The sequence below is a fragment of the Meles meles genome, chromosome 6 (assembly GCF_922984935.1).
Source record: "Meles meles chromosome 6, mMelMel3.1 paternal haplotype, whole genome shotgun sequence".
NCBI lineage: Eukaryota > Metazoa > Chordata > Mammalia > Carnivora > Mustelidae > Meles > Meles meles.
This window is the reverse complement of record NC_060071.1, coordinates 29,273,662-29,417,840: the sequence shown is the minus strand read 5'-3', so window position 1 is coordinate 29,417,840 and position 144,179 is coordinate 29,273,662. Positions and strand designations below refer to the sequence as shown.

General features: G+C 39.2%; 1 protein-coding gene and 1 pseudogene across 3 annotated transcripts; one reads left to right on the top strand and one right to left on the bottom strand.

Moving 5' to 3' along the window:
* Positions 1-31,898: 31,898 nt before the first annotated feature.
* On the bottom strand, positions 31,899-32,489 carry LOC123943511 (annotated as a pseudogene).
* Positions 32,490-38,908: 6,419 nt separating this feature from the next.
* TUBGCP5 (tubulin gamma complex associated protein 5) lies at positions 38,909-142,595 on the top strand. 3 transcript variants are annotated; one of them, XM_046009117.1, is made up of 23 exons: positions 38,909-39,082; positions 41,414-41,467; positions 41,585-41,693; positions 47,638-47,734; positions 48,189-48,268; positions 48,673-48,808; positions 93,233-93,347; positions 94,123-94,212; positions 103,669-103,762; positions 104,245-104,491; positions 110,543-110,745; positions 112,764-112,879; positions 114,422-114,690; positions 115,638-115,836; positions 116,674-116,862; positions 117,655-117,837; positions 125,973-126,057; positions 126,165-126,285; positions 126,796-126,974; positions 128,113-128,238; positions 128,897-128,985; positions 140,449-140,549; positions 141,946-142,595. In XM_046009117.1, the coding sequence occupies exons 1-23, from the start codon at positions 38,937-38,939 to the stop codon at positions 141,990-141,992; spliced, it is 3,075 nt and encodes a 1,024-aa protein (XP_045865073.1). In that variant the 5' UTR covers positions 38,909-38,936; the 3' UTR covers positions 141,993-142,595. The 3 variants fall into 3 exon arrangements, with proteins under 3 accessions (XP_045865073.1, XP_045865074.1, XP_045865072.1); XM_046009118.1 differs by having other exon boundaries at positions 93,230-93,347; positions 114,482-114,690; XM_046009116.1 differs by having other exon boundaries at positions 93,230-93,347.
* The last annotated feature ends 1,584 nt before the right edge of the window (positions 142,596-144,179 follow it).

Genomic DNA, 144,179 nt, shown 5'->3' with positions numbered 1-144,179 from the left:
GTAGTCAGAGATACAGAAGGACTCTACATCTTTCGTAAAGGGACTATCCACCAAGAAGAAGTAACAGTGTAAATATTTACGTCTCAATATGGGAGCAGCCAATTACATAAGAAAACTGTTAATCAAGATAAAGAGTCATATTGATATGAATACATGAATAGTAGGAGATCTTAACACACCAATCTCCATAATAGACAGATCATCCAAGCTGAAAATCAATAAAGAAACAAGAGTATTGAATGATACATTGGGCCAGATGGCCCTCATAGATATATACAAAACATTCCACCCTAAATTAACAGAACAATCCTTCTTCTCGAGTGCACATGGAACCTTCTCCAGAAGAGACCACATACTGGGTCACAAATGAGGGCTCAACTGATACCAAAAGCTTGAGATTATTCCCTGTGTATTCTCAGATCACAGTGCTTTGAAACTGGAGCTCAACCACAAGGAAAAGTTTGGATGGAATTCAAACACCTGGATGCTAAGGACCACCTTGCTTAAGAATGCTTGGATCAACCAGGAAACCAAAGAAGAACTTAAACAATAATGGAAACCAATGAGAATGAAGACACTTTGGTCCAAAACCTATGGGATACAGCAAAGGCAGTCCTAAGGGAGAAATACATAGCCATCCAAGCCATAAACCACTGCCCAAACTAATTCAAAGGAAAAGAGAGAAAGCTCAAATTAATAAAATTATGAATGAAAAGGGAGAGATCACAACTAACACCAAGGAAATAGAAACAATCATCAGAAATTATTATCAACAGTTATATGTCAGTAAGTTAAGCAACCTAGATGAAATAAATGGATGCATTCCTGGATAACTATAAACTTCCAAAACTGAATCAGGAAGAAATGGACAACCTGAATTGACTGATATCTAGTAACAAGATTGAAGCAGTGATCAGAAACCTCCCAAAAAACAAGAGCCCAGGACATGACAGATTCCCCGGGAAATTCTACCAAACTTTCAAAGAAGAAATAACACCAATTCTCCTGAAGCTGTTCCAAAAAATGGAAGCAGAAGGAAAACTTCCAGACTCTTTTTATGAAGCCAGCATTACCCTGATCCCCAGATCAGCCAAAGACGCCACCAAAAGGAGAATTTCAGACCAATATCACTGATGAATATGGATGCTAAGATTCTCAACAAGATCCTAGCTAATAGGATCCAACAGCACATTAAAAATTACCACCATGACCAGGTGGGATTCATCCCTGGGTTGCAAGGGTGGTTCAACATTCTCAAACCTCAATGTAATAGAACATACCAATAAGAGAAGAGAGAAGAACCACATGGTCTTCTCAGTTGATGCAGAATAAGCATTTGACAAAATCCAGCAACCATTCCTGATTACAACACTTCAAAGTATAGGGATAGAGGGAACATTCCTCACCTTCATCAAATCTATCTATGAAAAACCCACAACAAATATCATCCTCAGTGGGAAAAAGCTCATAGCCTTCCCATTGAGATCAGGAACACGACAAGGATGCCCACTCTCACCACTCTTGTTCAACATAGTATTAGAAGTCTTAACAACAGCAAAGAGAAATAAAAGGCATTCAAATTGACAATGAAGAAGTCAAACTCTCTCTCTTCACAGAGGACATGATACTTTATATGGAAAACCCAAAAGACTCCACCCCCAAACTACTAGAACTCATTCAGCAATGAGTCAGGATACAAAGTCAATGTACAGAAATCACTTGCTTTTTTATACACTAACGATGAAAATACAGAAAGGGAAATTAGATCATTGATTCCATTTACAATCAAGAACCATAAGATACTTGGGAATAAACCTAACCAAAGAGATAAAGGATCTGTACTCAAGGAACTACAGAACACTCATGAAAGAAATCGAAGGAGACACAAAAAGATGGAAGACCATTCCATGCTCATGGATTGGAAGAATAAACATTGTTAAAATGTCTATATGCCTAAAGCAATCTCTACTTTCAATGGCATTCCAATCAAAATTCTACCAGCATTTTCTAGAGAGCTGGTGCAAACAATCCTAAAATTTATATGGAATCCGAAGGGACCTGAAGTTTCTAAAGAAATGTTGAAAAAGAAACACAAAACTGAGGGCCACACGTTGCCTGATTTAAAGCTTTACTACAAAGCTATGATCACCAAGACTGCATGGAACTGGCATAAAAACAGACACATAGACCAGTGGAACAGAGTAGAGAGCCCAGATATGGACCCTCAACTCTATGGTCAAATAATATTCGACAAAACAGGAAAAATATATACAGTGGAAAAAAGACAGTCTCTTCAATAAATGGTGCTGAGGAAAATTGGACAGCTATATGTAGAAGAATGAAACTCAACCATTCTTTTTCACCATACACAAAGATAAACTCAAAATGGATAAAAGACCTCAACGTGAGGCAGGAATCCATCAGAATCCTAGAGGAGAACATAGGCAGTAACCTCTTTGACATTGGCCAGAACAACTTCTTTCAAAGTTGTCTACAAAGGCAAAGGAAATAAAAGCAAAAATGAACTTTGGGGACCTCATCAATATCGAAAGCTTCTGCACAGCAAAGAAAACAGTCAATAAAGCAAAGAGGCAACCCACAGAATGGGAGAAGATTTTGGCAAATGACAGTATAGACAAAAGGCTTATATCCAGGATCTACAAAGAACTCCTCAAAGTCAATGTACACAAAACAGATGATCATGTGAAAAATGGGCAGAACACATGAATAGATACTTCTCCAATGAAGACCTACAAATGGCTAACAGACACATGATAAAATGTTCATCATCACTAGCCATCAGGGAGATACAAACCAAAACCACACTGAGATACCAAGTTACACTAGTTAGAATGGCCAAAATTAGCAAGACAGGGAACAACGTGTGTTGGAGAGGATGTGGAGAAAAGGGAACCCTCTTAACACTGGTGGTGGGAGTTCAAGTTGGTGCAGCCACTTTGGAGAACTGTGTGGAGATTCCTTAAGAAGTTAAAAATAGAGCTTCCCTAGGACCCTGCAATTGCACCACTGGGTATTTACCTTAAAGACACAGATGTGGTGAAAAGAAGGGCCAACTGTACCCCAATGTTTATAGCAGCAATGGCCACAGTGGCCAAACTGTGGAAAGAACCAAGATGCCCTTCAACGGATGGATGGATAAGGAAGATATGGTCCATATACACTATGGAGTATTATGCCTCCATAAGAAAGGATGAATACCCAACTTTTGTAGCAACATGGATGGGACTGGAAGAGATTATGCTGAGTGAAATAAGTCAAGCAGAGAGAGTCAATTATCATATGGTTTCACTTATTTGTGGAGCATAACAAATAACACGGAGGACATGGGGAGATGGAGAGGAGATGGAGTTGAGGGAAACTGGAAGGGGAGATGAACCATGAGAGACTATGGACTCTGAAAAACAACCAGAGGGTTTTGAAGGGGCGGGGGGAGGGAGGTTGGGTGAGCCTGGTGGTGGGTATTATGGAGGGCACATATTGCATGGAACACTGGGTGTGGTACAAAAACAATGAATTCTGGTACACTGAAAAGAAATTTTAAAAATAAATAATTTAATGTTTAAAAATGTGGTTCATACATGCAATGGAATATTACTCAGTCATCAGAGAGGATGAATACTTACCATTTACATTGATGTGGGTGGAACTGAAAGTATTATGCCTAGCAAAATAAGTCAAGTACAGAAACAGAATTATCATGTATGTTCACTCATATGTGAAATATAAGAAATAGCACAGAGAATCATAGAGACAGCAAGAGAAAACTGAATGGGAGGAATCTGAGAGGGAGACAAACCATGAGAGACTCCTGACTCCAAGAAACAAACTGAGAGTTGAGAAAAGGGAGATGGGTGGAGGGATGGGTAACTGGGTGATTTACATGAAGAAGGGCACATGTTATCATGCGCTTTGGGTGTTACATGCAACTAATGAATCATTGAACATTATGTCAAAAACTAATGATGAAGTATATGTTGACTAATTGAATTTGAATTGCATTTATTTTATTTTATTTTATTTATTTTTATTATGCTATGTTAGTCACCAAAAAGGAAAGGGAAAAAAATAATAAATTACCTAGGAATAAATCCAACCATAGCAGTAAAGTTTCTATACTTAAAAAACTACAGAACACTTATGAAAGAAATGGAGGAAGACACAAAGAAATGGGAAAGTATTCCATGCTCATGGACTGGAAAAGAAATATTATTAAAATGTCTATGCTACCTAAAGCAATCTACACATTCAAGGCAATCCTTATCAAAATATAATCAATACTTTTCAAAGAGCTGTAACAAACAACCCTAAAATTTGTTTGGGACCAGAAAAGACCCCAAATAGCCAAAGGAATGTTGAAAAAAAAAAACCAAAACTGGTGGCATCACAATTTTGGACATCATCCTGTATTACAAAGCTGTAATCATCAAGACATTACGGTACTGGCATCAGACCAGGCACATAGATCAATGTAACAGAATAGAAAACCCAGAAACTGACCCTCAATTCTTTTTTTTTCCATTTTATTTATTTTTTCAGCGTAACAGTATTCATTCTTTTTGCACAACACCCAGTGCTCCATGCAAAACGTGCCCTCCCCATTACCCACCACCTGTTCCCCCAACCTCCCACCCCTGACCCTTCAAAACCCTCAGGTTGTTTTTCAGAGTCCATAGTCTCTTATGGTTCGCCTCCCCTTCCAAATTTTTTATGACCCTCAATTCTATGGTCGGCTGATCTTTTCAAAGCAGGAAAAAATATTCAGTGGAGAAAAGACAGTCTCTTCATCAAATGGTGCTGAAAAAATTGGGAAGCCACATGCTGAAGGATGAAACTGGACCATTTTCTTACACCATACTCAAAAAATAAACTCAAAACAGATGAAAGACCTCAATGTAAGACAGGAATCCATCAAAATCCTAGAGGAGAATATAAGCAGTAACCTCTTTGACATCAGCCACAGCAACTTCTTTCAAGATATATGTCCAAAGGCAAGAGAAACAAAAGTGAAAATGAACGTTTGGGACTTCATCAGGATAAAAAGCTTCTGCACAGCAAAGGAAACAGTCAACAAAAGAGATGATATATAGAATGGGAGAAGATCTTTGCAAATAACATTACAGATAAAGGGCTGGTATCCAAGATCTATAAAGAACTTCTCAACCTCAACACCCAAAAAACAAATACTCCAGTCAAGAAATGGGCAGAGGACATGAATAGACATTTCTCTAAAGAAAACATACAAATGGCTAACAGACACATTAAAAAAATGTTCAATATCATTAGCCATCAGGGAAATTCAAATCAAAACCACACTGAGATTACACACTAGTTAGAATGGTAAAAATTAACGAAACAGGAAACAACAAATGTTGGCAAGGATGTGGAGAAAGGGGAACCCTCTTACACTCTTGGTGAGATTGCATGCTGGAGAACATTATGAAGGTTCCTCAAAAAGTTAAAAATAGAGCTACCCTATGACCAGTAATCAAACTACTGGATATGTACCCCAAAGATACAGATGTGAAAAGAAGGGGCACATGCACCCCAATGTTCATAGCAGCATGTCCACCATAGCCAAACTGTGGAAGGAACTAAGAATCCCTCAACAGATAAATGGATACATATGTACAATGGACTATTACTCAGCCATCAAAAACAATGAATACCCATCACTTGCATTGACATGGATGGAACTGGAGGGGATTATGCTAAGTGAAATAAGTCAAGCAGAGAAAAACAATTATCATATGGTTTCATTCATATGCAGAATATAAAGAATAACACGGAGGACATTAGGAGATTGAAGGGAAAAATAAAAGGGGGAAATCAGAGGGGGATAAGAACCATGAAAGACTATGGACTCTGGGAAACAAACTGAGGATTTGGGGAGGGAGGGGGATGGGTTGGCCCAGTGATGGGTATTAAGGAGGGCACATAATACAATGAGCACTTGGGTGTTATATGCAAGTAATGAATCAAAAGCTAATGAAGTACTGTATGGTGACTAACATAAAAAAAAAAGGATTAAAGAATAAATATGAGAAAGGAATCCATCAAAATCCCAGCGGAGAACACAGGCAGCAACCTCTTTGATCTCAGCTGTCACAAATTCTTGCTAGAAACCTCTTCAAAAGCAAGGGAAACAAAATTAAAATGAAGTATTGGGACTTCATCCAAATAAAAAGCTTTTGCACAGCAAAGGAAACAGTCAACAAAACTAAAAAACAACCTACAGAATGGGAGGAGATATTTGCAAACATCTTAATAGATAAAGGACTAGTATCCAAAATGTATAAAGTAGGAGGGTCTAAACAGCTTTGGGCCAGGTGGTGCAAGAGAGCCTGGTGATATGTAGAAGTGCTCTGCTCTTTCATATCAGCCTCCCAGAGTATCTGTCTCCAAGGCTCAATGCAGCAATAAATGTGAGAATCCTTTTTCTGTTTTTCTAAATTTAGATTGGCAGAAGAGAATATTTGTGAAACTATTTCATTGGGCTTAGTGACTTTTAGTAAATTTGGTACAATTTTTACTGATCCATTTTCTTCCAGACCTGATTTTTTGTTTTTCCTTGCCTGAAACCACAGGAGTATCCCTTGGACTGGTCCCAGGGTTTGGACTCTTCAGGGCTCATTGGGACCACAGGTGGGGACCATCTTTCAGGAACTGCAGGGGACCACCAGGAGGAGGAAGCAACAGACTTTGGCCCCTGTGAGTGTTTAGACTGCCCTCAGGAGCTGCATTACCAGCTCCACCAATGCCCCAATGTTGTTCAGACCTTCCCACTGGAACCCCAGCCATCTACCACCACCATTGCAGCTGCTTCAGCTTGAATTACTCAGTTTAAATGGTTGAAATGTATGATATGTTAATTCTATATCCATAAGATGTTCAAAAAATGACAGACCAGGGGCACCTGGGTGGCTCAGTGGATTAAGCCGCTGCCTTCGGCTCAGGTCATGATCTCAGGGTCCTGGGATCGAGCCCTGCATGGGGCTCTCTGCTCTGCAGGGAGCCTGCTTCCTCCTCTCTCTCTGCCTGCCTCTCTGCCTACTTGTGATCTCTCTCTCTGTCAAATAAATAAATAAAATCTTAAAAAAAAATGACAGACCAGCATATGAACACATAAATAGATTAAAAATAGACAGATGGACATAAAGATGGTTTGAAAGACAGACATACAAATAGCAAAAAAAGAAACAGAAAGACAAAGATGGAAACACCTAGGAAAATACATAAAGAGAAATAGATGACAGGTAGATAAATGATGGATGGATATATAGATACATACATAGGGAGATAGGGAGATGGATAAATCAATGACCAGGAAGAGTGATAGGTAAATATACATATAGGCATTCATATGTCTACACATTCATTTGTCTAGAAAACAAATAGACAAAAAAATACCAGATAGAAAGATAGAAAAACAGATATGATAGATATAGAAACATAAATATAGACAGAAAAAGAGGTAAAAAGCCAAAGAGACAGTCATACAGATACACAGATGAACAGTTAATTACTATGATTGATAGAGAGGTAGCTATACAAGTAGTGCAAAGACAGAAAGATGGACTAATGAGCACCAAGAACAAAAAGAGAAATGATTTATGATAGCTATATAGATATATAGATAGATGATAGAAAGATAGATAGAGGCAGCCATATAAACATACTTAAACACATACCTATGTAGATGAAGGGATGCATAGGAAAATGGATAGAAAATAGAAAGATAGAAAAATATAGTGACAGACTGTCATAAAGACAGACAGATGCATGGACAATTAGCTAATTAAAAAATTATACTAATAGTAGTAACACAGAAAGGGACAGATACACAGAGACAGACAGAAAATCAGGAAAAAGACTCAGAAAGATATTATTAAGATGGAATAATAGATGATGAGATGGATAAATTGACATATTGATGGACAAACTGATAGTTTGATACTGTCTGATACAGTCAGTTAGAGAGCAAAGAGGTAAACCATAGAAAAATAGAGAAACAGAAAAACAGGCAGAAAATCAGACAGAAAACCAATAGGCTGACAAATAGTCATTAAAGTGAACAGAAATTAAGACATCTAGACAAACAGAAAACAAGACATACTGAAGACTATATAGACAAATAGAAGTATATATGAATAGTTAGATAGGAAACACACCATAGACAGAGAGAAATGGAAAAAAATGGATACATATTCAGACAGACAGGTAGAAAGATAGATAAGGCCTAAAAAATAGAAATGGAAGAAAAATTTCCAAACTCATTCTATGAGGCTAGCATTACCTTGATTCCAAAAACGGACAAAGACCCCACTAAAAGGGAGAATTACAGACCAATATCCCTGAGGATCATGGAGGCAAAAACTCTCACTAAGATTCTAACTAATAGGACCCAGCAGTACATTAAAAGGATTATTCACCATGCACAACTGGGATTTATTCCTGGGCTGCAGGGCTCCTTCAATATTCACAAGCCAATCAATGTGATACACCACACTTAAAGGACAAGAACCATATGATCCTCTCAGTAAATGCAGAAAAGAATATTTGACAAAATATAACATCTTTTCTTTCTTTTTTTTTAAATTTTATTTTTTATTTGTCAGAGAGAGAGAGAGGGAGAGAGGGATCACAGGCAGACAGAGTGGCAGGCAGAGTCAGAGGGAGAAGCAGGCTCCCCACTGAGCAAGGTGCCCGATGTGGGACTCAATCCCAAGATGCTGGGATCATGACCTGAGCCGAAGGCAGCTGCTTAACCAACTGAGCCACCCAGGCGTCCCAAAATGTAACATCTTTTCTTGATTAAAAACGCTCAACAAAGTGGGGATAGCTGGAACACACCTCAACATCATAAAGGCCATATATAAAAGACCCACAGTGAATATTACCCTCAATGGGGAAAAACTGAGAGCTTTCCCCCTAAGGTCAGGAACAAGACAAGGATGTCCACTCTCACCATTACTCTTTAACACAGTACTGGAAGTCTTAGCCTCAGCAATCACACAACAAAAAGAAATAAAATGTATACAAGTCAGCAAGGAAGAAGCCAAACTTTCACTATTTGCAGGTGGCATGATACTTTATATAGAAAACCTGAATGACTCTACCAAAAAATTACTAGAATACATGAATTCAGCAAAGTTGTAGGATATAATATCAATGTTCATAAATCTGTTGCATACACCAATAATGAAGCAGAGGAAAAGAAATCAAGGAATTCATCCCATTTGCAACTGCACCAGAAACAATAAGATATCTAGGTATAAACCTAACTAAAGAGGTAAAGGATACACGTTCTGAAAACTGTAGAACAATTACAAAAGGAATGGAAGAGGACACAAAGAAATGGAAAAGCAGTCCATCCATGATCATAGATTGGAAGAATAAATACTGTTAAATGTCTATATTACCCAAAGTAATCTACACATTTAACACAATCCCTCTCAAAATACCACTGGCATTTTTCACAGAGCTAGAACAAATAATCCTAAAATTTTTATGGAATCAGAAAAGAGCCAAAGCATTTCTGGAAAATAAAAACAAAACTGGAGGCATCATGGTTCTGGATTTCAAGCTATCTTATAAAGCTGCAGTCAAGACAGTATGGTACTGGCATAAAAACAGACACATGCCTCAACTCTATGGTCAACTAATCTTCGACAAAGCAGGAAAGAATGTCCAATGGAAAAAAGACAGCCTCTTCAATAAATGGTGCTGGGAAAATTGGACAGCCACATGCAGAAAAATGAAATTGGACCACTTCCTTACACCACACACGAAAATAGAATCCAAATGGATGAAGGACCTCAATGTGAGAAAGGAATCCATCAAAATCCTTGAGGAGAATGCAGGCAGCAACCTCTTCAACCTCAGCCATAGCAACATCTTCCTAGGAACAACGGCAAAGGCAAGGGAAGCAAGGGCAAAAATGAACTATTGGGATTTCATCAAGATCAAAAGCTTTTGCACAGCAAAGGAAAGAGTTAACAAAACCAAAAGACAACTGACAGAATGGGAGAAGATATTTGCAAATGACATATCAGATAAAGGGCTAGTATCCAAAATCTATAAGGAACTTAGCAAACTCAACACCCAAAGAACAAACAATCCAATCAAGAAATGGGCAGAGGACATGAACAGGAATTTCTGCAAAGAAGACATCCAGATGGCCAACAGACACACGAAAAAGTGCTCCACATCACTTGGCATCAGGGAAATACAAATCAAAACCACAATGAGATATCACCTCACACCAGTCAGAATGGCTAAAATTAACAAGTCAGGAAATGACAGATGCTGGCGAGGATGTGGAGAAAGGGGAACCCTCCTCCACTGTTGGTGGGAATGCAAGCTGGTGCAACCACTCTGGAAAACAGCATGGAGGTTCCTCAAAATGTTGAAAATAGAACTACCCTATGACCCAGCAATTGCACTACTGGGTATTTACCCTAAAGATACAAACATAGTGATCCAAAGGGACACGTGTACCCGAATGTTTATAGCAGCAATGTCTACAATAGCCAAACTATGGAAAGAACCTAGATGTCCATCAACAGATGAATGGATAAAGAAGATGTGGTATATATACACAATGGAATACTATGCAGCCATCAAAAGAAATGAAATCTTGCCATTTGCGACGACGTGGATGGAACTAGAGGGTATCATGCTTAGTGAAATAAGTCAATCGGAGAAAGACAACTATTATATGATCTCCCTGATATGAGGACATGGAGAAGCAACATGGGGGGGCAGGGGGATAGGAGAAGAATAAATGAAACAAGATGGGATTGGGAGGGAGACAAACCATAAATGACTCTTAATCTCACAAAACAAACTGGGGGTTGCTGGGGGGAGGTGGGATTGGGAGAGGGGGAGGGGGCTATGGACATTGGGGAGGGGAGGTGAACCATAAGAGACTATGGACTCTTAAAAACAACCTGAGGGTTTTCAAGGGTCAGGGGTGGGAGGTTGGGGCAACCTGAGGGTTTTGAAGGGTCAGGGGTGGGAGGTTGGGGGAACAGGTGTTGGGTAATGGGGAGGGCACGTTTTGCATGGAGCACTGGGTGTTGTGCAAAAAGAATGAATACTGTTACACTGAAAAAAATAAATAAAATGGAAAAAAAAAACAGACACATGGGGTGCCTAGGTGGCTCAGTGGGTTAAAGCCTCTGCCTTTGGCTCAGGTCATGATCCCAGGGTCCTGGGATTGAGCCCCACATTGGGCTCTCTGCTCAGTGGGGAGCTTGCTTCCCACCCCCACCCCCCCGCCGGTCTCTCTGCCTACTTGTGATCTCTGTCTGTCAAATAAATAAATAAAATCTTTTAAAAAAACAGACACATAGATTAATGGAACAGAATAGAGAACCCAAAAATGGATCCACAACTAATATGGTCAAATAATCACTGACAAAGCAGGAAAGGATATCTGATGGAAAAAAGACAGTCTGTGAATAAATAGTGCTGGGAAAACTGGACAGCTACATGCAGAAGAATAAAACTGAACCATTCTCTTAACCATATACACAGATAAACTCTAAATGGATGAAAGGCCTTTATGTGAGACAGAAATTCATCAAAATGCTAGAGGAGAACATAGGCAGTAATCTCTCTGACACTGGCCACAGCAATGTTTTTTAAGACACATCTCTAAACACAAGGGAAACAAAAGCAAAAATGAACTTTGGGGACCTCAACAAGATACATAGCTTCTGCACAGCAATGGAAACAATGAACAAACCTAAAACACAACCTATGGAATCAGAGAAGATATTTGTAAATGACATATCTGATAATGGACTAGTATCCAAAATCTATAAAGAACTTATCATACTCAACAACCCCCCCCCCACCAAAATAACCCTTAAGAAATGGGCAGAAGACCTGAATAGACACATTTCCAAATAAGACATCCAGATGGCTAAGGGACACATGAAAAGATGCTCAACATCACTCATCATCAGAGAAATACAAATCAAAACCACAATGAGATACCACCTCACACCTGTCAGAAAGGGGTAAAATTAACAACACAAGAAACAACAGGTGTTGGCAAGGATGAAGAGAAAGGGGAAACCTCTTGCACTATTGTTGGGACACTGGAGAACAGTTTGGAGGTTTCCTCAAAAAGTTAAAAATAGAACTACCCTACAACCTAGCAATTGCACTACTAGGCGTTTACACAAAGGATACAAAAATACAGATTCACAGGGGTATGTACACGCCGATGTTTATGGCATTATCAACAATATCCAAACTATGGAGAGAGCCCAAGTGTCCATTAACTGATAAATGGGTAAAGAAGATGTGGTATATACACACAATGGAATATTATTCAGCCATCAAAAAGAATTAAATCTTGCCATTAGCAATAAGGTGGAGCTAAGTGAAATAAGTCAGTCAGAGAAAGATAAATATCATATGATCTCACTCATATGTGGAATTTAAGAAGGAAAACCAATGAATATATGGGAAGGGGGAAATGAAAAAAAGGAAAGAGGGAAACAAGCCTTGAGAGATTTTTGATGACAGAGAACAAACTGAGGGTTGATGGAGGGAAGTGGGTGGGGGATGGGTATTACAGAGGACATTTGTTATGATTAGCACTGGGTGTTGCATGTAAATGATGAGTCACTGATTCTACTCCAGAAATTGATATTGCACTGTATGTTAGCTAAGTAATTTTTTTTTAAAAAGACAAGAAAGAGTTCTATTTATGTAATGCTACCAAAAGAAGCTCCATGAGCCAGCAAAAGAAGCAAAGCTGTGAAAACTATTTAAGAAAAATACATTTAAAATACCTGAAAATTGTCCTAAGGGCCCAAAGAAAATGAAGAAACATTTATTTTTTTAAAATATACTCACTGGGTGTTGCATGTAAATGATGAATCACTAAATTTAAAAAAAAATAATAATAACAAAAAAATAAAAAAAGTCTTCTTAAAAAGGAGTGCATTCCTGGCTCAATCAGAAGAACATGTGACTTGACCTTGAGATTGTGAGTGCAAGCCCAAACTGGGTGTAGAGATTACTAAAAAAATAGAAACATATATATTATACATTTTATATAATATACACGTATATGTACACACACACAAAAAAAAAAACACACAAAAAACTGAGAGTCTGTAGCATTTGAGCCACAGTCTGCTCCCTTCCTGCAACCCCCCCCCAACCTTCTCAATTTGTTGGAAGCTCTACTCCAGGTAGTTATCGGCTTCCACTCTCTTCAATTTCCCATTGATCTGTCAGGCACCCAGAATTTCCCATCCCTTGCAACTTCAAGTTGAAAAGGATAAATTTCTGGTTTATGCAGCTGAGCAATTAAGGGGTCTCTTTCTCTACCCAGCCTATATAGGGCTGAGAATACTGGAGTCCTGATCACCAACCACCACCACACCCCACCCCTCCACCCCAATAACACCTGCCTTCAACCCTGCTAGCTTTAATAACTAAAGTCTGCTCAGAGCAGTAGCAAAGTGCCCTTGAAAACTATAGATAAACCTCTTAAGAACAAAAGTTCACTGAAGCCTGCTCACCACCCAGAGGAGGGTGGAGGTAGCTAAAAGAGCCCTCCTGGGGACAAGGCAACGTGACTCATAAATGCATAAAACCATTAAACAATCTCTCTCTCTCTCTCTTTCATTTTCTTTCTCTTCATCTCTCTCTCTCTCACTCTCTGACACACACACACACACACACACACACACACACAAATAAAATCAGTGCCTTCACACAGACACAAAGCCCTAACTAACCTAACACAGTGTCTGACACACACAATGATAAACAAAATTACACACACACACACAGCTCTCCAAATAGTATTTCAGACACTCAAACCATTAAGCAAATTGTCTTACACCCAAGACACATTGTTCCACAAATAAGCAAAACACCATGAAACAGATTATCACACACATACTGATGAAGTTTTAGTATATAGGTGAGGTTCAGTGGGGTGGAGTCTGGGGCTGATGACCAAGAAAGAATTCTTGAGATACCTTCAGTGCAAAATAGTGGTGTATTAAAGCATGGGGACAGGGCCCTGTGGGCAGAGAGTGCTGCTACCCCAGGGTTGTGAGGGATGGCAGGTTATGTGGCAGGTTATGGGGTTGGGGGAGGATGGGGTTAGGGGAGATAAGGAAAAAGGGAGGTTTCTATAGAACTTTCACATTCTAAAGAGGACCTATAAGATACCAGATGCCTTGAGGCCTTGTCATTGTCAAGGATTTTCCCTCTAGAAAGGTATTAACATTAAGATAGTTGGGAGACTCCTAAAGAATATCACAATATATCCCACCCAGGAGTGGGGTTAGGGGAAGGTTTCAGGGTGTCAGCTTTTGCTTTGTCCTCAGCTAGCCTTCTGTTACCTCATCATTCCCCCCTGAACAATTTTGACCCTTAAATCTTTAAGGTTGTTGAAGGTGGAAGGTCTCAGCTTCTGTAAGTTCTTCCTGATGAAGAGGGGCATAGAAATGTCCCTACCTATGGGTCAATATTGGCTACTTGGGAAATGTATAGGGGAGTTGTGAAAGGCAACAGCAGCTGAGTCCAGGGGAGACTGCTCAAGTAATCTTCCCAAGTGGAAAGGATCATCTGTGGAAGTTATGACAATGAAGGAGTCAACACCAGGTGGGGAGACCTGGGAGAAAACAGCAAAACATGATTAGTGTAACAAAAAGAAAATGAAGCTCATATAAGTTTTCTGCTAGTTGACAAGGGTTCTTTTCCAGTCCAGGAGTTTAATCAATCATTAAAGGACAGAGGAACTGTTTAAAGTGCCAACTTGAGGATGTCAGAACCCCAGAAATATTTTGTGATAATCTGGAACATATACATAGTGTTTTGTTTTTGTGATAGTGCAACTTCCACCTGTGTAGCAGTTAAAACATCCAATGTCATTCTATTTTGCAAAACTGCTTCACATTTGTATTACCATAGCATTTTAATAGAGAAATGCTACTTTGAGGGTCATTTAGAGTGGGCCATTTACTTATTAAGAGCTTTCATGTGTCAAACATCCTCCAGTCTCAAAGAGGAACAAGATGGATGCTAGGTGGTCATACCAATGTAACAAAATCTGTATCCACCATTGTTTAAATTCAGGAAATGAGCCGGAGTAGTTATGGTTGTAGAAATGCTTCCATAAATCCAGGCAAAACCTAAGGAACAGCTACCTATCCATTGAGGCAGAGGAAGCCAGCACTACAGCAGGTTAGTTCCACATATCAGTGGGTTCTATTTGGAGCTAGCCATCTGATGCCTGGTCACCTAACCCAATCTGTAGCAAACTAGTCAGTAGCCCAGAGCACTGTTATTTGGGAACATGTTTGAACCAACTGTTATTTGTATGTTTAATACAAATACATTTGTATTTAATACAAATACATCAGGTCAACTAGAGAGTAAGCAAGATCAATAACCTCTGAACAGTTTTGCTCTATAGAGAAAGAAGTACAATGGTTAGGTTCAGGCATACAGGTAACTAGGTTTAAACTTTGACAAGTTTTAAGTATTATTTCTGGCATATATGTAAGTGTAGCCCAGTATTTAGTAAGTCGACCTCCATCATCCATTGGTGGCCTTTGGTTTTGAAGACATTTTGGACCTGATGTGAAGTCTTTACAGTCATGGACTGTCCCATAATGAGATTTGAGGCTCTTTTACCAAGAGCACTGTTATATGCTTAGCTAAAGCTTTTGTTTGCAATTGTATTTCAGTAGAGGTGGCTTCTAGGATAAATATGATTAAAGGATAAAACCATTAAGAAGCCCTATTTGAGGGGCGCCTGGGTGGCTTAATGGGTTAAGCCTCTGCCTTCAGCTCAGGTCATGATCTCAGGGTCCTGGGATCAAGCCCCGCATCAGGCTCTCTGCTCAATGGGAGCCTGCTTTCCTCTCTCTCTCTCTCTCTCTCTCTCTCTCTGCCTGCCTCTCTGCCTACTTGTGATCTCTGTCTGTCTAATAAATAAATAAAATCATTTTTTTACAAAGTCCTTTTTGAGTGGTCTGGTTTTAACAATATCATAATTACAAAGGATAACTGGCAAGTGGGAGAAATCTTGTCTCAGGAGATAAGGGCATCCCCAAGTGCATCATCCAATCCAATCATAAAGAGGTGGAACCCTCCATTATCTCCCCAAGTTTGTAGTTAACCCTGTGGAGTGGGGTATGCTCTGGCTTTTAGGAATGAGGTCATCATCTCAACCACACGGAATTGGCAAGGTGTTACTTGAGTTATATAATTGTTGGGGAATTAATCCCATTTTCCAGCTGTTTAAGTAATTATGTGCCCCTGGGGTTCTGTTATTATCCCCACCGAATAGTAAAAAGATTGTCTACATATGAGTTATTGTGGTAATTTCTCTTAAGTTTACCTCAAGTTGTCTAGCTTAGGTAAACAACAAACGTTTAAAGACAATCATATCTAGAACTTAACATCCACAAACTGTGTTATTGAAACATAATTTTTCTCTCTAAAATAACCCTCACTTCCAGAGATAGCCAAATTAGGACTAATTTATTTGAAAAACAAATCCAGTTTAAACAGATTTGGCCTAATTATTTACATAAGCTCAGCAAGAACAGTGAGTGATCATATAGATCTTTAAGAATCTGCTTTGCTGGAACTTCTTCATAAGGAATCTCAGAAACTAAGCCAACTATTTGCCATCAGACATGCCTGCAATACATGTAGATTGGACAAATTCCTCTTCCTGAGGTTCCCAGAGTATCCTGAGGTTCCTGCACCTGCCAGTAAGTGACATTTTTTAGTCACCTGGTGAGGCTGCTGGAAACTCTGTAACCAAGGTACCAGGCCAACAGTCCCAAGGGGTTTATGGCTCCAGGTTTCATAAAGTCCACCTTAGTTCCTTAAAGATGTCTGGTCATATCTGTGCCTATGCATGTCTTTCTCAAATATGACATTCCAGTTAAAGCCTTCGTAAAATAACCCATGTTTCCAATGTTGTCCGGTTACAAGGAGAACAGGTTCTTATTGAACTTATAGAAATGACTAGGATTGCCATGGAAGAATACTTGCTGAGACCTTTTGAGTTTGAGGGTTCAGGCTGAGAGAAAAGTTGAATGTTTTGATTTGTTTAAAAATGAGTATTTTTACATTTCTGTAAGTCACGGGTATCTTAAGAAAAATTTTCCTCAGACTGGAAGAGCAAACATTAGAGAACCAACAAAGTTTCAAACAAGAGTCACAACACTATAATCTTTTAGTTTATTTAGTCCCATGTTACTAAAATTCCGGTTTAGTCTGAATTCCATTTTAGTTAGTCTGGAAATTTTTACTCATTTCAGTTCTGATCTTAAAGATATTGAATACCTGTGTTGTCCTAAAAGTCCTTTATATGAATCTCCTTTAAGATGAAACTCATCTTACAAAAGAATTATAACAATTATAAATGACTAAAACTCAGAATAGATATGGTTAAAGAGCTGATGAGATGAGAGTTTACAATAGAGCTGTCAAGGAAATCAGGTTATTTCTGTCACACATAACACTTCAATAGTTAAAATATCAAGCAGTTTACTACAAATCTGTGATCACCAAGACAGCATGGTACTGACAGACCAGTGGAACAGAGTAGAGAGCCCAGATAGGGACTCTCAACACTATGGTGAAATAATCTTTGACAAAACAGGAAAAAATATACAGTGGAAAAAAGTCTCTTCAATAAATGGTGCTGGGAAAACTGGACAGCTATATGTAGAAGAATGAAACTCGACCTTTCTCTTACACCGTACACAAAGATAAACTCAAAATGGATAAAAGACCTCAATGTGAGACAGGAATCCATCAGAATTCTAGAGGAGAACATAGGCAGTAACCTCTTTGATATCAGCCACAGCAACTTCTTTCAAGATATGTCTCCAAAGGCAAAGGAAACAAAAGCAAAAATGAACTTTTGGGACTTCATCAAGATCAAAATCTTCTGCACAGCAAAGGAAACCATCAACAAAACAAAGAGGCAACCCATGGAATGGGAGAAGATATTTGCAAATGACAGTACAGGCAAAAGAATGATATCCAGGAGATTCAAATTAAAACCGCATTGAGATACCACCTTACACTAGTTAGAATGACCAAAATTAGCAAGACAGGAAACAACGTGTGTTGGAGAGGATGTGAAGAAAGGGGAACCCTTTTACACTGTTGGTGGGAATATAAGTTGGTGCAGCCACTTTGGAGAACAGTGTGGGATTCCTTAAGAAATTAAAAATAGAGCTTCCCTATGACCCTGCAATTGCACTACTAGGCATTTACCCCAAAGATATAGATGTAGTGAAAAGAAGGGCCACCTGTACCCCAATGTTTATAGCAGCAATGGCCACGGTCGCCAAACTGTGGAAAGAACCAAGATGCCTCTCAACGGATGAATGGATAAGGAAGATATGGTCCATATACATGATGGAGTATTATGCCTCCATCAGAAAGGATGAATACCCAACTTTTGTAGCAACATGGATGGGACTGGAAGAGATTATGCTGAGTGAAATAAGTCAAGCAGAGAGAGTCAATTTATCATATGGTTTCACTTATTTGTGGAGCATAACAAATAACACAGAGGACATGGGGAGATGGAGAGGAGAAGGGAGTTGAGGGGAATTGGAAGGAGAGGTGAACCATGAGAGACTATGGACTCTGAAAAACAACCAGAGGGTTTTGAAAGGGCGGGGGTGGGTGGGAGGTTGGGGGAGCCATGTGGTGGGTATTAGGGAAGGCACATATTGCATGGAGCACTGGGTGTGGTGCATAAACAATGAATTCTGTTACACTGAAAAGAAATACATTTTAAAAAATAAAATAAAATATCAAGTGATGACCTTATCAAAACATTAAAACTTTAGGAAATGCTTAGAACCTCTAGAATAGTTATAGCATTTAACAAATGTAACCCAGGGTTTATCATTTGTTTAGCAGTATTTCCTGAGTAACTTAGCATACCAAGGAAAAGCATAATAAGTTAAAGAGATTTCATTTACAATTTAAATCTTGTCAACACTTGTTAAAATCTTAGCAAATTTTAAAGCACTTGCTTAAATATTATAGGGATGTTAAAGACCTGACATAGGCAAAAATGTGGAAAATGGCTTTTCTGGACAGGCAAAGAGTAAACAACTGTTTATGTTTTCTTCTTAACAGCAGATAAATTAATTTTAGAAAACTTTGTCTTTTTGAACAGAGAGAATGTCAACCTTATGCCAGCGCATTTTAAAACCCATTTGTTTTCATCTTAGTCTGTCCTGACCACACCTAAAATTCCTTTCCCAAGTTTTTCCATCATAAACCTTCTACAACTCCTTTGCATTCAGATTTTGTCCGAAGCCACTTCTTCCCAAACAGCCATCTCATGTAGAACAAAATTACCTTCTTTTATCTTCAACAAAAATGCATTCCCATCAGTCATTTCTAGAATTTTGTATTCTTTACAAACCTTGATTTCCAGTGAAGACTAAGTATTAACCAATTGTGAACTGTTACACCATACTTCTTTAGATGGCAAATTTGTGAATCAGTTAAGTACAAAACATGTTTGCCAACAGATTTAAATACCCTTGGTTTCTTTGCAGTAAGTCAAAGCACAAATCTATGTCCAGTAATTAATGACTTAGCATTTTATCCTATTTGAAAGATCTAGATGTCCAATGAATTTAATTCCATTTACCACCCAAGCAGAACATTAAAGTTTCAGGTTACCAAGGAATTTGAAAGTTATCTTAACAATTACACATGAAAACTTTGAGACAATTAACCATCAGTTTAGTCATCTTTCTGCTAACATATTGTAACAGAGATAACATGAACTTATTTGACCTTCAGTAAACCTTGATAGAATAAAAGTTTCACATTTACTGCTGTAACTTCAAAGACATGTCTATCCTAATTAAAACAACAAACTAACTTAGTTTAAATACTGATTTGTGTTCCACCTGGGCCCACAGGACTTTCAATTTTTACCTGAGACACAGGGAAATCTGGAGTGGAAGGTGTTAGGTCCAGGAGGTGCTCTTCTTGCCCCTTGACAGTGAAGAGAGAAGGAGCCATGGTGCAGGAAGCACCAAGGATGGTATGCAGGCCATTTATGCAGGCCACACATGAGGTGGCAGAAACAGAAGGCAGAGACAGAAGAGATAAAATTTCTGCCAGAAGGCAGAGAAAGGGTTCCTGGTTTTAGAGCTCATCAACTCCAACAGAGGAGCAGACACCATGTTTTCCCACCGAGGGCATATTAGGCAGTCCATGTCCAACCAGAGAACACAGGGAATTTCCCCAAAACAAAGGGAGTTTCAGCAGCTGCTTGGGAATATTCCTTCAAGTCTCCACCTCCAGTTAGTGGCTATACCTGGAGCCAACTGTGGTTAGTCTAACTCAAGACAGAGACCTCTATTAGGAGGAACAGAGAGAGAGTCCCCTTTGCTAGGGATGGCCTGTGTATCTTCTGGCAACCTGGATTTACCAGGAGGAGGTTTATTTAGATAATTATCATCCAATACCTCAGGAGGGGGTTTGCTAACCAGACATATTCAGGCAAATGTATTCTTAAGAGGCCCTTAGGTTGGGGTCTTGGTGTAGAGCAGTGAAGGTACCGTAGGTCCATTTGCCCTATTTTCTGTGAAGATCTAACTGATACATCCCACTGGGGCCATAGAATATTCCAGGAGCTCAGTCCTTTCCTAAGTTTTGCAATGCAATTTGCTTCCAGTGGGTTGAAGGGCATTCCAAGGTAGAATCCTTGGGAACTGAAGAAGCCTACTGAGGCCACGTTCCCAGAAAAGCAAAGAAAGTCCATTACCAAATCCCCTGACTCCTGGGTGGCTTCCCACGCAGGATATGTCAGAGGTTCCCGTGTGTCAAAAGCAACCAGTGTCAAACAAGACATTGCTATTAAGCACAATTCTGCCCTCTCGTGAAGGCTTTCCTGCCATAAAAGTCCCCGGAGGGGTGCTGGCATCCTTCCCCTTCCCCATTGCATCCTAGACTATAGATAGGTGCCTGGTGAGTGGACTGAAATACCGTGCTGTGCCATGCCATGCCATCTTATGTCCTGAAGGTTGTGTGCTGCCCTGCCATTTTAACCCATGGAAAATACTAGAAAAGTTTTTACAAGAGGAAATTACCCAGTTTTATAGCTTTTAGTAGTTAGTAGAGGACACTGACAAGAATCAGTACAAGATTGAAATCCATCATGGTCTAAGCGACATTCCAACACATGTGGTCTTTACAGCCAACTTCCCTAGTTGGGTTTTAATTCAATCAGGTACTGGTTTGGGCTGGCTTCCAGTGGAGATCCTGAGACCAGAAGTGGCTAGACCAGGAATATGAAGGGGATCACATTAGATCAATCAGGAGGAAACCTCACACAGGAGTCTTAAGATTGGCAGCCGTCCTGGTGACTTAGGTGGCTGTCCCGTGCTCAAGACAGACAACTTTGTATAAGAACAGGAACAGAGAGAGGGCATCAAGTTTCTGGGTCTTATTACCATCATTGACCATACTGACCATAATCATTGGTCATCATTAATGACCAGGGCACTAACTTCCAGCCAAAAGTCAGACTTCCACCTCCCTGTAGAGTAGCCATGGGCTAGAGGATTGCGGCCTGAGCAATTGACATGAACTTGTTCTGATAAGACTGTACTCCTTGATGAGCCCCTAAAATAAGAGTAAAGGAAGAGGAGAGAAAGTACTCACCAATTTTGCGCCGAAGCTCAGAGTCCAGATGTAAAGACTCAAAGCCTCACATTCGGGGGCCAAATGATGAAGTTTTAGAATATAGGTGAGGTTCAGTGGGGTAGAGTCCGGGGCCAAAGACCAAGAAAGAATTCTTGAGACATCTTTGATGCAAAATAGTGGTTTATTAAAGCATGGGACAAGACCCATGGGCAGAGTTGCTGCCCCGGGTTATGAGGGGTGTATGATGGGGTTGGGGGAGGTAAGGAAAAAGGCAGCTTTCAATAGAACTTTCATATGCTAAAAGGAACAATGAGGAAGAGGCCTTTCACTGTCAAGGCTTTTCCCTTTAGCAAGGGATTAACGTTAAGATAGTTGGGAGATTCCTAAAGAATGTCACAATATGTCCCACACAGGAGTGGGGGTGGGGGAAGGTTGCAGGATGTCAGCTTTTGCTTTGCCCTCAGCCAGCCTTCTGTTCCCTCATAAAAACCACTAAACAGTGTCACATACATACAGCAGGTCTCATTCACACACCACAATACAAAACACTGTCTTATATACATAATAAACAAATAGACACACTCACACAACAGAACAGTGTCTCACACACATATCCCATTATACACAGCACCTCACAGTGTTGTGCAGTGGCTATAATTACAGACCCATTTTCTGGATGTACATTTGGACAACAGGTATAGTACAGTTGATCCTTGAACAATATGAGCTTGAATCATGTGGGTCCACTTATATGCAGATTTTTAAAATAAATACATTACAGAACTGTAAATGTATCTTCTCTTGTGATTTTTTTTTTGGCTGGACCTCAAGGATTTTAGAGGTTTATATTTTGTTCACAATGGATGGAAATCCATGGACTGAAGGGTCAAATTTATGAAAGTCCTAGTGAAAAGATGTTGACAAGCACAAAAACTACTGCAGTTCTTTGGAGAGTTCTTAGAATTCTAGAAATAAGATCATAAACATTACTTAGGTCTTTTACATATCAATATTCAGTAAAGAGGTTCTCTGCTAAACATTCCTCTAGTAGTATGAGACCTAGTCAAGGAAAACAATGATTCCCATCTTTTAATAGTTCAAACCAACATGGTAGGGCTGAATTGACCTTCCTGGCCACCCAAGAACAAAGCTTTACAGAAGAAAAGTATGTGCTTCAATACCAAAGGACAAGTCTCATGTGCTCAGCCACTATTTTTAGGTTATTACCTTGGCTGTCTTTCTCCTTTAAAAAGGCTCTTCCAGGAGTCAAGATGGCGGGGAAGTAGGAGGAGGCACCATTTCAACCTGTACCCTAAAGTGAGCTGATTACCTACCAAAGAACTCCGACCACCCATGAAATCAGCCTGAGATCAGAATTATACACGTCTGGATCTCTACAGGAGCAGAAGACGCCAGTGGCAGGTAAAGCAGACTGGGAGCGTCGGACTGATATTGGAAGATAAACAAAAGGGGGAGGGAGCCACCAGAGGTGACCAATTGGAAAGTAATACCCCAACACGAGAGTGCTCTGCGTCTGGGGACCAGCATTAACTTGGGGTCTGGTTGAAAGCACTCAAAAAACAAAGAGCAAAGGATCGCGGGGGGTAATAGTGGGAACCTGGGCGGTTAGGGTCAGGGACCTAAGTCCCCGGACCCAGGACAGCCTCCCCTGGCGCTGAGCCAGAGAGAGTACGGCGGAGAAATCAGGTCTCTGTCCCTGAGCCGCCAGTCCACCTGAACGCCAGCGCACCCGAGAACGAGTGGGATCTGGCTCCCATGAGGGGCTGGGAGCCCGGCCAGACAGCAATCCTGAAACGCGCGCGTCCCACACCCTCCCTTGAGATAGGTGCTTATAGGCACTAGCCTAGAGCTCTGGCATCCAGAAAAACCAGACATTCCCAGCCCGGGACAGCGGGAAAATCTCAGTGTGCGATCTCTGCTCCGAACCTCTCTGGCGGTCTGGAGCTGCCTAGACAGCCGCCACTGCCCTGGTTTTGGGTACAACGAGGAGCTCCTGCATCCCCAGGGACCGTGACTCGGAACTGACTCTGCCAGCAGCTTTTCCAAAACATTCTGGGGCTTCTCTCTGAGAGGGAGGTCGGGGTGCAGTTTGCTCTCCTCTAAACCTCCAAAAACCATCAAAAGCTGTCAAGGCGAGAGAAAGCAGATGAAAGAACATAAAAACCCCCAGAGAACAAAAGGCTGGAAAAAACAGTTTCCTCAGAGCCCACCCCCTTGAGGGGAGCGGGAGGACCTAAGGGAACATCATTATCTGAAAACCCACGTGGCAGGCCCCTCCCCCAGAAAACCAACAAGGAAGGAAGGAAAAAAAAAAAAGACTACAAGAGAACAACCACCACTACTTCATAAATACAACTTTTATTTTTAACTCTTTACCAATATTCCGGTTCTTTTTTTTTATACATACATATAATTTTTTAACCTATTTACCACCACACTGAGATGTCCAGTACATCAAATTCTTTAATAACCTTCTAACCCGAACTTTTTGATACATACACCCGTGTTTTTCTTTTGCTTTTCTAATTTTTTAATTCTTTTTTAATTTTAACTTAGTTTAGTCTAGTTTATTCTTTTTTAATTTTTATTTTCTACTATACATATAGAGTTAAACTTCAAGGTAATCCCCTTTCCCCAATCAATGCTACCCCTATAGGCAAACCAGTTTCTAATCCCCCTGTAACTTGGGAAAGTTGAGTCCCTTAACAAAAACATCAAGATACCTTCAGGAAGAATCAAAATAACCTTCCTCACCCACACTGAGAATTTATAACCACTCCCCCAATTTTTCCTTCTGTCAGTGTTTCTGTGAATTTGTGTTTGTCCTGATAATATATAAATCTTATACTTGGGGTTCTTTCTGATGAGGTTCTTCCCTTTTTTTTTTTTGCTTATATATATATTTTTTTCTCTTGTCATATACTTTTATCAGTCTTTTTGTTTGTCTGTTTTTGTTTGTATACTTCATAAATCTTACCTTGTGGCCCATTTGGGCTGAGCCTTCTCTTTTATGTTTCCTTTTTTTCCTCTCTCTCTCTCTCTCTTTTTTCCTTTTTACTTTCCCCTTTTTTTTTCTTTCTTCTTCTCTATTTCTTTTTCTTTTCTTTTTTCTCTCATTTGGGTGGGGAATCCTGATTGCACAGAAGCATTCCAGGGTGCACATTGACAGCACCACAATCGATAAGTCCCACTGCATCTGTTCAGTCATCTCTTTCCAAAATGACTAGGAGGAGGAATACCCAACAGAAGAAAAATACAGAGGATGGACCTTCTGCAACAGAGCTAATGGCTATCGACATAGACAATATGTCAGAAAAGGAATTCAGGCTAACAATTATCCAGGCAATAGCTAGGTTGGAGAAAGCCATGGATGACCAAACGGAATTGATTAGGGCAGAATTGAAAGCCACCAGGGATGATGTTCACAATGTTAGGGCAGAACTGAAAGCCACCAGGGATGATGTTCAAAATGCTCTCAATGAGTTCCAATCTAATCTAAATTCTCTAAAAGCTAGGTAACTGAGACAGAAGATAGAATTAGTGATCTGGAGGACAAACAGATAGAGAGAAAGGATCACGAGGAAGCCTGGAACAAACAGCTCAGAAGCCACAAAAACAGAATCAGGGAAATAAATGATGCCATGAAACGTTCCAACGTCAGAATTATTGGAATCCCTGAAGGGGAGGAAAAAGAAAGAAGTCTAGAAGATATAGTGGAAGAAGTTGTCTATGAAAATTTTCCCAATCTCACGAATGGAAACAACGTTCATGTACTAGAGGCAGAGAGATTTCCTCCCAAGATTTTAAATTCTTGAAAGTCCTCACGGCACCTTATAGTTAGAATGAGGAATTATGTTTCAAAAGAGACCCTCTTAAAAGCAGCTATGACAAAAAAGCTCCTTACGTACAGAGGAAAGCCCATTAGAATAACGTCAGACCTGTCCACAGAGACCTGGCAAGCCAGGAAGGGCTGGCAAAATATATTCAGAGTACTAAATGAGAAGAACATGCAACCAAGAATACTCTATCCAGCAAGACTGATATTTAAAATGGATGGAGAGATAAAGAGTTTCCAAGACCGGCAAGGCTTAAAAGACTATGCAACCACCAAGCCGACACTGCAGGAAATATTAAGGGGGGTCCTATAAAAGAGAAAAAATCCTAAGAATATCATTGAATAGAAATATAGAAACAATCTACAGACAGAAAGACTTCAAAGGCAACACGATGTCAATAAAAACCTATCTCAATAATCACTCTCAATGTGAATGGCCTAAATGCGCCCATAAAACGACACAGGGTTGCAGATTGGATAAAACGACAGGACCCATCCATATGTTGTCTACAAGAGACCCATTTTGAACCTAAGGATACACCCAGACTGAAAGTGAAGGGATGGAGAAGCATCTTTCATGCCAATGGGCCTCAAAAGAAGGCCAGAGTAGCGATTCTCATATCAGATAAATTAGATTTTAAACTAAAGACTGTAGTCAGAGATAGAGAAGGACACTACATAATTCTTAAAGGGACTATCCGACAAGATGATCTAACAATTCTGAATATCTATGCCCCCAATATGGGAGCAGCCAATTACATAAGAAAACTATTAATCAAGATAAAGAGTCATATTGATATGAATACAATAATAGTAGGAGATCTTAATACGCCTCTCTCAGAAATAGACAGATCATTGAAGCAGAAAATTAATAAAGAAATAAGAGCATTGAATGAAACTTTGGACCAGATGGACCTCACCGACGTATACAGAACATTCCACCCTAAAAAACAGAATACTCATTCTTCTCAAGTGCACATGGAACCTTCTCCAGAATAGACCACATACTGGGTCACAAAGCAGGACTCAACCGATACCAAAAGACTGACATTATTCCCTGCATATTCTCAGATCACAATGCTTTGAAACTGGAACTCAATCACAAGGAAAGTTCAGAAGGAACTCAAACACCTGGAAGCTAAAGACCACCTTGCTTAAGAATGCTTGGATCAACCAGGAGATCAAAGATGAACTTAAACAATTCATGGAAACCAATGAGAATGAAGACACCTCGGTCCAAAACGTATGGGATACAGCAAAGGCGGTTATAAGGGGGAAATACATAGCCATCCAAGCCTCCCTCAAAAAAATGGAAAAATCCAGAATACACCAGCTGTCTCTACACCTTAAAGAACTGGAGAATCAACAACAAATCAAACCAACTCCACACGCAAGAAGGGAAATAATCAAGATTAGAGCAGAGATCAATGAGGTAGAAACCAGAGATACAGTAGAACGTATCAATGAAACTAGAAGCTGGTTTTTTGAAAGAATCAATAAGATCGATAAACCATTGGCCACACTAATCCAAAAGAAAGGAGAGAAAGCCCAAATTAATAAAATTATGAATGAAAAGGGAGAGATCAAAACTAACACCAAGGAAATAGAAACAATCATCAGAAATTATTACCAACAGTTATATGCCAATAAGCTAAGCAACCTAGATGAAATGGATGCATTCCTGGAAAACTACAAACTCCCAAAATTGATGCAGGAAGAAATTGACAACCTGAATAGACCGATATCTAGTAACGAGATTGAAGTAGTGATCAAAAACCTCCCAAAAAACAAGAGCCCAGGACCTGATGGATTCCCTGGGGAATTCTACCAAACTTTCAAAGAAGAAATTACACCAATTCTCCTGAAGCTGTTCCAAAAAATTGAAGCAGAAGGAAAACTTCCAGACTCTTTTTATGAAGCCAGCATTACCCTGATCCCCAAACCAGGCAAAGACCCTACCAAAAAGGAGAATTTCAGACCAATATCACTGATGAATATGGATGCAAAGATTCTCAACAAGATCCTAGCAAACAGGATCAAGCAGCACATTCAAAAGATATCCACCATGACCAGGTGGGATTCATCGCTGGGTTGCAAGGTTGGTTCAACATTCACAAATCAATCAATGTGATAGAACAAATCAATAAGAGAAGAGAGAAGAACCACATGGTCCTCTCAATTGATGCAGAAAAAGCATTTGACAAAATCCAGCATCCGTTCCTGATGAAAACGCTTCAAAGTATAGGGATAGAGGGAACATTCCTGAACTTCATAAAATCTATCTATGAAAGACCCACAGCAAATATCCTCCTCAATGGGAAAAAGCTTGCAGCCTTCCCGTTGAGATCAGGAACACAGCAAGGATGCCCACTCTCACCACTCTTGTTCAACATAGTATTAGAAGTCCTAGCAACGGCAATCAGACAACAAAGAGAAATAAAAGGTATCCAAATTGGCAAGGAAGAAGTCAAATTCTCTCTTCACAGATGACATGATTCTTTATATGGAAAATCCCAAAGACTCCACCCCCAAACTACTAGAATTCATACAGCAATTCAGTAACGTGGCAGGATACAAAGTCAATGTACGGAAATCAGTGGCTTTCTTATACACTAACAATGAAAATACAGAAAGGGAAATTAGAGAATCGATTCCATTTACTATAGCACCAAGAACCATAAGATACCTGGGAATAAACCTAACCAAAGAGGTAAAGGACCTGTACTCGAGGAACTACAGAACACTCATGAAAGAAATTGAAGAAGACACAAAAAGATGGAAGACTGTTCCATGCTCTTGGATTGGAAGAATAAACATTGTTAAAATGTCTATACTGCCTAGAGCAATCTATACTTTTAATGCCATTCCGATCAAAATTCCACCAGTATTTTTCAAAGAGTTGGAGCAAATAATCCTAAAATTTGTATGGAATCAGAAGAGACCCCGAATTGCTAAGGAAATGTTGAAAAACAAAAACAAAACTGGCAGCATCACGTTACCCGATTTCAAGCTTTACTACAAAGGTGTGATCACCAAGACAGCGTGGTACTGGCATAAAAACAGACACATAGACCAGTGGAATAGAGTAGAGAGAGCAGATATGGACCCTCAACTCTATGGTGAAATAATCTTCGACAAAACAGGAAAAAATATTCAATGGAAAAAAGACAGTCTCTTCAATAAATTGTGCTGGGAAAACTGGACAGCGATATGTAGAAGAATGAAACTTGACCATTCTCTTACACCGTACACAAAGATAAACTCGAAATGGATAAAAGACCTCAACGTGAGACAGGAATCTATCAGAATCCTAGAGGAGAACATAGGCAGTAACCTCTTCGATATCAGCCACAGCAACTTCTTTCAAGCTATGTCTCCAAAGGCCAAGGAAACAAAAGCAAAAATGAACTTTTGGGACTTCATCAAGATCAAAAGTTTCTGCACAGCAAAGGAAACAGTCAACAAAACAAAAAGGCAACCCAGGGAATGGGAGAAGATATTTGCAAATGACAGTACAGACAAAAGGTTGATATCCAGGATCTATAAAGAACTTCTCAAACTCAACACACACAAAACAGATAATCATATCCAAAAATGGGCAGAAGATATGAACAGACACTTCTCCAACGAAGACATACAAATGGCTATCAGACACATGAAAAAATGTTCATCATCACTAGCCATCAGGGAGATTCAAATGAAAACCTCATTGAGATACCACCTGACACCAGTTAGAATGGCCAAAATTAGCAAGACAGGAAACAACGTGTGTTGGGGAGGATGTGGAGAAAGGGGAACCCTGTTACACTGTTGGTGGGAATGCAAGTTAGTGCAGCCACTTTGGAGAACAGTGTGGAGACTCCTGAAGAAATTAAGAATAGAGCTTCCCTATGACCCTGCAATTGCACTGCTGGGTATTTACCCCAAAGATACACATGTAGTGAAAAGAAGGGCCATCTGTACCCCAATGTTTATTGCAGCAATGGCTACGGTCGCCAAACTGTGGAAAGAACCAAGATGCCCTTCAACGGATGAATGGATAAGGAAGATGTGGTCCATATACACAATGGAGTATTATGCCTCCATCAGAAAGGATGAATACCCAACTTTTGTAGCAACATGGACGGGACTGGAAGAGATTATGCTGAGCGAAATAAGTCAAGCAGAGAGAGTCAAGTATCATATGGTCTCACTTATTTGTGGAGCATAACAAAGAACATGGAGGACATGGGGAGATGGAGAGGAGAGGGAGTTGAGGGAAACTGGAAGGGGAGATGAACCATGAGAGACTATGGACTCTGAAAAACAACCAGAGGGTTCCGAAGGGGCGAGTGGGGGGTGGGAGGTTGAGGAACCAGGTGGTGGGTAATAGCGAGGGCACGTACTGCATGGAGCACTGGGTGTGATGCCAAAACAATGAACACTGTTATGCTGTAAATAAACAAATAAATGAATAAAAAAAAAAGGCTCTTCCATAAGTTTCTCTTCCCCAAGTTGGAGACACCTTATTTTTGAGTTATTTCAAATCACAAATTCAAAGACTTGTAAACCTGAGGCTTCACTGAATTTATGGTTCAGAAAAAGTTGTAATATTATGGCTAGAACACCCAGAACTGGTTATTAACCTCTAGCTACTATTACAAGAAATAATAGTTTAGTCCAGCTTACTGTGACCTCTGACATATCAAGGAAGCCAGTTATTTTCTCCTCTTGTGATTATAGCACATTGCCAGACAAACTTTTGCCTTTTAATAAACATCCTGGTACTTTGAGTTCCCTTTCAATTCATTTAATTTCAACAATCTGTCAAAAAAGAGCCAATAAATACTGAGTTATATTGTGTTGGGTTTTTTTAAACTCTCAAACCGCAGACTATAAAAACATCTTGTGACAAACGTAATGATCCAAAGGGACACATGCACACCAATGTTTATGGCAACAATGTCCACAATAGCCAAACTATGGAAAGAGCCGAGATGTCTATCAACAGATGAATGGATAAAGAAGATGTGGTGTTACATTGAGATACCACCTCACACCAGTTAGAATGGCCAAAATTAGCAAGACAGTAAACAACGTGCGCTGGAGAGGATGTGGAGAAAGGGGAACGCTCTTACACTGTTGGTGGGAATGCAAGTTGGTACAGCCACTTTGGAAAACAGTGTAGAGCTTCCTTTAGAAATTAAAAATAGAGCTTCCCTATGACCCTGAAATTGCTCTACTGGGTATTTACCCCAGAGACATAGCTGTAGTGAAAAGAAAGGCCATCTTTACCCCAATGTTCATAGCAGCAATGGCCACAGTCGCCAAACTGTGGAAAGAACCAAGATGCCCTTCAACAGACAAATGGATTAAGAAGATATGGTCCATATATACTATGGAGTATTATGTCTCTATCAGAAAGGATAAGTACCCAATTTTTGTATCAACATAGACAGGACTGGAGGAGATTATGCTAAGTGAAATAAGTCAAGCAGAGAGAGTCAATTGTCATATAGTTTCACTTATTCGTGGAGCATAAGGAATAACATGGACAACATGGGGAGATGGAAAGAAGGGAGTTGGGGGAAATTGGAGGGGGAGACTAACCGTGAGAGACTGTGGACGCTGAGAAAAAAACTGAGGGTTTTGGAGGGGAGGAGGGTGGGAAGTTGGGTGAGCCTGGTGGTGGGTATTATGGAGGACACGTATTGCATGGAGCACTGGGTGTGGTACATAAACAATGAATCTTGGAACACTGAAAAGAAATTTAAATAAATAAAAATTTTTTAAAAAGAAGATGTGATCTTTGTGTGTCTGTGTCTATGTGCATGTATACACACATATACACACAATGGAATATTATTCAGTCATCAAAAAGATGAATATTTACCATTTACATCGAATTGAATGGAACTTGAGGGTATTATGCTGAGCAAAATAAGTCATTCAGACAGACAATTATCATGTTTTCACTCATGTGGAATATAAGAAATAGCACAGAGGATCGGAGAGTAAGGGAGGGAAAACTGAATGAAAGTCATCAGAGAGGGAGACAAACCATGAGAGACCCTTTTAACTATAGGAAACAAACTGAGGATTGCTGGAGGGGAGGTGGGTTTGTGTGGCATTAAGAAGGGCACATGATGTGATGAGCACTGGGTGTTATATATTATTGAACACTACATCTATATAGCACTGGGTGTTATATATTTTTGAACAGTACATTTGCAACTAATGATGTTGGATATGTTGGATAATTGATTTAAATTTAAAAAATAATTAAGAAAATAAAAACATCTTTTGTGTCTCTCCCCTGACCACACTGCTATTTTTCCATATACTATGGGCCACAAATAATTACAAATCCAGGGGGCAAAGCTGACACGCCCCATTTGGAGCCAGTAGGCAGGAGGGCAATGAGGACTGATGAAAGAGTTATGGACAAAATATAGTCCACTGTGGGGTTAAAGTTCATCATTATAAAGAAGAAAGGAACAATGACAAAGGCCAGGAATAGGAGGTTGTTATAGAAGATGGAAAATGTTGTAGCTTCATAACTGGTAATTTTGTTCTTCTTCCACAAGATTCTTTCATATTCTTTCTTTTGAGACATCTTTCCTTTATCATCTTCAGAAAGTTTTTGAGTCACTTCTTTGGAAACAGCATCCTTCCTCTTTTGTGCTACTTTGTGTTTGAGAACAAATTTCACATTTTTGTCTGCAAAGGCTACCAAATAAGTGCTTACTAGGATCATCACACTATAGAGAACAACAGACTGACTAGGATCCATATGCCATATTCACAAATATAACTGGCCAGGGATGGTGGACATGATGAATGTATTCCCAAAACAGTGCACTGAGGACATGGCCAAATCCTGTAGAAGCAGGTCCTCCTTGGATTGCTGCTTGAAACCACCTTTGGAAACCATGGTGCAGTTGAGGCATGAGCCTGGAAGCTCTTATGATTTTAGTAACATTTTCTTTTCTCCAATTTACCTTATTGTATAATACAGCATACAATACATATAACATATGAAATATGCATTAATCAACTATTTGTGTTATTTGGTAAGGCTTCTGATCAATAGTCAGCTATTAGTAGTTGTTGGGGAATCAAAAGTTATATTGGGATTTTCAATTGTGTGGGAGCCAGGAACCCTAGCCTCCAGATTGTTCAAGGGTCAACTGTATGTGCTATTGGCATAATTTTATAGTATAGTTTTTCTAGGGAATACATAGAAGTTGAATAGCATTACAGAAAATGGAATCCACTAGATGTGCAAGGAGTCGAGTTGAATAGTACATGTTGGGCGTGCAAGGAGTGATAGCTAAATGATACAGAATGGTTCTGAATAGAGTGGTTGAATCACAAGCAAGTTTGAGGGGCATGGTATTTAGTTGGAAAATTGTTGATGAACAGTAATTGGAAGTCAATGGTACAGTCTACCTTGGTATAAGTTGAATAGCACAGAGGTGGGCATCAAATGGAAATTGCAGTGAATACAATGGGTGGGCAAGGAAAAGAGAGTTGAATGGCACCAACAAGGGTGTGCATGAAGTGTATGTTGGACAGTGCAGATGAATGAACAAGAAGTGACTATTGAAACACACACAGTAGGAATGCAAGACTGATATCTGAATGAATGGCAGCAGGTGTGCAAGATGCAGACATCGGGGGTTGCCTGGGTGGTTCAGTCCTTAAGTGTCAGCCTTCAGCTCAGGTCATGATCCCAGGGTCCTAAGGTCAAGTCCCACATCGGGCTCTCTGCTTGGCAGAAAGCCTGCTTCTCCCTCTCCCACTCCCCCTGCCTGTGTTCCCTCTCTCACTATGTCTTTCTCTGTCAAATAAATAAATAAAATCTTTTAAAAAATGCAGACATAGGTCATTGCCAATTGGTATTCAGACAGTGGCTTTGAGTCAACATAGCACAGGTACTGAAAGTGAAAGTTGATGTCCGAGAAGCGGAAGTGGATCTTCAAACAGCTAAAAGACAGTGTGCAATGGCTGGAAATGTGATAGCTCATAATGGGCATGAGGCATATAAACTGGATAACACAATTCGTGAGCAAATTATTAGGTGCATGGAACATCTACATGTGCAAGGAGTCAGGTCAGGATGATGTAGAATGGGTGAGCAAGGAGTTATTATTTCTCTGTAAATTATAATTGAAAGGTACAGTGTGTAGGAAAAGTATGGAAATGAAGAAATGGAGAAAACAGCACCAACAGGTGCAAGGTGAATTCTAGAGAAGGGCTCCAGCAGGTGGGTTTTGGGGTGGAGAGTTTGGGGAGTCATCCTAAGGATATAGCCTTATGCTGCAAAAAGACATGCTAGAGTTTGGCCAAGTCTTTTAGTGCAGGGATTTGGAGGGAATTGTTATGTGCTGAGAGTTCTGCAGTCTTCACCCCCCAGGGCCTCTCAGAATACTCTGTTTCTACCAACACAGAGGTGAGTGGACCCCATGCAGGAGTGTGAGTAGGCTTGGAAATTCCATGACAAATTCCATGGTCACCCCTCTCTAGCAAGATCATTCCAGCGCTATAGGAAAAGTTTTTTGAGGTACTGCCAACCCTGGAAGTGGGAAGCCGGTACCCAGACACCTCTTCCAGGCCTCCCTGCCTGGTCCAGAAATGGACCTGAAAACATTTTCTAGATGGGCATGTGATGACAGGAGTCCATGCAGGACTATGACCAGACCACTGACCACTCCACAGATGTCTCTGGCTGGACACTCCAGAGATCTGAAAAATATTTATTTTTTTAAATTTTTATTTATTTTTAAGATTTCTTTTCAGTATTCCAGAATTCATTGTTTATGCACCACACCCAGTGCTCCATGCCCTCCATAATACCCACCACCAGGCTCACCCAACCTCCCACACCCCCAACCCTCCAAAACCTTCAGATTGTTTTTCCATGTCCACAGTCTCTCACGGTTTGTCTCCCCCTCCAATTTCCCCCAACTGCCTTCTCCTCTCCATCTCCCCATGTTCTCCGTGCTATTTCTTTTTTTAATACTTTTTTTTAAAAGAGTTTATTTATTTATTTGACAGAGATCACAAGTAGGCAGAAAAGCAGCCAGAGAGAGAGGAAGGGAAGCAGGCTCCCTGCTGAGCAGAGAGCCTGATGCGGGGCTCGATCCCAGGACCCTGGGATCATGACCTGAGCCAAAGGCAGAGGCCTTAACCCACTGAGCCACCCAGGCGCCCCTCCTCCATGCTATTTCTTATGCACCATAAATAAGGGAAACCATATGATAATTAACTCTCTCTGCTTGACTTACTTCACTCAGCATAATCTCTTCCAGTCCCATCCATGTTGCTACAAAAGTTGGGTATTCATCCTTTCTGATGGAGGCATAATACTCCATAGTGTATATGGACCACATCTTCCTTATCCATTCGTCTATTGAGGGGCATCTTGGTTCTTTCCACAGTTTGGCGACCGTGGCCATTGCTGCTATAAACATTGGGATAGATGGCCATTCTTTTCACTACAGCTGTGTCTCTGGGGTAAATACCCGGTAGTGCAATTGCAGGGTCATAGGGAAGCTCTATTTTTAATTTCTTAAGGAAGCTCCACACTGTTTTCCAAAGCGGCTGTACCAACTTGCATTCCCACCAACAGTGTAAGAAGGTTCCCCTTTCTCCACATCTTCTCCAACACACGTTGTTTCCTGTCTTGTTAATTCTGGCCATTCTAACTGGTGTAAGGTGGTATCTCAATGTGGTTTTGATTTGAATCTCCCTGATGGCTAGCGATGATGAACATTTTGAAAAATATTTAGAAGGCGCATCACACCACATAAACACACCCAGGACTATGACCAAGACCATGCTATCACTGGGCCTCCTCGTCAATCCCAGGCTAATCTTTTCTTCAAAATGGGACTAAAAAAAAAAAATACAAGAGTCCTATCTGGTACCGGGGCCTCTCTGAGGACTGTGTTTGGGTTCTGGCACCATCCCATGGCATCGCTACCCAGCGCCACCTACAGGACTCAGAAATGTTTTCCACAGGCACATCAGGTAATTGAGTACCCACACTTGACCATGGTCAGGACACTTTCACAAGGCTCTCTACCCACCGAAGCAAGGCTGGGTCTCCAAAGAGAGCTTAAGAAATGTGTTGGGTGGTACTTCCGATGACTGGCCCTACACTAGATCTCCATAAGCCTGGAGGGCAATCTCGAGTTTATCTGGCCTATCTGTAGTGCTCCCTTCTCTGGTGAGAGACTGAAAATACGTGTGGGGCTACATGTGGCAAGCAGCCCCACATGGGAAAATGCCAGGCCTGGGATCCCCTTTTTGGTTCTCACTGGGTCCCCATCTTTCGAGTGGCACTTAGGAATGTTTTGGGAGTGCGCTATATGACTGGGTCCCATGCAGGGCCACAGCTGGGCCATAGGCACCCACTTAAATTCTCTCTGGCCAGCTTGGATCAATCTCCATTTGCAAGGGGGTATCTGGCAACCATGGCCAGGACCAAGATGCCCTGCTGTGGCTCCCATGTCAGTAATAGGCTGATGTCCACCTCAAAAGAGGACATAGAAAATATTTCTGGGGGCACAACCTAGACTTCATATGAGGTACCCTCTCTGGGCAGCCCTTACTGACCCAGCCAGTGCCCATATCCTCCCAAGAGGGATATACAGATGCCATCCAATGACCACACAGGACCAGGGCATAATCCTTAGTGCCGTCTCAGACCTTCTTGACAGGTTGTTTCCATCTCAGTCACTGGACGTGGGTTGAGAAACATTTTTGGGAGGCATCTCTTTACTTTATAGGAGTAAGCTCAAGCAGCTTTTTACAGGTTAACAGGGAGGCCCGAGAGGTCAGTCCAGTTCTAGTGTGATCCCATTTGGGAGACTGAAAGCTGAATGCACATTCTGAAAAAGCTTATGCCTCCCTCCAAAGGGTGCAATCACCAGGGTAGCCCTGGGGGGTCTTAGAAGAGTACCATGGGGCTGGCTGTGGCCCTCCCTCGGAAATGCTCTTTGGAGGCACCCTGAAAACATTTCTAAGTTTCTCTCTGGTATGGAAAAGACTGGGCAGGCCACCAAGTTCTTGAGAAGGAGCTTTGATGGGTCCTGGTATTAGGAACTTCACCCAAAAAGTTTCTAACTCCCCCTCCAAAGACCAAGACCAGCTCACTTAGTACAATCAGGCCTGGGGGGTGCACTCTGTCAGCCACAATTCCCATATAAGTCCAGGTCATTGACTCTGTCTCCCCAAAACATTTCCAATTTCCCTTCCAGAGGTAGGCACTGCCTCAGGCTGGTCATGGATGAAGAGAAGGGGATTATATCTCCCCCAAATTTTGTAAGTCCCCTTCAGAAGCCAATACAGATTTGGGTAGGCATGCAGGTCTGTGATAGGTATCCCCAGATTGGCATAGTCTCAAATGCAGCATATTTGACAGAAACACCCCTTGAATATTTCTAAGACCCTTCAAGCAAGCGTGTGGTGGGAGTGTTGGGACAAGATGGACAAGTAGGGCGAAGATGGCTCTTTTGCCCAGGCTGCAGTCATGCATGGAGCTCAGACATTGCGTGCACTTCCAGAAAATTTATCTAAGTGACATTCCAGAGGACAGCATTGATCCAGGTCAGCAAGGAAAAGGTGACAATGTGCTTGACTTGTTTGCTGTCCTATCTTCATCTGTACTTCCCAAAATTTCCATGTCCACTCTAGAAGGGGTGACCAGCAAGAGCCAGCCTTATAGGTCTACAGAAGGTATCTAGAGCCCTGTGCTATTTTAAGTGGGGCTTAGTCATCCAGGGCACCTCTGAAAATTTTTCCAACTCCCTCTTCAGAAACAAGACACTGACTCAGGTCAACCAGAGAAGTTCAGGAGAGGGGCTCAGTTTTTAAGAGGTCCAAATTACTGGGAGTAACCTGTGGAAAGTTTTCTAAGACTCCCTCCAAAAGCCAGGACCAACAGTCTGGACAAGGAAATGGAGACACATGCAAGTGTGTGTACATACTTTGATTTTTAGAGATATATGGTAAGCGATTATAGATTTGAGGAGCTAAGAAAAATGCGAACTTATTACACAGATGTGAGAGTTATAAACATAGAGATGATAGGTGAAACTGGAGTAGAAAAGATTCCACAGGAAAAGAGTAAAAATCCCCTTCCACAGAACCATTTCTAACACTAAGATTCTCTCCTTGTGAGATTTGTGCAATCGCCTGCAGTCCACGTTTTAGCTAGTTGCTATGGTGTCTTGAATGGTACCCCCAAAATGTACATATTGAAATCTTAATGACCAATGTATTAGCAGATTGGGCCTTTGGGAGGTGATCAGGTCATAAGAATAGAGCCCTCATGAATGGAATTAGTGCCCATATAAAAGAGGCCCCAGTTAGCTCTCTTGCCCCTTTTACCACATTGAGGATACATCTAAAAGTCTGCTCCAGGAAGAAGGCCCTCACCAACTCAGTGCTGACACACCCATCACAGCCTCAAAAGCTGTGAGAACTAGGAGCCACCCAGTTCGTGGTATTTCGTTTCAAGAGCCCCAAAGAATTGACAGTGGTGTATCAGCTATCCATTACTACAGTAATGCAATATGATAAACCACATGAAAACCCAGCAGATCACTAAAAGAAAAAATAGAGGTGTATGTAACAGGTTTCTGGAATAGTTACATACAATATTTAACAAAAAGTCAGTTCAAAGGTTTTAATTATGAACAACAAAGACAATACTCCATCTTTGATCAACAGAGATTATAAAATCGCCTTTGGCTGCTCCCAATCACAGTGGAGCAGCGCTCAGCCTGTCTGCCTCTGCCAGGCAAGCCTTTTTGCTGACATCTGCTATACTGTGGACCAGGTCGTGTGACCTAAGTAGACAGAGTGAAACTGAGAGATCATTAGAGATCACCACTAGAAGGAGAAACTAAAGCTGGGATAAGAACGGACAACTAACTGGTCACGGAATCTGAAAGGCAAATGCAAATAGGTGCACTGAATGAAAACTAACTGGCTGCTCTCGAAACATGGCAAATTAAACAACAACCAAAGTTTGCCAGAGATGATCAATTATTTTATTATTGTTGTTATTATTATGATTAATCTAACGGCTAATTCTTTAAGCACGCTATTATTATTATTATCATCAGTATTATTATTACTAATCTAACGTCTAACTGTTTCAACCCGCTCCTAAACATACCGAGATGAAGCTGCAAAACGCTACCCGGAACCGCCAGCAAGGACCAGCGGGCACACTCAACTCAGAAGGAGCGCGAACTCTCGCGACAACGTCCTGAGCCTCTCAGAGTAGCAAAGCACCGGGAGCGCGAACTCTCGCGAGAGCGGGCACAACCCCGCCGAGGTGCTTTGCCGTGGGAGTTCCGGCAATATGTCTCGGCTGACACTACCTTGGGGCCAACTGGACCAGCAGCAGGAGCGCGACGTTCGCGAGCTCGTTCGCCATGTGGCTGGCCTTCAGGACGAGGCGGACCCTAACTTCCAGCTCGCCCTGCACTTTGCTTGGTCCAACTTCAGGTGGGGGGCGCGGCTCCCGGGCCGAGGCTAGGGACAGGAAGGGATCAAGCAGTATCCTGGGCGCGCGGCCGGTTTTCCCCACCCCCAGCAAAGCTCTCGTGGACCCTGCTGCTCCGGCAGCAGCCTGGCGCCCTAATGCCCCCTGGATCCCTGTCGCTGTGATACAAGCATACTGAAAGAGTGGGTTGTGGATTGTTAAGGTCCTTATCCTTAGAAGCGCACTTCTAGAGAACGGGTCTGTGTTTGTCTGTACCTTGCTCCACCCACTGCGCTTAGCAGGATACACTGCAGATCATTTTTTGAATGGATAGGTAAGTGAAATTTTAGAGCAGAATAAGGGTCACACTCTAACACTGTATTCTTACTGGTACCCTATCTCTTCTTGGGCCACTCCAGATTTCTCTTACCTTGGTCTTTTTTTCTTTTTCAAAAACACACAGCATAATACACTGGATAACTTGTATGTTGTTTACTGTTTGTCTCCTTCACCGCTACCTCCAGCTAGAATCTAAGTTCCACAAGGTTAGGGATCTTAGTCTGTTTTGTTCATTTCTTATCCCAACACGTAGAACAGTTCCTGGCACATAGTCCTAAGCCACCCAATAATACAACTTCTAATATAGTTTCTCATGTAATTTTTCAAGATTTATCTGGTTTAGATACTCAGGTGAAGTCAGAGCTCTTATTTTTATTTATGGAAGTTGTCTACTGTCATGATCATTATCTTTAATGGAAGTATTTCTAAAAGAATGTTCAGTGTTAATATTCTGCCTGCTTAATTTCAGTAGAAATCTTTTTTTTTTAAATAAAGATTTTATTTATTTATTTGTCAGAGAGAGAGCACAAGTAGGGGGAGCAGCAGGCAGAGGGAGAAGCAGGCTCCCCCTGAGCATGGAGCACAATGCAGAGGAACTTCATCCCAGAACCCTGAAGGCAGGTGCCCAACTGAGTGAGCCATCTAGGTGTCACTTCAGTAGAAATCTTGAATAATAAACAGTTTTTCAGTATCTGTAATCTTGAATATCAGCTTTAACAATCATACATATAATACCTACTTGGTTTATAATGAGAACAATTAGTCTAAAAGCTCACCAAGTTTCTGAAATAATAAGCTCAATTCTTAAATGTAACCTGTAACTGTCTGAATAGGTCATATAAGATGGAAATTTAAGTGCTATATCCCAAATAATTTCTCTCTTAATTAATTTCTCAATGGCATTAAGTAGATGGACATGATTTCAGACTTGGGAGAGACATTAGAATTTACTATCTCCTGTTACACATTGAGAAACTAAAGATTAAAAAAAATAAACTAAATAATAATAGGTTAAAGTGGTGTTCTACTCAGCCATTTACTGGGAAAGAATTAAGTATATTATTTGGTATGTAAATTCTTTTAAATACAGATTGTTGTCTTTGATACTAAAAAATGGAAAAGAAGAGTTAGTTGAGCTATATTATAATTTTATAATGCTTTAATCCATCAAAAAAATGAACTATTCATGTTTGGTTTTTTTTTTTTAAATTGTGGCCATGTTCTAGGCCCTAGAAATTTAGGTAAGTGAGATCCAGCTTCAGTTTTCCTAAAGGAAAACAGAGACAAAAGTTAATTACATATGATGTAGAATAGGAGTTTTTAACCTGAGAATCTGAAGATAGAATTTGGGTGTTATGAATTTGGACAAGAAAAAAATTAACACTAAAAAGTAGCATTTTCTTAAATTATGAATGAAAGCAACAAGTGATACTTCTTTACCTATGACTGTCAAATGTAGAAATCACATAGTTCACATCACAAAGTTGTGGCAGATATTTCTAAATATTTTTTACTACTACTTTAATGATAGTTATGGATCTACTGCTAGATCTTGTTATTTAATGCTTTAATAAATATGTATCTTACTATATCAGCAAACTTTAAAAAATATTTCACAACTATATTTCAGTATACTTGGTTTTCTTTGTATCTCATTTTATGATTTAAAAACATTATTCTGAGAAGGGATCCCTAAACTTCTGTGGACTTCACTATGGCATAAAAAGATTAGGAACCCCTGCTATAGAATGTGCTGTGCTGGTCTTAAATGCAGAGCATTATGAGAAGATAAGGAAATCAGAGGACAAAGGAGGCTAAAGATGATATGTGCTTGAGCAGTCTCTAAGACCACTGAGTGGCTGTTTGCCTGGATGGTAGAGGTGATAGGAGGAGAGGGGCACTCCTGGAAGTAATATTGCTGAATATAGTATATCTGTAGGGATATTTAGGGCTCTGTGACAATTCCACTTAGGTATATGACAAGATTCATGTAAGAATTGCATTTTATCTTTTAGATTTCATCGTTTCTTGGATGTTAACAGCCACAAAGTAGAAAAGACAATAGAAGGGTAAGTTAGTTTCATATGTATATTCATATGTATATTCAGGAATATATGTATTTTACTTGTAGATCTTTTTATTAATGTAAGTTTTTAACTATTGGTTTATTTTTTAATATATTTTAGAATTTATGAAAAATTCATCATTCATTCTGATCTCAGCAAAGCTGCTAGTTGGAAGAGATTAACTGAAGAATTTCTAAATGCATCACTTCTGAGCATAAAGGAAACAAAGGTATGCATTATATTGTGACATCTCCTATGTATTATACTGTTTCAAATCTATTATCATCACATTTTTTCTGTTAACTATTTAAACACTCATTCTGTTTTATAATTATCTGCTAATTGGAGCTGAACCTTCTGGAAATTGACTTAAGCATTGTCATCAAACCCAGTGTTGAAAAAGCATGTTTTTGTTTAATTCTCTGCTTAGCTGAACCTTCTCTGAAAATTGAGATCAGAGATCAGCACAAATAATAGTACCATCTGGCTGTCTTAAAACTTTTAAATGGCTTTCAGCACTTGGTAATAATAATTACTTATGTAATGCTAACCAAATGCCATGTACTATCCTAAGCTCATTCATTTTCAGTTGTGGGTCTCTAAGATCACCCTTAGACATGATGATTCGGTAGAAGGATTCATAGAACTTTAAAAATGCTGCTATCCTCACTGTTAGGTTTTTTATAGTAAAAGGATATGGATTTAAAAATAATCAAAGGGACAAGATACATAGAATAAAGTTCAGAAGAAACCAGGTATAGGCTTCCAGGTGTGCCTTCCCAGTAGAGTTGCATGACGATGCACTTAATTCTCCCAGTGATAACATATGACAACATGTGCAAAGTGTGCAAACCAACGAAGTTCATCTGAGCCGTGGTGTCTAACATCTTGGTTGGGGGTCATTCACATGGATGTGCAGTGCACATGTGGCTGACCATAGCTTTTCAGTTTCCAGACCCCCAGAGGTCAAACCAAGGACCTCAGGCATAAGAAAATGTGTTCATGTACGTCGCATTGTTAGCATAAGCTAAGTAGTCAAACTGATACTGCATGGCCCAAAGCCTCTGGGCATACAGAAACACTCTTCTCAGGAGGATATTCCAAGAGCTCAGAGGTTATCTTTCAGGAGCTAGTCAAGGGCCAGTCCTAAAGACTTTTGAGATGTTCAGAGTTTGGGCAATTCAGGCATCCTGAGTAAACCCTTTATTGTGCACATGTATTAACTCATCCTCACAGTAAATACTGTGAGGTATTCTGTAATCGTTAGGGTTTCCCTTTGTCTGTATTGTGGGAAGTGGTAAAGAAGAGAGCTTCCTGGGTGGCTCAGTGGATTGGGCCGCTGCCTTCGGCTCGGGTCATGATCTCAGGGTCCTGGGATCGAGCCCCACGTTGGGCTCTCTGCTCCGCGGGGAGCCTGCTTCCTCCTCTCTCTCTGCCTGCCTCTCTGCCTACTTGTGATCTCTCTCTCTGTCAAATAAATAAATAAAATCTTTTAAAAAAAAAAAAGAGAGCTTCCTTCATCATAAGGAAGAGAGCTTTAAATAATTTTTGAAACTGTGTATCCATTTAGGGAAAGCCTATAAAAATACTTCTGGAAAAGAGAGCTGCATAGAGCTCTGAACCCATGTCCTAAAGCTTAGAAATACACTTCTGCGTATTATTCCTACAAGGACCACTTGTAAAGAGAAGGTAAATTTTTTTTAGATCTTTTCTTGATTTATTTTATATAGCTCCTTGGGTAGACTTTAGACTTTAGGATTTACTAATTTAAACCCTATGACACCGTAATACTAATTTTTTAAAAATGGCAGGTCACCTGGGTGGCTCAGTCGATTAGGCATCCAACTTTTTTTTTTTTTAGTGTTCTGTTAACCACTGTGTAGTACATAATTAGTTTTTATGTAGTGTTCATTGATTCATTAGTTAAGTATAACACGCAGTGCTCATCACAGCACATGTCCTCCTTAATACCCATCACCCTGTTACCCCCTCCCCCAATGCTGCTCCCCTCTGAAAACCATAGATTGTTTCTTGGGATCATAGTCTCTCATGGTTCAATCCCTCTCTGATTTCTCCCCTTTTGGATTTTCCTCCCTTCCCCTATGGCCCTCTGTGCTATTGCTTATGTTCCATGTAAGAGTGAAACCATATGGTAATTGTCTTTCTCAGCTTGACTTACTTCACTTAACATAATCCTCTCCAGTTCCATCCATGTCGATGTAAATGGTAGATATTCATTGTTTCTGATGGCTAAGTAGTAGTCTACTGTTATATGTACCACATCTTCTTTATCCATTCATCTGTTGAAGGGCATCTGGGCTCCTTCCACAATTTGGCTATTGTGGACATTGCTGCTATGAACATAGGTGTCCCTTCTTTTCACTGCATCTGTATCTTTGGGGTAAGTACCTACTAGTTCAACTAGTGGATCATAGGGTAACTCTATTCGTAACATTTTGGGGAACCTCCATACTGTTTTCCAGAGTGGCTGTACCAGCTTGCGTTCCCACCAGCAGTGTAAGAGGGTTCCCCTTTCTCCACATCCTCGCCAACAATTTGTTTCCTGTTTTGTTAATTTTTGCCATTCTTACTAGTGTAAGGTGGTATCTCATTGTGGTTTTGATTTGTACTTGCCTGATGACTAGTGATGTTGAACATTTCTTCATGTGTCTGTTAGCCATTCATATGTCTATTTTTGGAGAAGTGTCTGTTCATGTCTTCTACCCTTTTTTGACTGGGTTATTTATTTTTGAGTGTGAGTTTGAAAAGTTCGTTATAGATCTTGGATATGAGCCCTTTACGTGTAATGTGATTTGCAAATATCTTCTCCCATGCCATGGGCTGCCTTTTAGTTTTGTTGACTGTTTCCTTTTCTGGGCAGAAGCTTTTTATCTTGGTGAAGTCCCAACAGTTCATTTTTGCTTTTGTTTCCCTTGCCTTTGGAGACATGTTTTGGAAGAAGTTATTGTGGCCAGTGTCAAAGAGGTAACTGCCAGTGTTCTCTAGGATTTTGATGGATTCCTGTCTCACATTGAAGTCTTTCATCTATTTAGAGTTTATCTTTGTGTATGGTGTGAGGCAATGGTCCAATTTTATTCCTCTATGTGTAGCAGTCCAGTTTTCCCAGTACCATTTATTGAAGAGACTGTCTTTTTTCCATTGGATATTTTATTCTGGTTTATCAAAGAGTAGTTGACCATAGAGCTGAGGGTCCGTATCTGGAGTCTCTGTTCTGTTCCCTTGGTCTGTGTGTCTGTTTTTGTGCTAATACCATGCTGTCTTTGTGATCACAGCTTTGTAATATAGTTTGAAGTCAGGCAACGTGATGCCCCCAGGTGTGGTTTTCTTTTTCATTCTTCCCTTGGTGATTCAGCATCTTTTTTGGTTTCATACAAATATTAGGATTGTTTGTTCCAGCTCTTTGAAAAATGACAATGGTATTTTAATAGGGATGGCATTGGAAGTGTAAATTGCTTTGGGAAGGATATTTTCACAAAGTTTATTCTTCCAATCTATGAGCATGGAATATTTTTCCATCATTTTGTGTCTTTCTCAGTTTCTATCATTAATGTTCTATATTTCTAGAGTACTAGCCCATATACAGAGCCCTTTCTGGCTTGCCTTGTATCTGCGGACAGGTCTGACATTATTCTGATGTTCCTTCCTCTGTACGTAAGGAATCTCTTCCCCCTAACTGCACTTAGGATGGCTTCCTTGGTTCTAAGATTTGTGCGTTTTGGTATTACATGCGGGGGCATTGGTCTGTTCTTCCCAATTTTAGGAGGCATCCTCTCTGCTTCTGGGACACAAATGCTTCTTTCCTTCCACAGATTAGGGAAGTTCTCAGCTATGATTTGCTCCAGTATATCTTCCAGTCCTTCTCTCTCTTCGCCACCCCCCCCCGCCAGCGATCCCCAAAATTGTGACATTGGAACATTTAATGGTGTCATTGATTTCTCTAAGTCTGTTCTCATGGATTTTAAGCTGTTTGTTCCAGACCTCCTCCTCTTCCTTCCTTTCTATCAGTTTATCTTCTCGAGCACTAATTTGTTCTTCTGCCTCATTTACCCTAGCAATTAGAGTATCTATTATAGACTCATTCATAGCATTTTTAAGTTCAGCCTGATTAGCTGTCATTTCTGCCCTTAGAGATTCTGTGTTGCCATCAGTGGTTTTCTCAATGCTGACTATTGTCTTCATAATTGTTACCATGAAGGCTATTTCAAACATCTTGCTTATATCCATATCAATTAGGTCTGCAGGAGAGGCCATTGTGTCTGTTTCTTTTCTTTTCCTTTCTTTTCTTTTTTTTGTTTGTCATTGTGTTGAGTGGTGGTTGAGGGGATGTATGGAGTTGAAAATATCAACTACAATCCAGGCAAGGTGCACCCTAGGAAAATGCAGAGCAATCAGAAGCCTATCAAAAAAAACCTAGCCAAAATGAAACCCAAGAATAAGATTTATAAAGTTCAAAACGGGGTGGGGGGTGGTGAGGTGAAAGGGGCTATAATCTCTCAGTCGAGGTAGGGTGTTTCAGTTCTTCCTGGGTGTATTTTTGTTCTCTTTGTTAGAGAGCACTACTTCCCAGAGTTACAGGGAGACTAAAAAAGATAGTACTGAATGGGAAAAAAGGACTACATGGAAGCTTATATCCCTATATATAAAAAAAGATAAAGAAAAAAAGTATCGGTGTGAAAAGTACAAGTTAAAAATTACTATGAAATATATTGTATTTTAAAATTCACTCTTTATCCGATTAAGGAATAGTATCTCTATTTGTAGTTTTCTAGGATTTTTATCAGGAACAGGTATTGAGTTTTATTAAATGCTTTTTTCCTGCAAAAAAAAAAAAAATATTGTATTAAACATCTAGTTGGAATGATAAGTAGGTAAAAAGAAAAAAAAAGAAGAATCATGAGAAATAATTAAAAAAAAATTGTATCTAAGAAATACACAAGCTATAAGGCAAGACCAGGTGCTCAATATACTATTTTCCCCTGGTGTTGGGGTTTTACAGTTTTGGAGGACCCTCAGGTTCTCTTCCTCTTTTTCTTCCAGCTTGTCTTCTGAGGGAGGGGCCTGCCACATTATTTTTCAGGCAAGCCTGCTTGGGAGGAGTTGCTCTAACCCCTTATCAAGGGTTTGGGCTCTGTGGAAACTGGTGTTTTGGGTTTTTGTTCTCTGATGGCTTTTGTTCTCTGGCAGCTTTTCATACCTTTTCAAGGGGTCAGAGCAAAGGAAAATGTCTGCATCCAGACCTCTGCCCCAGAGGAGAGAAGCCACAGCCTGCTCCTCTCTGAATCCTCTGGAACACACAGTTTCCCCCTCTGAAGCGCTGCTGAAAACTGGAGCCTCCCATAGGTGGTACACGTCCCCAGCAGTCCTCTCAGTGGTTGTCCAGGCCCCCAGTTGTCTCTGCCCCTTGTGCCTCCAAAACCACGATCAATCCCAGTCTGGGCAGGTGGCAGCAGCTAACCCCAGGTCCACACTGGGTCCTCTTGGGCATGGGCAGTCACAGAAGCAGTGGTAGCAGTGGGGCCCTTGGGTCTGTAGGCACAGGTCCACACCTGCAGCTGCCCGGGTCTGACATTTGCCCCTTAAGCTCCTAGATTCTGTTTAGGTACTGTTATCAAGCCCTTCCCATGCCACCACCACTGCTCTGGAAGCTGTCACTGGTCCCCAGGCACAGGACGCTTTTACACTGGGGTATTGCTTTCCAGTGGCTAGATTCTGGTAGCTCCCTCCCCTTTCTGTTTATCCTCTGACATCTGTCCATGCAGTCATAATTCTGTCCTTCATACCTCTTGACTGATGATCCTCTGCCCTCGTAGAGATCCAGACACATAATCTTACGTGTCAGTCTAATTTCATGGATGTTCAGAGTGGCTTGGTAGATAATCTAGCTAAATTCAGGGGACTGGTTGAAACGGAGTCCCCCACTCCTCTGCCATCTTGCCTAGCCCAGGTAATGCATTCTTGACATGTTCTTTATGTGTACACATTTGAACGCTAAAAAAGGTTTAGAGATTAGGACTTATTTAGATATAATTCACATTTTCTCAAACTAGAAAAAATATTGGGGACATAATTGACAAGGGGTTATCTTTTCTTAAACTACTTTTGAAAGCTCTCACCAACCTCAGTGATTCATATCTTCATTTTTTGTTTTAAAGACAGATGCACATTATTCCATACTGTCACTGCTTCTGTGTCTATCTGATTCTCCTTCAAACAGCAATTATGTGGAAACACCAAGAGATAAAGAAGTGGGTATGTTGCCAAATGTTTAATATATAACAAAAGTGAAATTGTTTTTATTACTTATCAGACATTTTATAAAAACTTGTAAAAATTTCTCTTGCTTTGGATACATTTGCAAGTTGTATTACAAATTTGTATTGCAAATTGTACAAATTTGTATTGCAAACACAATTTATATTGCAAATTGTATCACAAATTGCATATTACAAATAATTTAAAATTTTAAGTTCTGACTTTAAACTAGTTTTGATTATATAAAGAGAAAAATCACTTTGAAGATTTTAAAATTTTTAAATTTTAAAATGTATTAGAGTATCAATTTATTGAGTGTTTCAGTATTTTTTGAACTTTGTCGTCTCCTGAGTGCATTTTGAGTTTTGTTAGACTTTTTTCTTATAGTTTGGGGGTCTTTTCCCCCACATATTTGTGATAATGCTGATGAAATTTTTCTGTTACATTTTAGAAAAGAAAGATGATTTTGACTGGGGAAAATACTTGATGGAAGGTGAAGAAATTGATCTTGGTCCAAATATAGACACTCCAGTAAGTGGCAATAGTTTTGTTATTGAAAATATAAATATATGCCAAGGGATACATTATTTTTGGGGTTCCTTCTACCCTAGAGCAACTTAACTAAAGCAAAAACACTCTTCACTAAATTAGAGTAGTTTATTATCAAAGATTTATTAAGATTTTGCACTGAATCAATAGTACTAGGAAGCTGAATGGAATGAAAGTAAGTATCCTTGAAGGAGTATCTTTTAACCTTGGAGGTTTTGCCACCAAAAATAATTCCAGGCTATCATAGTAATTTTCAACACATTTAGAAAGAAGTGTCATTAGGTGTAGTTTTTGCTTTTTTTCTGAAATTTTCTTAATCTTTTCATCTAAATAGCTCCAGTCACCATACATTTCTTAAGAGTAAGATATATTCCCTTTTTAATCAGAATTGGTCTGAAGACAGCGAAGATGAAGATGGTCAACATCCCTTAAGTAGAGAAGACTCTGGGATTCAGGTGGACAGGACACCATTAGAAGAACAAGATCAAAACAGAAAACTGGGGCCTTGTGTCAGCTGGAAAGGTACTGTGTATTCTCAGTTGCATCATTTTCTTGTGATAGTACAAGCACGCTTTGAGAATCAGTTCTGTGTGATTTAAGATATGAAAAGCTCTGCCATCCTCATAAATCTTTTTAAACCATTAGTAGATCTGTAGTGTCTAAGAAGTGGCACTACAAAATTAATGTTGAAGTGATTTAGAGTGAAATTCTGTTCTTTTTTTTATAGTTCTGAGAACTTTACTAGTCCTAAATATTTCAGTTTGTTTTTTATTGGAGGAGGGTTGACTTTGCTAAAGTTAGTAACCAAATAAAAGGAAAAAACATTGGTACAATTGAATTTTAAATTGCAATGTTTGAGTTTTAGTGAGGAACTATGAATGGGTAGACTCTAGAAAGAACGGGAAGCAACCTCAGAGATTAGATTATCTAATCCTTCTCCTCCTTTTGTAGGTAAGGAAACAAAGTCCTAGTGACATTGGTATTTCTGTGATTATGTAGCTGTGAAACTAACCCCAGAAGCTGGGATATGTAACCAGACTGTGATCACTGAACTTGAACCTTGCTAAATAGACAGAGTATTTAAAGCTGATTTAGCATCCTAATGATTTTCTGGCTTATTTTTTCTATCCTTTCCTTTTTAATTTTTATATCAGACCTTTATGGCAGAGTATGGCCATTATTAGTCCATGCAGGAACTTTTAGTTTGGTTTATGTCATCTGTTCTGCTATTTCTGATTCTTGCTCCCCATTCCCTTTCTTGGCTAGCCCAGTTCTAGGTGCCTGTTGTAATGTATTTGATACCTGTGTTCTCACACAAGTCACATTCTTGTAAAATACTCTCTGTTGGTCGGTGCTTTCTGTTTTAAATTATGTACTGGTATTATTCCATGTGCAGACTTTGTTCTATTATTTATCTCTGTTTTAAATCTGCCTCTGTCAACTCTGTGAACATCTCTTTTGTTACCCCTAACTGCTGTATATGTTTCTGCAGTTTGCAGTACCACATTTAAAGTATCACTTCCCTGTGGACAGTCCCTGAGCTGCTTTTGCCCCCTCTACCTAGTGCCATGCCCATTATGGACTTGGCCTACAGTCTACTCCCTACTTGGTAAGATCCACCTCTCTGATTTGGGCTGCTTTTGTTTTAATTTGCATTTGTCTGAGTGTTCAGGATAAGTACTTGTGGCTCTTCAGGTCCTTCAGTCTTGCTCCTTCTGTGAAGTTCCCTTTGATACCCTCTGCCTGTTTTCTTTTGGGTTTCATGATTTCCTTCCCAACCCCATCCTTCAGAGTTTGTTGTATGTCTCGATATTTATTCCTAGGTTTAGACATTGCAGTTATCTAGTCACCTTACTATTAACATTTTTCATGAGATACTTCAAACAAAATCTATGATATTTTTCACTATTTTGTTGTACTCAGACCTGTAAATTTTTTCATGATACAGTAAACATTTAGGTCTTGATATTTTTTCTACAAAAACATTCCTTTGTATTTTCCTTCTCTTTGATTTTTTATAGTTTACGTTTAGGTCTTTAGTGACCAGCAGGTCCACTTTTACATATGAACTGAGATTAAAGGGTCTAACTTACCTTTCTCCAATATCATGAGCCAGTTTTCCCAGAAGCATCTAGTAAATAACCCATTCTATCCACATTGTTCTGTGATTCTACTATTATTATATATCAGATTTTCATATATATATGTATTTCTGAACACTGTTCTCTCCCTTCAGTCTGAGTTGCTGAGGAACAGAATGTTTTTGTTTATATGGCTGTATGATAATGTATTGCAACACAAGAAGGCAAGTTTCCCCATCACCTCCTTTATCCTTTTTCAAAATTGGCTTAGCAGCATTATCAACAACAGTCAAACTATGGAGAGAGCCCAAATATCCAATAAAGAAGATGTGGTAAGTGACAGAGGTAAGATGGCAAGGGAGTAGGAGATCTTAGTTTCCCTCAGGGGCTCTTGGTTCCTTAAAAACATCTAGATGGTTGTCAGATCATTCTGAAAACCTTCAACCAGAGATCTGAAAAAAGAATTGCCACAATTCTACAAATAGAAAAACAACCACTTTTTGTAAGGTAGGAGATGTGGAGACATGAATCTGAGGTGATATACCGCAAGATAAACCACGGTGGGAGAGACCCTCCATAAGCCAGGTACCAAAATGTCTTATAAGCAGCAGAGTACAAAATTGGAACTTTTAGAAGTTTGCCTGAAAGGTGCTCAGGAGGCAGAGCAGGGTGGAATCCTAGGTGAGACAGCATGGTCTCAGGATCCCTAGGGTCACAAAAAGGAAGGGAGTGCCTGAGTGCAGCAGAGATCCCAAGCTTTCGAGCAAAGAAGCCGGTTACAAACAGTGAGTTCAGGTGCTGGCTTTCTGCTTGGTGTTGGCATAAACTGCAAACCACTGCATGGTTGTGCCACCAGTTTCTGAGCAGGGGCCCAGCAAGAGGCAGAACCACAAGGATACCCTCCTCCCTCCCACAGGAGGTGTGGTATGGGTGTGTGCCACAAGAGTCCATAAGTTTGGAAACTCAAATCAGGGTCATGTGCCTAAGATAAAAATGTTCATCACAGGCTGGGTGAACACATAGTTTGGACAGAAGCCAGGGAGACATGAGTGATTGACTCCTCTTCTTTGAGGTCTCACTGACAAGTAGGAGGCATGAACTTTCACCTCTGGGTCTAGAGATTGGGACAGTACCATTTCATTCCCCACATCAGTGCAAAATGCCTTCAAGGTGCAAAATAGCACTACATAGTGCAGTCTGGATCTGTATACACTGAGCCTGGCCCCCTGGCAAGGGTGGTACAATTCCACCCAGGCAAAGACACCAGGGAAACTGCAACAGGCCCCTCGCCCAGAAGACTAGCAGGAACTTCTGGTAAATAGCAAGTTTACTGATAATACAGAACTGTAAAACTCCGGTTTATGTAGCATTTGTGGTTTATTCTTATCATTCCTTAGTCTTTGAGTTTTATATTTTATTTGCCTTTTCAGCTATTTTCTTATTTTAGCAATGCTTTTCTTAAGTCATTTTTAATTTTAATTTTTACACTTACAGTTTATATAAGTATTTTTTATTTTTTGCTTCCTTTCATTGTATTCAACTAAATTTTTATGTATATACATAAGTTTATCTTACCTATTTTAGGATCTAGTTTCTTCTAACAAACAGACCAAAATACACCCAGGATCTAGTTTAATATTCTGTTCAACTTCTTATCTGATTTTATTCCCATTTTTTTTTCCTTTTCTTTTCTTTTTGGTTTCTGTTCTCTTCTGATTAGTACATGTTTTTCTGCTCTCATTTCAGTTTTATATTTTATTATCCTTTTCAGCTGTTTTCTTATCATATCAATTCTTTACTTGTGTCTTTTTTAATTTTCATTTTTTCACTTAAGGTTTATAAATATTTTTTCATTTTTGGCTTCCTTTCATTGTATTCAACCACATTTCTGTGTGTATATAAGTTTTTCTTTCCCATTTTGGTATCCAGTTTCTTCTAACAAAACAAAATACACCCACAATATAGTTTATTCTTCTGTTCAACTTTCTGTTTGATTTATTCTTATTTTTCTTTCTTTCCTTTTCTCTGGTTTCTGTTCTCTACTGATTTGTATAGCGCATATTTTTCTGGTTTCGTTGTTGCTGTTTTTGCATCTTCCCTCTCTTTCATCTTCAGTTCTCTGGATATAATGACAAGGTGGAAGAACCCATTCCAAAAAAGAGGACAAAAGGCAGTACTCACTCCAGTTATTTAATCAATATGGAGATAAGTAAGATGTCAGAACTAGAATTCAAAACAATGAATATAAAGATACTGCCTGCGCTTGAAAAAAGCATAGAAGACAGTAGAGAATCTCTTGCTGGAGAAATAAAAGAACTAAAATATAATAAGGTCAAAATCAAAAAGGGTATTACTGAGATGCAATTAAAAAATGGAAGCTCTGACTGCTAGGATAAATCAGGCAGAAGAGGGAGTCAGTGATATAGAAGACAAAATGATGGAGAATAAGGATACTGAGAGAGATAAACAACTACTGAATCACAAGGGGAGGATTCAAGAAATCAGCACTACTATAAAGCAAAACAATATTAGAATTATTTGGGTTCCAAAGGAAGGCAGGGAGGCAGAAGGTTTATTTGAACAAATTAAAGCAGAGAAATTCCCTAATCTGGGGAAGGAAATAGGCTTTCAAGTCCAGGAAGCACAGAAAATCACCCTCAAAATCGATAACCTTGACATAAAATAGTGAAACTTAGAAATTTCAGAAATAAAGAGAAAATCTTGAAAGCAACTTGGGACAAGAGGTTCTTAACCTTAAAGGGTAGAAACATAAGGTTGGCAGCAGACCTGGCCACGCAGACCTGGCCATTGAGACCTGACAGGCCGGAAAGGACAGGCATGATATATTCAACATGCTAAATGAGAAAAATAATGCAGCCAAGAATACTTGATCCAGCAAAACTGTCATTCAGAATCGAAGGAGGGATAAAAAGCTGCCAAAACAAAAAGAATTTGTGATCACTAAACCAGCCCTACAAGAAATATTAAAAGGGGTACTATAAGCATAGAGAGAGCCCCAAAGTAACAAAACCAGAAAGGAACAAAGACATTACACCGAAACATTGACATTACAGGTAATAACAATGGCACTAAGTTCATATCTTTCAGTAATTACTCTGAATGTAAATAGGCTAAATGCTCCAATCAAAAGACACAGGGTAACAGAGTGGATTAAAAAAGAACCCTGATATGCTGTCTACAAGAGATTCATTTTAGACCCAGTGACATCCCCAGGTTGAAGGGGGAGGGAGGCACCTGGGTGGCTCAGTTGTTAAGTGTCTGCCTTTAGCTAAGGTCATGATCCCAGGGTCCTAAGATCAAGCCCCACACTGGGCTCCCTGCTCTGCAGGAAGCCTGCGTCTCCCTCTTCCCTCCCCCTGCTTGTGTTCCCTCTTTCACTCTCTCTCTCTGTCAAATAAATAAAATCTTTAAAAAAAAAAAAAAAGGTGAGGGGATAGAGAACCATTTATCATACTAATGTGCATCAAAGGAAAGTTGGAGTAGCGGTCCTTATATCAAGTTAGATTTTAAACCAAAGACTGTAATATGATACTGTATCATAATTAAAGGGTTTATCTAATAAGAAAATCTAACAGTCATAAATATTTATACTGCTAAATTGGGAGAAGCCAGTTATACAAACCAAATAACAAAACTAGAGAAACTCATTGAAAATAATACAGTAATAGTAGGGGACATTAACACTCCACTCATAGCAAAGGACAGATCATCTAAGCAGAGATCAACAAGAAAAAAAGGGCTTTGAATGATACACTGGACCAGGTGGACTTCACAGGTCTATTCAGAACATTTCATCCTTTATAAAGCAACAGAATACACATTCTTCTTGAGTGCATATGGGACATTCTCCAGAATAATTAACATACAGGATCACAAATCAGGTCTCAGCTGGTACCAAAATATTGGGATTATTGCCTGCATATTTTCAAACCAGTGTGCTTTGAAACTTGAACTGAATCACAAGGAAAAATTTGGAAGAAACACAAATACATGGAGGATAAAGAGCATCTTACTAAGGAATGAACAGGTCAACCAGGAAATTAAAGAAGAATTTAAAAATTCATGGAAGTAAATGAAAATGAAAACACGACAGTTCAGAACCTTTGGGAGGCAGCAAAGATTGTCCTAAGAGGGAAGTATATAGCAATGCAAGCCTTTCTCAAGAAATAAGAAAAGTCTCAAATACAAAACCTAATTTTATACCTGAAGGAACTAGAGAAAGACCAGCAAATGAAACCTAAATCCAGCAGGAGAAGAGAATAATATAGATTAGGACAAATCAATGAGAGACAAACAAATAAAAAACCAATAAATCAACAAGACAAGGAGCTGGTTCTTTGAAGGAATTAACAAAATTGATAAACCCCTAGCCATACTTATCAAAAAGAAAGAGAAAGGACCCAAATAAATCATAAAGAGATCAGAACCAACACTGATAATACAAGCAAAAACAACAACAACAACAACAACAAAGTATAAGAGAATATTGTGAGCAACTGTATTGCAACAAATTAGGCAATCTGGAAGAAATGGATGCATTCCTAGAAACATAAACGACCAAAACTGAAACAGGAAGAAATAGAAAACCTGAACAGATGCATAACCAGCCAAGAAATTGAAGCAGTAATAAAAAATCCCCCAACAAAATAGTCCAGGTCCAGGGGGCCTCCCAGCGGAATTCTACCCATCATTTAAAGAAGGATTAAAACGTATTCTTCTGAAGCTGTTTGAAAAAGTAGAAATGGAAGGAATACTTCCAGACTCAGCCTATAAGGCCAGCATTACCTTTTTTTTTTTTTTTAAGATTTTATTTATTTATTTGAGAGAGAGCATGAGTAGGGGGTGGAGCAGAGGGAAAGGGAGAAGCAGGCTCCCCACTGAGCAGGGAGCCCAATGTGGGGCTCAGTTTCGGGACTTAGTCCCGGGACTTTGGGATCATACCCTCAGCCAAAGACAGACACTTAACCAACTGAGCCATCCAGGTGCCCCAGCATTACCTTGATCCCAAAACCAAAGACCCCACCAAAAAGAATTACAGACCAAATCTCTGATGAATATGGATGCAAAAATTCTCATCAAGATGCTAGCTATTAGGATCCAACAGTACATTAAAAGGATTTTTCACTAGGACCAAGTGGGATTTATTCCTGTGCTGGTTCAACATCTACAAATCAAGCAATGTGCATACATCACACTAGTAAAAGAAAGGACAAAAACCATATGATCCTCTCGATGCAGAAAAAGCACTTGACAATATAGCATCTGTTCTTGATAAAAACTGTGCAGTGTAGGGATAGAGAGAATATACCTCAGTATCATAAAAGCCATCTACAAATAGCCCACAGTGAATATCCTCAAGGGGGAAAAACTGAGAGCTTTCTCCCCAAGGTCAGGAACATGACAGGGATGTCCACTCTCACCACTGTTGCTCAATATAGTACTAGAAGTCCTAGCCTCAGCATCAGACAACAAAAAGAAATAAGATGTCAAAGTCTCACACTTCACAGATGACATGACACTCTATGTTGAAAATCCAAAGGCTCCACCCCAAAATTGCTATCTTTCATACAGGATTTCAGTCATGTGGCAGAATGTAAAATCAATACACAGAAATCAGTTGCAAATCTGTACACCAATAATGAAGCAACAGAAAATGAAATCAAGGAATTGTTCCCATTTACACTTGCACCAAAAACCTTAAGATACATAGGAATAAACCTAACCAAAGGGGTAAAGGATCTATACTCTGAAAACTATAGTACACTTATGAAAGAAATAGAGGAAGACACAAAGAAATGGAAAAACTTTCTATATTCATGTATTGGAACCACAAACATTGTTGAAATGTCTATGCTACCCACAGTGATCTGCACATTCAATGCAATCCTTATGGAAATATCAATATTTTTCACAGAAGTGAAACAGACAACCCTAAAATTTGTATGGACTGAGAAAATACCCTGAATGGCCAGAGGAAAGTTGTAAAAGCAAACCAAAGCTGGTGGCATCACAATTCTGGACCTTGAGCAAAATTACAAAGATGTAATCATCAAGTCAGAATAGTACTGGCACAAAAACAGACATATAAATCAGTGGAACAGAATAGATAACCCAGAAATGGACCCTCCACTGTGTGGCCGGCTAATCTTCCACAAAGGAGGAAAGAATATCTGATGAGAAAAGGACAGACTCTTCAACAAATGGTACTGGGAAAACCTGGAGAGCCATGTGTAGAAGAATGAAAGTAAACCACTGTCTTACACCTTCACAAAAATTAACTCAAAATGAAAGACCTAAATGTGAGATAGGAATCTATCAAAATCCTAGAGGAGAACACAGGCAGCTCTTGACCTTGGCCACAGCAACTTTTTTCTAGACACATCTTCAAAGGCAAGAGAAACATGAATAGACCTTCTCCAAGGAAGACATACAAATGGCAAACAGCTGCATGAAAAAGTGCTCCACATCATTTGGCATCAGGGAAATACATATAAAAACCACAGTGAGATACCAACTCACATAGTCAGAATGGCTAAAATGAACAAGTCAGGAAACAGCAAATGTTGGCAAGGATGCAGAGAACAGGGAACCCTCTTACACTGCCTGTGGGAATGCAAGCTGGTACAGCCATGCTGGAAAACAGTATGGATGTTCCTCAAAAAGCTAAAAACAGAGCCACCCTAGGACCCAGAAATTCCACCACTGAGTATTTACTCAGCAATTCCACCACTGAGTATTTACTCAAAGGATACAAACTTAGTGATCTGAAGAGGCACCTGCACCCCAGTGTTTATAGCAACCACACACACACACACACACACACACGCAGGAATACTACCTAGCCATCAAAAAGTGAAATCTTGCCCTTCGCAGTGATGTGGCTGGAATTAGTGTTATGCTAAGGAAAATAAGTCATTCAGATAAAGACAATTATATGATCTCACTCATAAATGTGGAATTTATGATATAAAACAAAGTATCATAGAGAAAGGGAGTTAAAAATAAAATAAGACAAAATCATAGGGGAAACAAATCATAAGAGACTCTTAACTATAGGAAGTAAATTGCAGTGTGCTGGAGGTGAAGTGAGTGAAGGGATGTGGTGATGAGCATTAAGGAGGGCATGTAATGTAATGAACCTGGGTATTATACACAACTGATGAATCACTAAATTCTACCTCTGAAACTAATAATGCACTGTATGTTAATTGAATATTTAAAAATTTTAAAAGATGTGGCACACATACACACACACACACGTACACACAATGGGATATTATTTAACCACCGAAAAGAAAGCAGTCTACCATTTGCAATAACAGGCATAGAGCTAGAGTGTATTATGCTAAGTGAAATAAATCAGAGAAAGACAAATGCCATATGATCTCATTCATATGTGGAACTTAAGAAAGAAAATAGATGAGCGAATGGGAAGGGGGAAAAGAAAAAAAAGGAGAGAGGAAATCAAGCCATTTAAAGACTTTTTTTTTTAATGTTCAGTTAGTCAGCATACAGTACATCATTACTTTTTGATGCAGTGTTCAACAACTCATTAGTTGCATATAACACCTTTAAGAGACTCTTAATGACAGAGAACAATGAAGTTTGATGGAGGGAGGCAAGTGGGATTGAGCTAGATGGGTGATGGGTATTAAGCAGGGCACTTCTTATGATGAGCAGTGGGTGTGTAGGTAATGAATCACTGAATTCTAATCCAGAAACTAATATTGCACTATATGTTAACTATCAAAATTTCAGTTAAAAAAAGGGAAAAAATTATATACAGTATTTATATATAGTATGTCATATATAATATAGTCTACACATGTAATGTATTAGAACAAAAATTTGACTTTATTTGTGAACTCTTCTTTTTTTTTTTAAGATTTATTTATTTATTTATTTGACAGAGAAAAATCGCAAGTAGGCTGAGAGGCAGGCAGAGAGAGAGAGAGAGAAGCAGGTTCCCCGCTGAGCAAACAGCCCGATGTGGGGCTCGATCCCAGGACCCTGAGATCATGACCTGAGCCAAAGGCAGTGGCTTAACCCACTGAGCCCTTCAGGTGTCCCTGAACTCTTATTCTTCCATGACTTTTTAGAGACAGTAAATTCTTCTTAAAATCCAGCTGGAATTTATTGGGATTGCATTGAATTTACATATTTAGCTTGGGGAGATTTGACATTTTTACTATGAGAATATTTACATTAATTCTAATTTTTCATTTTACTAGATTTGGAAATTCTTTTTATAAAAATCATAAGTATTAATTTTGATATCTGTTCATAGTTTTTGCTGTGAATGATACCTTTTTTGTTTTATTGCTGGTGTACAAGAACACTGTTGGGTTTCATAAAGTGCTCTTATATCCAGCATTCTTACTAAACTTACTATTAATTATAGTTTGTTGGTTCCATGGGGACTTTCTCCTTTTTTTTTTTCTTTGAGACTGAAAAACTTAAGAAAGCTGAAGTTTTAAAGTTGTATCTAGAATTTTTAAACATTCTGTTTTCCTCACTGCCCCCCCCCCCCAGATTTTAACTGATTATTGGGCAGATTAATATGATGCTAATTTTATACCATTTGGGATTGGAAATGGGTAAGTTTTTTCATCTGAGGACAAATGAAAGTCACATGTTCTTTTTAGAACTGTGATGTTTCATGTATTCATCTATTCATTTAACCAGATTCATTGAGCTCTTGCTGTTCATCAGATGTTGTTGGGCTAAAGATACAAAAACAAAAAGCAGAGTCTAGTGCTTTAGAACTCACATTCTAGTGTGGAAAACTATATTGTTAACAGGTGCATTGTGATTCAGTGTGGTAAGTGCTATAAATAAATTGTAATGATTTAGAGAACCTAAAGGATGGAACAACTTTATCTGAGAGGCAGGAAATGTTGACTAGAGTCAAGACAACTTAGAAGAATTTATATTTTTGGTCTTGAAAGTAATTATTTCTAAAATTTTATTACACATAAGAAGCCACCTGGAGAAACTTTAAAAACACTGTTTCTGAATGGAGTATTATGCCTCCATCAGAAAGGACGAATACCCAACTTTTGTAGCAACATGGACGGGACTGGAAGAAATTATGCTGAGCGAAATAAGTCAAGCAGAGAGAGTCAAGTATCATATGGTCTCACTTATTTGTGGAGCATAACAAATAACATGGAGGACATGGGGAGATGGAGAGGAGAGGGAGTTGAGGGAAACTGGAAGGGGAGATGAACCATGAGAGACTGTGGACTCTGAAAAACAACCAGAGGGTTATGAAGGGGCGGTGGGAGGGGGTGGGGTGTGGTGGGAGGTTGAGGAACCAGGTGGTGGGTAATAGGGAGGGCACGTACTGCATGGAGCACTGGGTGTGAGGCCAGAACAATGAACACTGTTATGCTGTAAATAAGCAAATAAAAATAAATAAATTAAAAAAAAAAAAAGATCCAAAAATCACATACACTGAAGGGAAAGATTTATAGATTTGACCCATTCAGAATTTGTAATTTCTGTTTAGCAAAGTAAACGTATGGATGACAAAAAAAAAAAAAAAACAAAACAAAAAAACACTGTTTCTGGGGCACCTAACTCAGGGAGTCTGATTTTTAGTAGGTTCAGTTTGAGGTATCTGTATGTTAAACTAAAATTCCAGGTGATTCTGAAATCTGTCATAGATCACACTGAGATAGATGTTTATGAATTAGAATCCTACTTGAGATCCCAGAACTATTAGATCATTCAACTAAATGATTTTAGTTATATTTGAAAGTAGTGTGGTTCTCAAAAGAGTATTTTGATATGTTAATAGCTTTTTACTATTTTTGGCTGAACTCTTTTTAATACTGATTCATATTTAATGCCTGTATATTAAATGTTGGACTCATATACAACTTATTGTTTGTAGAAGTATCTTAAAAGTTAACCGGTTTTTCAGGTGAGCATAAGGTAATGAAAAATAAAATAAGAGGAAATCATAGAGGGAAACAAACCATAAGAGGCTCTTCAACTGTAGGAAGCAAATAGGGTTACTGGAGGGGGAAGTGGTTGGAGGGATGGTGTAACTGAGTGATGGGCATTAAGGAGGGCACTTGATGTAATAAGCATTGGGTGTTATATGCAACTCTTGAATCACTAAATTCTACCTCTGAAACTAAGAACACACTATATGTTATTTAATTCATTTTAAATTAGAAAAAGTCACTGTTGTTTGGTAATATTAAATATTTTTTGCACCAAAATTCAGTTTCACAGAAAGCCAACAATATGCAAAGTGATATTTTAAAGAATGAGTTTGGATAGGTAATTATTTGCCTCATAGGAGCTAATGAAAACCATTAACAAAAGTTTTTAAACGTGTTTACCAACATGTGAAAATGTCAGTAAGCAAATAAATGTAAACAAAAATGTAATTTTGAATTGCCAAGATTTTTGAAGCAGGCAAACCACAAATTAGGGGTTACCTGGTTCTTCATTTAGTCTTTTTTACTTTCTTTTGATTTTTTTAAAATGAAGTATAGTTGATATAGTATTATATTAGTTTCAGGCATACAGCTAGTGACTTGATATTGTATTCATTACCGAATGCTCACCACCAGTAAATGTAGTTACCATCTGTCACCGTACAAAGTTATTACAGTATTTTTTACTATATACCCTATGCTGTAGTCTTCATCCCTATAACTTATTTTATCACTGGACGTTTGTACCTCTAAATCCCTTCCACCTGTTTCACCTATCCCCCCCATCCCTCTCCCCTCGGCAATCACTGGTTAGTTCTCTGTATTTATGAGTCTATTTCTGTTTTTTGTTTGTTTTGTTTTTTAGATTCCACATATAAGTGAAATCATATGATATTTGTCTTTCTTTCTTGACTTATTTCATTTAGCATAAGACCCTGTAGGTCCATCATTGTTGTCATGAATAGTAAGACTTCATTATCCTTTATTACAGAATAATAGTTCAATTCTCTCTAGATATACTGCATCTTTTTTATCCATTTATCTATTGACAGTCACTTAGGTGACTTAGGTTTCTTCCACATCTTGACTATTGTAAATAATGCTGCAACAAAAATAGAGGTACGTATATTTTCTCAAATTAATGTTCTCATTTTCTTCAGGTAAATACCCAGAACTGAAATTATTGTGTCATTGGTATTTCTACTTTAATTTTCTGAGGAAATATTCCATACTGTTTTCTCACACCAATTTACACTCCCACCAGCTGTGCAGAAGTGTTCCCTTTATTCCGTATCCTCATCAAAACCTCTTATTATTTGTCTTTTTGAGACTAGGCATTCTGCCCAGTTACTTCTTATCTTTTTGATACTAGCCCCTCCGCATAGCTATTCTGCATAGTAAGATTATAGCTCATTGTGGTTTTGATTTACATTTCCTTGATTTACATTGCCTTCCTACATTTCCTTTGATTAACTTCCTTGAAAGTTAGTAATGCTCAGCATCTTTTCATGTGTCTGGCATCTGCATTTCTTCTTTGGAGAATTGTCTATTTGGGACCTCTGCCCATTTTTTTTTTTATCAGATTTTTTGGGGGTTTTTGGTATTGGGTTGTATAAGTTCTTTATATATTTTGGATATTAGACCCTTATTGATTGGGATATATCATTTCCATGCATCTTATTCTATTCTGTAGGTTTCCCTTTTATTTTGTTGGTGGTTTCTTTCTCTGTGCAAAAGTTTTTTATTTTGATATAATCCAAATAGTTTCTTTTTTATTTTGTTTCCTTTGCCTTAGGAAACATATCTAGAGAAATATTGCTAGGGCTGATGTCTAGGAGATACTGCTTATGTTTTGTTTTTGTTTTTGTTTCTGTTGTTTTGTTTTTAGGAGTTTTGTAGTTTCGGGTCTTCCATTAGATCTTTAATCCATTTTTTGGTTTATCTTTGTGATAGTGGTCCAGTTTCATTATTTTGCATGTAGCTACCCACGCTTTCTAATTTCGTGTCTTTTCCCCATTGTATATTCTTGCCTCTTTTGTCATAGATTAATTGAGTATGTGAGTGTTGATTTATCTCTCAGTTCTATTCTGTTGATCTTTGTGTCAGTATCGTACTGTTTTGATTCCTGTTAACTTTGTACTTTGAAATCTGGGACTGTGATACCTCCAGTTTTGTTGTTCCCTCAAGGTTACTTTGGCTATTTGGGGAATTGTGTGGTTCTATACAAAGTTTAGTATTCTTCTAGTTCTATGAAAAACACTCTTGGTATTTTGATAGGGATTGCATTGACTCAGTAGACTGCTTTGGGTGATATGGACATTTTAGCAGTATTCTTCCAGGAATGCCTGGTGGCTCAGTCAGCTAAGTGTCTGCCTTTGTCTCAGGTCATGATAGCAGGGTCATGGGATCAAGTCCTGCATCGGGCTCCTTACTTCTCAGTGAGCCTGCTTCTCCTTCTGCCTGCCAACCTCGTTGCTTCTGTTCTCTCTCTCTCTAACAAATAAATAAATGAAATTAAAAAAAAACAACAACATAGTGTTCTTCCAATCCATGAGCAGGGTATGTTTCTATTTCTTTGTGTCATCTTCAGGTCCTTTCATCAGTATTTTGTAGCTTTTAGAATACAGGTCTTTAAAAAATAAATAAATAAATAAAAATTTTTAAAAAAGAATACAGGTCTTTTACCTCATTGGTTAGTTTTATTCCTAAGTATTTTATAATTTTTCGTGCAATTTTAAATGGGATTGTTTTCTTAAAATTTTTCTCTATAAAACACAATAGTTTTCTTTACATTAATTCTGTCTCCTGAAATGTTACTGAATTCATTTATTAGTTCTTTTTCTTTAATCTTTTTTTTGGTTTAAATTCAAATAGCCAAGGTATAGTACATCATTGGCTTTTGATATAATGTTTGATGACTCATCAGTTCAGTGTAACACCCGGTGGTGATCACATCATGTGGCCTCCTTACTGCCCATCACCAAGTTACCACATCCCCCCACCGGCCTTCCTTTCTGCAACCCTGAGTTTGTTTCCTAGTGTCAAGAGTGTCAAATGGTATTTTATTCTTATTTCTTCCCATTTAAGTTTCCCCCCAGCCCCTATTGTCCTCTGCATTAGTCTTTATGTTCCCCATATGAGTGAAACTATATGATAATTGTCATTCTCTGATTAATTTCATTTAGCATAATACCCTTTAGTTCCAGCCATGTCAATATAAATGGTAGCTGTTCATCCTTTTGATGGCTGAGTAATATTACATTGTATATATGAGCCACATCTTCTTTATCTATTCATCTGTTAAAGAACATCTTGGCTACTTCCACAGTTGGGCTGTTGTGGACATTGCTGCTATGAACATTGGGGTACATGTGCTCCTCCTTTTCACTACATCTGTATCTTTGGGGTAAATACCTAATAGTGCAATTGCTGGGTCAAGGGTAGCTCTATTTTTTTTTTAAGATTTTATTTATTTATTTGACAGAAAGATGACAAGTAGGCATAGAGGCAGGCAGAGAGAGAGGAGGAAACAGGCTCCCAGCTGAGCAGAGAGTCCGATACGGGACTCAATCCCAGGACCCTGAGATGATGATCTGAGCTAAAGGCAGAGGTGCTTAACCCACTGAGCCACCCAGGTGCCCCAAGGGGTAGCTCTGTTCTTAACTTTTTGAGGAAAATGCATAGTGTTCTCCAGAATAGCTGTACCAGCTTGCATTCCCACCAACAGTGTGAGAGGGTTCCCCTTTCTCCATATCCTCGCAACATTTGTTGTTTCCTGCCTTGTTAATTTTTGCCATTCTGAGTGGTGTAAAATGGTATCTCATTGTGGTTTTGATTTGTATTTCCCTGATGCCAAGTGATGTGGAGCATTTTTTCATGTGTCTGTTAGCCTTTTGTTTGTCTTCTTTGGAGAAGTGTCTGTTCATGTGATGTCTCATGTGAGACATCCCTGTCGTGTTCCTGACCTTAGAGGAAAACGTTTCAGTTTTTCCCCATTGAGAATGATGTTCGCTCTAGGCTTTTCATAGATGGCATTTAAGATATTGAGGTAAGTTCCTTCTATCCCTACACTGTGGAGAGTTTTATTCAAGAAAGCATGCTATATTTTGTCAAATGCTTTCTCTGATCAATTGAATCATATGGCTCTTGTCCTTTCTTTTTTTAATGTGATGTATCACATTGATACCCAAATGTCAAACCACCCTTACAGTCAAGGAATAAATTCCACTTGGCTGTGGGGAATATCCTTTGAATGTACTGTTGGTATTTGTTGAGAACGTTAATAAGATTGATAAGCCTCTGGCCAGACTTATCAAGAAGAACAGAGAAAGGACCCAAATTAATAAAATCATGGGTGAGAGGGAAGAGATCACGACCAACACCAAGGATACAGAAACAATTGTTAGAAATTTTTTTCTAAGTGTATGCCAACAAATTAAGCTAGTATCTTGGCGAGTATCTTGGTGAGTATGTTGGCATCCTTGTTCATCAAGGATATTGGTCTATAATTCTCCTTTTTGATGGGGTCTTTGCCTGGTTTTGGAATCACAGTAATGCTGGCCTCATAGAATAAATTTGGGAGTTTTCCTTCTATTTCTGTTTTTTGAGACAGCTTCAGATGAATAGGTATTAATTTTTTCTCTAAATGTTTGGTAGAATTCCCGTGAGAAGCCATCTGGCCCTGGACACTTGGTTTTTTTGGACATTTTATATTATTGCTTAAATTTCCTTGTTGGTTATTGGTCTGTTCAGATTTTTCTTCCTGTTTCAGTCATGGTAGTTTATAAGTTTCCAGGAATGCATCCATTTCTTCCAGATTGCTTAATGTGTTGGCATATAGTTACTCATAATATGTTCCTAACATTGTTTTGTATCCTTGGTGTTGGTCGTGATCTCTCCCCTCTCATTCATGATTTTATTAATTTGGGTCCTTTCTCTTTTCTTTTGGATAAATCTGGCCAGAGGTTTATCAATCTTATTAATGCTTTCAAAGAACCAGCTTCTAGTTTTGTTGATCTTTTCTGTTTTTTCTGGCTTCTGTTTTATTGATTTCTGCTCTAGTCATTATTATTTCTCTTCTTCTACTTGATTTAGGCTTTATTTGCTGTTCTTTATCTAGGTCCTTTAGGTATAAGGTTAGCTGTGCATTTGGGATTTTTCTAACTTTTTGAAAGAGGTTTGGAAGGCTATGTACTTCCCTCTTAGGACCACTTTTACAGTATCCCATAGGTTTTGAACCAATGAGTTTGCATTCTCATTAGTTTCAATGAATTATTTAAGTTCTTCTTTAAGTTCTGGTTGACCTATTTGTTCCTTAGTAGGATGATCTTTAGGCTCCAGGTGTTTGCGTTCCTTCTAAACTTCTTCTTGTGATTGAGTTCCAGTTTCAAAGCACTGTGGTTTGAAAATATGCAGGGAATAATCTCAGTCTTTTGGCTTTTGATATCAGGTGAGACCTAATTTGTGACCCTGTATGTGGTCTGTTCTGGAGAAATTTCCCTGTGCACTTTAGAAGAATGTATATTCTGTTGTTTTAGGATGGAATGTTCTGTATATGTGTGTGAAGTCCCATCTGGCCCAATGTCTCATTCAGAGTTCTTGTTTCTTTACTGATCTCCTGCTTGAATGATCTGTCCATTGCTGTGAGTGGAGTGTTCAAGTCCCTTAGTATTAATGTATTACTATCAATATGTTTCCTTTCTTTGGTTATTAATTGGTTTATATAATTGGATGCTCCCATGTTGGGGGCATAGATATTTACAATAATTAGATCTTGTTGGATAGACCCTTTAAGTAGGATATGGTGGCCCTCTACTCTCTTACTACAGTCTTTGGTTTGAAATCTTATTTGTCTGATAGGAGGATTATTATCCCAGCTTTCTTTTGAGATCCATTAGCATGGTAAATGGTTCTTTATCCTCTCACTTCCAATATAGAGGTGTCTTTGGGTTCAAAATGTGTCTCTTATAGACAGATATTGATGGGTCCTGCTTTTTATCCAGTCTGATATCTGGATTTTTAAATAATTATTATTGGAGCATTCAGTCCATTTTCATTTAGACTAACTATTGGATATTTATTTAGTGCTATTGTATTGCCTGTAAAGTACCTGTTTTGTAGATTGTCTCTGACACTTTCTTATCCCAGCTTTCTGGGAGTGTCAGAGTCTCTGACACTCTGGTCTATATTACTTTTGTTGTTTCTCTTTACTTATAGTATTGCCCTTAATATTTCTTGAGGGGCTGTCTTGGTGGTCCTATATTCTTCCAGTTTCTTTCTGTTGGGGAAACTCTTTATCTCTCCTTCCACTCTAAATGATACCCTTGTTGGATAAAGAATCCTTGGCTGCTATTTCTTCTCACTTAATACCCTGTATATATGTTGCCAGTCCTTTCTGGCCTGCCAAGTTTTTGTGGATACGTCTGATGTTATTCTGATGTCCTCACTCCATATGTGAGAAATCTCTTCCCCCTAGCTACTCTCAGGATACTTTCCCTGGCTCTAAGATTTACAAACTACACTAACATATATCAGGGTGTTGATCTATTTTTATTGATTTTGGGAGGAGTCCTTTCTGCCTCTTGGATGTGAACCCTTGTTTCCTTCCCCAGAGTAGGGATGTTCTCAGACATAGTTAGCTCAAATAATCCTAGCCCTTTCCACCCCCTCTTGGATCCCGATGACCTTGATATTGGTTCTTTTCAATGTATCATTAAATTCTCTTAAGTTTCTCTTCAGGTGCTGTGAGTTGTTTTTCTCTCTTTTCTTCAATTGCCTTCCTTTCCATCAGTCTGTCTTCTAGATCCCTTATTCTCTCTTCTGCCCTACTTACCCTATCCATTAGAGCATCTGGCTTAGACTACATCTCATTCATAGCATTTTTAACTTTGCCCTGATTAAATCTCATTTCTGCCCTTAGAGAGTCTATATTGTCATGTATGCTTTTTTCAAGCCTAGCTATTAGTTGTATAATTACTATCTTGAATTCTGTCTCTGACATCTTGCTTATATCCATATCTGTTAGCTCTGTGGCAGAGGACATTGTCTCTGGTTCTTTTCTTTGTTGAGAGTTCCTCCTCCCAGTCATTGTGTTGAGGGGATGGTTGAGTGAATGAACAGGGTCCAAAATATCAACCAGGACCCAAACAAAATGTACCCTAGAAAAAAATTCAAAGTGGTGGGAAACTACCACAGATCCGCATAGTCAAGATGATACAAAACAGACAAAACAAAACCAAAAAAAAAAAAAAAAGGAGGGAGGAAACTATAATCTCTTGGGGGGACAAAGCAGAGTGATCTGCCTGTTCTTGATTAATTGTTTTTTTCTTTTAGTATATTTTATTCAGTCATTTTTTTTTATTTGTTTATTTTCAGCGTGTAACAGTGTTCATTGTTTTTGCACCACACCCAGTGCTCCATGCAGTACCTGCCCTCCCTATTACCCACCACCTGGTCCCTCAACTTCCCACCCCCCCCCCCACCCTTTCAAAACCCTCTGGTTGTTTTTCAGAGCCCATAGTCTCTCATGGTTCATCTCCCCTTCCAGTTTCTCTCAACTCCATCTCCTCTCCATCTCCCCATGTCCTCCGTGTTCTTTGTTATGCTCCACAAATAAGTGAGACCATATGATACTTGACTCTCTCTGCTTGACTTATTTCGCTTAGCATAAACTCTTACAGTCCCATCTATGTTGCTACAAAAGTTGGGTATTCATCCTTTCTGATGGAGGCATAATACTCCATTGTGTATATGGACCACATCTTCCTTATCCATTCATCCGTTGAAGGGCATCTTGGTTCTTTCCACAGTTTGGTGACCGTGGCCATTGCTGCAATAAACATTGGGGTACAGATGGCCCTTCTTTTCACTACATCTGTATTTTTGGGGCAAATACCCAGCAGGGTCATAGGGAAGCTCTATTCTTAATTTCTTCAGGAATCCCCACACTGTTCTCCAAAGTGGCTGCTCTAACTTGCATTCCCACCAACAGTGTAAAAGGGTTCCCCTTTCTCCACATCCTCTCCAACACACGTTGTTTCCTGTCTTGCTAATTTTGGCCATTCTAACTGGTGTCAGGTGGTATCTCAATGTTGTTTTCATTTGAATCTCCCTGATGGCTAATGATGATGAACATTTTTTCATGTGTCTGATAGCCATTTGTATGTCTTCGTTGGAGAAGTGTCTGTTCATATCTTCTGCCCATTTTTTGATATGACTATCTGTTTTGTGTGTGTTGAGTTTGAGAAGTTCTTTATAGATCCTGGATATCAACCTTTTGTCTGTACTGTCATTTGCAAATATCTTCTCCCATTCCGTGGGTTGCCTTTTTGTTTTGTTGACTGTTCCCTTTGCTGTGCAGAAACTTTTGATCTTGATGAAGTCCCAAAAGTTCATTTTTGGTTTTGTTTCCTTGGCCTTTGGAGACATATCTTTTTTTATTTTTTCATTTATTTGTTTTTTCAGCGTAACAGTATTCATTGTTTTTGCACAACACGCAGTGCTCCATGCAAAATGTGCCCTCCCTATTACCCACCACCTGTTCCCCCAACCTCCCACCCCTGACCCTTCAAAACCCTCAGGTTGTTTTTCAGAGTCCATAGTCTCTTATGGTTTGCCTCCCCCTCCAATTTTTTTTTTTTATAAACATATAATGTATTTTTATCCCCAGGGGTACAGGTCTGTGAATCGCCAGGTTTACACACTTCACAGCACTCACGATAGCACATACCCTCCCCAATGTCCATAACCCCCTCCCCCTCTCCCAACCCCACATCCCCCCAGCAACCCCCAGTTTGTTTTGTGAGATTAAGAGTCATTTATGGTTTGTCTCCCTCCCAATCCCATCTTGTTTCCTTTATTCTTCTCCTATGCGCCTAGCCCCCCATGTTGCTTTTGGAGACATACCTTGAAAGAAGTTGCTGTGGCTGATATCGAAGAGGTTACTGCCTATGTTCTCCTCTAGGATTCTGATGGATTCCTATCTCACATTGAGGACTTTTATCCATTTCCAGTTTATCTTTGTGTACAGTGTAAGAGAATGGTCCAGTTTCATTCTTCTACATATCGCTGTCCAGTTTTCCCAGCACCATTTATTGAAGAGACTGTCTTTTTTCCACTGTATATTTTTTCCTGTTTTGTCGAAGATTATTTGACCATAGAGTTGAGAGTCCTTATCTGGGCTCTCCACTCTGTTCCACTGGTCTATGTGTCTGTTTTTATGCCAGTACCATGCTGTTTTGGTGATCACAGCTTAGTAGTAAAGCTTGAAATCGGGTTATGTGATGCCGCCAGTTTTGTTTTTGTTTTTCAACATTTCCTTAGCAATTCGGGGTCTCTTCTGATTCCATACAAATTTTAGGATTATTTGCTCCAGCTCTTTGAAAAATACCGGTAGAATTTTGATCAGAATGGCATTAAAAGTATAGATTGCTCTAGGCAGTATAGACATTTGAACAAGGTTTATTCTTCCAATCCAAGAGCATGGAACGGTCTTCCATCCTTTTGTATCTTCTTCAATTTCTTTCATGAGTGTTCTGTAGTTCCTCGAGTGCAGGTCCTTTACCTCTTTGGTTAGGTTTATTCCCAGGTATCTTATGGTTCTTGGTGCTAGAGTAAATGGAATCGATTCTCTAATTTCCCTTTCTGTATTTTCATTGTTAGTGTATAAGAAAGCCACTGATTTCCATACATTGACTTTGTATCCTGCCACGTTACTGAATTGCTGTATGAGTTCTAGTAGTTTGGGGGTGGAGTCTTTGGGGTTTTCCATATAAAGAATCATGTCATCTGCGAAGAGAGAGAGTTTGACTTCTTCCTTGCCAATTTGGATACCTTTTATTTCTCTTTGTTGTCTGATTGCCGCTGCTAAGACTTCTAATACTATGTTGAGCAAGAGTGGTGAGAGTGGGCATCCTTGTCGTGTTCCTGATCTCAACGGGAAGGCTGCAAGCTTTTTCCCATTGAGGATGATATTTGCTGTGGGTCTTTCATAGATAGATTTTATGAAGTTCAGGAATGTTCCCTCTATCCCTATACTTTGAAGCGTTTTCATCAGGAACAGATGCTGGATTTTGTCAAATGCTTTTTGTGCATCAATTGAGAGGACCATGTGGTTCTTCTCTCTTCTCTTATTGATTTGTTCTATCACATTGATTGATTTGTGAATATTGAACCAACCTTGCAACACAGGGATGAATCCCACCTGGTCATGGTGGATAATCTTTTGAATGTGCTGCTGGATCCTGTTTGCTAGGATCTTGTTGAGAATCTTTGCATCCATATTCATCAGTGATATTGGTCTGAAATTCTCCTTTTTGGTAGGGTCTTTGCCTGGTTTGGGGATCAGGGTAATGCTGGCTTCATAAAAAGAGTCTGGAAGTTTTCCTTCTGCTTCCATTTTTTGGAACAGCTTCAGGATAATTGGTGTTATTTCTTCTTTGAAAGTTTGGTAGAATTCCCCATGGAATCCGTCACGTCCTGGGCTCTTGTTTTTTGGGAGGTTTTTGATCACTGCTTCAATCTCACTACTAGATATCGGTCTATTCAGGTTGTCAGTTTCTTCCTGATTCAATTTTGGGAGTTTATAGTTTTCCAGGAATGCATCCATTTCATCTAGGTCGCTTAGCTTATTGGCATAAAGCTGTTGGTAATAATTTCTGGTGATTGTTTCTACTTCCTTGGTGTTAGTTGTGATCTCTTCCTTTTCATTCATAATTTTATTAATTTGGGCTTTCTCTCTTTTCTTTTGGATTAGTGTGGCCAATGGTTTATCGATCTTACTGATTCTTTCAAAAAACCAGCTTCTAGTTTCATTGATACGTTCTACTGTATCTGGTTTCTACCTCATTGATCTCTGCTCTAATCTTGATTATTTCCCTTCTTGCGTGTGGAGTTGGTTTGATTTGTTGTTGATTCTCCAGTTCTTTAAGGTGTAGAGACAGCTGGTGTATTCTGGATTTTTCAATTTTTTTGAAGGAGGCTTGGATGGCTATGTATTTCCCCCTTAGGACCGCCTTTGCTGTATCCCATAGGTTTTGGACCGAAGTGTCTTTATTCTCATTGGTACCCATGAATTATTCAAGTTCATCTTTGATCTCCTGGTTGATCCAAGCATTCTTAAGCAAGGTGGTCTTTAGCTTCCAGGTGTTTGAGTTCCTTCTGAACTTTCCTTGTGATTGAGTTCCAGTTTCAAAGCATTGTGATCTGAGAATATGCAGGGAATAATGTCAGTCTTTTGGTTTTAGTTGAGTCCTGCTTTGTGACCCAGTATGTGGTCTCTTCTGGAGAAGGTTCCATGTGCACTTGAGAAGAATGAGTATTCTGTTGTTTTAGGGTGGAATGTTCTGTATATGTCTATGAGGTCCATCTGGTCCAATGTTTCATTCAATGCTCTCATTTCTTTATTAATTTTCTGCTTGGATGATCTGTCTATTTCTGAGAGAGGCGTATTAAGATCTCCTACTATTATTGTATTCATATCAATATGACTCTTTATCTTGATTAATAGTTTTCTTATGTAATTGGGTGCTCCCATATTGGGGGTGTAGATATTCACAATTGTTAGATTATCTTGGTGGATAGTCCCTTTAAGAATGATGTAGTGTCCTTCTGTATCTGTGACTAGAGTCTTTAGTTTAAAATCTAATTTATCTGATATGAGAATCGCTACCCCCGGCCTTCTTTTGAGGCCTATTGGCATGACAGATGCTTCGCTATCCCTTCACTTTCAGTCTGGGTGTATCCTTAGGTTCATAATGGGTCTCTTGTAGTTCATAGAACTCAAATATCAGCAACATAGTGGTTAACTCTGTACATGCAAGTATATTTTATTTCCTGAGTTGATAAACTAGTGAATTCACCATATTGTGTCATCACCATATTGACACTGTCAAATAATGTTTTTTTTTTTGAGAGGGAGAGAGAGAGAAAATAAGCAGAAGAAGAGAGGCGAAGGGAGAGAACCTGAAGCAGGCTCCACACTCAGCACAGGACCCAATGCAAGGCTTGATCTCAGGACCCTGAGATCATGACCTGAGCGAAAATCAAGAGGTAGATGCTTACCCCTCTGAGCCACCCAGTCACCGTGACACTGTCAAATAATTTTTAACTCATTAAAGTTTGAGAAACAAAGTGTGTGTGTGTGTGTGTGTGTGTGTGTGTGCGCGCACACAACATATGGATGGGTCCTGTCGTTTTATCCAATCTGCAACCCTGTGTCGTTTTATGGGCACATTTAGGCCATTCACATTGAGAGTGATTATTGAGAGGTAGGTTTTTATTGATATCGTGTTACCTTTGAAGTCTTTCTGTCTGTAGATTGTTTCTATATTTCTGTTCAATGATATTCTTAGGATTTTTTCTCTTTTATAGGACCCCCCTTAATATTTCCTGCAGTGTCGGCTTGTTGCTTGCATAGTCTCTTAAGCCTTTCCGGTCTTGGAAACTCTTTATCTCTCCATCCATTTTAAACGTCAGTCTTGCTAGATAGAGTATTCTTGGTTGCATGTTCTTCTCATTTAGTACTCTGAATATATTTTGCCAGCCCTTCCTGGCTTGCCAGGTCTCTGTGGAAAGGTCTGACGTTATTCTAATGGGCTTTCCTCTGTATGTAAGAAGCTTCTTTGTCCTAGCTGCTTTTAAGAGGGTCTGTTGTGAAACATAATTCCTCATTTTAACTCTAAGGTGTCGTGAGGACTTTCTAGTCCTCTAGTACATGAACATTGTTTCCATTCGTGAGATTGGGAAAATTTTCATAGACAACTTCTTCCACTATATCTTCTAGACTTCTTTCTTTTTCCTCCCCTTCAGGGATTCCAATAATTCTGACGTTGGAACATTTCATGGCATCATTTATTTCCCTGATTCTGTTTTCATGGCTTCTGAGCTGTTTGTTCCAGGCTTCCTCCTGATCCTTTCTCTCTGTCTGTTTGTCCTCCAGATACTAATTCTATCTTCTGTCTCAGTTACCCTAGCTTTTAGAGAATTTAGATTAGATTGGAACTCTTTGAGAGCATTTTGAACATCATCCCTGGTGGCTTTCAGTTCTGCCCTTAGCAATTCCGTTTGGTCATCCATGGCTTTCTCCAACCTAGCTATTGCCTGGATAATTGTTAGTCTGAATTCCTTTTCTGACATATTGTCTATGTCGATAGCCATTTGCTCTGTTGCAGAAGGTCCATCCTCTTTATTTTTCTTCTGTTGGGTATTCCTCCTCCTAGTCATTTTGGTAAGAGATGACTGAACAGATGCAGCTGGATGTATCGATTGTGGTGCAGTCAAGGTGCACCCTGGAACGCTTCTGTGCTATCAGGGTTCCCCACCCAAATGAGAGAAATAAGAAAAGAAAAAGAAATAGAGAAGAACAAGGAAAAAAAAGGAAAAGAAAAAAGGAAAAAAAAAAAGAGAGAGAGAGAGAGAGACAGGAAAAAAAGGGAAGATAATAGAGAAGGCTCAGCCCAAATGGGCCCCAAGGTAAGATTTGTGAAGTATACAAACAAAAACAGACAAAAAGACTGATAAAAGTATATGACAAGAGAAAAAATATATATATATATAAGCAAAAAAAGGGAAGAACCTCATCAGAAAGAACTTCAAGTATAAGATATATATATTATCAGGACAAACACAAATTCACAGAAACACTGACAGAAGGAAAACTTGAGAGAGAGGTTATAAATTCTCAGTGTGGGCGAGGAAGGTTATTTTGATTATTCCTGAATGTATCTTGATGTTTTTGTTAAGGGACTCAACTTTCCTAAGTTACAGGGGGATTAGAAACTGGTTTGCCTATAGGGGTAGCATTGATTGGGGAAAGGGGATTACTTTGAAGTTTAACTCTATATGTATAGTAGAAAATAAAAATTAAAAAAGAATAAACTAGACTAAACTAAGTTAAAATTAGAAAAGAATTAAAAAAATAGAAAAGCAATGAAAAACACGGGTGTATGTATCAAAAAGTTCAGGTTAGAAGGTTATTAAGGAATTTGATGTACTGGACATCTCAGTGTGATGGTAAATAGGTAAAAAAATTATCTGTATGTATTAAAAAAAAAGAACCAGAATATTGGTAAAGAATTAAAAATAAAAGTTGTATTTATGAAGTAGTGGTGGTTGTTCTCTTGTAGCCTTCTTTTTTTTTTTTTTTTCTTCCTTCCTTGTTGGTTTTCTGGGGGAGGGGCCTGCCACGTGGGTTTTCAGACAATGATGTTCCCTGAGTTAGGTCCTCCCGCTCCCCTCAAGGGGGTGGGCTCTGAGGAAACTGTTTTTTTCAGGCTTTTGTTCTCTGGGGTTTGTTATGTTCTTTCATCTGTTTTCTCTTGCCTTGACAGCTTTTGATGGTTTTTGGAGTTTTAGAGGAGAGCAAACTGCACCCCGACCTCCCTCTCAGCGAGAAGCCTCAGAATGCTCTGCAGAGCTGCTGGCAGAGTCGGTTCCGAGTCACGGTCCCTGGGGATGCAGGAGCTCCTCGTTGTACCCAAAACCAGGGCAGCGGTGGCTGTCTAGGCAGCTCCAGACCGCCAGAGAGGTTCCGAGCAGAGATCGCACACTGAGATTTTCTCGCTATCCCGGGCTGGGAATGTCTGGTTTCTCCGGATGCCAGAGCTCCAGGCTAGCACCTATGAGCACCTCTCCCAAGGGAGGGTGTGGGACGCTCACATTTCAGGATTGCCGTCTGGCCAGGCTCCCAGCCCCTCACGGGAGCCGGACCCCACTCGTTCTCGGGCACCCTGGTGGCTCAGGTGCAGTGACGGCTCAGGGACGGAGACCTGATTTCTCCGCTGTACTCTCTCTGGCTCAGTGCCAGGGGAGGCTGTCCTGGGTCGGGGGACTTAGGTCCCTGTCCCTAACCGCCCAGGTTCCCACTATTTCCCCCCGCGATCCTTTGCTCTTTGTTTTTTGAGTGCTTTCAACCAGACTCCAAGTTAATGCTGGTCCCCAGACGCAGGGCACTCTCATATTGGGATATTACTTTCCAATCGGTCACCTCTGGTGGCTCCCTCCCCCTTTTGTTTATCTTCCGATATCAGTCCGATGTTCCCACTCTGCTTTACCTGCCACTGGCGTCTTCTGCTCCTGTAGAGATCTAGACGTGTATAATTCTGATCTCAGGCTGATTTCATGGGTGGTCGGAGTTCTTTGGTAGGTAATCAGCTCACTTTAGGGTACAGGTTGAAACGGCGCCTCCTCCTACTTCCCCACCATCTTGACTCCTCTGTTCTTGATTAATTTTTGATCTCTGTGTGAGAAGACACTATATCCAAAATTGTAAAGAAATCAGAATTTATATATATATCAAGATAAAATTGAATAGAGTGGATTTGTATTGGGAATAAATCTATAAAACATAGATGTGGTGGGGGGAGTTAAAAAGTAGTTAAAAACATAAGTTGGAAAATAATCTTTGTGAAGCCAGAAGAGAGAAAAAAGGGGGGAGGAAGAAAAAAGAAAAACTAAAAAGAAATGTAAAATTCTAACCTCAAGTACAAATGAGTCATGAGGGAATACTTGAAGCCCAATATGTTACTTTCTTCTGGCGCTGGAGTTTTACAGTCCTGTGGGAAATAATCTTGCCGTTCACCTGTTCTTGCAGTCTAACTTTTGGGGGGGGGGGTGGCTGCTGCTCAGCTGTTCTGTGTCTTTGCCTGGGTGGAGTTGCACCACCCCTTGTCAAGGGGATGGGCTGTCTGTGTGGCTTCTGTTCCCTGGCAGCTTTCCACTCCTCTTTAGAGAGTCAGAGAAAATATGGCCATGCAGGAGTCTCTGGCCCAGAGCTGCAGGGTTGCGGTCTCCTTTCCTCCAATAAAACCTCCAGGTCAAACAGTTTCCACATCTGTGTGTACCAGTCTCCATAGACTCCTGCTATTCACACCGCTGCAACTCCCCAGGGGAGTTTCAGGGTACCATGAGTGTCTGTGTGCTTTGTAGCTTTGCAGTTGCAAGCAGCTGTGGGCTTGTGCATGCAGCTCTCTTCCACAGCTCCCAGGTGATGGTTGGATGCTGCCCCATTGTCCTTTTGGGGCCACACCACCCTGTTGCCCTGTTGTGGGTGCAAGCCATTTCATATCTCCCTTAGGATATTCAACAGCCTTAGCCTCCTTGTCCTTTTCAGGGTGCTCAGGCAGAGAGTGGTCTCCCTACCAGCTCGGCTCACAATTAATGGTGACCAGAGCTAAGAGTCCCTTCTGGGCTCACTGACTGTAACCAGTCTCCCTGCTCCACTGCTTGAACACTCTTATCAGTTCAGGCACCCCCATTCTTTCTGAGTCTCCTGGGATCCTGAGACCACAGTGATCAACTTAGAATCTGCCCTATTCTTCATCCCCTGTGCCCTTTTCAGAAAGGGATATCACTGGAGCAGATTTCTAAGGGTCCCAATTTTGTGCTCTCATGTTTTACCATTTTCTGGTGGCCAGCTTATGGAGGTTCCCTTCCTGCTGTTTATCTTCCATTTCCTCCCAAAGATTCAAGGTTCTATACCTCCTACCTTGCAAAAAGTGGTTTCTCTGCTTATAGAGATTCAGATATATTTTCTTACATCTCAGATTGAATTTATATGTGTTCAGAATGGTTTGATAGATACCCAGCTAAATTTGAGGGATTAGATGAAACAAGGTCCCCTACTCCAAGAGCATGGAATGGTCTTCCATCTTTTTGTGTCGTCTTCAGTTTCGTTCATGAGTGTTCTGTCGTTCCTCGAGTACAGATCCTTTACCTCTTTGGTTAGGTTTATTCCCAGGTATCTTATGGTTCTTGGTGCTAGAGTAAATGGAATCGATTCTCTCATTTCCCTTTCTGTATATTCATTGTTAGTGTATAAGAAAGCTACTGATTTCTGTACATTGACTTTGTATCCTGCCACGTTACTGAATTGCTGTATGAGTTCTAGTAGTTTGAGGGTGGAGTCTTTGGGGTTTTCCATATAAAGTATCATGTCATGTGTGAAGAGAGAGTTTGACTTCTTCCTTGCCAATTTGGATACCTTTTATTTCTCTTTGTTGTCTGATTGCTGCTGCTAGGACTTGTAATACTATGTTGAACAAGAGTGGGGAGAGAGGACATCCTTGTGTTCCTGATCTCAACGGGAAGGCTCTGAGCTTTTTCCCATTGAGGATATTTGCTGTGGGTCTTTCATAGATAGATTTTATGAAGTTCAGGAATATTCCCTCTATCCCTATACTTTGAAGCGTTTTCATCAGGAACGGATGCTGGATTTTGTCAAATGATTTTTCTGCATCAATTGAGAGGACCATGTGGTTCTTCTCTCTTATTGTTTGTTCTGTCACATTAACTGACTTGCAAATGTTGAACCATCATTGTCACCCAGGGATGAATCCCACCTGGTCATGGTAGATAATCTTTTTAATGTGCTGCTTGATCCTGTTTGCTAGGATCTTGTTGAGAATCTAAGCATCCATGTTCATCAGTGATACTATCTGAAAATCTCCTTTTTGGTAGGGTCTTTGCCTGGTTTGGGGATCAGGGTAATACTGGCTTCATAAAAAGAGTCTGGAATGCTTCCATTTTTTGAAACAGCTTCAGGAGAATAGGCGTTATTTCTTCTGTGAAAGTTTGGTAGAATTCCCCATGGAATCCGTCAAGTCCAGGGCTCTTGTTTTTTGGGAGGTTTTTGATCACTGCTTCAATCTCGTTACTAGATAGCAGTCTATTCAGGTTGTCAATTTCTTCCTGGTTCAATTTTGGGAGTTTATAGTTTTCCAGGAATGCATCCATTTCATCTAGGTTGCTTAACTTATTGGCATATAACTGTTGATAATAACTTCTGATGATTGTTTCTACTTCCTTGATGTTAGTTGTGATCTCTACCTTTTCATTCATAATTTTATTAATTTGGGCTTTCTCTCTTTTCTTTTGGATTAGCGTGGCCAATGGTTTATTGATCTTATTGATTCTTTCAGAAAACCAGCTTCTAGTTTCATTGATATGTTCCACTGTATCTCTGGTTTCTACCTCCTTGATCTCTGCTCTAATCTTGATTATTTCCCTTCTTGTGTGTGGAGTTGGTTTGATTTGTTGTTGATTCTCCAGTTCTTTAAGGTGTTGGGACAGATGGTGTATTCTGGATGTTTCAGTTTTTTTAAGGGAGGCTTGGGTGGCTATGTATTTCCCCCTTAGAACTGCCTTTGCTGTAACCCATAGGTTTTGGACCGAAGTGTCTTCATTCTCATTGGTACACATGAATTGTTCAAGTTCTTCTTTGATCTCCTGGTTGATCCAAGCATTCTTAAGCAAGGTGGTCTTTAGCTTCCAGGTGTTTGAGTTTCTTCCAAACTTTTCCTTGTGATTGAGCTCCAGTTTCAAAGCATTGTGATCTGAGAATATGCAGGGAATAATGTCAGTCTTTTGGTTTTAGTTGAGTCCTGCTTTGTGACCGAGTATGTGGTCTGTTCTGGAGAAGGTTCCATGTGCACTTGAGAAGAATGAGTATTCTGTTGTTTTAAGGTGGAATGTTCTGTATATGTCTATGAGGTCCATCTGGTCCAATGTTTCATTCAATGCTTTTATTTCTTTATTGATTTTCTGCTTGGCTGATCTGTCTATTACTGAGAGAGGCATGTTAAGATCTCCTACTATTATTGTATTCATATCAATATGACTCTTTATCTTGATTAATAGTTTTCTTATGTAATTGGCTGCTCCCATATTGGGGGTGTAGATATTTACAATTGTTAGATCATCTTGGTGGATAGACCCTTTAAGAATGATGTAGTATCCTTCTGCATCTCTGACTACAGTTTTTAGTTTAAAATCTAATTTATCTGATGTGAGAATCGCTACCCCGGCCTTCTTTTGAGGCCTATTGGCAAGAAAGATGCTTCTCCATCCCTTCACTTTCAATCTGGGTGTATCTTTAAGTTCAAAATGTGTCTCTTGTAGACAGCATATGGATAGGTCCTGTCGTTATATCCAATCTGCAACCCTGTGTTGTTTTATGGGTGCCTTTAGGCCATTCACATTGAGAGTGATTATTTTTTTTTAAGATTTTATTTATTTAATTGACAGAGAGAGATCACAAGTAGATAGAGAGGCAGGCAGAGAGAGAGGAAGGGAAGCAGGCTCTCCGCTGAGCAGAGAGCCCGATGCGGGACTCGATCCCAGGACCCTGAGATCATGACCTGAGCCAAAGGCAGCGGCTTAACCCACTGAGCCCCCCAGGCACCCCAAGAGAGTGATTTTTGATAGATACATTTTTATTGACATCGTGTTACCTTTGAAGTCTTTCTGTCTGTAGATTGTCTCTATATTTCTGTTCAATGATATTCTTAGGATTTTTTTCTCTTTTATAGAAACCCCCCCCCCCCTTATTATTTCCTACAGTGTCGGCTTGGTGGTCACATACTCTTTTCAGCCTTGCCAGTCTTGGAAACTCTTTATCTCTCCATCCATTTTGAATGTCAGTCTTGCTGGATAAAGTATTCTTGGTTGCATGTTCTTCTCATTTAGTGCCCTGAATATATCTTGCCAGCCCTTTCTGGCTTGCCAGGTTTCTGTGGACAGGTCTGACATTATTCTGATGGGCTTTCCTCTGTTCATAAGGAGCTTCTTTGTCCTAGCTGCCTTCAAGAGAGCCTGTCCACAATTATAATTCCTCATTCTTACTATTAGGTGTCTCGAGGCCTTTCGAGAATCTATAATCTTGGGGGTCTAGGGCGGAGACCGTTCTGTCTCTAGTACATGAATGCTGTTTCCATTTGCAAGATTGGGAAAATGTTCATGGAGAACTTGTTCCACTGTATCTTCTAGACTTCTTTCTTTCTCCTTCCCTTCAGGGATTCCAATAATTCTGACGTTGGAATGTTTCATGGCATCATTTGTTTCCCTAATTCTGTTTTCGTGGCTTCTAGGCTATTTGTTCCAGGCTTCCTCCTGATCCTTTCTCTCTATCTGTTTGTCCTCCAGATCACTAATTCTATCTTCTGTCTCAGTTACCCTAGCTTTTAGAGCATTTAGATTAGATTGGAATTCATTGAGAACATTGTGAACATCAACCCTGGTGGCTTTCATTTCTGCCCTAACATTGTGAACATCATCCCTGGTGGCATTTAGTTCTGCCCTAATCAATTCCGTTTGGTCATCCATGGCTCTCCAACCTAGCTATTGCCTGGATAATTGTTAGCCTGAATTCCCTTTCTGACATATTGTCTATGCCGGTAGCCATTAGCCCAGCCTCTGAATTTTTCTTCTGTTGGGCATTCCTCCTCCTAGTCATTTTCGTGAGAGATGGCTGAACGGATGTAGCTGGATGTATCGACCGTGGTGCAGTCAAGGTGCACCCTGGAATGCTTCTGAGCAATCAAGAGTCCCTACCCAAACGAAAGAAAAAAGAGAGAGAGAGAGAGAGAGGGAAAAAAAGAAAGATGAATGAGAATGCTCAGCCCAAATGGGCCCCAAGTTAAGATTTATGAAGTATACAAACAAAAACAGATACACAAAAAGACTGCCCACTGGCGTCTTCTGCCCCCATAGAGATCCAGATGTGTATAATTCTAATCTCAGGCTGATTTCATGGGTGATTGGAGTTCTTTGGTAGGTAATAGCTCACTTTAAGGTACAGGTTGAAACAGGTTGAAACGGCGCCTCCTACTTCCCCGCCATCTTCTCTCTCCTCTTTTTCCAGTTTTCTTATAATTAATTTCTGGTTTCATACCGTTGTGCTCAGAAAAGATACTTGATGTGATTTCCATCTTAAATTTATTAGGACTTGTTTTGTGGCCTGACATGTGATCTATCCTGGAGAATGTTCCATGTACCCTCAAGAAGAAAGTATATTTTGCTGATTTGGGATGAAATGTTCTGCATGCATCTATTAAGTTCATCGGATCTGTTGTGTGGTTCAAAGCTGCTGTTTCCATATTGATTTTCTGTCTGAATGATCTATCCATTGATGTGAATATGGTGTTAAAGTCTCCTACTGTTATTGTATTATTGTCAGTTTCTCCCTTTATGTCTGTTAATATTTGCTTTATATTAGGTGCATAAATATGTGTAATTGTTAAGTCCTTTTGTTAGAAATTCATCCCTTTATCATTACATCATGCCCTTTGTCTCTTATTACAGAATCTGTTTAAAAAGTGTTTTCCCTTGTGTACGTATTGCTGCCCCATTTTCTTTTTTATCTTTTGTCCTTTGTCTTACATTTTCATGGGATATCTTTTTCATCCTCTCATTTTTGGTAGTCTGAATGTGTCTTAGGATCTGAAGTGAATCTCTTGTAGGCAGCATATAAATGGGTCCTGTCTTTTTATCCACTCAATTATCCTGTGTTTTTGATTGGAGTATTGACTCCATTTTCATGTGAAGTAATTAATGACAGGTATATAGGTATATATAAAATGATATTGCCATTTTGTCAATTGTTTTGTTTATTCTTGTGGTTCTTTCCTGTTCCTTTCCTCTCTTGCTGTCTTCCCTCTGACCCCTGACTGATGACTTTCTTTAGTTTTATGAAAGTTGGATTCTTTTCTTTTTTTGTGTGTATATCTTTTTTATATTTTTTTGGTTTTGGGTTACCATGTGGTTCATATATAACATCTGAGGTATATAACATTCTGTACTTAAATTGGTGGTTGCTTAAGTTTGAACACATTTGAAAGGCACATTTTTACTCCTTAATGTTTTATGTATGTCGTATTTTACATCTTTTTATTTTATAAGTCCTTAACTAATTTTTATGTAGTTTACTACTTTTGTCTTTTCAAATTTCATACTAGCTTTATAAGTGATTGATCTACCAACTTTATTGTTTACCAGTGAAATTGTTTTCCTTTCATAATTTTCTTCTACTCATAAGCCAGTTTAGTCATGATGAACTACTTTTAACTTTTGTTTTAGAAAATATCTCTCCATCAATTCTGAATGATAATCTTGCTTGGTAGAGTATTCTTGGTTGTAGGTTTTTTTCTTCCAGCACTTGATATATATATATATAGCCACTCTCTTCTTATCTGTAAGGTTTCTGCTGAAAAGTCAGCTGATAGTCTTATGGGGTTCCACTTGTACAAAACTAGTTGTTTTTCTCTTACTGACTTTAAGAGCCTCTCTTAATCTTTAATTTTTGACATTTTCCTTATTGTGTGACTTGGCGTGATCCTTCTTGGGTCATTTTTTGGGGGTTCTCTGTGCTTCTTGGACTTGGATGTCCATTTCCTTTCTCAGGTTAGGAAAGTTTTCAACTATTATTTTTTCAAGGTTTGTTTTTTGCCTTTCCCTCTTTCTTCTCCTTCTGAGATTACTATAATATTAATGTTAATATGCTTATTGTTTCAGCGGTATTTTAACCTATCCTTGGTGGGCTTTTTCTTAATTCTTTTTTTCTTTTTGCTGTTCAGCTTAGATACTTTCCAGTATTCTGTATTCTAGGTAGCTGCTCCATTGTTATATGTCCTCTAATCTGCTGCTGATTCCTTCTAATATATATTTCATTTAAGTTATTGTATTCTTCCGCTCTGATTGGTTCTTTTTTATATTTTCTGCCTCTTTGTTGAAGTTCTGAGTTCCTCCAGTCCTCTCTCAACTCCAGTGAGGCTCTTTATGATTATTACTTTCAACTCTATCAGCTAGATTGTGTATCTCTATTTCATTTGGTTCTTTAGTCTTGTTCTCTCATTTACTTTTTTAAAGACTTAGAGAGAGAGAATGGGAGGAGGAGGGGTAGAAGCAGAACGAGAGAAGCAGACTCCCCATTAAGCATGGAGGCTGTTGCAGGGCTCGGTCTTAGGATCCTGAAATCATGACCTGAGCCAAAATCAAGAGTTGGACGCTTAACTGACTGGGCCGCCCAGGGGGCCCTTGTTCTTTCGTTTGGAGCATATTTCTTTGTCTCCTCGTTATGTTTTACTTTCTGTGTTTGATTCTATGAATTAGATGGAACAGCTACATCTCCCAGTCTGGAAGGTATGGCCAAGTGTAGGAATATCTCCTGCATAGACTGAGTATGCCTGGCAACTTAGGCTGGCTGGCTGGAGCTGTAGCAGGTACAGCCTAGGGGCATGAGGGCACTCTGCATCAGGGACACCCTGATGGACAGGTGAACAGCCACAAACCTGGCTGTGCCATGTAGGGGGTGTCATTTCAGAAAAGCTGCTGCTGGACCAGGCACAGGTCAGGGAGTCCCCGAGGTGCCTCCACATCAGGGCCATTTTGGCAAGAGGGTTGGAACTATAGTCAGTGCAGGCTAGGGTTGTTCCATTACCTACCACACTGGGATAGCGTTACTGGGAGACTAGAGCTAGGATGGTACAGGCAAGGGTACTACCTTGGGTATGCAGCTGGAGTTGGTTTGGACTGGGTGCCCAAGACTCACCAAGGCAACAGGCTACCTGAAACACCCAGACTTTGCTCCTGTCTGTATATCAAGGTGGGGAAGAACATAAACAATGGTGTTCCCCAGCACCTCTGATTTGGAGAGAGTGCTAGCTATTCCTCTGCTGTTTGGTGGACACTCTGGGGTAGTAAAAGGGTTTCCATCACTTCTAGTGTAGTTGCCCTTAAATCTGCAGCTTTTTTCTGTGACCTAGGGTGGGCATCTCTTCTACTGGTCCCTCAGTACTCTCATCCCCACTGCATTTCACAGCATCAGAGGTCAGATTCCTATCATTACTGTGTTTCTGTCTCTCCTTCCCTTCTCTCTGTGGTCCCTCTATCTTTCGTTGTGCAGAAGCTGTTCAATCAGCCATGTTCTTCAAGAGGAATTGCTCCATATACAGGTATACATTGGGTGTGTTTGTGGGAGGAGGGGAGTTCAGAGTCTTCCTACACTGCCATCTTGGACTTCTCTCCCATTAGTTTTTTAATATAAATGATGATTATCAGCTACAGTTTTGTCTCATGTAAATTCTTTTTTTTTTCCATTTTATTTATTTTTTCAGCGTAACAGTATTCATTGTTTTTGCACAACACCCAGTGCTCCATGCAAAACGTGCCCTCCCCATTACCCACCACCTGTTCCCCCAACCTCCCACCCCTGACCCTTCAAAACCCTCAGGTTGTTTTTCAGAGTCCATAGTCTCTTATGGTTCGCCTCCCCTTCCAAATTTTTTTTTTTAATAAACATATAATGTATTTTTATCCCCAGGGGTACAGGTCTGTGAATCGCCAGGTTTACACACTTCACAGCACTCACGATAGCACATATCCTCCCCAATGTCCATAGCCCCCTCCCCCTCTCCCACCTCCCCCCAGCAACCCCCAGTTTGTTTTGTGAGATTAAGAGTCATTTATGGTTTGTCTCCCTCCCAGTCCCATCTTGTTTCATTTATTCTTCTCCTATCCCCCTAACCCCCCATGTTGCTTCTCCATGTCCTCATATCAGGGAGATCATATGATAGTTGTCTTTCTCCGATTGACTTATTTCACTAAGCATGATACGCTCTAGTTCCATCCACGTCATCACAAATGGCAAGATTTCATTTCTTTTGATGGCTGCATAGTATTCCATTGTGTATATGTACCACATCTTCTTTATCCATTCATCTGTTGATGGACATCTAGGTTCTTTCCATAGCATGGCTATTGTAGACATTGCTGCTATAAACATTCAGGTACACGTGCCCCTTCGGATCACTATGTTTGTATCTTTAGGGTAAATACCCAGTAGTGCAATTGCTGGGTCATAGGGTAGTTCTATTTTCAACATTTTGAGGAACCTCCATGCTGTTTTCCAGAGTGGTTGCACCAGCTTGCATTCCCACCAACAGTGGAGGAGGGTTCTCCTTTCTCCACATCCTCGCCAGCATCTGTCATTTCCTGACTTGTTAATTTTAGCCATTCTGACTGGTGTGAGGTGATATCTCATTGTGGTTTTGATTTGTATTTCCCTGATGCCGAGTGACGTGGAGCACTTTTTCTTGTGTCTGTTGGCCATCTGGATGTCTTCTTTGCAGAAATGTCTGTTCATGTCCTCTGCCCATTTCTTGATTGGATTGTTTGTTCTTTGGGTGTTGAGTTTGCTAAGTTCCTTATAGATTTTGGATACTAGCCCTTTGTCTGATATGTCATTTGCAAATATCTTCTCCCATTCTGTCAGTTGTCTTTTGGTTTTGTGAACTGTTTCCTTTGCTGTGCAAAAGCTTTTGATCTTGATGAAATCCCAATAGTTCATTTTTGCCCTTGCTTCCCTTGCCTTTGCCGTTGTTCCTAGGAAGATGTTGCTACGGCTGAGTTCGAAGAGGTTGCTGCCTGCATTCTCCTCAAGGATTTTGATGGATTCCTTTCTCACATTGAGGTCCTTCATCCATTTGGAGTCTATTTTCGTGTGTGGTGTAAGGAAGTGGTCCAATTTCATTTTTCTGCATGTGGCTGTCCAATTTTCCCAGCACCATTTATTGAAGAGGCTGTCTTTTTTCCATTGGACATTCTTTCCTGCTTTGTCGAAGATTAGTTGACCATAGAGTTGAGGGTCGATTTCTGGGCTCTCTATTCTGTTCCACTGATCTATGTGTCTGTTTTTGTGCCAGTACCATGCTGTCTTGATGATGACAGCTTTGTAATAGAGCATGGAGTCTGGAATTGTGATGCCACCAACTTTGGCTTTCTTTTTCAATATTCCTTTGGCTATTCGAGGTCTTTTCTGGTTCCATATAAATTTGAGGATTATTTGTTCCATTTCGTTGAAAAAAATGGATGGTATTTTGATAGGGATTGCATTAAATGTGTAGATTGCTTTAGGTAGCATAGACATTTTCACAATATTTATTCTTCTAATCCAGGAGCATGGAACATTTTTCCATTTCTTTGTGTCTTCCTCAATTTCTTTCATGAGTACTTTATAATTTTCTGTGTATAGATTCTTAGCCTCTTTGGTTAGGTTTATTCCTAGGTATCTTATAGTTTTGGGTAAAATTGTAAATGGGATTGACTCCTTAATTTCTCTTTCTTCTGTCTTGTTGTTGGTGTACAGAAATGAAACTGATTTCTGTGCATTCATTTTATATGCTGACACTTTACTGAATTCCTGTACAAGTTCTAGCAGTTTTGGAGTGGAGTCTTTTGGGTTTTCCACATATAGTATCATATCATCTGCGAAGAGTGATAGTTTGACTTCTTCTTTGCCAATTTGGATGCCTTTAATTTCTTTTTGTTGTCTGATTGCTGAGGCTAGGACTTCTAGTACTATGTTGAATAGCAGTGGTGATAATGGACATCCCTGCCGTGTTCCTGACCTTAGCGGAAAAGCTTTCAGTTTTTCTCCATGGAGAATGATATTTGCGGTGGGTTTTTCATAGATGGCTTTGATAATATTGAGGTATGTGCCCTCTATCCCTACACTTTGGAGAGTTTTGATTAGGAAGGGATGCTGTACTTTGTCAAATGCTATTTCAGCATCTATGGAGAGTATCATATGGTTCTTGTTCTTTCTTTTATTAATGTGTTGTATCACATTGATTGATTTGCAGATGTTGAACCAACCCTGCAGCCCTGGAATAAATCCCACTTGATCGTGGTGAATAATCCTTTTAATGTACTGTTGAATTCTATTGGCTAGTATTTTGGCGAGAATTTTTGCGTCTGTGTTCATCAAGGATATTGGTCTGTAGTTCTCTTTTTTGGTGGGATCCTTGTCTGGTTTTGGGATCAAGGTGATGCTGGCCTCATAAAATGAGTTTGGGAGTTTTCCTTCCGTTTCTATTTTTTGGAACAGTTTCAGGAGAATAGGAATTCGTTCTTCTTTAAATGTTTGGTAGACTTCCCCTGGGAAGCCGTCTGGCCCTGGGCTTTTGTTTGTTTGGAGATTTTTGAATACTGTTTCAATCTCCTTACTGGTTATGGGCCTGTTCAGGTTTTCTATTTCTTCCTGGTTCAGTTGTGGTAGTTTCTAGGTCTCTAGGAATGCATCCATTTCTTCCAGATTGTCCAATTTGTTGGCGTAGAGTTGCTCATAGTATGTTCTTATAATTGTCTGTATTTCTTTGGTGTTAGTTGTGATCTCTCCTCTTTCATTCATGATTTTATTGATTTGGGTCCTTTCTCTTTTCTTTTTGATGTGTCTGGCCAGGGGTTTATCAATCTTATTGATTCTTTCAAAGAACCAGCTCCTAGTTTCATTGATTTTTTCTATTGTTTTTTTGGTTTCTATTTCATTGATTTCTGCTCTGATCTTTATGATTTCTCTTCTTCTGCTGGGTTTAGGGTATCTTACTTGTTCTTTCTCCAGCTCCTTTACATGTAGGGTTAGGTTGTGTACTTGAGACCTTTCTTGTTTCTTGAGAAAGGCTTGTACCGCTATATATTTTCCTCTCAGGACTGCCTTTGCTGTGTCCCACAGATTTTGAACTGTTGTGTTTTCATTATCATTTCTTTCCATGAATTTTTTTCAATTCTTCTTTAATTTCCTGGTTAACCCATTCATTCTTTAGAAGGATGCTGTTTAGTCTCCATGTATTTGGGTTCTTTCCAGCTTTCCTCTTGTGATTGAGTTCTAGCTTCAGAGCATTGTGGTCTGAAAATATGCAGGGAATGATCCTAATCTTTTGATACCAATTGATACCTGATTTGTGACCCAGGATGTGATCTATTCTGGAGAAGGTTCCATGTGCACTAGAGAAGAATGTGTATTCTGTTGCTTTGGGATGAAATGTTCTGAATATATCTGTGATGTCCATCTGGTCCAGTGTATCATTTAAGGCCTTTATTTCCTTGTTGATCTTTTGCTTGGATGATCTGTCCATTTCAGTGAGGGGAGTGTTAAAGTCCCCTACTATTATTGTATTATTATTGATGGGTTTCTTTGATTTTGTTATTAATTGGTTGATATAGTTGGCTGCTCCCCCGTTAGGGGCATAGATATTTAAAATTGTTAGATCCTCTTGTTGGACAGACCCTTTGAGTAGGATATAGTGTCCTTCCTCATCTCTTATTATAGTCTTTGGCTTAAAATCTAATTGATCTGATATAAGGATTGCCACCCCAGCTTTCTTCTGATGCCCATTTGCACGGTGAATTGTTTTCCACCCCCTCACTTTAAATCTGGAGGTGTCTTCGCATCTAAAATGAGTTTCTTGTAGGCAGCATACTGATGGGTTTTGTTTTTTTATCCATTCTGATACCCTGTGTCTTTTGATTGAGGCATTTAGCCCATTAACATTCAGGGTAACTATTGAGAGATATGAATTTAGTGCCGTTATTAGTCTGTAAGGTGACTGTTACTGTATATTGTCTCTGTACCTTTCTGATCTACTACTTTTAGGCTCTCTCTTTGCTTAGAGGACCCCTTTCAATATTTCCTTTAGAGCTGGTTTGGTGTTTGCAAATTCTTTCAGTTTTTGTTTGTCCTGGAATCTTTTGATCTCTCCTTCTATTTTCAATGATAGCCTAGCTGGATAGAGTATTCTTGGCTGCATGTTTTTCTCGTTTAGTGCTCTGAATATATCATGCCAGCTCTTTCTGGCCTGCCAGGTCTCTGTGGATAAGTCTGCTGCCAATCTAATATTTTTACCATTGTATGTTACAGACTTCTTTTCTCGGGCTGCTTTCAGGATTTTCTCTTTGTCACTAAGACTTGTAAATTTTACTATTAGGTGACGGGGTGTGGACCTATTCTTGTTGACGTTGAGGGGGGTTCTCTGCGTCTCCTGGATTTTGATGCTTGTTCCCTTTGCCATATTAGGGAAATTCTCTCCAATAATTCTCTCCAATAGACCTTCTGCTCCCCTCTCTGTTTCTTCTTCTTCTGGAATCCCAATTATTCTAATGTTGTTTCGTCTTATGGTGTCACTTATCTCTCGAATTCTCCCCTCATGGTCCAGTAGCTGTTTGTCCCTCTTTTGTTCGGCTTCTTTATTCTCTGTCATTTGGTCTTCTATATCACTAATTCTTTCTTCTGCCTCATTTATCCTAGCAGTGAGAGATTCCATTTTTGATTGCACCTCATTAATAGCTTTTTTGATTTCAACTTGGTTAGATTTTAGTTCTTTAATTTCTCCAGAAAGGGCTTTAATATCTCCAGAGAGGGTTTCTCTAATATCTTCCATGCCTTTTTTGAGCCCGGCTAGAATGTTCAGAATCGTCATTCTGAACTCTTGATCTGACATATTACCAATGTCTGTGTTGATTAGGTCCCTAGCCTTCGGTACTGTCTCTTGTTCTTTTGTTTGTGGTGATTTTTTCCGCCTTGTCATTTTGTCCAGATAAGAGCATATGAAGGAGCAAATAAACTACTAAAAGGGTGGCAAAGACCCCAGAAAAATGCGCTGTAACCAAATCAGAAGAGACCCCAAATTGTGGGGGGGAGAAAGGGGATAAAAACAGGTTCTGAAAAAAAAAAAGGAAAAATTTTAAAAATAAAACAAATAAAGAAAAAATATAAAAAAGAAAGAAAAAATATATATATTTAGATAAACCAATCAAAAAACGTTAAAAAAGAAAAGGGTAAAAGTTTTTAAAAATTTAGCAGAAGAAGAAAAAAGAAAAAAGAAAAAAAATTGAAAAAAGAAAAAAAAATTGAAGTAGCCGCAAGACTAAAGAATCATGGGGAGAAAGCCATGAGTTCCGTGCTTTGCTTTCTCCTCCTCTGGAATTGCTCTGCTGTCTTAGGAATTGAATCTGCTTTCTCCTTGATAGATGAACTTCGTCCTGGCTGGATGTTTTGTTGATCTTCTGGGGGAGGGGCCTGTTGTAGTGACTCTCAAGTGTCTTTGCCCGAGGCGGGATTGCACCGCCCTTACCGGGGGCCGGACTAGGTAATCGGCTCGGGTTCGCTTTTGGGAGGTTCTGTTCCCTGAACACTTTCCGTAGAGTTCCGGAGGACAAGAATGAAAATGGCGGCCTCCTAGTCTCCAGCCTGGAGGAGCCGAGAGCCTGGGGCCCCACTCCTCAGTGTGCCCCCAGAGGACAGCACCCAATCACTCCCGTATCCCCAGCCTCTAGCCGTGCTCCGAGTTCACCCGGCCCACGACCAGTTCAAGGTAACCCCGAGCTGAGAGTTCAGTCCTCGGCTCTGTCTCTGCAGCCAGCTTCTCCGTTCTAAAACCTGTGAGCTCTCCGACACTCTGACACCCTCGATCCTTCTATGACCCAGCGGGACCTGGGGCCACGCTGACCCCGCGTGGGCTTCACCCTGGTTTAGCCTCTGGAGCAATGTCCCTCAGTGGAACAGACTTTTAAAAGTCCTGATTTTGTGCTCCGTTCCTCCGCCGCTTGCCGGGAGCCGGCCCCTCCCCCCGCGGTCTATCTTCCCGTCGTTTTAGATTCACTTCTCCGCCAGTCCTACCTTTCAGAAAGTGGTTGATTTTCTGTTTCTAGAGTTGCTGTTCTTCTTCTCTTCGCTCTCCCGTTGGATTTGTAGGTGTTTGCAATGTTTAGATAAGCTATCGAGCTGATCTCCTGCTACCTGATGTAGTCTCAGGCTGCTACTTCTCCGCCATCTTGACTCCTCCCCCCTCATGTAAATTCTTATATCTTGTATTTTCTTTGTGACACATTAATGGTGTCTGTTCTGGCTACGCCTTTAGTCTGCAGAGGAAGCATCAGCAGTTAGAGCAGTTTTCCTGGAGTGGGTCTCAGTCTAAGAGGGTTGCACCTTAAATTCCTCTGTTAAGTGTGTTGGGTTTTGGTATAGGTTCTGGGTATGTGGTCTTTATCAAATTAAGACAGTTTCCTTCTACTCCTGTTTTTCTAGGAGTCTTGAACTTTATCAAATGTTCTTTATCTGTGAGATAATCCTATATATAATCTTTCTCTTTTGTTCTATTCCTACATAGATAGATTTTGATAGTGAATCATCCTTGAATGCCTGAGCTGAATTCCCATAATGTTTCTGTTACTTTTTACTACATTTTTTTAAAAATAAGCGCTATGCCCAATGTGGGGCTCAATCAAACTCAAGACCCTGAGATCAAGAGTCACATGATCCACCAACTGCACCACCCTGGTGCCCCTGGGTTAGCTATTCTTTAATTTAGGATTTTCCATTTTTATTCTATGAACTTCTTTTTTCTGTCTTTATCTGGTTTTAGAAGCAAGATTGGGCGCCTGGGTGGCTCAGTGGATTAAGCCGCTGCCTTCAGCTCAGGTCATGATCTCAGGGTCCTGGGATCGAGTCCCACATCGGGCTCCCTGCTCAGCAGAGAGCCTGCTTCCCTTCCTCTCTCTCTGCCTGCCTCTCTTGTGATTTCTCTCTGTCAAATATATAAATAAAATCTTAAAAAAAAAAAAAAAAAGAAGCAAGATTATGGGGGCGCCTGGGTGGCTCAGTGGGTTAAAGCCTCTGCCTTCGGCTCAGGTCATGATCCCAGGGTTCTGGGATCGAGCCCCACATCGGGCTCTCTGCTCTGCAGGGAACCTGCTTCCTCCTCTCTCTCTGCCTGCCTCTCTGCCTAGTTGTGATTTCTCTCTGTCAAATAAATAAAATATTTTTTTAAAAAAAGAAGCAAAGTTATGTTAGCCTTATAATATTATAAGAGATTATAATTCTTTAAAGCTTACTACCAGTCCTGAGGCTTTGGGAGTTCTTGAGAATATCTTTGGTTACTATTTCAATTTCTTTTATGATTATTGAAATATTTGAATATACTGTTCATGTCTTCTTATTCATGGGGTCATTTAAAATTGACTAATTTTTTTCTTTATAGCCAGTGATATTTAATTACATTTTGTATGTGCATTTCTATATATGTATATATAAAGAGCCTTTTTATTTTTCAATTTAAATTTTGTTTGTTAACATGCAGTGCAATATTGATTTCTGGGGTAGAATTCAGTGATTCATCACTTTTATACAACACCCAGTGCTCATCACAAGTGCCCTCTTTAATACTCATCTAACCTATCCCCCACCCATCTCCTTCAACCCTCAGTTTGTTCTCTGTTGTTACGAGTCTCTTATCGCTTGTTTTCCTCCTTTTTTTTCTGTTCCCCCTTCCCATATGTTCATCTCTATTCTTTTTTAAATTCCACATATGAATGAGATTATATGGTATTTGTCTTTCTCTGACTTATTTCACTTAGCATAATACACTCTAGTTCCATCCACCTGCTGGTAATGGCAAGATTTCTTTTTTTTTTTTTAAGATTTTATTTATTTATTTGACAGAGAGAGAGAGAGATCACAAGTAGGCAAAGAGGCAGGCAGAGAGAGAGGGGGAAGCAGCCTCCCGGCTGAGCAGAAAGCCCAATGCGGGGCTCAATCCCAGGACCCTGGGATCATGACCAGAGCTGAAGGCAGAGGCTTTAACCCACTGAGCCACCCAGGCGCCCCTAATGGCAAGATTTCATTCTTTTTTTTTAGCTGAATAATATTCCATTGTGTATAGATACCATATCTTCTTTATCCATCAGTTGATCAACATTAGGGTTCTCTTCATAGTTTGGCTATTGTTGATAATGCTGCTATAAATGTCGGGGTGTGTCATATACCCCTTTGAATCTGTATTTTTATATACTGGTAAATACCTAGTAGTGCAATTGCCAGATCATAGGGTGGTTCTATTCTTAACTTTCTGAGGAACCTCCAAACTGTTCTCCAGAGTGGCTATACCAGTTTGCATTCCTACCGACAGTGCAAGAGGGTTCCCCTTGTCTGTATCCTTGTCAACACCTGTTGTTTCTTCTTGTGTTGTTAATTTTACCCCTTTCTGACAGGTATAATGTGGTAACCCATTGTGGTTTTGATTTGTATTTCTCTGATGATGGTGATGTTGAGGATCTTTTCATGTATCTATTAGCCATCTGGGTGTCTTATTTGGAAACATGTCTATTCATGTCTTCTGCCCATTTAGTAATGTATTATTTGTTTCATAGGTGTTGAATTTGATAAGAAAAAGAGCCTTTCTCAATTGACTATTTGAATGGAGTCATAAATCCAGAATTGTGGTGTAGTTGCTCAAGTGTTTTTTTTGTTAATTCTTATAATTTAAACTTTTTAAATATCCTTCCAGTAGATGAGACAGATGGCCGAAGCTGGCTGGAACAGCATGTGGTTCATCAGTACTGGACAGCCAGATCCTCAAGGTTTCCTCATAGTTTACATTTGCACTCCAATCTAGCTGCTGTCTGGTAAGAAGCTAAGTTTTTCATTTAATGTGTTAAGAAGCTTTTATATTTTAATATTTGCTTTTGATTTATGATTTAAATAAAAAAACTTCCCTGAAATTTAAAAAAATTTTTAGCAATTCTAATTTAACATATTTTCAGTTATTTATTTTTAAAATGAGATTATTATTTAATTATTGTCTGTTTTTTGTTTTTTACTTTCAAAGCTAATGGATTGGTAGCTAATGAATTAGGTCATCTATTTGATTTCTTTTTTAAAATCTAATGCACCTACTATAAAAATACAATTACCATTTTTCTAAAACAATACATAGTTTTGAACACTTGGCTAAATCAGCAAAGAATATAATAATTGGAATTATTCTGGGTTGCCTGGGGGGCTCAGTTGGTTAAGCATCTGCCTTTACTTCCAGTCATGGTTCCAGCATCCTGGGTTTGAGCCCCATGTCAAGCTCCCTGCTCAGCAGAAAGCCTTCTCCCTCTCTCCCCACCTCATCACCCCTACCCCCAGCTTATGCTTTCTCTACCTATTTCTCTCACTCTCTGAAATAAATAAATACTATCTTCTTAAAAAAATTGGAATTGTTCTGAAAGTACTTCTCTGAGAATATTACAGTTGACATGTAGAAATGAGTATGTGAGGGCATTTAAACCTGTTATGTTTATTTGCTTATTGATTACTGGTTAAATTACCACTAAATGCATATATTCCTTAACGCATGTAATTTTACTTCATGAGAAACCTTTTTATTGACATTTGCTGTTTGCTGTCTAATAGGGACCAACACTTGTATAGCAGTGACCTGTTATATGTTCCAGATGACAGAGTTTTTGTAACTGAGACACAGGTTATTCGAGAAACCTTATGGTAAGACCTGTTAAGCTAATTACTAGTATAGAAGACTTTCTTACTAAGAGGCAGAATTTTGGTTTTTTAAGGAAAGTATTCATTGTTTCTTCACATGCATACTAGAAATAGGCCATTGGGTTTAACCGAAAACTGTTTCTAATGGGCACCTAAAGCATAAGTTGCGGGACTGAGAAAACCTAAACTTCAAAGTCAATTGTAGAGATTGTGAGAATTTGATGTTTACTTCTTTTCTGTTTTAAATCATGTAGTATGCTATTTAATTAGGTTATACCATTATTATTTTTTTTTATTTTTTAATTACTCAGTTCAACTGAGTAAACGAAAGACTCCTAGTTTGCTAGGCAGAGTATATCAGCGAGAACCTGTGTCTTATACCTGGAAACCAGGAATCTATGAATTTACGTTGTGGAAAAAAAAAGAAAATTTAAATTGTGTCCACATAAAATTGAAAATGAGAAATGCAACATGTAGTCTAATACTACTAAGATTTCCAGATTCTGTTACTCTCAGCCACAAAGGATAATATTGACATTCTTTTTTTCTTTTCTTTTATTTTTTTCCCTGATACTTCTGCAACTTCTGCAGCTTTTTTTTTAATTCAATTAGCCAACATATAGTACATACTTAGTTTCAGATGTAGTATTCAGCAGTTCATCAGCTGCATGTAACAGCCAGTGATCATCATATCACATGCCCTCATTAATGCCCGTCACCAAATCACCCCATCCTCCCACCCACCTTCCTTCCAGCAACTCAGTTTGCTTCTTATAGTCAAGAGTCTCTTATGGTTCTCCCTCTCTGATGACTTCCCATTCAGTTTTCACTCCCCTACCCCATGATCCTCTATGATGTTTCCTGTACTCCGCATGTGAGTGAAACCACATGATAATTGTCTTTCTCTGACTCATTTCGCTAGCATAAGATCCTCCAGTTCATTCATGTTGATGTGAATAGTGTGTTCATCCTTTCTTATGGCCAAGTAATATTCCATTGTATATACATACCACATTTCCTTTATCCGTTATCCATTCTACTGTCAGGAGACATCTTGGTTCTTTCCACAATTTGGCTATTGTGGACATTGCTACCAGAACATTGGGGTGTAGGTGCCCCTTCTTTTTACTCCAGCTGTAACTTTGGGGTAAATACCCAGTAGTGCAGTTGCAGGGCCGTAGGGTAGCTCTATTTTTTACATCCTGACGAGATAAAGATCATGTCATATGTGGAGAGAGAGTTTGATGACTTCTTTGCCAATTTGAATGTCTTTTATTACTTTTTGTTGTCTGACTGCTGAGGCTAGAATTTACGGTACTGTGTTAAACAACAGTGGTGAGAGTGGACATCCCTGTCATGCTCCTGACCTTAGAGGAAAAGGTCTCAGTTTTTCCCCATTGAGAATGATACTCTCTGTAGGCTTTTCATAGATGGCATTTAAAATATTAAGGTATGTTCCTTCTATCCCTACACTGGAGAGGTTTTTTTTTTTTAATTAATTTATTTATTTTTATTTGCTTATTTACAGCATAACAGTGTTCATTGTTTTGGCATCACACCCAGTGCTCCATGCAGTACGTGCCCTCCCTATTACCCACCACCTGGTTCCTCAACCTCCCACCCCACCCCACCCCCTCCCGCCGCCCCTTCATAACCCTCTGGTTGTTTTTCAGAGTCCATAGTCTCTCATGGTTCATCTCCCCTTCCAGTTTCCCTCAACTCCCTCTCCTCTCCATCTCCCCATGTCCTCCATGTTATTTGTTATGCTCCACAAATAAGTGAGACCATATGATACTTGACTCTCTCTGCTTGACTTATTTCGCTCAGCATAATTTCTTCCAGTCCCGTCCATGTTGCTACAAAAGTTGGGTATTCGTCCTTTCTGATGGAGGCATAATACTCCATTGTGTATATGGACCACATCTTCCTTATCCATTCATCCGTTGAAGGGCATCTTGGTTCTTTCCACAGTTTGGCGACCGTAGCCATTGCTGCAATAAACATTGGGGTACAAATGGCCCTTCTTTTCACTACATCTGTATCTTTGGGGTAAATACCCTACACTGGAGAGTTTTATTCAAGAAAGCATGCTATATTTTGTCAAATGCTTTCTCTGATACAATGTTTTCTCTGATCAATTGAATCATATATCTCTTGTCCTTTCTTTTATTAATGTATCACATTGATTAATACCCGAATGTTGCACCACCCTTATAGCCAAGGAATAAATTCCACTTGGCTGTGGGGAATAATCCTTTTAATGTACTGTTGGTATTTGTTGAGAGCATTGAGAAGATTGATAAGCCTCTGGCCAGACTTATCGAAAAGAAAAGAGAAAGGACCCAAATTAATAAAATCATGGATGAGAGGGGAGAGATCACAACCAACACCAAGGATACAGAAACAATTGTTAGAAATTTTTTATCAGTAAGTGTATGCCAACAAATTAAGCTAGTGTCTTGGTGAGTATGTTGGCATCCATGTTCATCAGGGACATTGGTCTGTAATTCTCTTTTTTGATGGGGTCTTTGCCTGGTTTTGGAATCACAGTAATGCTGGCCTCATAGAACAAGTTTGGGAATTTTCCTTCCCTTTCTGTTTTTTGAGTCAGCTTCAGATGAATAGGTATTAATTTCTTCTGTAAATGTTTGGTAGAATTCCCGTGGGAAGCCATCCGGCCCTGAACACTTGAGGTTTTTTTTGGATGTTTTATATTACTGCTTCAGTTTCTTTGCTGGTTATTGGTCTGTTCAGATTTTTCTTCTGTTTCAGTCTTGGTAGTTTGTAAGTTTCCAAGAATGCATTCATTTCTTCCAGATTGCTTAATTTATTGGCATATAGTTACTCATAATATGTTCCTAACATTGTTTCTGTATCCTTGGTATTGGTCGTGATCTCTCCCTTCTCATTCATGATTTTATTAATTTGGGTCCTTTCTCTTTTTTTGATAAGAAGCTAGGAGTTTATCAATCTTATTAATTCTTTCAAAGAACCAGATTCTAGTTTCTTTAATCTGTTCTACTGTTTTTCCTGGTTTCTATTTCATTAATTTCTGCTCTAATCTTTATTATTTCTCTTCTTCTGCTTGTTTGGGGCTTTATTTGTAGTTCTTTTTCCAGCTTCTTTAGGTTCAGGGGGTTAGCTTGTGTATTTGAGATTTTTCTAATTTTTGAGAAAGATTTATATTGCAGTGTCCTCTTAGGACCACCTTTGCTATGTCCAGAAGTTTTGAACTGTTATTTTCATTTTCATATGTTTTTATGAATTTTTTACATTGTTCTTTAATTTCCTGGTTGACCCATTCATTCCTTAGTAGGATGCTCTTTAACCTCCAGTTGTTTGTGTTGGCTTCCAAATTTCTGCTTGTAATTGAGTTTAAGGTTAAGGAATTGTGGTCTGAAAATATTAAGGGAATAATCCGAGACTTTTGGTATTGATTGACACCTGATTTATGATCCTGTATATGATCTATTCTGGAGAATGTTTCATGTGCAGTCGAGAAGAATGCATTTTCTGTTACCTTAGGATGGAATTCTCTGAATATATCTGTGAAGTCCATCTGGTCCATTATGTCTTTCAAAGCCCTTGTTTCCTTGTTGATCTCTGCTTAGATGATCTGTCCATTACTGTGAGTGGGGTGTTAAAATCCCCTTCTATGAATGTATTATTATCAATGTGTTTCTTTAATTTTGTTATTAATTCATTTATATTATTAGCTGCTCCCAAGTTAGGAGCATAAATATTTATAATTGTTAGATCTTAAAGGGTTGAAAAGACCCTGTAAGTATGATATAGTATCCCTCTTTATCCCATACTACAGTCTTTGGTTTAAAGTCTAATTTGTATGATATGAGGATTGCTATCCCAGATTTCTTTTGATGCCTATTAGCATGATAAATGGTTCTGCACCCCCTCATTTTCAATCTGAAGGTATCTTTAAGTCTAAAATGAGTCTCTTGAATCTATACACAGAAAATTATAAAGTACTCATGAAAGAAATTGAGAAAGACACAAAAAAATGGAAAAATGTTCCATGCTCCTGGATTGGAAGAATAAATATTGTGAAAATGTCTATGCTACCTAAAGCAATCTACACATTTAATGCAATCCCTATCAAAATACCATCCATTTTTTTCAACGAAATGGAACAAATAATCCTCAAATTTATATGGAACCAGAAAAGACCTCGAATAGCCAAAGGAATATTGAAAAAGAAAGCCAAAGTTGGTGGCATCACAATTCCAGACTTCAAGCTCTATTACAAAGCTGTCATTATCAAGACAGTATGGTACTGGCACAAAAACAGACACATAGATCAGTGGAACAGAATAGAGAGCCCAGAAATCGACCCTCAACTGTATGGTCAACTAATCTTCGACAAAGCAGGAAAGAATGTCCAATGGAAAAAAGACAGCCTCTTCAATAAATGGTGCTGGGAAAATTGGACAGCCACATGCAGAAAAATGAAATTGGACCACTTCCTTACACCACACACGAAAATAGACTCCAAATGGATGAAGGACCTCAATGTGAAAAAGGAATCCATCAAAATCCTTGAGGAGAATGCAGGCAGCAACCTCTTCGAACTCAGCCGTAGCAACATCTTCCTAGGAACAACGGCAAAGGCAAGGGAAGCAAGGGCAAAAATGAACTATTGGGATTTCATCAAGATCAAAAGCTTTTGCACAGCAAAGGAAACAGTTCACAAAACCAAAAGACAACTGACAGAATGGGAGAAGATATTTGCAAACGACATATCAGATAAAGGGCTAGTATCCAAAATCTATAAGGAACTTAGCAAACTCAACACCCAAAGAACAAACAATCCAATCAAGAAATGGGAAGACGACATGAACAGACATTTCTGCAAAGAAGACATCCAGATGGCCAACAGACACATGAAAAAGTGCTCCACGTCACTCGGCATCAGGGAAATACAAATCAAAACCACAATGAGATATCACCTCACACCAGTCAGAATGGCTAAAATTAACAAGTCAGGAAATGACAGATGCTGGCGAGGATGTGGAGAAAGGAGAACCCTCCTCCACTGTTGGTGGGAATGCAAGCTGGTGCAACCACTCTGGAAAACAGCATGGAGGTTCCTCAAAATGTTGAAAATAGAACTACCCTATGACCCAGCAATTGCACTACTGGGTATTTACCCTAAAGATACAAACATAGTGATCCGAAGGGGCACGTGTACCCGAATGTTTATAGCAGCAATGTCCTAGATGTCCATCAACAGATGAATGGATAAAGAAGATGTGGTACATATACACAATGGAATACTATGCAGCCATCAAAAGAAATGAAATCTTGCCATTTGCGACGACGTGGATGGAACTAGAGCGTATCATGCTTAGTGAAATAAGTCAATCGGAGAAAGACAACTATCATATCTCCCTGATATGAGGACATGGAGAAGCAACATGGGGGGTTAGGGGGATAGGAGAAGAATAAATGAAACAAGATGGGACTGGGAGGGAGACAAACCATAAATGACTCTTAATCTCACAAAACAAACTGGGGGTTGCTGGGGGGAGGTGGGATTGGGAGAGGGGGAGCGGGCTATGGACATTGGGGAGGGGAGGCGAACCATAAGAGACTATGGACTCTGAAAAACAACCTGAGGGTTTTGAAGGGTCAGGGGTGGGAGGTTGGGGCAACCTGAGGGTTTTGAAGGGTCAGGGGTGGGAGGTTGGGGGAACAGGTGGTGGGTAATGGGGAGGGCACGTTTTGCATGGAGCACTGGGTGTTGTACGCTGAAAAAATAAATAAAATGAAAAAAAAATAAAAATAAAATGAGTCTCTTGTTGAAAGCATAGGGATGGGTTTTGCTTTTTTATCCAATCTGATACCCTGTGTCTTTTGATTGTAGCATTTAGCCCATTTACACTCAGAGTAATTGTTGAAAGATACAAACTTAGGGCCATTGTATTACCTGTAAAGTCCCTGTTTCCTTTAGATTATTTCCATTTCTTTCTGGTCTTTTTACTTTTGGGCTCTCTCTTTGCTTACAGGATCCCCCTTAATATTTCTTGAACAGCTGGTTTAGTGGTTACATGTTCTTTCAATTTCTGTCTGTCCTGGAAGCTCTTTATCTCTTTCCAATCTGAATGACAGCCTTCCTGGATAAAGTATTTGGCTGCATATTTTTATCATTTAGCACCCTGAATATCATGCCAGTCCCTTTTCACCTGCCAGGTCTTTGTGGATAGGTCTGTTGCCAGCCTAATGTTTCTACCAGTGTATGTCAAAAACCTCTTGTCTTGAGCTGCTTTCAGGATTTTCTCTTTATCTCTGAAATTTGCAAGCTTCCTTATTACATGTTGGAGTGTTAATCTGTTTTTATTGATTTGGGGAGGGGCCCTCACTACCTCTTGGACTTGAATGCCTGTTTCCTTCCCCAAAGTAGGGAAGTTCTCAGCTATGATTTCTTCAAATATACCTTCTGTCCCTCTTTTTAATTTTATTTCATTTTTTTCAGTGTTTCAAGATTCATTATTTATGCACCACATCCAGTGCTCTATGCAATACGTTTCCTCCTCAATACCCACCATCAGGCTCACCTATCCCACCTGACTCCAAAACCCTGTTTCTCAGAGTCCAGAGTCTCTCATGGTTCGTCTACCCCTCCAGTTTACCCCAGTTTACTTTTCCTTTCATTCTTCTAATGTCCTCCTTTTTCTTTCTTTTCCCTCACAGACTCCAATAATTCTTTTTTGTTGTTGTTTGCTTTTTCCCCTAAAATATCATTTAGTGAGTACAAATTGCTTACGTAGTATAATAAGAGCTCTTTACATGCTTTATAAATGTCTTAGAAACAAATAAGATCAAGTAAAACATATATTTTTTGTTATGTTAATCACTATATAGTACTTCATTCGTTTTTGATGTAGTGGTCCATGAATCATTATTTGTGTATAGCACCCAGTTCTCATTACAACATGTGCCCTCCTTAATACCCATCATCAGGCTACCCCATTCCTCTGCCCCCCTCTCCTCTGAAACCCTCAGATTGTTTCCCAGAGTCCATAGTCTCTTATGGTTTATCTCCCCCTCTGATTCCCCGCTTTGTTTTTCCCTTCCTTCTCTTAATGTCCTCCATGCTATTCCTTATGTGCCACATATGGGGACTCCAGTAATTCTAATATTATTTCATTTTATGGCATTGCTGATTTCTTGATGCCTCTCCTTATGGTCCATTAGTTGTTTATCCTCTCTTTTCCTTGGCTTCCTTCCTTTCTGTCAGCTTGTCTTCTATGTTACTTACTCTTTCTTCTGCTTCATTTACCTTAGCTGTTAGAGCATCCAATTTAGATTGCATCACAGTTAGAGCATTTTTTATTTTGGCTTGATTAGATTTCATTTTTGCACTTGTTTCTTTTATGTGATTTTCAAGCCTGGTAAGTAACTTCATAATTGTTAGCCTGAATTCCAGCTCTGCTGTCTTACTTATAACCTTATTCATTAGATCTGTAGCAGAGAGACCTCAGACCTCTTGTTCTTTCTTTTGTTGTGAATTCCTCCTTCTAGTCATTTTGCCCAGAGAAGAATGGATGAATGAATGAACAAAATAAAAAAATATCAACCACAACCCAGTAAAATACACACTAGACAGATCCTAGGAGGTCAGAAACCAAAACAGAAAAGAAAAAGAAGGAAAGAGAAGGGGCAGAGGAAGAGAGAATATAATCTCAGGGTAGACAAGACAGGGTGATCCACTTGGTCCTGAATGTATTTTGGTCTGTGTGTTAGAAGACACTAGATCCCAAAATTGTAAAGAGAATTGTCTAGAGAGAGAACTTATACACATAAAAAATACAAATGAATACAGTGAGCAGAACCCCAAATTGAAGAATATATCTCAAAAAAGCAAATGCAAAAAAAATGGAAGTTAAGACTTTGTTTTTAACAAAGAGTTTATAAAATAAGAAACTAGTTGAAAAGGGAAAAAGAGGAGAAAATGGAAATTTTTAAACTGAAAGATAAACGCATCATGAGGAAAAACCTCAAATTCTATATACTGTTATCCCCTACCACTGGAGTTCTACAGTCCTCTTTCATCCATAAACTTGCTCTTCACCTGTTCTTCCAGCTGATCCTCTGGGGGAGGGCCCTGCTTTGCTGATAGTCTGGTGTCTTTGCCTGGATGGAATTTCACTGCCCCCTTACCAGTGGGCTGGTCTCAGTGTAAGCTGGTTCTCTGTGTGGCTTTTGTTCCCAGAAGGCTTTCCATTCACCTCTTTAGAGCGTGAAAATAAAAACTGCCACACCCCCATCTCCAGCCCTAGAGCTGAAAAATTTCGCTATGTGCCAAATTCTGCAGGCTTCTGCTATGCGTGCCCACACTGATCCTTCTGGGGAAAGGCAGAGGGTTGCTGGGTCACTGTCCTTTGCAGGGCCCCCAAACGGAGAGCAGTCATCAGATCAGGCATTGGTTTGTAGTTTATGGTGAACTGAGCTGAGAGCCCCCTCCTGGGCTCGCTGACCATAACTGGTTTCGCAGCTCCAGTGCTTGGGAACTCTACCAGCTCAGGCACCCCCATTCTTCCTGTCACCCCAGGGATATTGAGCCCATTGTGTCCCACCTAGGATTCTGCCCCCTTTTCATCGCAGCACCTTTCAGGCAGGGATGTCTCTCACTGACGCACATTTCTAAAGGTTCTGTTTTTTTGTGCTTGGAGGCTACTATATCACTTTCCAGTAGCTGACTTTCAGAGGCTCCCTACCCTGTCATTTGTCTTCCGATATATCCCATCAGTTTCATTTCTCCACACACCTACCTTGAAAAAGTGTTCGCTTTCCTATTTGCAGAATTCCAGCAATTATTTTCTTAAATCTCAGGTTGAATTAATAGGTGCTTAGAATGATTTCATAGTTATCTAGCTTAATTCAGGGAACCAGATGAAATGAAGTCCCTTACTCTTCTACTATCATTCCTCTCTGAGTACTAACATTTTTGAAAATGGGAAGATCTGTCCAACCCCCAATTCTGAATCTTTCATTAAAATTTCTTAAGTATTGTTTGCAGTCACAAGGATGGAGCTAAGAGTGTATTATGCTAAGTGAATAAGTCAGAGAAAGACAAGTATCATATGATTTCATTCATATGTGGAATTTGGGAAACAACAGATGAATGTGTGGGAAGGGAGAAAAAAAGAGGAGAGGTGGGGAGGGAAACCATAAGTGCCTCATAACAATAGAGAACAAACAAGGTTATTGGAGGGAGATGGGTGGGGGATGGGCTGATAAGGAAGTCAGTTGTTATGATGAGTGCTATGTATTAGATGTAAGTAATGAATCACTAAATTCTACTCCTGAAACCAATATTACACTATATGTTAACCAACTAGAATTTAAATAAAAATTTATAAGAAAAGAATTTCTTAGGCATTACTGTAATGAATATTTTTGTAAACTTAAAGTACATTCATCTTTTTTATTTCATTTCAGGTTACTTTCGGGGGTAAAAAAGCTCTTTATATTTCAGTTGACAGATGGGAAAGTAACTGTGAGAAACAGTATTGTGGTAACTCATTTGACACATGTAAGTTATTTGTATTTATTGCAAGTAATATTAAATAATAGGATTTATGTAAACTGTTCTGTAACTTTAAAACATTTTGCAATATTAAAATTAATTATGAAATATACTGAAGATCCAAAGGGCAGAATTAAATTGTGCATCTTTACAGTGTTAAGAGAATTCTAAATATTTTTGTTATAGTTACATTTAGTTTCATTTTGTGTTTTCTCCTTTTTAATTCTGTCAGTATTGGGAAGCTCTGTACTATAACTTTTTTTGATTGTAGTACATTTATTTACTTTATATGTGTTTTTTTAAAGTATAAGCTAGAATTCTGTATTCTGTAGAAATTAATGCTCACATTATTTCCTTTGAGTATGAAACTATTTTCTTATACTAAGCATACTATTTAAAATAGTCACAAAATAAATATTTTAGTGAAAGAGTATGTATATGAATGTTTATAGAAGGCTTCAAATGTTTGTGGTTTGCTTCTATTACAGAGCTGTTTACAATCAGTACTAGAACAAATGGCAGCATATGGCCAGGTTGTGTTCCGACTCCAGGAGTTCATCGATGAAGTTATGGGGCACAGCTCTGAAGGCATGTTACCTGGAAATGGTTCTCTTCCTAAGAAGTTGACTGAAGCTCCCTTTAGGACATACCAGGCTTTCATGTGGGCCCTATACAAATATTTCATTAGTTTCAAAAAGGAACTTACGGACATTGAGAAGTACATCATTAATAATGGTATTTAAATTTCCTTCCCTTTTGCTCATAGGACACATAAGTCATATTTTGAATGCCATCTATGTTATTAATTGATACAATGTTTGTAAATAACATGACAAATAAGTAATACTCATGATCATTTTAAATTTATATTTTAAGCCATTCATTCTCTAAAAATGCAAATAATACAGAAAGTTTACAGTGAAAATTACTCTTCCATGCTAGTTCTCAAGCCAAGTACTCAGTTCCTCTCACCTGAGGCAACCAAGTCTTAAGTTTCTTTTGCATCCTTCCAGAAATAACGTAAACATATGCAAGCAATGCATATTCATATATACATACCTAGTAGTCTGTTAACTTCTCCTTTCAAATTATTATCTAATTTAATTTGTGAGGATTATACCATACAAAAATGTAAAGAGCCTCCTCGCTCTTTTTTACAAATTGAGTATTTAATTCTGTGAATATATCGTAGACCAGTCCTCTTTTGATGAACATTTAAGTTGTTTCTGAACTTCAGTTGCCAACACTGCTATAATAATAACCACTTACATGTAAGTAATTATATACATGTGCAGCAAGTTACAGCATAATTCTTCTTTTCAAGATTTTTTTTACTTTTGTTTTATTTTTTTTTATTGTTATGTTAGTCACTATATACAGTACTTCACTTTTGATGTAGTGTTCCATTATTCATTGTTTGCATATAACACCAAGTGCTCATTGCAGTACCCTCCCTCCTTAATACCCATCACTGGGCTACCCCATCCTCCCAGCCCCCCTCCCCTCTGAAATGCGTATATTGTTTCCCAGAGTCCATAGTCTCTCATGGTTTTATCTCCCCCTCTGATTCCCCACCTTCTTTGTCCTTTCCTTCTCCTAATGTCCTCCATGCTATTCTTTATCTCCCACATATAAGTGAAACCATATTGTTTTTCTCTGCTTGACTTATTTCACTTAGCATAATTCCCTTCAGTCCCATCCATGTTAGTGCACATGACGTGTATTCATCCTTTCTGATGGCTAAGTAATATTCCATTGTGTACCACATCTTCTTTATCCATTCACTGTTGAAGGGCATCTCAGCTCCTTCCATAGTTTGGCTATTGTGGATATTGCTGCTATGAACATTGGGGTGCATGTGCCCCTTCTTTTCACATGGAGGTTTTTAATCCATTTAGTTTATTTCTGTATGGTGTAAGAGAGTGGTCAAGTTTCATTCTTTTGTACATAGCTGTCAAATTTTCCCAGCACATTTATTAAAGAGATGGTGTTTTTTCCATTGGATATTTTTTCCAGCTTTGTCAAAGATTATTTGACCATAGAGTTGAGGGTCCATATCTGCTCTCTGTATTCTGTTCCATTGATCTGTATGTCTGTTTTGTGCCAATACCATACTATTATAGTGATCACAGCTTTGTAATACAGCTTGAAATCAGGCAATGATTGAAACAGAGTCCCCTAGTCCATCTGTGTCTTCTTCAATTTCTTTCATAGTTTTTCTGAAGTTTCTAGAATATAGATCCTTTACCTCTTTGGTTAGGTTTATTCGTAGGTCTCTTGTGGGTTTGGGTGCTATTATAAATGAAATTGATTCTCTAATTTCTCTTTGTACAGTTACATTGTTAGTGTATAGAAGAACAACTGATTTCTGTGCATTGGTTTTGTATCCTGCCACATTACTGAATTGCTGTATATCTAGTAAACTGGGGGCGGAGTCTTTGGGTTTTCCACATAAAGTATCATGTCATCTATGAAGAGAGAGAGTTTGACTTCTTTACCAATATGAATACCTCTTACTAGACATCCTAATACTGTGCTGAACAATAGTGGTGAGAGTAGGCTTCCTTATCATATTCCTGATCTTAACAGAAAGGCTCTCAGCTTTTCCCCACTTTTCACCATGGGCTTTTCATAGATGGCTTTTATGATATTGAGAAATATTCCCTCTTTCCCTACACTCTGAAGAGTTTTAATTAGGAAAGGATACTGTATTTTGTCAAATGCTTTTTCTGCATCAATTGAGAGGACCATGTGATTCTTCTCTCTTCTCTTATTGATTGTCAATTTTTTTCCTGTTTCAGTCTAGGTAGTCCATAGGTTTCAAAGAAGGCATCCATTTCTTCTAGGTTGCTTAATGTATTGGCATATAGTTGTTGATAGTAATTTCCAAACATTGTTTCTGTTTCCTAGGTGTTAATTGTGATTTCTCTCCTTTGGTTCATAATTTTATTAATTTGGGTCCTTTCTCTTTTCTTTTGGATAAGTCTGGGCAGTGGTTTATCAATCTTACTGATTCTTTCAAAGAATCAGCTTCTAGTTTTGTTGATGTGTTCTACTGTATTTCTGGTTTCTAATTCATTGATCTCTGCTCTGATCTTAATTATGTCTCTTTTTTATGGGTGGCTTAGGGTCTATTTGTTGTTCTTCTGGTTCTTTAAGGTGTAAGTTAGTTTGTATATTTGGGATTTTTCTATTTTTTTTTGAGTTGGGCTTAGATGGCTATCTGTTTCCCCCTTAGGACCGCCTTTGCCATATCCCAGAAGTTTTGGACTGATGTGTTTTTGTTCTCATTGGTTTCCATGAATTGTTTGAGTTCTTCTTTAATTTCCTGGTCAACCCAAACATTCTTAAGCATGATGGACTTTAGTTTTCAATTGTTTGAATTCCTTCCATTTTTCTTGTGGTTGAGTTCCAGTTTCAAAGCACTGTGGTCTGAGAATATGCAGGGAATAATCTCAATCTTTTAGTATCAATTGAGACCAGATTTGTGACCTGGTATGTGGTCCATTCTGGAGAAAGTTCCATGTGCGTTTAAGAAGAATGAGTATTCTATTGTTTTAGGTTGGAATGTTCTATATATATCTATTGATCTGGCCCAGTGTGTCATTCAAAGTTCTTGTTTCTTTGTTGATCTTAAGCATAGATGATCTGTCTGTTGCTGAGAGTGAAATGTTGAGGTCTTCTACTATAAACGTATTATTATCAATATTTTTCTTTATTTTAGTTAACAGTTGGCTTATGTAGTTGCCTGCTCCTGTGTTGGGGGCATAGATATTTATAACTGTTAAATCTTCTTGTTGGATAGATTCTTTAAGAATGATACAGTGTCCTTCTATATCTCTTACTACAGTCTTTAGCTTAAAATCTAATTTGTCTGATATGAGAATTGCTACCGCAGCTTTCTTTTGTGGTCATTTGGCATGAAAGATGGTTCTCTATCCTTTTAGTCTGGATGTATCTTTAGGTTCAAAAGGAGTTTCTTGTATAGAGCATATGGATGGGTCCTATCTTTTTATCCAGTCTGCAACCCTGTGCCATTTCATGGGAGCATTGAGGCCATTCACATTGAGAGTGATTATTGAAAGATATGATTTTTATTGCCATCATGTTGCCTGTGAAGTCTTTGTTTCTATAAATTGTCTCTGTAAATCATCTATGTTATTCTGGGGCATCTTTCTTCTTTTATAGAGCCCCCCCTTAATATTTCTTACAGGGCCGGCTTGGTGGTCACATATTCTTTGGGTTTCTGCCAGTCTTGGAAGCTCCTTGTCGCTCCATCCATTCTGAATGGTAGCCTTGGTGGATAAAGTATTCTTGGCTGCCTGTTCTTCTCATTTAGTGCCCTGAATATGTTTTGCCACCCCTTTCTGGCCTGCAAGGTCTCTGTGGACAGGTCTAACATTATCTTGATGTTCCTCCCTCTGTACATAAGAAGTCTCCAGGGAAACCTAGCCATTTTCAAGATTGTTTCCTTGGACCTAAGATTTCCAAATTGTACAATTATGTGTCAGGGAGTCAGTCTGTTCTCATTGATCTTGGGAGGTCCTCTCTGCTTCATCGATAGGAATGCTTGTTTCCTTCTCCAGATTATGGAAGTTCTCAGCTATGATTTGCTCCAATATATTTTCTAGACCTCTCTCTCTCCCCCCAGCCCTCAGGGATTCTAATACTTCTGATATTAAAATGATTCATTGCATTATTTATCCTATCAGTCTGATCTCTTGGGCTTTAATCTGTTTTTCCCATTCCTCCTTGGTTTCCTTCTTTTCTATCATCTTATCTGCTAGCTCACTAATTCGTTCTTCTGCCTCATTTATCCTGGCAGTCAGAATATCCAGTTTAGAGAGCATCTCATTCACAGCATTTTAAGTTTGGCCTGATTAGATCTCATTTCTGTCCTTAAAGATTCTATATGGTCACTAATATTTTTCTCAAGGCTAGATACAGACTTCATAATTGTTACTCTGTAGTCTATTTCTGACATCTTGCTTATTTCCATATCTATTCGGTCTGTGACAGAGGCCACAGTCTCTGATTCTTCTCTTTGTTGGGGGTTCCTCTTTTAGTCATTCAGTTGGGGGTGGTTGTGGGAATGTACAGAGTCCAAAGTATTAACCACGATGCAAGCAAGATGCACCTGGTTTAAAGGAACCTTAGGGCTGTCATCGTTTTATTCTTCTAGCCTGTCTTCTGTGGGAGGGGCCTGCTGCACTGTTACTCAGGCAACCTTGCTTGGGCAGACTTACCTAACCCCCTGGTGGGGATGCGGGGGAAGGAGGTCCTCAGTGAAAACCATTTTTTGAGGGGCTTTTGTTCTCTGATGGCATCTCTTCCCTGAGCCAGAGCATAAGTGATTGATTCCAAACCTCTGTCTCAGAACAGAGAAATCACAGTATGCTCTTAACTGAGCTCACCAGGCCACACTATTTCCCTTTCTATCTGTGCTGCCTCTCCAGTTGTGCATCCCACAGCAACACTCCCAGCAGTGGAATCCAGGCCTGGGCCCATCTCTGCCCTTTGTGCTTCTAAACCCACAGGCCGCCCAGGTTCACACACGCACACCCACGGCTCCTGGATCCTGGGGGCTGCACTAAAGTCCTTTCTACTACTGGTCTGTAAGTCTGTGCCCAGGCCCCAGCCCAGGAGCCTTTGTGCTCCAGTGTTACATCCCTCCCCCTTCTATTTATCTTCCGATATCTACATGCAGAATTGTGGCTCCCTGCTTCATACCTCAAGACCGTGGGGGATATTCTGTTTGTAGAGATCTAGATATATGTTCTTAGATGTCAGGCTGATTTCGTGGGTATTCAGAAATCATTTGGTAGATATCTAACTAAATTCAGGGGACCAGTTGAAATCAGATCCCCTAGTCCTCCTCCATCTTTTCCCATCCCTATAGCATAATTTCTTAATGGAATTCCTGTGGTATATGATGGCATGTGATGTGTGTATGTGATGACATGTGTGATTTTGATACATATTGCTGCATGGTTCTCCATAGAGACTAGTTGCCAGCAATGTACATGAATATCTGTTTCCTCATCCTCTTGCCAATGAACAGGGTTTTCAACAGTGTATTATCAAACAGGTATAAAATGTTAACCAGTGTCAGCTTTCCCCTGCCCTCTACTTTCATTTTCAACTAGTACAAAAAAATAGTACCCAGAAGTCCTAGGTTCCTATCACCTAACTTCTCCCAATAATTCCCACCCAACATAATCATATTATGTTATCCAAACTAGGAAATTGGCATTGGCACAATACATTAATTGGTCTGCAGACCTGACATGAATTTCACCAGTTTTATAGGTATTTGCTGTTTTGTGGGGAGGGGAGTAATATCTTCATGTATAGTTCTGTGACACCATATCACATGTATATATTTGTATATCCTCTTCCATCTTCAGGATACAGAGCTCTGCCATCCCCATGAAAAAACTTATTCTTGTTCCCCTTTGTAGTAACCACCCCCTCACTAATAAGGTAGCCCACTGAAGTCTGTTTTTTATTTGCCCAGTGTAGTTTTAATTTGTTTTCTTCTATTATAATTGAGGTTGAATATCTCTATATGTTTAAGAATCACTTTTATTTCCTCTCCCCTTAACTGTCAGTTCCTTTACACATTATTTTTCTTCTGAGCTGTTTTTTCTTTCTTTAGGGAAATTAGCTCCTTATGATATGAGATTAAAACCCACCAGTTTGCCATAAGTGACTTAGCATTTATATCACATTCTCAATGCAGATATTCTTCCTTGCTAATGAGTTTGGTTTCTTAATATTTTGCAGACACTACAGTAACTCTTGCAATAGTGATGGACAAGTTGTCACCTCGACTGGCTCAGCTCAAGGTTCTGCATAAAGTATTTAGTACTGGAGTAGCAGAAGTTCCACCTGACACTCGAAATGTTGTTCGGGCATCTCACCTACTCAACACACTGTACAAGGCCATTCTCGAATATGACAATGTTGGAGAAGCCTCTGAGCAAACAGTATGTAAGACTTTCATCCTAAGTTGTATGACTCCATTCTGTTCAGCCGAAGGAGTGGTGGATAGCCTGTTATAGCTCTTTGTCAAAATAGGGCTTAAATCACACTGTGTTAGACAGCTGTTCAGAGTTTTTAAACACTGAAAAAATAAAAAATTAGTTTAAAAATTAGCTTCTAAATTCAAGGCTACAAGAAACCAGCTTCTTGGCTCTAATCACAGAGATCATGGGGAGGGTGCAACAAGGACAAAGCAAAACATAAAAGCTAGATTTGAAAAATAGCTAGCTGACTTATATATATGGATGTTTGCAACAGCTCTTTTTTTCAGTAAAAATAGAAATCTATTATAAAAGGTATCTAGAGTAGTCAAATTTCATAGAAACAGAAAGAATGGTTCTGCCATAGACTGGGGAGAGGAGAAAAGGAAAGATGTTTAATAGGTACAGAGTTTCAGTTTCTCAGCATATTGCCCGAGATCTGTTTTCATAATATAAATAAACTTAACACTACTGAATTGTACTCTTAAAAATGCTTAAGATAGGGGGCACCTGGTGGCTCAGTGGGTTAAAGTCTTTGCCTTCAGCTCAGGTCATGATCCCAGGGTCCTGGGATTGAGCCCCGCATCGGGCTCTCTGCTCAGCAGGGAGCCTGCTTCCCTTCCCCTCTCTCTCTCTCTGCCTGCCTCTCTGCCTACCTGTGATCTCTGTCTGTCAAATAAATAAATAAAATCTTTTAAAAAAATGCTTAAGATAGTGTATTTTTTTTTAATTTGAAATGTTGTTTTGTTTTGTTTTTTGTTTTTTCTTTTTTTTCTTTATTTTTTCAGCATAACAGTATTCATTGTTTTTGCACAACACCCAGTGCTCCATGCAAAACGTGCCCTCCCTATTACCCACCACCTGTTCCCCCAACCTCCCACCCCTGACCCTTCAAAACCCTCAGGTTCTTTTTCAGAGTCCATAGTCTCTTATGGTTCGCCTCCCCTTCCAATTTTTTTTTTTTTTATAAACATGTAATGTATTTTTATCCCCAGGGGTACAGGTCTGTGAAGATAGTGTATTTTTGTGTTACTCTTTTTGGCCACAATTTTTTAAAAATTCAAGAGAATATAATCTAGAAAGCTGCATGTTTGTTTGGATACACATTTTAGGTCTTTCCTAGTTTATTGATATAACTGTTTTCTCACCATTTTGGTACTGCACTTCAGTATAAAACAGGTTGATTTCTTTCAGCTATGCAGTTTTTTTCCTACTGGGAACTATAGTAAAATGAAATCGTTTCCTTATTCTTTTTAAGATTTTATTTATTTGTCAGAGAGAGAGAGCAGAAGCAGAGGGAGAAGGCAGGCAGAGGGAGAGGGAGGCACGCAGACTCCCTAGCTGAGCAAGGAGCCTGATATGGTACTTGATCCCAGGCCCCTGGGATCCTGACCTGAGCTAAAAGCAGCCGCTTAACTGACTGAGCCACCCAAGTATCTCTCATTTCCTCATTCTTAATGGACATTTTGCTAATAGCGTATGTTAGATAGGGTAGCTGTACCTGATTTTGGATTATCCAGCTTAGAGCTGTTGTCCCTCTTTAACTTTCACTCTCAAGAGAGTCCTGGTATGGACTATAGACAATGTGGTTATCTCATATTAGGTGAGTTTTCATAAGGATTTTATAGGGTATGTTTTGGATTTTTACTTTCTTTGTGTCAAAAAACAGAAATCCGATCACTTTTTAAAAGGTGTTCTAGAGGGGTGCCTGGATGGCTCAGTTGGTTAAGCATCTGACTTGATTTTGGCTCAGGTCATAATCTCAGGTTTGTTAAGATCAACCCCCCTCCCACCCCCATCAAGCTCCATGCTCTGCATGGAGCCTGCTCAAGATTCTGTCTCCCTCTCGGTATCTGCCCCCTCATGCACATGCTCTCTCTCTTTCTTTCCCTCTCTTTAAAAAAAAAAAAAAGTATATCAGAAATGTTTAAACTTCATTTTATCCAGAGACAAGGGAGTTCTGAGATTGACTCTGTCCTCAGGTTTCACTGCTGTTCTCTCTCTGGGTGGAAACGGTGCGACCCTACCTACAGATTGTGGATGAATGGATCGTGCATGGGCGCCTATGTGACTGCGCAAGGGAGTTCATCATCCAGAGGTCAGGTCCCACGCACAGCTTGGGGAGTGTGGGGCACAGCTTGTACCTCTTTTCTCTCACAGGAAAATCATGCAATTTTGTTAGTTCAGGTAATACTGTGGGAAACCAGTGTGAGTGACAGAGCTGTGTTTTTACCATAAACAAGTTCTTTTGCGTTTTTATAGGAGATGTCAGGTACCAAAAATAGTTTCCAAATTTTAATGTCCATTTACAGCTTTTCTTAGCAAATTCTTTTTTTTTTAAGTGGTAGTGTGTTTATGGTTCGCTGGTACTATAAAAGGCACATTGCTTTCCATAGAATGAATTTAGGTGATATCAAATGGCTTCAACTAATTCCCATTATAAATTATCGACAGGATAAAAGATATGAAAATATTACAAAAAATATTATTTCTCCAAATTAGCTATGGTTTTTTGTTAACCTTCTTAGTATAATATTAAAATAAAACAATTATGGAAAATCATGATTCATTTATTATGATTTACCCTTCAGTAAATTGATTTTTCTGAACAGAATCATACAAACTGCAATGTGTAGAACTCTCTTAACTCAATTTTAAATTACGCAGCCTGTTTAGATAATATGGTTTTTATGGATAGCTATCCATTTAACTTATCAGGAAGGAGAACATTAAGTCCTTACCGCTCTGAAAAGGTAACCCTGTTTATGCAGTGCTCATATAAATTAGCAGGCCTTCTCTGAGTCATGTCTGACATTATATTGTTTTTCATTGATTTTACATGATAATTTTTGTGAAAATGGGATTCTGGTTGTTCTTAAAGGGGGATGAGTGAGCACTGTTTCATTGTTAAAAGCAGTTCAGTTAAGAATCTATGTGGAGGAATGTCTGGGTGGCCCAGTTGGTTAAGTATCTGCCTTTGGCTCAGGTCATGATCCCAGGGTCCTGGGATGGAGTCCTGCATTATGCTTCCTGCACAGCGGGAGTCTGCTTCTCTCTCTGACTTCTGCTCCCCCTGCTTGTCCCCTCGCTCTCTATCTGACAAATAAATAAAATCATTTTCTTAAAAAAAAAAAAAGATCTATGTTGAGGGCCACCTAGGTGGTTCAGTCAGTCAAGTGTCCAACTCTTGATTCAGCTCAGGTCTTAATCTCAGGATCTTGAGATCAAGCCCCACGGTGGACTCCATGCTGGGTGTGGAGCCTACATTAAAAAATATATATATATATGTAGAGAAAAAGAGAAGTCTAGAGATTATTTTTGTAAGAAATGACAAAATAGGTAAATTTTTATTCCACCTGTAAAGAGAATCAAAGTAATCATATTTTCTTTAATTCCAATTCAGGAAACTTTCTACTTAGTTAAATTTCACCCATGCCATTCAGAGTATTTATCCACTTCTCTGTGTTGAACTGAAGTCAAATAAAACCTCTGCACCATTTGCCTGAAGATTGCTTCATTTTACTAATAATAGATACTACTGTGTTTTGGAATGTCTGGGCAATGCTCTCAGCTAGAACAGACATATTGTTGTTTTTACGGCAGAAAAGTTGAATTTTATAATTCTTTTGAATCTCTATAGAAACAAAAATGTTCCAGTAAATCACAGAGACTTTTGGTATGCAACTTATACACTATACAGTGTATCGGAAAGGACAGAAAATGAAGAAAAAATGAGTGATAATGCTAGTGCAAGTTCTGGCAGTGACCAGGGGCCCTCCAGCAGGCAGCATACCATGGTGTCCTTCCTCAAACCTGTCCTTAAGCAGATAATTATGGCTGGCAAGTCAATGCAGCTGCTGAAGAACCTGCAGTGTGTGGAGAGCACCACATCCCAGGACACAGCCAGAGGTAGCAGTTTCCTTCTTCCTGTATCCCTCAGCATTCAAGCATCTGTTCTCTCTTTACTCTTGTCATCCTGAGATAGATAGTAATTATTTTGTAGTTTGAAAATTATCAAAGCCTTTTATTTTTGTGGAAATTATGCCCTTGATCAAATTAGTGCTCCTGATTAAAAAGATTGTCCTCACTGGAAACTTTTAGCACTGTGTTTCAAAGGCAGTGATAGCAGTGATAATAAGTTCCACATACTTTTTCCTTAATCTTGATTCCTTAAAACTGGTCCTTTAAAAAATAATTTTCTGGCATTTCTTAATGCAGCATAGCATTTAGCTGTTGAGGACCATAAATAGAAGCCCTGGTAGATAGGAATTTGTTGGTTTAACAACTCAGACTTGATCGTAGATTTTGGGAAAATCTAGATATGATTTAGGTAGTATACTTCAAGTTTTATCAACTGACTAAAAAGACTTGATAGACTTGTGACCTTAATTATTTGTTTGTAAATCACCTTAATGTTACATTACTTTGTATTATTTTATTTAAATAATATTTTCACTTTGCCGAATATTTCCTTTTCGACTGAATAATAAAATGTAATCAGCTTCCAGGGCCACTGCCAGAAGTGTTTTCCCCAGTGAAATTATGACTCCTGTTTGTATCAATCATAGTGCCATCCACTATAGTGATAACCTTTAAGGATTCTGCTTAGGTTATTACTCTGTTCAGAAAAAAAATTAGCTTATACTTTGAATGTTTATGAACTTGACAATTGTCTAACAGGATATAAAACTACTTAGTTGTACTGTACTATAGAAGTAAAGAAACAGAGATAGACTCTCAAAGGCTAAAGAAAAATACCAGGCTATATTAAGATAAAACTACTTAATACTTCTTAACATTACTTACTATTATATACCAGAACACAGTTCACTGTACATTTTTTTTTTATGTTTCAGATGCAGAAAGAAAAAGCTTATATACCCTGTTTCTGGAATCTGTACAGTCACGTCTTCGACATGGAGAAGATTCTACTGCACAGGTCCTTACTGAGCAGCAGGCTACCAAAGAGAACTTAATTAAGATGCAGTCCATTGCTGAAAGACATCTTGAACTGGATGATGTTCACGATCCACTCCTGGCAATTAACTTTGCAAGGTGATGTATACCTGCAAGATTTGGGATGATTGAAATAGAATCTGTGCAGTTTCTATTTAGTAACCATTTATTTCTGCCGGGTAGGGCTTTTCGACTCTAGGGCGCCTGGGTGGCTCAGTGGGTTGGGCCGCTGCCTTCGGCTCGGGTCGTGGTCTCGGGGTCCTGGGATCGAGTCCCGCGTCGGGCTCTCTGCTCAGCGGAGAGCCTGCTTCCCTTCCTCTCTCTCTGCCTGCCTCTCTTGTGATTTCTCTCTGTCAAATAAATGAATCTTTAAAAAAAAAAAAAAAAAAACCTTTGTAGCTTATCTTTTCTAATGAATAGAGTGCAAGAAGACATTGCATTCAATTTGGTCTCCTTGTTTGTTAAAGTTCTCAGACTTTCATGTGCCCTATATCTGTTGGGAGTTGCCATTGCTCAAACAAAAGATATTTCTGAAAGTCTGGGTCGTGTGCAGGCATCACATACACACACAAACACACACACACACACACACACACACACACACACACTCCCTGATTAAAATGCATCTTGGCCCTTAGGTGCTTTTAGGTGCAGAGCCTAATGAAGTAAATCATTAATACCCACACAGCACCCTATTATCTAACGGCCATTTCACTGCCTGAGGCCAGGTAGCTAAAAAAGACCTACCCAGTACTTGACCCTTAAGGCAGAAGTGGCTGAAAAACTTTCATTGAAGGATATTTTGGGGTGAAAAGTTTCTTTCTGTAATAGTTGGTATTTTAACACTAAATATAAAAATGGGACTCTGAAGTTTTGATTAAGGGAATTCTGTTGACAGCAGCTCATAAAAAGAGACTCACATTTTTTTTTTTAAAGGTTGTATTTGGAACAGAGTGACTTTCATGAGAAGTTTGCTGGTGGAGATATATGTGTGGATAGATCATCAGAATCTGTGACGTGCCAGACTTTTGAGTTAACACTGAGATCTTGCCTCTATCCTCATATTGATAAGCAATACCTAGAGTGCTGTGGAAACCTCATGCGAACTCTAAAAAAGGATTACAGGTATAAGGGAGTAGTTTAGATAGCTTACTGTACTTTAAGAACAGTTGAAATTATTTTAAAACCTATATTTCAAGTTGTTAGTTTTAATTGAGTAGGAAATGGATATTTAGTAAACGGTTTTCTTTTGAGAGAATCAACTAATCATCAGTGTTTCACACCATTATATTGCAAAATTTAATCCTTTGTATCTGAGACTCTGTCCTGAAAGTAATACAGAAAAAGCTTGTTGCACAAAAATACCCATCAGAGAGTTTGCTGTCAGAGGGAAGAACATGAAATTATCTAGTAATGGATGACTAGTTCTTTAAATAAAAGTATATCCATGTTGTGTATGAACTTTATAAAGTTCATGTTATAAATTATGTTTATCCAGAGTTTTAAATAATGTAAAATGTTCTTAAAGCTTAAAAAGCAGAATATATAATATGGTGGGAACTATATTTTTTAATGCATAGGAAAAAACACGGGAAAGAAATACCCCAATATTAACAATAGAAATTCACTATGAATAGCAGGATTTGGACTAACTTTAGTTTATTTTACTTTTTTGATATTTCCTATCCTTCTTCAATGTTATAGAAAAGTAATTTATTTTTTTCTGACTATTAAAGGCAGCCATATACTATTTTTGTTATTTTATAACTCTTTAAAAAAGTTGTTAATGTTTCTGTTTTTACTAAATGTAGAATGTAAACCTATTTCAAAATTAGTAGTTTACAAAAACTGGTACTTGTCCAGAGTTCTGTCTCATGAGTATAAGATCTTTCTGTCGCTTATTTTCTCTCCATTTAGGTTGGTTGAGTACTTGCAAGCCATGAGGAATTTTTTCTTAATGGAAGGTGGAGATACCATGTATGACTTCTATACATCGATTTTTGATAAAATAAGAGAAAAGGAAACCTGGCAGAATGTGTCTTTTCTTAATGTCCAGCTTCAAGAAGCAGTAGGACAACGGTATCCTGAAGATAGTTCACGGTAAAATATAGGAGGCACCTTTTTATTTTAAATAATATAAAATTATCCATGCACAACAGATTCTATTTTTTTTACATATGTGTATTTTCTTCTATGAATTTTTGTTCTATGAATTTTTACATATATTATTTCTACGAATTTTTACATATACTAGTTAATCCTCACACTAACCCTATGAATTTTGCAGTATTATGTTTCATATTATAAAACCGAAGCAGAAGATAGCTAAATGATTTGCCCACTAAATAAAAGATGGTAAGATGAGGCCAAGTAGGCTGTCAGGGTTTCATGGCCTCTCTCACAAGACTGGAGTCAGTGCTAGCCACTGGGTGTGGCATCTCTCTGTTCCATTGGCCTTGCCCTCCAGCCAGCTGTGCTGGCCTCCTCACATAGGAGTCTTAGGCGATCCTCTGAGACAATGAGAACAAAACCCTAAGGACTTGCTGAGACCTGAGCTCCAGGCTTTATAGACCTTCACTTCCACCACATGCTATTGGTCAAACCGAGTCACAGGTCAGCCCAGGTTTAGGAGTGGAAAATAAATTCCACCACTTACTGGACGGAATTGCATGTTTTCAGACTGTTATGTCATCCTTAGTGATCTAGTGGCTCTCTCAAGCTGTTATGTCAGCTTATGACCAGTTGTGGAGCTAATCAGCCCTGTCTCCATATCAGTCTGCCTGCTGAACATTCAACTCACCCAGGTCTGTGGGCTGGTACCACCAGATCTTTGTGAAGCAGACTCATCTTCTACACTGCCTGGCATTCCTTTTTCCTTCCCCATGTCCCTGCTCAGCTCTCTTCCTTAGCTCCCTTTCTCAGCTCCCTCACTGGTCCTTCAAAAATAGTAGTCATAATAATTAACGTGACATGCCAGACAAAGCATTCTTTTCCTCACAGCCATGCCAGGTTACCAAGCTACTACTTAGTGGATTCATTCCTTATTTATTACCTTTAATTCTTCCATAAAAGCAGAATTTTTGTCAATTGTATGGTTAGTAAAAGCAGACTAACAGCTGGATTTTTTTCATAAGAAGGAAAAGTTGTTTTTCACTACCAGCAGAAACTCATGGATTTGTTATGTTTAATGCCACAGTCTATTATAGTTTTTCTTTTTTTGTTGCTCAGACTCGCATTTTTACCCAGAGGGAACCCCTTCATATGACCCTAGTAATTTCAGAGTGTCCTTACTTTCAGGACTAGACAGATGTACAGGCTTGTCCTGTGCACCTTCCGCCTTAGGTCTGTACACCTTTCCCAGGAGCACTGGACCCATCTATTTGGTGGCTTAAAAAGCCCTTTATCGGGTGCCAGAGTATTCATCAGCATTGGATTGTCAGTACTACTACGTTTTCTCGGTGAAGAGAGAAATGAATGTGTAGGAAAAATAAATTAATCATAATTTCATATTGATATTTCCAGTTTATATTAAAGCTTAGTTTTTACTTCTTTCTTTGTATTTCTTGAGTGCTTATTAACACACTGACATAACTAATGTTTTTTTTTAATTCTATAATATGTAATAGTTCCAAAGTAACCATAATAGCAACAAGCCCACTGAGAGTTGAAATTACTGTTTGTGATTCTTTTCTCTTCCTACACTGTCAAATCATCAGAATATTTTATTTCAAGGTCACTTGGAATAATTCCCCATGTGATTATGCCACCAACTTAACATAGGGTCAAGTTCATTTGCTTTAGTTTATTTTCTACTTTTAGGAACTGCTTTGTTTTGTTTTATTTCTTGATTCAATTTTGTTTTTTAATTATGTAAACAGCTGTATATTTCCTAAGTTAAAATCATTGGTACAGTGGTACTTCTAGGAAGATCTGTCTTCTGTTTCTGTTTCTGCCCTTTTCCTCCCTTTCCTTTAGGCAACTGTTGCATGTAATACAAAAGGTAACATGCATTGCCCACTCTGGCATCTTTATTTTTCTTATGTTACTAATGTATCTCCCACCCACTCCATTTATAAGCTAGAGAGCTTGTCCTTACTCCTTTACAGCTGACTGGCTTTCCACTGTATTCTTTCAATCAGTTGTTCTGTTGGTGGGCATTTGGGTTTCTGTTCTTCTGCTGTGCATATCTGCAATGACTGAGTAGTCTTGTACATCTCACTTCATATTTTTGCCAGTGTAACTTTGGAATATATTCCTAGAATGGGATTGCTGGGTAAAAGGGTAAATGTGTATATAATTCTGCTAGCTATTCCCAAATTTCTCTTCATATGGACTGTCTTATGTGTAGAGTGGCTTTCTCCACAGCCTCACCAACAGAATAGGTTGTCAGACTTTTGGAATTTTACCAGTCTGATGAGAAACAGTATCTCAGTATAGTTTTCATTTTAATTTTTCTTCTTTTTCTTTTTTTTTTAAGATTTTATTTATTTATTTGACAAACAGAGATCACAAGTAGGCAGAGAGGCAGGCAGAGAGAGAGAGAGAGGAAGCAGGCTCCCTGCTGAGAAGAGAGCCCGATGCGGGGCTCGATCCCAGGACCCTGGGATCATGACCTGAGCTGAAGGCAGAAGCTTAACCCTCTGAGCCACCCAGGCACCCCTCATTTTAATTTTTCTAATAAGAGTGAACTTTATCATCTTTCCGTATGTTTATTTTTGAATTTTTTAATGTAAATTATCCATATCTTTTGCCACCATTTCTGTTAATATCAGGTTACTGGTCTCTTATTCTCTCCATTTTTAGAAGCTGTTTATATTACATATGTTTCCCAGTTAGACATTTGTCCTTTCATTCTGCTTATGGTATAATAATTTGTTGTTGTTGTGTGATACAGATTTTTTTAGTTCTATAACTTACCAGTCTTTTCTCTTAGTACTTTTAGGTTTTGAGTTAAGAAAGTTTTACCTGGGGCACCTGGTGGCTCAGTTAGTTAGGCAGCATGACCTGCCTTCGGCTCAGGTCATGATCCTGGAGGTCCGGGATTGAGTCCCACATCAGGTTCCCTGCTCAGCAGGGAGTCTGCTTCTCCCTCTCACCTCTCCTGTCTCATGGTCTCTCTCTCATTCTCTCTCTCTCTCTCATATAAATAAATAAAATCTTTTAAAAAAGGTTTTACTTTTTCCCCAGGTTACAAAGAAATTCACCCATCTTTTCTTCTAAACTTGAATACACTGTTTTTACATTTGATATTGATCCATTTGGAATTTATCCAGCTAAAAACATGAGAAATAGATCTAGTTTTATCTTTTTCTAAATGACTGATTTGTTCCCATCACTTATTTCTTTTCTTTCCCCATCACTTACTCCTTTAAAAAAACAATCCATGTTTCCTGCATTTATTTGACATGCCCTTTATCATTAAATTTTCATATGTACTTGAGTATCTTTCTAGATTTTCCATTCTATTTCCCTGTTCTGTTTATTGATGTGCCGATAACATCCTGTTTTAATAATAGGGCTTTCTTGGCTTTTCTTATTTATTTTTCCAAAGGTACTTTATTGTCAACTTGTCTGGCTCCACCAAAACAAAAACTCTGATGGTATTTTTATTGAGATTGCATTCTATTCCTAGTATAATTCAGGAGAAATGAGCCAACCCTTCCGCTGTGGCTTCCATATGTTGTAAGCAGCGGTCTGCATCCTCAGGCTTGCTGAGTCTGGCCCTCCAGTTTCCCTCTCAATTCCAGCATCAGTGCCAGTGCTGCTCCCCTGCCCTGCCTAGAATCCCTGCCTTACAAGCCTTCTACATCCCTCTTGCTCTTTCTGTAATCTCTCTCTGGGCCTCGTGCTTCCCACCTGCCTTTGGCACAGCCTCAGTACTCCTGCCTTGGACAGTTCCAGTCCCTGTTAATGGCTTTAGGGACCCCTTATGCACCATTAGTACCTTTAGCCCCCGTGCCTGCACAGGCAGCAGCTTGCGCCTACACTAGATGTCATGTATCCAAAACTGAGCTCATCATTGTCAAGCACCATTGTTCATCCCAACGCCCAAAAGCAGTGTGGCTCGCCCTAGATTCCTTCCTCTGTCCTAGCTCCCACACCTCCCTGGTTGTTCAGTTCTGCGTCCTAGGTAACATTTCCCCTTACTGCTCAGTGCTTACTCAAGAGCTCCTCCCTGACACCTCCTGACTCTGTGTCTCAGCTTCAGTCCCTTCCATTTGACCCAGACAGGGCCACCAGAGTGACTATCGTGTTACAGCAACTCCAACCACCAGTTGTATTCAGGCTCATTGGCTCCTTGTAACAGATGGGCTGAGCTCCTTCTCATGAGAGGGCAAGTTTTACTATCTGGTTCATTTCCCAGCCTCAATTCTAGTATGTGTACACATACAGACACATCATATTCTCCTACCAAACTTTTCATTTCAGGAATTTGGAATATTTCTGGTTTGCTGAAGAGCTATACTTTCCCTGCTTCATAGCTTCCTCCAGTTTTTTGGTTTTTTTTTTTTAAAGATTTTATTTATTTATTTGACAGAGAGAGAGATCACAAGTAGTCAGAGAGGTAGGCAGAGAGAGAGGAGGAAGCAGGCTCCCGGCGGAGCAGAGAGCCCGATGCAGGGCCCGATCCCAGGACCCTGAGATCATGACCCGAGCCGAAGGCAGCGGCTTAATCCACTGAGCCACCCAGGCGCCCCGCTTCCTCCAGTTTTATGCTCTTCTATTTGCATGGCCTGGCAATGGTCTGCTGTCCTACAAAGTCCTGCTTGGCCTGGATTGGTGCAGCACCATGTGTCTGCTCTGGGATTTTCTCTGGGGATTGACTTTCTTTCACCTGCTTGGCATGATGACTGACAAGGTATTCTGTAAGTGCCTACTAAGTACGCAGTAGAGGCACATAACTTACAATCTAAAAAAATACTAACCAGTGCCTGTGACATGGAATGAACTGACTAATTTATAAATAACACACTGTGCTTTCCATTTCTGGTTGTAAGGCTGCCTCGCCACCTCTGTGTTACACTTAAAACTTCCATGGTTTAGGCAAAGACCCTACCAAAAAGGAGAATTTCAGACCAATATCACTGATGAATATGGATGCAAAGATTCTCAACAAGATCCTAGCAAACAGGATCCAGCAGCACATTCAAAAGATTATCCACCATGACCAGGTGGGATTCATCCCTGGGTTGCAAGGTTGGTTCAATATTCGCAAATCAATCAGTGTGATAGAACAAATCAATAAGAGAAGAGAGAAGAACCACATGGTCCTCTCAATTGATGCACAAAAAGCATTTGACAAAATCCAGCATCCGTTCCTGATGAAAACGCTTCAAAGTATAGGGATAGAGGGAACATTCCTGAACTTCATAAAATCTATCTATGAAAGACCCACAGCAAATATCATCCTCAATGGGAAAAAGCTTGCAGCCTTCCCATTGAGATCAGGAACACGACAAGGATGCCCACTCTCACCACTCTTGTTTAACATAGTATTAGAAGTTCTAGCAACGGCAATCAGACAACAAAGAGAAATAAAAGGTATCCAAATTGGCAAGGAAGAAGTCAAACTCTCTCTCTTCGCAGATGACATGATTCTTTATATGGAAAACCCCAAAGACTCCACCCCCAAACTACTAGAACTCATACAGCAATTCAGTAACATGGCAGGATACAAAGTCAATGTACAGAAATCAGTGGCTTTCTTATACACTAACAATGAAAATACAGAAAGGGAAATTAGAGAATCGATTCCATTTACTCTAGCACCAAGAACCATAAGATACCTGGGCATAAACCTAACCAAAGAGGTAAAGGACCTGTACTCGAGGAACTACAGAACACTCATGAAAGAAATTGAAGAAGACACAAAAAGATGGAAGACTGTTCCATGCTCTTGGATTGGAAGAATAAACATTGTTAAAATGTCTATACTGCCTAGAGCAATCTATCCTTTTAATGCCATTCCGATCAAAATTCTACCGATATTTTTCAAAGAGCTGGAGCAAATAATCCTAAAATTTGTATGGAGTCAGAAGAGATCCCAAATTGCTAAGGAAATGTTGAAAAACAAAAACAAAACTGGCGGCATCACGTTACCCGATTTCAAGCTTTACTACAAAGGTGTGATCACCAAGACAGCGTGGTACTGGCATAAAAACAGACACATAGACCAGTCGAACAGAGTGGAGAGCCCAGATATGGACCCTCAACTCTATGGTCAAATAATCTTCTACAAAACAGGAAAAAATATTCAATGGAAAAAAGACAGTCTCTTCAATAAATGGTGCTGGGAAAACTGGACAGCGATATGTAGAAGAATGAAACTCGACCATTCTCTTAAACACCGTTCACAAAGATAAACTCGAAATGGATAAAAGACCTCAACGTGAGGCACGAATCCATCAGAATCCTAGAGAAGAACATGGGCAGTAACCTCTTCGATATCAGCCACAGCAACTTCTTTCAAGATATGTCTCCAAAGGCCAAGGAAACAAAAGCAAAAATGAACTTTTGGGACTTGATCAAGATCAAAAGCTTCTGCACAGCAAAGGAAACAGTCAACAAAACAAAGAGGCAACCCACGGAATGGGAGAAGATATTTGCAAATGACAGTACAGACAAAAGGTTGATATCCAGGATCTATAAAGAACTTCTCAAACTCAACACACACAAAACAGATAGTCATATCAAAAAATGGGCAGAAGATATGAAAAGACACTTCTCCAACGAAGACATACAAATGGCTATCAGACACATGAAAAAATGTTCATCATCACTAGCCATCAGGGAGATTCAAATTAAAACAACATTGAGATACCACCTAACACCAGTTAGAATGGCCAAAATTAGCAAGACAGGAAACAACGTGTGTTGGAGAGGATGTGGAGAAAGGGGAACCCTCTTACACTGTTGGTGGGAATGCAAGTTAGTGCAGCCACTTTGGAGAACAGTGTGGAGATTCCTGAAGAAATTAAAAATAGAGCTTCCCTATGACCCTGCAATTGCACTGCTGGGTATTTACCCCAAAGATACAGATGTAGTGAAAAGAAGGGCCATCTGTACCCCAATGTTTATTGCAGCAATGGCTACGGTCGCCAAACTGTGGAAAGAACCAAGATGCCCTTCAACGGATGAATGGATAAGGAAGATGTGGTCCATATACACAATGGAGTATTATGCCTCCATCAGAAAGGACGAATACCCAACTTTTGTAGCAACATGGACGGGACTGGAAGAAATTATGCTGAGCGAAATAAGTCAAGCAGAGAGAGTCAAGTATCATATGGTCTCACTTATTTCTGGAGCATAACAAATAACATGGAGGACATGGGGAGATGGAGAGGAGAGGGAGTTGAGGGAAACTGGAAGGGGAGATGAACCATGAGAGACTATGGACTCTGAAAAACAACCAGAGGGTTATGAAGGGGCGGCAGGGGGGGTGCGGGGGGTGGGAGGTTGAGGAACCAGGTGGTGGGTAATAGGGAGGGCACGTACTGCATGGAGCACTGGGTGTGATGCCAAAACAATGAACACTGTTATGCTGTAAATAAAAAAATAAAAATAAATAAATTAAAAAAAAAAAACTTCCATGGTTTCATCACTTGGTGCCCATGTTATTGTGGGAAAGTTACATCATTTCCCAGTCCACTTATATGACTACTGTGAGAATTAAATGAGTAAGGGCAATTAAGTGCCCATGTGGCACCTGGTACAAAGATGTTTCCATGCACATTTGTTGCTTCTTTTTTTTGAGAGTCACATTCAAACCAGTGTTAGAAAAGAGTAGGTAAATCAGTGTGTATACACCTTTGCTTTAGAAGCAGTCCCCACTTCTGTCGATGGACTTGAACACACTGTCCAGGGCAACGAAAGCAGTCTCCCTCCACTGCCCTGTTGCCTGAATTTTATCTGAATTAAGCACCTAGGCTGTTACCATTATATCTTCTTCCCTGAGGTCATCTTTTTTCCTAACTTACTACATATAACTGTCTCTTCTCTTTCACAGGTAAACCCATTATTAAAAAACTTTGCTCCTCTTACTTACTTCTAAAACCAAATTTCTATTCTGGAATACATGATAGAAAACCTTTATTGAAATATTTGCATTCTTTTTATGAAATATGTCTTCTTTGAAATATGATATAAATGTTAAAATGCTGATGGTTTTTTAAAGAGTATTTTTATTTGAGCTTAGTACTTTCACAAACTAAAACTGAAATTTCTTTGTCTAGTCTGTCTATATCTTATGAAAATGTTGACACAACCAAGAAGAAACTCCCTGTTCATATCTTAGATGGTCTGACCCTGAGCTATAAGGTATGTGCTGATAGATTTTATAAGAGTATTATTTTCTATTAAAATTACACCATGCAAGTAATAGGTAGGTTACTTTCTACTCTAATTTTCTGTTTTTGTTTTCATAGATCCCATGGCCTGTGGATATTGTTATAAGTTTGGAATGTCAAAAAATTTATAATCAGGTGTTCCTTCTCTTATTGCAAATAAAATGGGCAAAGTATAGTCTGGATGTTTTACTATTTGGTGGTAAGATTTGTTTTCAACAGATAAATTATAGTTGCATTTTAGCCCTGAAATAAAGAAATGGGTAATTTTTGGTCACAAGTGCCCAGATGACAAGTATTTATAGCAACAGTTTTGCAGTTGTCAAAATTAACTTCCCTGAATGAAATACCAGGGAATTGTACTGCAGTCAGTCTGAAATGTAACAGCTTGATGAGGAATTTAGCCAGAATAAATATTCTTAAATTATGAAAAAAAAATTTAATGACAGAGTATTGGGACTTGGCATTTAGTTGTTTTTTGGGGTTTTTTTTTTCCTTAAGTTGGCATTTAGGTTTTAATGACAGAGATAAGGGGAACTTTTTTCACTACTTTACCTTCCAGAGACACTGAAGGTAGGGTCCGTAATGTGCTTCCTGGAGAGTGCCCTTTGCAGGTGATAACCACATCAGAAGTCGCACCCCTGTGCAGTGGCACGGGTGCACTTTGAGTAGATGTTGTTCTCACTTACTCTGCTCTTTCAATCTTGTACAGAACTAGCTAGTACTGCTGGAAAACCACAACTCAGAGACGGATTTTTATGTGAACAAGGCACAACTATTCAGTTTGGATCACAAAAGGAACCAATAAGACAGCAGATTCATCGTATGTTCCTCTTGAGAGTAAAGCTCATGCACTTTGTGAACAGCTTACACAACTACATCATGACCAGGGTTTGTGTCTGGGTTACTTGTGATATATTTATAAGAGCCCACAAAGTATTTGTAGACTGTAAGTGTAACAATAGCGCATGTAAAATATTTGATCATAAAATAACATGACAGTGGGGGGAAATGTTTTTTTAAACATGCCAGAGCACATGCATCTGGAAACTCCTGTCCCTCTGTCCAGCAACCTCTTAGGATGGGCATACCCAGAGCTCCTCTTCTGGAATTGCCTTCAGAACTTGCAGTATACTTTTAAACTTTATCAGTGGTGACAGATCTGTCCCTAGAAAATGGCTTCAAATTTTAGTAACAGCTAGCTACTGTCAGGCTAGTGTGGTGTGTAAGAAGGAAGATGCAGCCAGATTTTATATATATATATATATATATATATATATATATATATATATATATATATTTTCCTACAAACAAGAAACAACTCATTACAAAGTAAATGAAACTGCTTTTCTTATACATCTTAAAACCAGATCTAGAGGAGATCTGAAAGAGGAGTTCAGATAATTGAACAATAGCAGAATTCTAAGAAGACAGTATTCATTTGGGATTTAAAATGATTGGTTTAAAAAGAAAAACTTATTTGTATACAAGTTCTAGAACTCATTTTATTTGGAAGAAGTGAGCCTTTGAAGTCTGTGTTTTAGATGTGATGTGTATCATGCATTGGCTTTCAGAGGCAGCCTTAAACCCTTATTATTGAGAGTATATGGTAGGAGTTTAATTTTTTCTTCTTATTTTCTAGTTAAAGTACATCTATGCTCCTTTTAAAGATTATTATAAAAATATTGGAACTTCTGAAAACATAGAAGTTCAATTTACCTGATAGTTTTTTAAAAAATGCTTTTTGTGTGTGATTTGATACACTTGCCCCTTCCCACCAGGAACACTCTGTTAGTCCAGAGTAAGGCATTTGTTTACTCTATGAATGGATTTCCTAAAGAACTGGCTCCCCATCATTATTCTAAGATAAGAATCTCAGCCTTTAAAGAAGGCATTTTGTAAATTTTACAGATGTAATTATTGAAGAAAGAATTTGAGAGGAGTAGAAGAGATTGATATAAAGTTTTTTGTCTAGCATGCACGTCCTCAAAGAAGTCTGATGATTAAACTTTTCATCTTTCTCTTCAAGATTCTTCACAGTACAGGGCTGGAGTTTCAACATCAAGTCGAGGAAGCCAAGGATTTAGATCAGTTGATTAAGATTCACTATAGATACTTGTCAACCATCCATGATCGTTGTTTGCTAAGAGAAAAGGTATGTGAGATGGTATCTGCAGATTTGGCCACAGAGGCAGGAATAAAGCTGGCCAAGGAAGGTTGTCTCTCCACTTCAGTATTTTATACTTAGTAAGCAGAATAGTCTATAAGGAATGACCAAATTAAGTTATGAATTTGTGCCATATTACGAGAAATTATATCTAAGAGAAACAGATGTGACTGAGCCACCCAGAAGCCGGTTAAAGAGAAACAGATGTGAACTGTATTACGATCATCTGCACCATGCACTGCACTTAGATTCAATTGGAAGATTGTGTCTGCAATTGTGGAATAATAGTGCTTTAGTCAGAAAGTGCAACCAGCTTAGTGAGAATATAAAGAATTAAGTCAATTTATAGCCATTAGATTACTTGCTCCCTTTTGTTGGTGAATGTAAATGGCCATGGTAATGAAATAGTCACTTGCTCTGTTGGTCAGACTCTGCTGCTAATATGCCCTATATCACAGGTGCGTTAGATACATGGCCTGATTCCAGGTGCACTTACTCACAGCCAGCACCCTTCCGTATTATATTGAAAGCTGTCACTGCATTGATGAACTTTTTCTGTGACTCATGTAGATTAAATAAAAGTGTTGGTATCAGTGTCCAAACATAGTTACAGAGCCTATATTCTGTCTGTGGCTTTAATCTCCAGGTCAGTTTTGTGAAAGAAGCCATCATGAAGGTATTGAATTTGGCTCTCATGTTTGCAGATGGTTGGCAAGCAGGTCTGGGAGCATGGCAGTAAGTATGTAGCTTGTGGAACCTCTACGATTTGAGCATTTCGGTTTCCCTTCTAAAACTGGCTTATGAATGACTGCTTTTCTGTGAGGGCTCACTGAAGAGTGGGCAACACAAACTTTCAGCTCTGGGGCTCAAGAATGGGGTGCCGCCATTTTCATCCCCTGCCCCCATTGGTGCTCAAACCCTTCAAGGAGCAAAACAGCACCACAAAGTGGAATCCAGAGCCACTAACACTGAGCTTGGCCCCCTAGCAAGGGAGGTGCAGTTTCACCACCACAAGAACACCTGAGAATCAGCACAGTAGGCCTCTCCCCAAGAGGACAAACAGGAACATCCAACCAGCACCAAATTCACTGATCATACAGAACTGCAAAACTAGCTCATGGGGAAAACAGTATATAACGTTTGCAGTTTATTATTCTTTAGTCTTTCAGTTTTATTTTTTCTATGCTGTGTTCTTATTTTTTCAATTATTTTAACTTTTACTTATATGTTTTATATACATATATTTATTTTCTATACATTGTATATTTTACTTTACTTTTATTTTACTTTATTTTCATATATATATATATATATATATATATATATACACACACACACATATATATATATGTTTTCCTTTCTTTCCTATTTAGGAATCTAGTTTCTTTTAATAAGCAGACCAAAATAAACCCAGGATCTAGTATTTTGTTTCATTCAGTTCATTTGTGGTTTGGTTTTTTTCTTATTTTTTCTTGTTTTTATTTTCTTCTGGTATGTTTTGTTATTTTTTCTGTTGTTCTTGTTGGTATGTTGTCTTTTCTCTTTCTTTTATTCTTTTCTGGACATAATGACCAGATGGAGAAATTCACCATGAAAGAAAGAACAGGGCATAGCACTCAATGCCAGGGATTTAAATATGGATATAAGTAAGATGTCTGAACTAGAATTTGAAGTGATTATAAAGATACTGTCTGGGCTTGAAAAAACTATAGGAGACACTACAAAATCCCTTACTGGAGAAATAAAAGCTAAAATTTTTGTTTGTTTGTTTTTTGTTTTTTGTTTTGTTTATTTACAGCATAACAGTGTTCATTGTTTTGGCATCACACCCAGTGCTCCATGCAGTACGTGCCCTCCCTATTACCCACCACCTGGTTGCTCAAACTCCCACCCACCCGCCCCTTCAAAACCCTCTGGTGGTTTTTCAGAGTCCATAGTCTCTCATGGTTCATCTCCCCTTCGAGTTTCGCTCAACTCCCTCTCCTCTCCATCTCCCCATGCCCTCCATGTTATATGTTATACTCCACAAATAAGTGAGACCATATGATACTTGACTCTCTCTGCTTGATTTATTTCGCTCAGCATAATCTCTTCCAGTCCCGTCCATGTTGCTACAAAAGTTGGGTATTCATCCTTTCTGATGGAGGCATAATACTCCATTGTGTATATGAACCACATCTTCCTTATCCATTCGTCCGTTGAAGGGCATCTTGGTTCTTTCCACAGTTTGGCGACCGTAGCCATTGCTGCAACAAACATTGGGGTACAGGTGGCCCTTCTTTTCACTACATCTATATCTTTGGGGTAAATACCCAGCAGTGCAATTGCAGGGTCATAGGGAAGCTCTATTTTTAATTTCTTCAGGAATCTCCACACTGTTCTCCAAAGTGGCTGCTCTAACTTGCATTCCCACCAACAGTGTAAGAGGGTTCCCCTTTCTCCACATCCTCTCCATCATACATTGTTTCCTGTCTTGCTAATTTTGGCCATTCTAACTGGTGTTAGGTGGTATCTCAATGTTGTTTTAATTTGAATCTCCCTGATGGCTAGTGATGATGAACATTTTTTCATGTGTCTGATAGCCATTTGTATGTCTTCGTTGGAGAAGTGTCTTTTCATATCTTCTGCCCATTTTTTGATATGACTATCTGTTTTGTGTGTGTTGAGTTTGAGAAGTTCTTTATAGATCCTGGATATCAACCTTTTGTCTGTACTGTCATTTGCAAATATCTTCTCCCATTCCGTGGGTTGCCTTTTTGTTTTGTTGACTGTTTCCTTTGCTGTGCAGAAGCTATTAAAGCTAAAATTTAATCAGGCCAAAACTAAAAATGCTATTACTGGGATGCAGTCAAAAATGGAGTCTCTAATGCCAAGGATGAATGAGGCAGAGAACAAGTCAGTGATAGAGAAGACAAAATGATGGAAAATAAAGAAGCTGAAAAGAAGAGAGAAAGATAACTACCGATCACAAAGGGAGACTTCAAGAAATTAGCAATTCTTGAAAGCAAAATAATATGCAAATAATATGGGTCCCCGAAAATGAAGCGAGAGAGGGGCAGAAGGTTTATTTGAACAAATTATAGCTGAGAACTTCCCTAATCTGGGGAAGAAAACAAGCATTCAAATCCAGAAACCACAAAGAACAACATCCTCAAAAATCAATAAAAATAGGTCAACCCCTTGACATACAATAGTGAGGCTTACAAATTTCAGAAATAAAGAGAGAATCCTGAAAGCCACTGGGGAAAAGAGGTCCTGAATCTGCAAGGATAGAAATATAAGGCTAGTAGCAGACCTGGGCACAGAGGCCTGGCAGTCCAAAAGGACTGGCATGTTATATAATCAGTGTACTAAATGGGAGAAATATGCAGCCAAGAATATCCAGCAAGGCTGTCATTCAGAATAGGAGAGATAAAGAGTACCCAGGAAAACAAAAACCAAAGGAATTTGTGAACACTAATCCAGCCCTGCAAGAAATATTAAAGAGAATCCTTTGAGCAAAGACAGAGCCCAAAACTAACAAAGACCAAGAAGTAACAGGCAGTCTACAAGTACAGTGACTTTGCAAGTAATACAATGACACTAAATTCGTATCTTTTTTTTTTAATATTTATTTAATAGAGGAGAGATCACTAATAGGCAGAGATGCAGGCAGAGATAGAAGGGGAAGCAGGTTCCCCACTGAGCAGAGCCCGATGTGGGGCTTGATCCGAGGACCCTGAGATCATGACCTGAGCCGAAGGCAGAGGCCTAACCCACTGAGCCACCCAGGCGCCCCTAAATTCGTATCTTTAAATAATTACTCTGAATGTAAATGGACTAAATAATCATAAGACATAGGGTATTAGTATATAAAAGAACAAGACCCAGCAATGTGCTGATTATAAGAGACTCATTTTAGATCCAGCAACACCTCCAGATTGAAAGGGAGGGGGTGGAGACCCATTTATCATGTTAACCGGCATCAAAAGAAAGCCAGAATCATATAGAAAGACAGATGCCATAAAGTCAGAGGACAGTTGTGGAGCCAGGAGCTTGCTTTTCATATCTAAAGTACCATACTCTACTGTTAGTGTACAGTTCAGTAGTTTGCCCCTGTCTTGTTCATAAAGTTAATGATAATGCCTCTGTAACTTCCCTAAAAGGAAAGTGCAAGTCTGGTTGACCAGACTGTTGGAATAATAGCTTGTACATATCAGTAAGGAGATAAGAATTTATGATAGTGTTAATCAAATTAAAACCTTAATCTATGCTATTTCAAAATGCTCTGAATAAAGAAACTAAGTGTAGTTTAGAATTCTTCATTGCAGGATGAAAATAAAATTCTTACTTGCTTTGTTATGGCTGTCTCAAATGTAAAGCACATTTTTCTTTCCATATCACTGGGACGTAGAGGTGGAAATAACACTGCTGCATTTGCTTGGCTAAAATTGAATTGTTTCAGTTTCTTCAAAAAGTAAATTGTGAGAAAAACAACACAGAGTGAGGAGGACTTTAGAAGCATTATCAGCCATTATAGTTTATGGAAATTAATTGATCCTGATTCAGACTTAGAGCAGAAGAGTGAAAAATTTCAAAAGCAATGTGAATTTTGAACACTGGTTATTTGATGATATTAAAAAATCATTGTTAAATATTTTCAAGCAAATGGTATCGTGGCTGTTTTAAAAGGAGTCTGTATCTTTTTTTTTCCATTTTATTCATTTTTTCAGCGTAACAGTATTCATTGTTTTTGCACAACACCCAGTGCTCCATGCAAAACGTGCCCTCCCTATTACCCACCACCTGTTCCCCCAACCTTCCACCCCTGACCCTTCAAAACCCTCAGGTTGTTTTTCAGAGTCCATAGTCTTGTATGGTTCGCCTCCCCTTGCAAATTTTTTTTTTTAATAAACATATAATGTATTTTTATCTCCAGGGATACAGGTCTGTAAATCGCCAGGTTTACACACTTCACAGCACTCACGATAGCACTACCCTCCCCAATGTCCATAGCCCCCTCCCCCTCTCCCAATCCCACCTCCCCCCAGCAACCCCCAGTTTGTTTTGTGAGATTAAGAGTCATTTATGGTTTGTCTCCCTCCCAATCCCATCTTGTTTCATTTATTCTTCTCCTATCCCCCTAACCCCCCATGTTGCTTCTCCATGTCCTCATATCAGGGAGATCATATGATAGTTGTCTTTCTCCGATTGACTTATTTCACTAAGCATGATACGCTCTAGTTCCATCCACATCGTCACAAATGGCAAGATTTCATTTCTTTTGGGGCGCCTGGGTGGCTCAGTGGATTAAGCCACTGCCTTCGGCTCAGGTCATGATCTCAGGGTCCTGGGATCAAGCCCCGCATCAGGCTCTCTGCTCCACAGGGAGCCTGCTTCCTCATCTCTCTCTGCCTGCCTCTCTGCCTGCTTGTGATCTCTCTCTCCATCAAATAAATAAATAAAATCTTTAAAAAAAAAACAAAACATTTCATTTCTTTTGATGGCTGCATAGTATTCCATTGTGTATATATACCACATCTTCTTTATCCATTCATCTGTTGATGGACATCTAGGTTCTTTCCATAGCTTGGCTATTGTAGACATTGCTGCTATAAACATTCCGGTACACGTGCCCCTTCGGATCACTACGTCTGTATCTTTAGGGTAAATACCCAGTAGTGCAATTGCTGGGTCATAGGGTAGTTCTATTTTCAACATTTTGAGGAACCTCCATGCTGTTTTCCAGAGTGGTTGCACCAGCTTGCATTCCCACCAACAGTGGAGGAGGGTTCCCCTTTCTCCACATCCTCGCCAGCATCTGTCATTTCCTGACTTGTTAATTTTAGCCATTCTGACTGGTGTGAGGTGATATCTCATTGTGGTTTTGATTTGTATTTCCCTGATGCCGAGTGACGTGGAGCACTTTTTCGTGTGTCTGTTGGCCATCTGGATGTCTTCTTTGCAGAAATGTCTGTTCATGTCCTCTGCCCATTTCTTGATTGGATTGTTTGTTCTTTGGGTGTTGAGTTTGCTAAGTTCCTTATACATTTTGGATACTAGCCCTTTGTCTGATATGTCATTTGCAAATATCTTCTCCCGTTCTGTCAGTTGTCTTTTGGTTTTGTGAACTGTTTCCTTTGCTGTGCAAAAGCTTTTGATCTTGATGAAATCCCAATAGTTCATTTTTGCCCTTGCTTCCCTTGCCTTTGCCGTTGTTCCTAGGAAGATGTTGCTGCGGCTGAGGTCAAAGAGGTTGCTGCCTGCATTCTCCTCAAGGATTTTGATGGATTCCTTTCTCACATTGAGGTCCTTCATCCATTTGGAGTCTATTTTCGTGTGTGGTGTAAGGAAGTGGTCCAATTTCATTTTTCTGCATGTGGCTGTCCAATTTTCCCAGCACCATTTATTGAAGAGGCTGTCTTTTTTCCATTGGACATTCTTTCCTGCTTTGTCGAAGATTAGTTGACCATACAGTTGAGGGTCGATTTCTGGGCTCTCTATTCTGTTCCACTGATCTATGTGTCTGTTTTTGTGCCAGTACCATGCTGTCTTGATGATGACAGCTTTGTAATAGAGCTTGAAGTCCGGAATTGTGATGCCACCAACTTTGGCTTTGTTCTTCAATATTCCTTTGGCTATTCGAGGTCTTTTCTGGTTCCATATAAATTTGAGGATTATTTGTTCCATTTCGTTGAAAAAAATGGATGGTATTTTGATAGGGATTGCATTAAATGTGTAGATTGCTTTAGGTAGCATGGACATTTTCACAATATTTATTCTTCCAATCCAGGAGCATGGAACATTTTTCCATTTCTTTGTGTCTTCCTCAATTTCTTTCATGAGTACTTTATAATTTTCTGTGTATAGATTCTTAGCCTCTTTGGTTAGGTTTATTCCTAGGTATCTTATAGTTTTGGGTGCAATTGTAAATGGGATGGAATCCTTAATTTCTCTTTCTTCTGTCTTGTTGTTGATGTACAGAAATGCAACTGATTTCTGTGTATTGATTTTATATCCTGACACTTTACTGAATTCCTGTACAAGTTCTAGCAGTTTTGGAGTGGAGTCTTTTGGGTTTTCCACATATAGTATCATATCATCTGCGAAGAGTGATAGTTTGACTTCTTCTTTACCAATTTGGATGCCTTTAATTTCTTTTTGTTGTCTGATTGCTGAGGCTAGGACTTCTAGTACTATGTTGAATAGCAGTGGTGATAATGGACATCCCTGCCGTGTTCCTGACCTTAGCGGAAAAGCTTTCAGTTTTTCTCCATGGAGAATGATATTTGCGGTGGGTTTTTCATAGATGGCTTTGATAATATTGAGGTATGTGCCCTCTATCCCTACACTTTGGAGAGTTTTGATTAGGAAGGGATGCTGTACTTTGTCAAATGCTATTTCAGCATCTATTGAGAGTATCATATGGTTCTTGTTCTTTCTTTTATTAATGTGTTGTATCACATTGATTGATTTGCGGATGTTGAACCAACCCTGCAGCCCTGGAATAAATCCCACTTGATCGTGGTGAATAATCCTTTTAATGTACTGTTGAATCCTATTGGCTAGTATTTTGGCGAGAATTTTTGCGTCTGTGTTCATCAAGGATATTGGTCTGTAGTTCTCTTTTTTGGTGGGATCCTTGTCTGGTTTGGGGATCAAGGTGATGCTGGCCTCATAAAATGAGTTTGGAAGTTTTCCTTCCGTTTCTATTTTTTGGAACAGTTTCAGGAGAATAGGAATTCGTTCTTCTTTAAATGTTTGGTAGAATTCCCCTGAGAAGCCGTCTGGCCCTGGGCTTTTGTTTGTTTGGAGATTTTTGAATACTGTTTCAATCTCCTTACTGGTTATGGGCCTGTTCAGGTTTTCTATTTCTTCCTGGTTCAGTTGTGGTAGTTTCTAGGTCTCTAGGAATGCATCCATTTCTTCCAGATTGTCCAATTTGTTGGCGTAGAGTTGCTCATAGTATGTTCTTATAATTGTCTGTATTTCTTTGGTGTTAGTTGTGATCTCTCCTCTTTCATTCATGATTTTATTGATTTGGGTCCTTTCTCTTTTCTTTTTGATGAGTCTGGCCAGGGGTTTATCAATCCTATTGATTCTTTCAAAGAACCAGCTCCTAGTTTCATTGATTTTTTCTATTGTTTTTTTGGCTTCTATTTCATTGATTTCTGCTCTGATCTTTATGATTTCTCTTCTCCTGCTGGGTTTAGGGTGTCTTTCTTGTTCTTTCTCCAGCTCCTTTACGTGTAGGGTTAGGTTGTGTACTTGAGACCTTTCTTGTTTCTTGAGAAAGGCTTGTACCGCTATATATTTTCCTCTCAGGACTGCCTTTGCTGTGTCCCACAGATTTTGAACTGTTGTGTTTTTATTATCATTTGTTTCCATGAATTTTTTCAATTCTTCTTTAATTTCCTGGTTGACCCATTCATTCTTTAGAAGGATGCTGTTTAGTCTCCATGTATTTGGGTTCTTTCCAGCTTTCCTCTTGTGATTGAGTTCTAGCTTCAGAGCATTGTGGTCTGAAAATATGCAGGGAATGATCCTAATCTTTTGATACCAATTGATACCTGATTTGTGACCCGGATGTGATCTATTCTGGAGAAGGTTCCATGTGCACTAGAGAAGAATGTGTATTCTGTTGCTTTGGGATGAAATGTTCTGAATATATCTGTGATGTCCATCTGGTCCAGTGTGTCATTTAAGGCCTTTATTTCCTTGTTGATCTTTTGCTTGGATGATCTGTCCATTTCAGTGAGGGGAGTGTTAAAGTCCCCTACTATTATTGTATTATTATTGATGGGTTTCTTTGATTTTGTTATTAATTGGTTGATATAGTTGGCTGCTCCCCCGTTAGGGGCATAGATATTTAAAATTGTTAGATCTTCTTGTTGGACAGACCCTTTGAGTAGGATATAGTGTCCTTCCTCATCTCTTATTATAGTCTTTGGCTTAAAATCTAATTGATCTGATATAAGGATTGCCACCCCAGCTTTCTTCTGATGCCCATTTGCACGGTGAATTGTTTTCCACCCCCTCACTTTAAATCTGGAGGTGTCTTCGCGTCTAAAATGAGTTTCTTGTAGGCAACATACTGATGGGTTTTGTTTTTTTATCCATTCTGATACCCTGTGTCTTTTGATTGAGGCATTTAGCCCATTAACATTCAGGGTAACTATTGAGAGATATGAATTTAGTGCCGTTATTAGTCTGTAAGGTGACTTTACTGTATATTGTCTCTGTACCTTTCTGATCTACTACTTTTAGGCTCTCTCTTTGCTTAGAGGACCCCTTTCAATATTTCCTTTAGAGCTGGTTTGGTGTTTGCAAATTCTTTCAGTTTTTGTTTGTCCTGGAATCTTTTGATCTCTCCTTCTATTTTCAATGATAGCCTAGCTGGATAGAGTATTCTTGGCTGCATGTTTTTCTCGTTTAGTGCTCTGAATATATCATGCCAGCTCTTTCTGGCCTGCCAGGTCTCTGTGGATAAGTCTGCTGCCAATCTAATATTTTTACCATTGTATGTTACAGACTTCTTTTCTCGGGCTGCTTTCAGGATTTTCTCTTTGTCACTAAGACTTGTAAATTTTACTATTAGGTGACGGGGTGTGGACCTATTCTTGTTGACTTTGAGGGGGGTTCTCTGCATCTCCTGGATTTTGATGCTTGTTCCCTTTGCCATATTAGGGAAATTCTCTCCAATAATTCTCTCCAATAGACCTTCTGCTCCCCTCTCTGTTTCTTCTTCTTCTGGAATCCCTATTATTCTAATGTTGTTTCGTCTTATGGTGTCACTTATCTCTCGAATTCTCCCCTCATGGTCCAGTAGCTGTTTGTCCCTCTTTTGTTCGGCTTCTTTATTCTCTGTCATTTGGTCTTCTATATCACTAATTCTTTCTTCTGCCTCATTTATCCTAGCAGTGAGAGATTCCATTTTTGATTGCACCTCATTAATAGCTTTTTTGATTTCAACTTGGTTAGATTTTAGTTCTTTAATTTCTCCAGAAAGGGCTTTAATATCTCCAGAGAGGGTTTCTCTAATATCTTCCATGCCTTTTTTGAGCCCGGCTAGAATGTTCAGAATCGTCATTCTGAACTCTTGATCTGACATATTACCAATGTCTGTGTTGATTAGGTCCCTAGCCTTCGGTACTGTCTCTTGTTCTTTTGTTTGTGGTGATTTTTTCCGCCTTGTCATTTTGTCCAGATAAGAGGATATGAAGGATCAAATAAAATACTACCAGGGTGGCAAAGACTCCAGAAAAATGCGCTGTAACCAAATCAGAAGAGACCCCTAATTGTGGGGGGGGAGAAAGGGGATAAAAAGAGCTTCAGAAAAAAAAAGAAAAAAATTTAAAAAAATAAAACAAATAAAATATATATATATATTTAGATAAGCTAGTCGAAAAACGTTATAAAAGAAAAGGGTAAAAGTTTTAAAAAATTTAGCAGAAGAAGAAAAAAGAAAAAAGAAAAAAAATTGAAAAAAGAAAACAAAATTGAAGTAGCCGCAAGACTAAAGAATCATGGGGAGAAAGCCATGAGTTCCGTGTTTTGCTTTCTCCTCCTCTGGAATTGCGCTTCTGTCTTAGGAATTGAACCTACTTTCCTTGATAGATGAACTTCGTCCTGGCTGGATATTTTGTTGATCTTCTGGGGGAGGGGCCTGTTGTAGTGACTCTCAAGTGTCTTTGCCCGAGGCGGGATTGCACTGCCCTTACTGGCGGCCGGACTAAGTAATCGGCTCGGGTTCGCTTTTGGGAGCTTTTGTTCCCTGAACACTTTCCGTAGAGTTCCAGAGGACGGGAATGAAAATGGCAGCCCCACTCCTCAGTGCGCCCCCAGAGGACAGCACCCAATCACTCCCGTATCCCCAGCCTCTAGCCACGCTCCGAGCTCACCCAGCCCGCGACCAGTTCAAGGTAACCCCGAGCTGAGAGTTCAGTCCTCGGCTCTGTCTCTGCAGCCGGCTTCTCCGTTCTAATACCTGCGAGCTCTCCGACACTCCGATACCCCCGATCCTTCTGTGACCCTGCGGGACCTGGGGCCATGCTGACCCCGCGTGGGCTTCACCCTGGTTTAGCCTCTGGAGCAATGTCCCTCAGTGGAACAGACTTTTAAAAGTCCTGATTTTGTGCTCCGTTCCTCTGCCGCTTGCCGGGAGCCGGCCCCTCCCCCCGCGGTCTATCTTCCTGTCGTTTTAGATTCACTTCTCCGCCAGTCCTACCTTTCAGAAAGTGGTTGATTTTCTGTTTCTAGAGTTGCTGTTCTTCTTCTCTTCACTCTCCCGTTGGATTTGTAGGTGTTTGCAATGTTTAGATAAGCTATCGAGCTGATCTCCTGCTACCTGATGTAGTCTCAGCCTGCTACTTCTCCGCCATCTTGACTCCTCTTGGAGGAGTCTGTATCTTTAATGTATACACACTGAAATATTTATGACCAAAGGGCTATGAGGTCTCAAATTTGTTTCTAAATGTGGTGGATCTGGGCTATGCACAGAGCCTTTTTGCAGTAGATGACTGCTGAGGCTGGATGTGGGTATGTGAGTGTCCTCTGCACTCTCTCCTATGTATGTTCCATATTGTCCATAATAAATTTTTATTTTTTTTAAGATTTTAATTTTTATAACATTTTATTTAAATTCAATTTGTTAACATATAGTGTATCATTAGTTTCAGAGTTAGAGTTCAGTAATTCATTAGTTGAAAATAACACCCAGTACTCATTTCATCATGTAGCCTCCATAATTACCCTATCCTCCCACCTGGCCTGCCCCCAGCAATTCTTTTTGTTCCCTATAGTTAAGAGTCTCTGATGGTTTGTCTCCTTCTCTGATTTCGTCTTACTTGATTTTTCATTCCCATTTTTTAATAACTTTAAAATGTAGGGTTTTATATCTTTAATGTATTTGTTGTTTCAAAAAGAAGATATGCAAATGAAAAATACAGAAATGTGTAATGGAAAATGGAACATCCCCCGTCATCCCAGCTTCAGAACTCAGTACCACCCAAAAAGAGCATAGTTTTATGTCATAATGACTTTTTCCTTCAAATATTTGGAAAGTTTATATTTTAAGGTGGGGGAGGAAATTTTATATTTCATAATCTTAAGACTTAAGAAAGTAAACTGAAGTACATTTGAAATTAATCCAAAGGCATTTTGTAGCCTACCCTTAACCCTGTATATACTTACTAAATTGAAATTTACTTTCTTTCCTAGAATGGAATCTATAGAGAAAATGGAGTCCGATTTTAAAAACTGCCATATGTTTCTTGTAACCATTTTAAACAAAGCTGTCTGTAGAGGATCCTTTCCCCATCGTGAGTATACCATGTTAAATTATTAACCGCTTTTATATTTTCTTATAGCTATGGCTACTGTTACTGTTTTGGTTCTAATCTCATGAAGAATTAGAAAATTTCACCATTTCCAACATAGAAAATCCCTCAGCAGTTGTGCCATGCGTTGACTTGTTTTTTTCAGAATTACAATGTGGTGAGTGAATATTGGATGTAAAACGCTGAGACTAAAGATACTGCTTTTTAGTATATGATATGTTACACTAGTGGATATCTAGAACTTTTTTTTTTTAAGATTTTATTTATTTATTTGACAGAGATCACAAGTAGGCAGAGAGGCAGGCAGAGAGAATGAGAGGGAAGCAGGCTCTCTGCTGAGCAGAGTGCCCGATGCAGGACTTGATCCCAGGACCCTGAGATCATGACCTGAGCCGAAGGCAGCAGCTTAACCCACTGAGCCACCCAGGCGCCCTAGAACTATTTTTTTTTAAAGATTTTATTTATTTATTTGACAGACAGAGATCACAAGTAGGCAGAGAGGCAGGCAGAGAGAGAGGAAGGGAAGCAGGCTCCCCGCTGAGCAGAGAGCCTGATGCAGGACTCGATCCCAGTACCCTGGGATCATGACTGGGCCAAGGCAGAGGCTTTAACCCACTGAGCCACCCAGGTGCCCCTCTAGAACTATTATTAAGTAAAGCAGATGGTAGACTAGATCTCAGTCATATTTTACTATTATGTATAGATTTTATAATTATTCCTTTTCAAAAAATAAGCATTGAGGTTTTTGTTATGTTTTGTTTTAGCGATTTCAAAAACTCCAGGAAAGTACAGGTGTAACAGTTCAAAATACCATGTGAGGAGACAGGTCTGTGGATTGAGTCACAGGGAGAAGAGAGCTGTTTCATTTGTAGAAACAGAGGACTAAGTAATATCTCTTTGCACAACTTTTTTTTTAAGCATGCAGGGTTAATCTCTTTCCTTTTTCTGCATATTCTAATCATGGTGTACTAATTAAGAATAGCTCTGAACATTTTTTAAAAATTCTGTTAGAAACATGTTAGAGGAAATACTGACTTATTTGTCCATTTTTACACTGGGTGATTGTAACACAGATAGGATCCATTCATAGGTTAGAACATAGCATTTTGTTATGAACTGACTCCAGATTCTATGACATAGGGGACAACTGTGATTTGTTCAGTGAAATGCCAGGTGTTTTGTTTTCAACATTAATTTGAAATGTAAAATAAATGCTACTTTTTCAATTTGTATTTAATAAGCCAATTATCATCTTTATTTACATTTAAAATAAGAATTAAAATTTGGAAAGTCAAATACTTTCAGTTCTGAAATTATTGAAGCCTTATTTTCAAATATTTAAACCTATTTTTTAACCTTATTTTTATTCTTTCCACAGTGGAGTCTCTCGCACTGTCACTCATGGCTGGCATGGAACAAAGTTAAATCTCTTTAATGTAGTAAATACCTAATATTTGATCTTTATACATAAATAATTCCACCACATGCAGCTGAGAAATCAGAATCTCTATTTTGGTTCATTTTAAAAACTTGTCTATACTGTCTAGACAAGTACATTTATAGGTGTTTTCTTTGGAGATTATCGGATGGTATATAAGCTTATGTGTATAAATTATATCAATAAAGCAAAATGTATATAAGCCTCTTATACTTATATGTCCTACTGTAAAATACATTTTTGTGTATTTAAGTGTGAATTATGTCATACTTGAAATGCAGTCTAAAAAGAAAGCATTTTAGATTCTATTCTCCTTTTGCTTGGCCACAGAAACTTTTATATAGTTTTTCTTTGTTTCTGGTTTTTTTTTTTTTTTAGGTCTTATTTAAACTCAAGTAGGTTAACATGTACTCTGTTATTAATTTCAGGGGTAGAATTTAGTGATTCATCACCCACAGCCCTACTTCAAGCTCTTTCCTTAATTCCCATCACCCAGTTACCCATCCCTAAAACCCACCTCCCCTCTAGCAACCCTCAATTTGTTCCCTATAGTTAAGAGTCTCTTATGGTCCCTCTCTGATTTTTGTCTTATTTTATTTTTCCTTCCCTTCCCCTATGTTCATCTGTTTTGTTTCTTAAATTCCACGTAGGAATGAAATCATATGGTATTTGTTTTTCTCTGACTGACTTATTTCCCTTAGCATAATACCCTCTAGTTCCATCCACATGTCATTGCAAATGGCAAGATTTCATTCTTTTTGATGGCTGAGTAATATACCACTCTGTCTACATATATATCACATCTTTATTCATTCATCTATTGATGGACATTTGTGCTCTTTCCATATTTTGGCTATTGTGGATATTGCTGTAAACATTGGGGTGCATGTGCCCCCCCTTTGAGTCACCATGTCTGTACCCTTTAGATAAATATGTAGTGGTACAATTGCTGAGTCATAGGATAGATCTATTTTAACTTTTTGAGAAACCTCCATACTGTTTTCCAGAGTGACTGCACCAATTTGCATTCCCACCAACAGTGTCAGAGGATTCTCCTTTTTCCACATTCTTGCCAACATCTCTTCTTTACTGAGTTGTGATTTTACCCATCCTGACCTGCTCATAGTTTCATTGATCTGTTTTATTGGTGTTTGTTTTGTTTCTTTTTTTTTTTTAACAATTATTTATTTATTTATTTGAGAGACAAAGCACAGTGGGCAGGGGCAGAGAGTGACGGAGAGAGAGTCTTTTTTTTTTTAAAAAGATTTTATTTATTTATTTGACAGAGAGATCACAAGCAGTCAGAGAGGCAGGCAGAGAGAGAGAGGGAAGCAGGCTCGCTGCCGAGCAGAGAGCCCAACGCGGGACTTGATCCCAGGACCCCGAGATCACGACCCGAGCCGAAGGCATCGGCTCAACCCACCGAGCCACCAGGCGCCCACGGAGAGAGAGTCTTAAGCAGACTGCAAGCTAAGCACAAATCCCAATGCAGGGCTCAATCTCAAAATCCCAAGATCACGATCTTTGCCTAAACCAGGTGTTGGACATTTAACTGACTGTGCCACCCAGGCAGCCTTCTATATTATTATTTCTGTTCTATATTATTTCCCTTCTCCTGGCTTTAGGCTTTATTTGCTGTTCTTTTATAGCTCCTTGAGGTATAAGGTTGGGTAGTGTTTGAGACTCTTCTTGCTTCTTGAGGAAGTCCAAGGTTTTGGACCTTGGAGTCCAAAAGTTTTGGACTGTTTTGTTTTCATTCTGATTTGCTTCCATGTATTTTTTAATTTCTTCTTTTATTTCCTGGTTTACCCATTCATTCATTAGTATGATATTCTTTAATCTTCATGCATTTGTAGTCTTTTCAAATTTTTTCTTGTGGTTGACTTCAAGTTTCATAGTGTTGTGATCTGAAAATATGCATGGTATAATCTTGATCTTTTTATACTTGTGGGGTCCTGATTTATGACCCAGTATGTGATCTGTTCTGGAGAATGTTCCATGTACACTTGAAAAGAATGTGTTTTCCTCTGCTTTAGGATGAAATATTCTGAATATATCTGTTAGGTCCAACTGGTTCAGTATCACTCAAAGCCATTGTCCTTGTTGATTTTCTGCCTAGATGATCTGTCTATTGCTGTGAGTAGGGTGTTAAAATCCTCTGTTATTACTGTACT

What these genes read in the sequence shown, in the direction of transcription:
- TUBGCP5 (XM_046009116.1), top strand. Translation starts at nt 38,937, where the DNA reads ATGTCTCGGCTGACACTACCTTGGGGCCAACTGGACCAGCAGCAGGAG. An exon ending in ACCAAGAGATAAAGAAGTGG is followed by an intron (nt 47,735 to 48,188) that starts GTATGTTGCCAA and finishes GTTACATTTTAG; the next exon opens with AAAAGAAAGATGATTTTGAC. An exon ending in GGATGTTTTACTATTTGGTG is followed by an intron (nt 126,286 to 126,795) that starts GTAAGATTTGTT and finishes AATCTTGTACAG; the next exon opens with AACTAGCTAGTACTGCTGGA.